Here is a 144,179-nt window from a genome sequence, read left to right on the forward strand (position 1 = left end):
AATATCTTCAACACATTTCCTTTGAAAAAGTTAATAGAAGTTGAAAAATTTTCCAATTAATAAATTAATTGATGCAATTTACTTTTTAATCAAGATGGAAACATTAAATTAATTAATAATCTTAAAATTTTTAAGTAAAAAACTAATTGATACAATTAACTTTTTAATGAAAAAATTAATTGAGTTTTGCAATCAACATCAATTAAATTTCAATTTAGTCATTTAAAAAATTAATTCAAATTTGCTCTTGACATCAATTAATTTTTTTAATGTCATTTTCATGATTTAAGAAATTTCAATTAAATAATTAAATGTATCAATTAATTTCGTGATTGAATCAGAAAAAAAAAAACATTTTTGTGTGTATACAAAAAAGGATATTGACAATATTGAGAAATTGTTTATCCTTTAAATAAAACTTTAAAATTTAATTACATCTATATGGTGAAGACTATTGTGGGTCTGAAAGGTGAGCTCAAGCCCTTTCCAATCAGCCTAGTCCCTATACCGCACGCGGCTCAGTTTTGGCACAATGGGGCCGTTGGAAAAATTTGTTGAAAATTTTATTTTCCAATTTGCGCTTTTCACAAATACTTTTCTAATGAAGACTTTTATGGATATGAAAGCTGAGCTCAAGCCCTTTCCAATGAACCTAGTCTCTATACCGCACGCGGCTTAGTTTTGGCACAGTGGGCTCCGTTGTAAAAATTTGTTGAAAAAGCATTTTCAAATTTGCGCTTTTCGCAAATACTTCTCTAATGAAGACTTTTGTGATTATGAAAGCTGACCTCAAGCCCTTTCCAATGAGCCTAGTCTCTATATCGCACACGGCTTAGTTTTGGCACAGTGGGCCCGTTGTAAAAATTTGATGAAAATTTTGTTTCAAATTTTCGCTTTTCACAAATACTTTTCTAATGAAGACTTTTGTGATTATGAAAGCTGAACTCAAGCCCTTTCCAATGAGCCTAGTCTCTATATCGCACGAGGCTTAGTTTTGGCACAGTGGGCCCGTTGTAAAAATTTGATGAAAATTTTGTTTTCAAATTTTCGCTTTTCACAAATACTTTTCTAATGAAGACTTTTGTGATTATGAAAGCTGAGCTCAAGCCCTTTCCAATGAGCCTAGTCTCTATATCGCACGCGGCCTAGTTTTGGCACAGTGGGCCCGTTGTAAAAATTTGATGAAAATTTTGTTTTCAAATTTCCGCTTTTCACAAATACTTGTCTAATGAAGTTTTTAAATAATAAGCCAAATACTAATAATTCAAATTCGAATTTGAAATCCTAAATTCGAATTTAAAAAATATTTTTGGTACTGGTTTGTGTCTCGGCTAAGTTTTTACTGCAAATTTCAAATTCGAATTTATCTTCACAAGCATTATTTTTGATACCATCTTAACACCTTCAAATTTGTTAGGAACTATATAAAGGTTTATATTCCCATATACAAATATTTAAATATGAACCGATTTGGACAAATTTTTTTACACAAAATGTCTGGACTTAAAATTTAAATTGGTTGATGACCGGGACGGACCACAATGTTAGTAAAAAAATATCGGAAATATTTAAATTGCATAAAATTTAGCAAATCTCCATTTGATTTATAGGTCGATATATACTAATTAGAGTATAGGTAAATTTGAATCATTTTTGCGAGTTTTCGACTTAACAGTGACGATTTTACAAGGAACATGTGGGCATTTTGGCCATATTTGCTGAAATCGGAAGAACATATATATGGGGGCTTTGTCTAATTCTGAGCTTACTTTGATAAAATTTGGCACACATTGCTAAAATTTTAATTGAACGCTCAGTGCAAAACTTCAAAATTTTCGTGGTCATATGAATCTAAATCGGGCGAAAGATATATATGGGAGTTATATCTAAATCTGAACCGATTTCAACCAAATTTGGCATGTTTTGCAAGAATGTTAGTCATACTCTCTGTACAAAACTTCAAGTAAATCGGCGTGAAATTTTGACCTCTGGGGCCATATAAGTTCGTATCGGAGGAAAGATATATATGACAGCTATATTAAAATCTGAACCAATTTCAACTAAATTTGGCATGCATAGTAAACATGTTATTTCGAAATCAGCTCAGATTTAGATATAGCTCAGATAATTTGGTCACAAAACCCTATTTATTAACCGATCTTAGCTGATGGCCTTAGCAGCCAATGCCAATTTTCTCTTTTTATCATACATTTACTGTATGATTAAAATGAACAATAAATAAATATTAACCGAACTTACTCAAACTTGGCTTAGTTTAATATTTTATAGTGCTAACAATGTGTGCATAGATAAGTCGGTTCCGATTTATCTATAGCTCCCATATATATGTATCGCCCGATTTCGCCAAATTTGGCCATAAAACTCTTTTTTGTCATCCGAATGTACTCAAATTTGGCTAAATGTACTCTTCTATAGCACTAACGGTATGTGCATAGAAATTGGTTCAGATTTAGATGTAGCTCCCATATTATATGTTTCGCCCGATTTTGCCAAATTTGGCCCTAATAACTTTATTTTTGACCATAGAGGACTCATTTATTAACTGATCGTACTTAAATTTTTTACAAGGTAACCGTCTGTGGTATCAATTATACCTGCAAAATATTATACAAATTGGTTCAGATTTAGATATAGCTCCCATATATATGCATCGCTCGATTTTCCCAAATTTGGCCATAATACTCTTATTTATTAACCAATGTTACTCAAATTTCAAATTTTGATTAACCAATTTGGGTCTGAAAGGTGAGCTCAAGCCCTTTCCAATCAGCCTAGTCCCTATACCGCACGCGGCTCAGTTTTGGCACAATGGGGCCGTTGGAAAAATTTGTTGAAAATTTTATTTTCCAATTTGCGCTTTTCACAAATACTTTTCTAATGAAGACTTTTATGGATATGAAAGCTGAGCTCAAGCCCTTTCCAATGAACCTAGTCTCTATACCGCACGCGGCTTAGTTTTGGCACAGTGGGCTCCGTTGTAAAAATTTGTTGAAAAAGCATTTTCAAATTTGCGCTTTTCGCAAATACTTCTCTAATGAAGACTTTTGTGATTATGAAAGCTGACCTCAAGCCCTTTCCAATGAGCCTAGTCTCTATATCGCACACGGCTTAGTTTTGGCACAGTGGGCCCGTTGTAAAAATTTGATGAAAATTTTGTTTTCAAATTTTCGCTTTTCACAAATACTTTTCTAATGAAGACTTTTGTGATTATGAAAGCTGAACTCAAGCCCTTTCCAATGAGCCTAGTCTCTATATCGCACGAGGCTTAGTTTTGGCACAGTGGGCCCGTTGTAAAAATTTGATGAAAATTTTGTTTTCAAATTTTCGCTTTTCACAAATACTTTTCTAATGAAGACTTTTGTGATTATGAAAGCTGAGCTCAAGCCCTTTCCAATGAGCCTAGTCTCTATATCGCACGCGGCCTAGTTTTGGCACAGTGGGCCCGTTGTAAAAATTTGATGAAAATTTTGTTTTCAAATTTCCGCTTTTCACAAATACTTGTCTAATGAAGTTTTTAAATAATAAGCCAAATACTAATAATTCAAATTCGAATTTGAAATCCTAAATTCGAATTTAAAAAATATTTTTGGTACTGGTTTGTGTCTCGGCTAAGTTTTTACTGCAAATTTCAAATTCGAATTTATCTTCACAAGCATTATTTTTGATACCATCTTAACACCTTCAAATTTGTTAGGAACTATATAAAGGTTTATATTCCCATATACAAATATTTAAATATGAACCGATTTGGACAAATTTTTTTACACAAAATGTCTGGACTTAAAATTTAAATTGGTTGATGACCGGGACGGACCACAATGTTAGTAAAAAAATATCGGAAATATTTAAATTGCATAAAATTTAGCAAATCTCCATTTGATTTATAGGTCGATATATACTAATTAGAGTATAGGTAAATTTGAATCATTTTTGCGAGTTTTCGACTTAACAGTGACGATTTTACAAGGAACATGTGGGCATTTTGGCCATATTTGCTGAAATCGGAAGAACATATATATGGGGGCTTTGTCTAATTCTGAGCTTACTTTGATAAAATTTGGCACACATTGCTAAAATTTTAATTGAACGCTCAGTGCAAAACTTCAAAATTTTCGTGGTCATATGAATCTAAATCGGGCGAAAGATATATATGGGAGTTATATCTAAATCTGAACCGATTTCAACCAAATTTGGCATGTTTTGCAAGAATGTTAGTCATACTCTCTGTACAAAACTTCAAGTAAATCGGCGTGAAATTTTGACCTCTGGGGCCATATAAGTTCGTATCGGAGGAAAGATATATATGACAGCTATATTAAAATCTGAACCAATTTCAACTAAATTTGGCATGCATAGTAAACATGTTATTTCGAAATCAGCTCAGATTTAGATATAGCTCAGATAATTTGGTCACAAAACCCTATTTATTAACCGATCTTAGCTGATGGCCTTAGCAGCCAATGCCAATTTTCTCTTTTTATCATACATTTACTGTATGATTAAAATGAACAATAAATAAATATTAACCGAACTTACTCAAACTTGGCTTAGTTTAATATTTTATAGTGCTAACAATGTGTGCATAGATAAGTCGGTTCCGATTTATCTATAGCTCCCATATATATGTATCGCCCGATTTCGCCAAATTTGGCCATAAAACTCTTTTTTGTCATCCGAATGTACTCAAATTTGGCTAAATGTACTCTTCTATAGCACTAACGGTATGTGCATAGAAATTGGTTCAGATTTAGATGTAGCTCCCATATTATATGTTTCGCCCGATTTTGCCAAATTTGGCCCTAATAACTTTATTTTTGACCATAGAGGACTCATTTATTAACTGATCGTACTTAAATTTTTTACAAGGTAACCGTCTGTGGTATCAATTATACCTGCAAAATATTATACAAATTGGTTCAGATTTAGATATAGCTCCCATATATATGCATCGCTCGATTTTCCCAAATTTGGCCATAATACTCTTATTTATTAACCAATGTTACTCAAATTTCAAATTTTGATGTACTAGCCGGTCGTATTTAGACTTACATGTAGCTCTTAGAAAATAATATTGCCCTATTTTTACAAATTTCGAGTTATTACACACAACTATTTGACCGATTTCCTCTTTTTTAATAATGGGCTCAATATTAGTGGCATGCTAACTCTTTTGGTGCAAAATAAACTATAGCTCCTGATATCAGACATTTATGCTCAGATTGTGACGACTCCCATAAACTTGTACCCCTTTATGTTCTTAAATATGGAAATGCGGTTTATCACCAAAACCTATACCATTGATACCCCACAAACAATGTCTACTAATAGGGATGGTTTAGGGTATGATAAAGTCGGCCTCGACCGACTTTTTACTTTACTCACTTGTTTTTGAAATAAATTCTTACTGTTTAAACGTAAACGCGTGTGATCTCAACAGAAATCTTGCAGGAAAGTAGCTAATTAAAAATGTTCGGCATTCGGAAAGTTGACTAACAAACCTTAATTCACGTCTTTGGTTGTCGGATGGCAACCAGTACAATCAAAATATGTATGACACGTAGAACGCTGTATTAATCGAACTGAGAAGCCAACTATTCAAAGATTACCTAAATCGTGGTTAAAATTATGAACATAATTATAAAATGTTTACCTACCACTTCGCATGTTCAAACCAGGGATCGTCCTCCTTTTCCCAAGACCGCAGTCCCATATTACAATGGAAACATCTGACTTGATCGTCCACTTCTTGGTAATAGAGTCCAGCCTGTGCAAGCAACTCGGGGCTCTGTATGTTTGGTATTGGCCAATTAGTGTATGTTTGTAGTCTTGCGTCCAAAGATGAAAATTTAGGGTTCTTGGATGGAGATATTTGCTCAATTCCCAAGTCCCTGATTCCAGCACTAGCCATTTCGATAAGAGGCCCCAACTGAGCTCGGGGACAATCAGGGAAAAATCGTCGATGCTCTTGGAATGCATCATCGTGCTTTTCCCATTGAGCGATCACCCCCTAAAAAGGTTGTATAAATAAATGCAAAAATACTTTAATCTAAATTTACCTTGCACCAGGCGCATTTAACTTCATCCGAGCGGTTTAAATAGAAGAACCCGGCCTTAGCCAATGATTCGGGTGATATATTTGGATTCTGCAGAATGGAGAAAACCGAAATACAGTTACAAATATAAACTTAAAATCATTTTTACAAATTACCGGCCAGTTTTTAAATGTTGCTAATCTGTTTGACTCAATCAATAAGTCCAAATTGTCAATACTTTCAAGAGACATGGTCTCCCAATTCTTCCTGGAAAGATACATCAATGAGTTACACATGTAGAGAGAGGCGTACATATACTAATTACAAATAAATCTCTTGGAAGCGAAATGATTGATACTGTTGGAGTTGTTTAGATTTACGATCTGTATAATAAATAGTAGTCCTTTACAATTCCTACAACATTTATATTTTCCTTCCTACTGTTTCTGCCAAACTGCCACTGTTGCCACGGAGCATTTACAATGTAGCACTTTCAAATATTTGCGCTACAAAGAAGATTTTTATTGATGCGCCGTCCAGAATATAAGTTTATCCAGACGACAGTGCTCGTGTCGAACATATCGCAGATATTGGCCACACTAGACGTTATGTCGGAAGACATAATCGATACCGCAGCTTGTTAATGGGGTTGATAACACATTTTCGCTTATTAAGTCATCGCCGACAATTCGATTGACCACACTATAAGATTCTTTACAAACACAGGCATTCCGTCCGGAATAACTTATAATCTGGACGGCGCGTAAGTTTAACCGGACGAAAGAGCTGGAGTCAAAAATCCCAGATATTTGCTACAATAGGGCTGTTTTCTTTTTGCACTGATAGCAACTTTTGTATGGCAATCGGTGCACTGGTGTTCTATCCAGAACAACTATCAGTGCAAGTCGCACCAGAGTCACCATGATATGCGATTTTTTAGTTGTCAAAATATGAGTTGGTTCTTTGGATTTTGAGTTAAGGTGAGTATTAAGTTCGAGTTTAGCCGCTAAATTCGTCGTTTTTCACGATTACTTTCCTCTAATAATCCATTTTAAGGAATACAAACTTTGTGAAAATTTGCTTTGGGCTATTCTATGTAAAGGGTGATTTGTTAAGAGCTTGATAACTTTTTTAAAAAAAAAACGCATAAAATTTGCAAAATCTCATCGGTTCTTTATTTGAAACGTTAGATTGGTCCATGACATTTACTTTTTGAAGATAATTTCATTTAAATGTTGACCGCGGCTGCGTCTTAGGTGGTCCATTCGGAAAGTCCAATTTTGGGCAACTTTTTCGAGCATTTCGGCCGGAATAGCCCGAATTTCTTCGGAAATGTTGTCTTCCAAAGCTGGAATAGTTGCTGGCTTATTTCTGTAGACTTTAGACTTGACGTAGCCCCACAAAAAATAATCTAAAGGCGTCAAATCGCATGATCTTGGTGGCCAACTTACCGGTCCATTTCTTGAGATGAATTGTTCTCCGAAGTTTTCCCTCAAAATGGCCATAGAATCGCGAGCTGTGTGGCATGTAGCGCCATCTTGTTGAAACCACATGTCAACCAAGCTCAGTTCTTCCATTTTTGGCAACAAAAAGTTTGTTAGCATCGAACGATAGCGATCGCCATTCACCGTAACGTTGCGTCTAACAGCATCTTTGAAAAAATACGGTCCAATGATTCCACCAGCGTACAAACCACACCAAACAGTGCATTTTTCGGGATGCATGGGCAGTTCTTGAACGGCTTCTGGTTGCTCTTCACTCCAAATGCGGCAATTTTGCTTATTTACGTAGCCATTCAACCAGAAATGAGCCTCATCGCTGAACAAAATTTGTCGATAAAAAAGCGGATTTTCTGCCAACTTTTCTAGGGCCCATTCACTGAAAATTCGACGTTGTGGCAGATCGTTCGGCTATTCATGATGAAATGTCAAAGCATACTGAGCATCTTTCTCTTTGACACCATGTCTGAAATCCCACGTGATCTGTCAAATACTAATGCATGAAAATCCTAACCTCAAAAGAATCACCCTTTATAATTTTATGCCTTATTTGCTGATTTAGTTTTCACTTTAGCAATTAAACTCGAACTTATTACTCACTTTTACTCTCGTGGAGTTTGGGCTAAACTCTAGTTTAGCGATACCTCTCAGATTTTTTTCAAAACTTCACAGATGGTAGTACTCTTTGAGCAGATTACAACAACAACTTTTTTTTTGGCGGTCGTAACCGGATAACCGGTTATTCGGTTCTAAAGTGTTCTAGTTAAAAATCATTAATATATCCGGTTCTAGAGCACCGATTAATTGCATCACTAGAAAGGTCTTGAAGAGACCTTTAAATGTATGAACCGTTATATCAGCTTCATCCGTTCTAGCTGTACAGGGAAAAATTTGTATTTTTCAGAACCGGTTTTTTATAAATGAGCTTATATCTCAAAACTGCTCCATGTAAAGGAACGAAATAACGGATTGCATTGTGTAGCTAACACTTCTACCTTTCCGTCAAGGTTAAATCAAGCTGCTATATCTACTATAACCAAAGATATTAAAAATATTTTTTTTGCAAAAAAATGAACATTTTTTTCAAAAAAATTCGCTTACCTCCATACCCATCCATCTACACTTGTGTCACATTTTACCAAACGCAAACCATGGCCATTATTACATTTCAGAGCACCTTCGGCAGGAATTAATCCCCATTTTATTAATTCTAAAATGGCAGAATATGGAATTTTGCCTTTTATTTCAAATCCAAAAATTTCATATAATTGTGTGACCCGCGTGATTTCCATTTTTGCAAACAATTAACTTTTGAAGCACATGGTTGCATTTAACGCCACAGCCGATGTTATAACGGCACTTTTCATATTTCGTGTACTTCCCCATTTTTGCTTAGTGATGTGGCTTTAGGAACAATCAGTTCATTCAAACCATAACCGGTTTTAAACCGGATCTGTTTTCTTTCTACCCCGAAAACAACTTTGAATTAAAATTTAATACAATTCTTTTTTGGCAAAATTCAATTTTTACGGTTACAATTAAATTTCAGATCAAATATATCCGGTTCTAACGGAGATATCGGCTTGCAAATGACTTTGACGGATAGGTAGAAGTGTTAGCTACACAATGCAATTAGTAATTTTGTACCTTTACATCGAGCGTTTTTGGATTAAAAGCCGGTTTTGTAAAAAAACCGGTTCAAAATACGTATTTTTTCATCTAAAACCTAAACTGATACCTCATTTGAAAGGTCGTACCTCTAGCTTTCTAGTGATGTACATTTGTACAAGTAATCGGTTCACTAAAACCGGGTTTATTAACGATTATTTGCTTACACTTTAGGCTTGAATAACCGGTTAACCGGTTACGACCGCCAACCGGTTACTCTTTATTTCGATATTAAATTTAATTCTCTATAGACCCAAAAAAAAATTTTTTTTTTTACGAGGTATAGCTAAACTAGTTGCTCCGGAGTTTGTAGTATTCGAATGCCTGAATCAGTAATGTTCACTTGCAGGCTACGAGCTCCGCCCCCTTTTTAAACCCTGTCCACACTGTGGACCAGTTAGTGCATATGTTTGCAACACCCAGAAGGAGACGAAACATGTAGTTATTATTGATGTAGGACGGATGGTATTGAAAATGGGCTATATCGGACCACTTTTACTTATACCCTCCATATAAACGGACCACCAGAGCCTCTGGGAGAAACAAAAGTTATCCGATTCGGTTGAAATTTGGTACGTGGTGTAAGTATAAGGTCTCTAACAAACATGCCCAAATTGGTGGATATCGGTCCATAATTATATATAGCCCTCATATAAACCGATCCCAAGATTTGACCTCAGGAGCCTCTTGAAAGAGTAAAATTCATCCGATCCGGTTGAAATTTGGTACGTGGGTTAGTATATTGTCTCTAACAGCCATGCAAAAATTGGTCCACATCGGTCTTAGTTAAATATAGCCAATGGCCAATCACACAACATTTGGTCCAAATCGCCAAAAATAATCTACGAAATCTGTATTTCTATAGAATTTTTTTTTTAATTTTTTATTTCTTAGAAAATGTTATCAAACCAAAACTAACTTGTTGAATGCGCCATTTTTGGTGGGTTAGAAGCTTGGATGCATACATAACACTACCGCCAACATCACACCAAAGGATAATTACAAACAATTAAATACACGTTCGTATGCTTTGGGCAGGTGAGAAATCATTTGTTGAGCCTCAAAAAATGGATAAAGGCCGGTACTCTGTTCGGTTTTCGCGTTGAAACTCCATATAAAGGCCGGTACTCTGTTCGGATTTCGCGTTGAATTTCCATACAAAACCAAAAAATGCGAAAAATTTGCGAAATTTTTTCCATTTGTGATACTTTGTTTTTTCGTGTTGAAAAACTGACGTTTATAGCACGGCGCCATTTGCAATGTGAATTAAGAAATAATTTATTTATTAAAAACTATTTGTGCGGGTTGACGAAATAAAAATAACATGGAGTGGTATTTTCGTAATAAACTAGCAACCACCATCTAGCCGCCCTCTACTACATGATTGAATATAAATAATGTATATAACATGAAATTTATAGAAAAATGTTAACAAATAAAGCTCTATTTAGCGAAGTTCATTTTACAATCGTTTCTTTTTACTGGGCATCGGGATAATAAACACAAATTATGCTGTCATTTCATGGTAAATATAAAGGTGGTAGTGCTATTGATGATGCAGTACTATGGTTGCAACGAATGGAATCACAAGAATAATTTGCTATGTTCCAAAAATAAAATTAGTTGTTCTGAACAAAGTTATACCAAAAATAAATGGTAAATGTTTATGCCACATAAATAAAAAGTTATACCCTATACAGGGTTTTATAATTTAGTGCATATGTTTGCAATACCCAGAAGGAGACGAGATAGACACATGGTGTCTTTGGAAAAAATGCTCAGGGTGGGTTCCTGAGTCGATATAGCCATGTCCGTCTGCCTATGAACACATTTTTATAATCAAAGTCTAGATCGCAATTTAAGCCCAATCGACTTCAAATTTGACACAATTATGTGTTTTGGATCAGAATAGAACCCTATTGATTTTGGAAGAAATCGGTTCAGAGTTAGATATAGCTCCCATATATATCGTTCGCCCGATATGTACTTATATGGGGCCATAAGCCAAAGTTTTACCCCAATTTGGTTGAAATTTTGCACTAGGAGAACAAATAGTAGTATAGTCTAGTGTGCCAAATTTTACTGAAATCGGTTCAGATTTGGATATAGCTCCCATTCTTCATTCTTCCGATATGCACTTATATGGGCCCAGACGCCTGAGATTTACTCTGATTTGGTTGAAATTTTGCACTAGGATTACAATTAGCAGTAAAGGGCTAAATTTTATTGAAATCGATTCAGATTTAAGTCCCGATTTCGACTTATATGATCACAGAAGCCATAGTTTTAGCGCAATTTGCTTAAAATTTTGCACTAGGAGAACAATTAGTTCAGATTTAGATATAGCTCCCATATATATCTTTCGCCCGATTTAGACTCATATGACCAAAGAGGCCAAGTTTTTACTCGAATTTTGTTGAAATTTTGTACAGGGAGTAGAATTAGCTTTGTTGCTATGCGTGCCAAATTTGGTTGAAATCTGTTCAGATTTAGATATAGCTCCCATATATATTTTTTCTGATTTCGAGAAAAATGATCAAAATACATTGTAAAATCGTCACTGTTAGTCGAAAACTTGTAAAAATAACTCAAATTGAACTTTATTTCTAATAAATATCTATCGCCATGGGGCGTTAACCGATTTAACCGACTTAAATTTTAAGTCAAATAATTTCTAAGAAGTCTTAAATATATTGTCGGTTCATATTTAAAAGTATGTATATGGGAACATAAACCTTTATATATATCACCAACAAATTTGGAGGATTTCAGATGGTATCGAAAATGTAGATCACAAAGTGGTGCATATATAGTCGGCCCGCCCGACTTTAGACTTTTCTAACTTGTTTTTATTTAAATAGCAAAATAATTTTCATGTATTGCAATCATTTTGGACTTGGACTTTGCTTTCAATTTCACTCAGCGACATTCATTGTCCATATATCTTGCATTTTATCAATTCAATTTTATTACGTGACTGAGATAGTCTCTGGTATAGAACTCTAACATCCCTTTGTGACGAATTATAAGTCGGGAACAGTGAATTTGGCTTAGGAACTACCCTTGAACGTGAGTTATGGGCTTAAGTTTATTGAATTTGAATATGAACTTAATAATAATGAAGTAACAATATCGTAAGACGAAGAAAAAAAATATATGTGAGAAAAAAAAACTAGATGAAAATTTATTGGGTATGGAGTGGTGGTATTAAGTATGAGAAATGGTATGGTTTGTATTTCCATGATGGCTGCACAAAAACCTTTCAAAGAGTTGTACAGACAGCCACCACATGTATGAGTTTTTGGGTAAATCACCACGACCTTTACTTTAACATGGATTTTCGATGTATTGAAGCGGCATTGTTCTTTGCGTGCATGATAGGGAAATTCATTTCAAGTTCAAGTCCTAAACCTCCAATTTTCTCAATGGCATCATAAGCATTATCGGGCAAACCACCATTACAAGCTGAATCTGTTCTATCACAATCTAATAATTCCTGCTCGGAATATTGTTCCAGTTTATCAGTCCTGACATCATGCAAAACTTCGACATTGCCGGTAACACTAAAAGCCCAGCAAGATCCACATTGACCTTTTCTCTCCAATCGAATTCTTTGGGCAATTCAATGTCTGGAATTTCAGTTTTAAGGCCGGTACTCTGTTCGGTTTTCGCGTTGAAACTCCATACAAAACCAAAAAATGCGAAAAATTTGCGAAATTTTTTCCATTTGTGATACTTTGTTTTTTTCGTGTTGAAAAACTGACGTTTACAGCACGGCGCCATTTGCAATGTGAATTAAGAAATAATTTATTTATTAAAAACTATTTGTGCGGGTTTATAAATCAAACACGGACCATATTTTTGTTCCGAAACTATACAAAGGATCAAAGGAATAGCAGATCAATTGCCCAAGGAAAAATAAAATGTTATTTTGTAAAAACAAGCAACAACCAGCAACTTAATCCAATATCGCTCCCTGTAAAATAGCGCTCCAAGTTACCTAAAAAAACGCCGCTTTCTATGTGCGAAATAATGCTTTCCATAAAAATTTTTCGCAAGAATGAACATAGTACCGGCCTTTAGGGGTTAAAGCAGCATTACCCTCATCTCGTTGCCACATGCCGGTACGTTGTTTATATTCGGTACTGGTCAAATCAGCAAATTCAGTGATACCATATTTGGCACTACCACGCTCATTTGCATTCAAATCCTGTATGATTTTTAAATTTTGCTTGAAAATTCTCACACGCATTTGTCTTTCCATGGTGGTGTGATAACGACGATTTTAAGATATTTGACTTTATTCAAACTATGATGATTTTGTTCCTTATGTGTCTTCTTTTCGGCATATTCCAATGAACGGGTAGCGTTTTTCACCAATTGTTTTGTTGCTGAATTAAGTTTGTTGCTGAACGGATTGTCAATTACTTCTGATGTAAAAGTTTGCGTAACAAATTGACGGAATCCATTTGGATTATTATTGTCCAGTGCTTTGTGAGATTTGGTTCAAAACAATTCAAAAACTGGTAGAAAAACACTTCAAAAAAATTATTATGAATGCGTGTATGTAAACAATCAGCTGCTGCGTATGTATACGTAAAAATATTATGACGTTTGGCGATGTTGTCAATTAAATTGCTGAGAAATAAACGCAGAATAGCTCCAAAATAGCTGTTTTCTTCGTTCGAAATCTATTGTCAACACTCTCATTTTTCAACGCGAAAGAATGGTTAAGTGAAGTTTTTTTTCGTGCCAACAAACATAGTACCCACCTTAAGGCGAAAGTCATTTATTATTTATCGTTTTAAAGGTGGGTACTATGTTTGTTGGCACGAAAAAAACTTCACTTAACCATTCTTTCGCGTTGAAAAATGAGAGTGTTGACAATAGATTTCGAACGAAGAAAACAGCTATTTTGGAGCTATTCTGCGTTTATTTCTCAGCAATTTAATTGACAACATCGCCAAACGTCATAATATTTTTACGTATACATACGCAGCAGCTGATTGTTTCCATACACGCATTCATAATAATTTTTTGAAGTGTTTTTCTACCAGTTTTTGAATTGTTTTGAACCAAATCTCACAAAGCACTGGACAATAATAATCCAAATGGATTCCGTCAATTTGTTATGCAAACTTTTACATCCGAAGCAATTGACAATCCGTTCAGCAACAAACTTAATTCAGTAACAAAACAATTGGTGAAAACCCCTACTCGTTCATTGGAATATGCAAAGAAGACACATAAGGAACAAAATCATCATAGTTTGAATAAAGTCGAATAGCTTAAAATCGTCGTTATCACACCACCATGGAAAGACAAATGCGTGTGAGAATTTTCAAGCAAAATTTAAAAATCATACAGGATTTGAATGCAAATGAGCGTGGTAGTGCCAAATATGGTATCACTGAATTTGCTGATTTGGCCAGTACCGAATATAAACAACGTACCGGCATGTGGCAACGAGATGAGGGTAATGCTGCTTTAAACTGAAATTCCAGACATTGAATTGCCCAAAGAATTCGATTGGAGAGAAAAGGTCAATGTGGCTCTTGCTGGGCTTTTAGTGTTACCGGCAATGTCGAAGATTTGCATGATGTCAGGACTGATAAACTGGAACAATATTCCGAGCAGGAATTATTAGATTGTGATACAACAGATTCAGCTTGTAATGGTGGTTTGCCCGATAAAGCTTATAATGCCATTGAGAAAATTGGAGGTTTAGGACTTGAACTTGAAATGAATTTCCCTTCATGCACGCAAAGAACAATGCCGCTCCAATACATCGCAAATCCATGTTAAAGTAAAAGGTCATGTTGATTTACCCAAAAACTCATACATGTGGTGGCTGTCTGTACAACTCTTTCAAAGGTTTTTGTGCAGCCATCATGGAAATACAAACCATACCATTTCTCATACTTAATACCACCACTCCATACCCACTAAATTTTTATCTAGTTTTTTTTTTACATATATATTTTTTTCTTCGTCTTACGATATTGTTACTTCCTTATTACTTTTTGTCAAACGAAAGTATAGTGTATAATGTAAAGTTCATATTCAAATTCAATAAACTTAAGACCATAACTCACGTTCAAGGGTAGTTCCTAAGCCAAAGTCACTGTTCCCGACTTATAATTCGTCACAAAGGGATGTTAGAGTTCTATACCAGAGACTATCTCAGTCACGTAATAAAATTTAATTGATAAAATGCAAGATATATGGACAATGAATGAATGAATGAATTTAAAAGCAACAATTAACTTAAATCGCTTCATTCCAGCCTATCGCACTGATCAACATCAGTCCAAAATGATTGCAAGCATGAGTGCAATACACGAAAATTATTTTGCTATTTAAATAAAAACAAGTTAGAAAAGTCTAAAGTCGGGCGGGCCGACTATATATGCACCACTTTGTGATCTACATTTTCGATACCATCTGAAATCCTCCAAATTTGTTGGGTGATATATATAAAGGTTTATGTTCCCATATACATACTTTTAAATCTGAACCGACAATATATTTAATGGCGTTTTCTTTTCTTATGAAAAATGCGCACTTTTTTTGCATTTTGGCCGGAAAATGTACTTTTTAGGTTCTTTTCTAAAAAAACAGGCAAAAGTGCGAAAAGGCTTCGAATTCTGTTGTGAAAATAGTGCCACGCATAGAGGCAAATTACGGGCATTTTCAGCACTGCCAACAAACGAGAGTGCTGCGATTGCCCTGTTTCCTTCTTTGAATTCTTTTCTGCCCGCTGAAATGATAGCATTTTTTTAGGTTGCTGGTAACATTTTAAAAATACGCATTCTGTACAGACAAAATGACGGCAAAGCACTTTTTTCAGAAAAGAAAACACCATAAGACTTCTTAGAAATTTTTTGACTTAAAATTTAAGTCGGCGATAGATATTTATTAGAAATAAAGTTCAATTTGAGTTATTTTTACAAGTTTTCGACTAACAGTGACGATTTTACAATGTATTTTGATCATTTTTCTCGAAATCAGAAAAAATATATATGTGAGCTATATCTAAATCTGAACCGATTTCAGCCAAATTAGGCACGCATAGCAACAAATCTAATTCTACTCCCTGTACAAAATTTCAACAAAATTCGAGTAAAAACTTGGCCTCTTTGGTCATATGAGTCTAAATCGGGCGAACGATATATATGGGAGCTATATCTAACTCTGAACCGATTTCTTCCAAAATCAATAGGGTTCTTTTCTGATCCAAAACACATAATTGTGTCAAATTTGAAGTCGATTGGGCTTAAATTACAATCTAGACTGTGATTATAAAACTGTGTTCACAGACAGACGGACATGGCTATATCGACTTAGGAACCCACCCTGAGCATTTTTGCCAAAGACACCATGTGTCTACCTCGTCTCCTTCTGGGTATTGGAAACATATGCACTAAATTATGAAACCCTGTATAGGGTATAACTTTTTATTTATGTGGCATAAACATTCACCATTTATTTTTGGTATAACTTTGTTCAGAACAACTAATTTTATTTTTGGAACATAGCAAATTATTCTTGTGATTCCTTTCGTTGCAACCATAGTACTGCATCATCAATAGCACTGCCTCCTTTATATTTGCCATGAAATGACAGCATAATTTGTGTTTATTATCCCGATGCCCATTAAAAAGAAACGATTGTAAAATGAACTTCGCTAAATAGAGCTTTATTTGTTAACATTTTTCTATAAATTTCATGTTATATACATTATTTCTATTCAATCATGTAGTAGGGGGCGGCTAGATGGTGGTTGCTAGTTTATTACGAAAATACCACTCCATGTTATTTTTATTTCGTCAATCGATCGTATAACAATTTTAAATAACAACGCGAACCACTTTTGCATTATAATTTAACACAAATCATTTGAATAAATAAATTATTTCTTAATTCACATTACAAATGGCGCCATGTTTTCAAACTAACTAATCTCAACATATGGAAGGATTTAACACGACCTAATTAGGGACTATGCGCTTTATGTCAGTTTTTCAACTCGAAAAAAACAAAGTACCACAAACGAAAAAATATTTCGGTAGTTTTTCGCATTTTTGGTTTTGTATGGGATTTCGCTGCGGAAACCGAACATAGTACCTACCTTTAACATGGAGTTGTATTTCCGTAATAAACTAGCAACCAACATCTAGCCGTTCGCTACTATATTGTAGAACATACACCCAGAGAAATGGTTGGTTGTAATCCGATAATTACAACGAGGAAATGATGTCAGTAACTTATTTTTTGTTACAAGAACAATAGGAGGGCTGTTTTCTTTTTGCACTGGATGGAACTTTTGTATGTGATTCGTTGCACTGGTGTTCTATCCAGTGCAACTATCAGTGCAAGTCGCACCAGAGTTACCATGGTAAGATAATTTTGTAGTTGTCAAAATATGAGTTGGCAACTACAAAAATTGGATTGGCAACTACTGAAAATATCAAACGAAAATAAATAACAAACATGTCGCAGATATTGTAAGTACAAGAAATATTTCTAGATTTTGTTTAATAATTTATTTATAAATTATAGGAAACGAAGAGGGGGACCAAATCTGAAACGCTCCTTTTTTTTATCGTGCTATAGTGCAAGGAAAGAGGATATTGAAGATCCTCGTAGAGAAATAAGCGCCTATTCATGTGTGTTGGAGGACATGATTTTTCAAGGGTTTAAGGTTAGAATCATATTTACAATTTAATATTTAATACATCCCATATACTAGGATACCAGCATAACGCCAGAAAGCCTGGAAAATAAAATGAAATCTTTATTAAGGGCCTATAAATCTGCAAAAGACAATGCTGGGCGCACAGGCGCTGGTGCTACTTGTGTTTCATACATGGATGAATTGGAAGAGTTGTTTGGAAGGCAGCCAACAATTTCCAACTAACATTCATTAGATGTAGGAATAGAACAAAGATCTACTCCTTCAAAACTTTCAGGTATTTTAGTGAATTCAGTGCTTTATATTGGGGTTTGATAAAATTGTGACCCTTATAGAAAGATAGAACTATTGTCTAACAAATGCTTAAATAGCTAAGCGTAAACCTCTTTCTTTATGTTTTAATACCAGTGGAATCTTATGAAAATATGTCTATTGAAATTCTCTCCGAGGGCGAATATGAATATAGCCAAGATGTATATGAAACTCCACTATATTCCCAAACCACAATTTCGAAGGCGGCAAAGAAAATTGCAGAAGACGAGAAAAATGCAAATGAGAGGTTGTCAACCATTGGCTGTGCCAGAAACTAAACGAAAACAACCTCGCTCCTGGAATGCAGGCAGGCAGGTCATGATCAGTATCAAATAGATGCTGGACAAAAAGAGTTTGGAGCCCACCAGTGCAAACAATGCGGCTTAATCTATACAGTCCATGAACCCGAAGAAGAAAAACTCCATCGTAATTTTCACGCCTCTCTTCATGTTTTGCAATTTAAGGGTTGGATAGATGAGGACATCATGGCCATATATCCCGAATGGGGCCCGATGGTCGCATTTTCCGCTTAACAGAATCAACTGCCTTGAAACGTAAGGAACGTCTAATGGATATATTAAAAATTGTCGATAAAAAGCGGGGCTTTTCGTCGTACATTGTACCAAAAACGTTTGTTGCCTATTTCGCCGTAAGAAAAATGCAAATTGTGGGCTCATGTTTGGTCCAACCACTGGAAAAGGCCAACAAATATATGTGTGTGGATGGTGTTGATTGTTGTACAGAAGAACAATTTGAAGCCAAGTAAGTTAAACCTTCAAACAACAAATGAAAACAAACAAACGAGTAAAAAATTCTTAATTTCCTTCCGATTTTAGGTGTGGCATTTCACGCATATGGGTTTCCCCTTTACATAGGCGATTCCACATCGCTACCAAATTGATACAAGCAGTGCAATTAAATACGATATATGGTGAAGAAATACCTTTGGATAAAATAGCCTTTAGTGCCCCCACTGAAATGGGTAAAAGTTTCGCTCAGAAAATTACACAAACCGATAACTTTTTGGTTTATCAATAAATTGAAAATATGCAGATAATTTAGAGATTGTTAATCCATCGATATAAGACAATTATGCTGGAAATCAATTGGTCTATTTTTAGGTTTATTTTGCATGTTTATCATTTTGTTTTTTTTTTTATAGAAATAATGATGCCCCTAAACTTTATATTTATGGAATTAAGATCAGAAAATTTCTCATTTTCATCTGTCTGTTAAAAACAATCGCTTTTTAGTTTAAATCTTAAAATAGAAATTTTACATGGCTATCAGGATGATGGGGTAGTGTATAGAGTATTTACTTGCTCCCCCATCAGGATTACCTATTAAATTTCTTTGTATAGTATGGGCAATTATTTTTGCATTCAAAATGGATTTTTAAATATTAACGCATAATCTATAGTAACATATCCGAAATATATTTGAACTGTACATAAAAACCATTCGCTTTGAATAATCATCATACAAAAATGTTAACGTTCTTTTTATTACTCCAAGTACACATAAAAAATACTTTTTAGCAACACATATAACTACAAGTTATTCGCTTTTTTCATTTCGTTTTGAATTTTATTATAGGTTTCTTAAAGGCATTGCATTTGCTTACATGTTTGTCAACTGTTATTTTAAACCAACATATATACATACAAACATATTTTTTTAATTTGTAAGAATATTTGTTTTTTTATACCCTCCATCATAGGATGGGGGTATATTAACTTTGTCATTCCGTTTGTAACACATCGAAATATTTCTCTAAGACCCCATAAAGTATATATATTCTGGGTCGTGGTGAAATTCTGAGTCGATCTAAGCATGTCCGTCCGTCCGTCCGTCTGTTGAAATCACGCTAACTTCCGAACGAAACAAGCTATCGACTTGAAACTTGGCACAAGTAGTTGTTATCGATGTAGGTCGGATGGTATTGAAAATGGGCCATATCGGTCCACTTTTTCGTATAGCCCCCATATAAAGGGACCCTCAGATTTGGCTTGTGGAGCCTCTAACAGAAGCATATTTCATCCGATCCGGCTGAAATTTGGTATATGGTGTTGGTATATGGCCTCTAACAACCATGCAAAAATTGGTCCACATCGGTCCATAATTATATATAGCCCCCATATAAAATATTCTCCAGATTTGATCTCCGGAGCCTCTTGGAGGAGCACAATTCATCCAATCCGGTTCAAATTAGGCACGTGGTGTTAGTATATGGTCGCTAACAACCATACCAAAATTGGTCCAATCACACAAAAATTGGTCCATATCGGTTCATTTCTATAGAAAATTTTGTTAAAATTTTATTTCTGTAGAAAATTTTGTCAAAATTTTATGTCTACTTTGTCAAACTGAATTATATACGTATTTAATCGATCTTTTTTGATTTAATATATACCACGTATGGACTTACATACAATTTAGAATGGACTTACATACCATTTTTAAGGCTTTTAGTTCGATTGTTTTTAAAATTAAACGTTTTGTGCTTTTTAAATAAAAACAAACTTAAAACAGTGAAAATACTGTTTTCTGAGAATAAATCAATTATCTCCTTTAAATACACATTTGGTAGCAAGACATCATTAAATTAAATTAATCCTGATTTATTGTTTCTCCAAGTTATCTGTACCAAATAACTTTTTTTTTAATTTTTGGACTTAGGTAAACTAAATCCATTTACTGCATTTCTGTTGTCGTTTTGCAAACAGTCTTGTGGAATTTAATTCTTTTCCTTATTTTTGCCACGTTCTTCGTTTTCAATATCTTTCACTACTGGTGAAAGGTCATTGAAAGGTTGAACTTCTCCCGAAGCCCAAATACAATAAACTACAACAGTACCACAGAGAACAGCAAAAGCCACCCAGAATAACAAACGCCATTCCAGTAATGTATCATTTGGTGTCATAACTCCCACCAAATATGGTGTAATTACACCAGTTATAGCACCAATACCATTAGTGATGGCCATCAAGGTACCCGAATAATACGGACTCATATCAAGTGGGCTAAGTTTCATGCCAGCATAGAAAGCACATTACAAATTGTAATGAAGGCCACAACAGCAACACGATCACAACCAGCATAGGATGCAGCAACCATGAAAATAGCAGGACCAAATGCAGCAACAGCAGTCATCACTTTACGGGTATTTGTAATACTCAACATCTTTTTGGCCATCAACCAATCACCAATGAAACCAGATGAAATCGAGAAAATCCACATGAATACAAGCCATTAGCTTTGATGGAGAATTGCATAACATCAGACATATATTTGGGTAAATCGGTAACCATAATGTAGAAGCCCCAATCATGACTGATTTGAGCACAGACTTAAGCAATCATAGGTAAATTAGTTAAAATAGCCTTCCAGGGTGTGGGTGGAAGATTTTCATTGCGAACAATGGAGCCCATTTCTTTTTCCAAGTAATCACGTTCGCTGGGTTTGATGTAGGGATGAGAGGCGGGGTCACTAAAGCATAAGAGACTGAAAAATATGAACCATAAAACACCAAGACCACCAAAGAGGTAAAATACAATAGGTCAATCATAGGCATCCAAAAGTACTCCGGATAGGGAATTAGCCAATATAGTACCTACCACCACCACCCAAAACCAAGGCACCCAATTTTCCACGTTCTTTTAGAAGGACCCATTGTGATAGTAGAACACTTAAAGCTGGGAAAGTAGTACCTTCGCCCAACCCCATCAATATGCGAACAATGATAAGAGCTGTGGAACCCCCTTCGGTAATGGCGATTGGTGTACCAAAGTGAAAATAGCCGTCGATAGAATACCCAAAGTCCATTTACCACCGAAGTTTTCAGCCAATAGACCACCAGGAATATGGGTTACAATGTAACCAATATAGAATGAGGACAGAATTAAACCTTGTAATTCTTCGGACTATTCATAATCACCACCACTCGAATAATCAGAATCCAAATCACCTGCTGGACACACCGCCGCTTCACCTTCTTCTGTATGATTCCTTTTTACGACTAAAGGTAAGTACTATGTTCGCTTTTCGCGTTGAAATTTTCGTGGTTACTTTATTAAAACAGTTCAATATAAAGCAGACAAATTAACTCAATTGATGCGTAGTTTCTTGTTCCTCTAGATTTCGGCAAGACTTTACAGGAATAAGTTTGTTTTCATTTATAATTTTGGTTATTTAATGAAAAGTAATCGCGAAAATAAAGTTGTTTTCAACTCGAAAACCGAACATAGTACCTACCCTAATTCGGTAATGGCAATTGAAAGACTAATTATTTTTGTTTGTTTTTGATATCTATATTTAATGTTATTAATTTCACTTTTTGCTATAAATTGGTGGTCTCTACCTCCATTTTTATTTGTAAACAAAAAACTTCATTTTGACAGCTGGGGTAAAAGTGTTGCCAACCAAAATCGAAATTTGAACTGAAAAATTTTGGCGTTTTATTTTAGCACTGGTTATCAGTGCAAAAATAAAACAGCCCTAGGGCTGTTTTCTTTTAGCACTGGATATGCCAAGCCATTAAGGACTAAAATAAAACAGAGTACTCGTTTATCCAGGACATATCCAAAAATATGCAACACTGTCATCAGCTGTTTGAAAACAATCACTGAAAAGAAGTGAAATCTTGCATTTTTAATGTATGAAATGCTTCAATTAGTAATAAATATTTACTGCTGCGATTATTTATGACACTGTATCACTTTGAATTTCATGTTTTTCGGTAAAATAGTCACAATAAATTGCTGTTGTGAATCGAAGAAGCGTCACTTTATCCAAATACAATCTGGCAACATCGGCGCGAATTGCACTGATGAGATGTTCTGGATAGAACACCAGTGCAACGATGTTCTGGATAGCCCATACAAATGTTGCATCCAGTGCAAAAAGAAAACAGCCCTAATGTTTTGATTATTTTCCCCATTATACATTCAACACGACCATAAAAAAGTTCACAGGATCAAAATGAAATTCCCATAACCATTCAATTGGTTACAATAACCAATACCGATAAATTTGGTTTTATGCTGCATAAAATTGTTGAGCTAACCACCAGCATAGTGAGACCTACATCATGGGAATCAACAAATGGTTGGTACAACCAAAAGTTGAGTATACTAATAGAATCTTAGTTCAATTATAGAACGGGCGTAAGGTAGTTGTTGCAACAAATAAATATTTATATCAACATCGACATGGTAAATGGTATGACGCTACAAAATTTGCAAAACGGGGAACAACATTTACTTGATAATAGTCCGCAATATATTGAATAAAGTTTATCCCATAGAAAAGAAGTTGCCTTCAGGTAAGTATCGCGCCGATTTATAAAAAAGAATATTACAAAAGTTTCCATAAAAATTGCAGGCATCAACAGCACCAAACACAAATACTTTTTACGGCAAGCGAGCTCTTTTTATTGTATTAAGAATACAGGAAGAGTCTAAGTCGATCTGTATTTATATATAGAGGCTTAAGGAAGAAATTTCTGGCAAGTATATATTGAATTAGGTTCTGTAGTTTGACCACACCCAGAAAACAAATTCGTTGCCTCAACCGAATTATTTGCCAACCGAAAACGGGTGGTTCCCTCAAATATCTATGACATCTGTCAGCACAACTAACATTTGGCAATTGTAACTGCATGGTAGTATGTTGGATCAACTTTGCATTGGTTGTCGCAATCTCATATTAATTGTTTTGTTTGTTGGTGCAACCGCCCTCGATTTTCTCTATTATTATCCTAACCAAATTCCAATATTAAATGAAATGGCAGATTATATTGAGATTTTATTAATTTATTACAAGATTTACAATCATAATAAACTACGAAAATAAGTACAAAAGGTGCTAACAACAAAGGCTTTTGATCTACATATACGTGAGATCAATTTACATTACAATTTACAATATATGATAGATAATATTTGTATACCAATAACAGATGGTTATTGGTTGCAATTATGTGGTCAAACTACAGAACCTAATTCAATATATACTTGCCAGAATTTTCTTCCTTAATCCTCTAGATATAAATACAGATCGACTTAGACCTGTCCTGTATGCTTAATACAATAAAAAAGCTCGCTTGCCGTAAAAAGTATTTGTGTTTGTTGGTGTATGAAGCCTGCAATTTTTATGGAAACTTTTGTAATATTCCTTTTTTATAAATCGGTGCGATACTTACCTGAAGGCAACTTCTTTTCTATGGGATAAACTTTATTCAATGTATTGCGGACAATTATCAACTAAATGCTGTTCCCCGTTTTGCAAATTTTGTAGCGTCATATCATTTACCATGTCGATGTTGATATAAATATTTATTTGTTGCAACAACTACCTTACGCCCGTCCTATAATTGAACTAAGATTCTATTAGTATACTTAACTTTTGGTTGTACCAACCATTTGTTGATTCCCATGATGTAGGTCTCACTATGCTGGTGGTTAGTTCAACAATTTTATGCATCATAAAACCAAATTTATCGGCATTGGTTATTGTAACCAATTGAATGGTTATGGGAATTTCGTTTTGATCCTGTGAACCTTTTTATGGTCGTGTTGGATGTATAATGGGGAAAATAATCAAAACATTGTTCTTGTAACAAAAAATAAGTTACAGTTTTTTAATTCCTGCTTCTTTTTTTTTCAAATTATCCCAATAAACACAGGATGAGCGTTTTTCAAATGCAACAACTTTTCAGTTTGAGGGTAAATATAATTTTCAACATAAATTCAACTTGACTTGAAATAGCTCATCTTCAATACATCTTCAAATTGTTTGCGAATTACTTCCAATTTGCCAAAATGTTGACGAAATCTTTGAAAAGGTGTTGAAGATAATATGAGAAAACTTTGACAAAACACTACCCTAAAATGCAACGAAAAAACCATGTGGTTTTCAATACTTATTTGTGCAACGAAGTTCGTGGTCAATTGCAAGAAATTAAAATGGAATATTTTAGACAAATAACCAAATAGTTTATAAAACTAGGTAAGTGAAAATAAAAAATGAAATAAAACTTTAAGGAAGTCACTAAATGTATATCTCTTTGCAGAAAACTAATATTATGGATTCTACGTTCTTGAAAACATTAAAAAGCTGACCGATGAAAAAATGGTGGACAATTAACTGGAACTGCTTCAAATAGTTTATAATAATTGGTACGTCAATATGAAAAATTAAATCAACACTTTAGAGAAGTCACTAAATTTAAATCTCTTTGCATAAAACTAAAATCTTTGGATGCTACATTCTTGCAAACATTAAGAAGCTGACAAATGAAAAATGAGTGGCTTATCGACAAGAAAAAGTTTCCAGAAACATTACAAGTACAACCAATATTCAACACTAGAAATAAGAATGCCAAAAAGAAACACATTAAAAACTTTTTTGTAAATAACTAAAACTAATTTTACACAAATTATTTATTTATTTTTTCACAAATGAACTATACTAAAAAAAAAAAAAAAAAAAAAACAGCTGAACTTAACTTAATTGCAAATATGAAATAGTAAATACACAACTAATTATAATTTATTAATCCTGCAGACAAGCCTTGTATGGCTTCGTGGGAATAGAATTATAAGATGAATTGTAAATTAAAAATGTCAATTAATAAAGAGAATTAAAAAAAAAAAAAATTAAAATTGTTAAAAACAATAAATTGTTGAAATCAACAACTTCTGGATGAAAATGTGCATCACATCGTCAGTTTAATTCATATGCTATTATCAGTTTAAAATGGATATTTTGTGAATTTCTTCTGCTGGGAATCAATTCTAACACGCGGTCCAGTACGTTCCTAATTTCAAATTGCCCGCATGTTAATAAATTTTAACGCTGTTTTATGACACCAAAAGGAAGGAAATCGAATTATCAATGCAAATGTGTTTACTAATAATGTTTAAGATATTTAAAGTTTTGTTGTTTTTTGTTTGTTTTTGTTCTTATTTGTTGATATGTTTAATAAGATTATTATATATCAATTGGTATTGTAGTGTATTATGTAGTGTAATGTATTTTTATATATTTTATTTTGAAGAAAATGAATAAATTATACAAAATTCATAGAATTTTGGCTTTGACTTTCAATTTGAAGTGGGGCTATCATTCATACAAATTTAGGTTGAAAAGTATTTGCAACGATGTTAAATTTGAATTTGACTCGCATCGAAAATTGTTTGACAAATTATTGAGTAGCGATGCATTTCAATTTGAGGATAACACTTGAGATATTATTGCTAATGTGTTGAATTTCACTGTTGAGGGTAATGTCTGTTTTTTGTTGAGAACGCGATTTTCTCAACAATTTTTCAACTTGAATATTACCCTAATCCTTTGAAAAAATGTTTGAAAAATTGTTGAAATTTAGCATTTTTCAAACGTTTGTGTTTATTGGGATTTATTTTGTATGCGTGTGTGTGTACCCTGCCAGCATTTCAAAGTTCCATTTCATCCTCATCGCTACCACAGACTCGTAAATGTCACCACAACCATCGCGAACTGTGATGGGGGAAGCATATCAAAAAGTACAAAATGTACATGAAAGTATTTTGCCATCACTATTGTTAGAAGAGCAATTTTATTTTTTGTGAAACGCCAAGCGCAACCAGCTTGTTATATTTTATTTAAATAAAAACGAAAATAAAGGTCTGAAAACATAGATATTACGCTTAAAATTGTGAAAGGTATATGGTGAACAATTTTCGACTTTCCAAATAGAATAAAGTGATCGTTTTTCAAATATTTTTCCAGGCACGCTGTCTCCATCGAAAATAAACAAACTGGCTGATAGACGCTGCGATATGTAACTTGCTACTTAAAACTCAACATCATTGTTTTATTAATGCAAAAAATTATGTTAAATGTGATGAGATAAACCGAAAAATGTTATATTTATAAGAAATTATAAATGTTTAATCAAATCAATAAACATCTACACAATCGTGTTTTACTTGACCACAATGATTCTTCTACAATTATCTTAAAATTCACTTTTTCTGATAGTTTGCAGGGGTTCGTATTGGCGTCCTTCGAAATTGATCTAAATAGGCACCTAATAATTGCACTGATGGGAAACTTTTTCGTAGTAACTTGGCGTGGTACAACTTCTCAATAGTGACGGCGCTTTTCCGACGAGTTTTTGATGTCGTATATGATTGTTTTCGACGTAGTGGGGATTCTCAGAAGCGCCCCCAAATTCAAAAAATGTTGGCAGGGAATATACCTTGGACATTTTTAAGAGTAATGCGCCGTGCAGATTATAAGTTTATCCGGACGACAGTGTTCGTGTCGAACATATCCCAGATGCTGACCACATTATATATATTCTGAACGACGCATAAAGCACCGTATCAGAACGCCCCAATCCAATAAACACAGGATGAGCGTTTTTCAAATGCAACAACTTTTCAGTTTGAGTGTAAATATAATTTTCAACATAAATTCAACTTGACTTGAAATAGCTCATCTTCAATACATCTTCAAATTGTTTGCGAATTACTTCCAATTTGCCAAACTGTTGACGAAATCTTTGAAAAGGTGTTGAAGATAATATGAGAAAACTTTGACAAAACACTACCCTAAAATGCAACGAAAAACCATGTGGTTTTCAATACTTATTTGTGCAACGAAGTTCGTGGTCAATTGCAAGAAATTAAAATGGAATATTTTAGACAAATAACCAAATAGTTTATAAAACTAGGTAAGTGAAAATAAAAAATGAAATAAAACTTTAAGGAAGTCACTAAATGTATATCTCTTTGCAGAAAACTAAAATTATGGATTCTACGTTCTTGAAAACATTAAAAAGCTGACCGATGAAAAAATGGTGGACAATTAACTGGAACTGCTTCAAATAGTTTATAATAATTGGTACGTCAATATGAAAAATTAAATCAACACTTTAGAGAAGTCACTAAATTTAAATCTCTTTGCATAAAACTAAAATCTTTGGATGCTACATTCTTGCAAACATTAAGAAGCTGACAAATGAAAAATGAGTGGCTTATCGACAAGAAAAAGTTTCCAGAAACATTACAAGTACAACCAATATTCAACACTAGAAATAAGAATGCCAAAAAGAAACACATTAAAAACTTTTTTGTAAATAACTAAAACTAATTTTACACAAATTATTTATTTATTTTTTCACAAATGAACTATACTAAAAAAAAAAAAAAAAAAAAACAGCTGAACTTAACTTAATTGCAAATATGAAATAGTAAATACACAACTAATTATAATTTATTAATCCTGCAGACAAGCCTTGTATGGCTTCGTGGGAATAGAATTATAAGATGAATTGTAAATTAAAAATGTCAATTAATAAAGAGAATTAAAAAAAAAAAAATTAAAATTGTTAAAAACAATAAATTGTTGAAATCAACAACTTCTGGATGAAAATGTGCATCACATCGTCAGTTTAATTCATATGCTATTATCAGTTTAAAATGGATATTTTGTGAATTTCTTCTGCTGGGAATCAATTCTAACACGCGGTCCAGTACGTTCCTAATTTCAAATTGCCCGCATGTTAATAAATTTTAATGCTGTTTTATGACACCAAAAGGAAGGAAATCGAATTATCAATGCAAATGTGTTTACTAATAATGTTTAAGATATTTAAAGTTTTGTTGTTTTTTGTTTGTTTTTGTTCTTATTTGTTGATATGTTTAATAAGATTATTATATATCAATTGGTATTGTAGTGTATTATGTAGTGTAATGTATTTTTATATATTTTATTTTGAAGAAAATGAATAAATTATACAAAATTCATAGAATTTTGGCTTTGACTTTCAATTTGAAGTGGGGCTATCATTCATACAAATTTAGGTTGAAAAGTATTTGCAACGATGTTAAATTTGAATTTGACTCGCATCGAAAATTGTTTGACAAATTATTGAGTAGCGATGCATTTCAATTTGAGGATAACACTTGAGATATTATTGCTAATGTGTTGAATTTCACTGTTGAGGGTAATGTCTGTTTTTTGTTGAGAACGCGATTTTCTCAACAATTTTTCAACTTGAATATTACCCTAATCCTTTGAAAAAATGTTTGAAAAATTGTTGAAATTTAGCATTTTTCAAACGTTTGTGTTTATTGGGATTTATTTTGTATGCGTGTGTGTGTACCCTGCCAGCATTTCAAAGTTCCATTTCATCCTCATCGCTACCACAGACTCGTAAATGTCACCACAACCATCGCGAACTGTGATGGGGGAAGCATATCAAAAAGTACAAAATGTACATGAAAGTATTTTGCCATCACTATTGTTAGAAGAGCAATTTTATTTTTTGTGAAACGCCAAGCGCAACCAGCTTGTTATATTTTATTTAAATAAAAACGAAAATAAAGGTCTGAAAACATAGATATTACGCTTAAAATTGTGAAAGGTATATGGTGAACAATTTTCGACTTTCCAAATAGAATAAAGTGATCGTTTTTCAAATATTTTTCCAGGCACGCTGTCTCCATCGAAAATAAACAAACTGGCTGATAGACGCTGCGATATGTAACTTGCTACCTAAAACTCAACATCATTGTTTTATTAATGCAAAAAATTATGTTAAATGTGATGAGATAAACCGAAAAATGTTATATTTATAAGAAATTATAAATGTTTAATCAAATCAATAAACATCTACACAATCGTGTTTTACTTGACCACAATGATTCTTCTACAATTATCTTAAAATTCACTTTTTCTGATAGTTTGCAGGGGTTCGTATTGGCGTCCTTCGAAATTGATCTAAATAGGCACCTAATAATTGCACTGATGGGAAACTTTTTCGTAGTAACTTGGCGTGGTACAACTTCTCAATAGTGACGGCGCTTTTCCGACGAGTTTTTGATGTCGTATATGATTGTTTTCGACGTAGTGGGGATTCTCAGAAGCGCCCCCAAATTCAAAAAATGTTGGCAGGGAATATACCTTGGACATTTTTAAGAGTAATGCGCCGTGCAGATTATAAGTTTATCCGGACGACAGTGTTCGTGTCGAACATATCCCAGATGCTGACCACATTATATATATTCTGAACGACGCATAAAGCACCGTATCAGAACGCCCCAATCCAATAAACACAGGATGAGCGTTTTTCAAATGCAACAACTTTTCAGTTTGAGTGTAAATATAATTTTCAACATAAATTCAACTTGACTTGAAATAGCTCATCTTCAATACATCTTCAAATTGTTTGCGAATTACTTCCAATTTGCCAAACTGTTGACGAAATCTTTGAAAAGGTGTTGAAGATAATATGAGAAAACTTTGACAAAACACTACCCTAAAATGCAACGAAAAACCATGTGGTTTTCAATACTTATTTGTGCAACGAAGTTCGTGGTCAATTGCAAGAAATAAAAAAATGGAAAATTTAAGCAAATAACCAAATAGTTTATAAAAATAGGTAAGTGAAAATAAAAAAATGAAATAAAACTATAAGGAAGTCACTAAATGTATATCTCTTTGCAGAAAACTAAAATTATGGATTGTACGTTCTTGAAAACATTTAAAAGCTGACCAATGAAAAAATGTTGGACAATTAACTGGAACTGCTTCAAATAGTTTATAATAATTGGTACGTCAATATGAAAAATTAAATCAGCACTTTAAAGAAGTCACTAAATTTAAATCTCTTTCCAGAAAACTAAAATCTTTGGATGCTACATTCTTGCAAACAATAAGAAGCTGACCAATGAAAAATGAGTGGCTTATCGACAAGAAAAAGTTTCCAGAAACGTTACAAGTGCAACCAATTAAAATTGTTAAAAACAACAAATTGTTGAAATCAACAACTTCTGGATGAAAATGTGCATCACTTCGTCAGTTTAATTCATATGCTATTATCAGTTTAAAATGGATATTTTGTGAATTCCTTCTGCTGGAAATCAATTCTAACACGCGGTCCAGTACGTTCCTAATTTCAAATTGCCCGCATATTAATAAATTTTAATGCTGTTTTATGACACCAAAAGGAAGGAAATCGAATTATCAATGCAAAAGTGTTTACTAATAATGTTGAAGATATTTAAAGTTTTGTTGTTTGTTTTGTTTTTTTTTTTTTTTTTGTTCTTATTTGTTGATATGTTTAATAAGATTATTATTTATCAATTGGTATTGTAGTGTATTATGCAGTGTAGTGTATTATTATATATTTTATTTTGATGAAAATTAATAAATTATACAAAATTCATAGAATTTTGGCTTTGACTTTCAATTTGAAGTGGGGATAGCATTCATACAAATTTAGGTTGAAAAGTATTTGCAACGATGTTAATTTTGAATTTGACTCGCATCGAAAATTGTTTGACAAAGTATTGAGTAGCGATGTATTTCAATTTGATTATTTGATGCTGACCACATTATAAAGGGTGATTCTTTTGAGGTTAGGATTTTCATGCATTAGTATTTGACAGATCACGTGGGATTTCAGACATGGTGTCAAAGAGAAAGATGCTCAGTATGCTTTGACATTTCATCATGAATAGACTTACTAACGAGCCACAACGTCGAATTTTCAGTGAATGGGCCCTAGAAAAGTTGGCAGAAAATCCGCTTTTTTATCGACAAATTTTGTTCAGCGATGAGGCTCATTTCTGGTTGAATGGCTACGTAAATAAGCAAAATTGCCGCATTTGGAGTGAAGAGCAACCAGAAGCCGTTCAAGAACTGCCCATGCATCCCGAAAAATGCACTGTTTGGTGTGGTTTGTACGCTGGTGGAATCATTGGACCGTATTTTTTCAAAGATGCTGTTGGACGCAACGTTACGTTGAATGGCGATCGCTATCGTTCGATGCTAACAAACTTTTTGTTGCCAAAAATGGAAGAACTGAACTTGGTTGACATGTGGTTTCAACAAGATGGCGCTACATGCCACACAGCTCGCGATTCTATGGCCATTTTGAGGGAAAACTTCGGAGAACAATTCATCTCAAGAAATGGACCGGTAAGTTGGCCACCAAGATCATGCGATTTGACGCCTTTAGACTATTTTTTGTGGGGCTACGTCAAGTCTAAAGTCTACAGAAATAAGCCAGCAACTATTCCAGCTTTGGAAGACAACATTTCCGAAGAAATTCGGGCTATTCCGGCCGAAATGCTCGAAAAAGTTGCCCAAAATTGGACTTTCCGAATGGACCACCTAAGACGCAGCCGCGGTCAACATTTAAATGAAATTATCTTCAAAAAGTAAATGTCATGGACCAATCTAACGTTTCAAATAAAGAACCGATGAGATTTTGCAAATTTTATGCGTTTTTTTTAAAAAAAAAGTTATCAAGCTCTTAACAAATCACCCTTTATATATTCTGAACGACGCATAAAGCACCGTATCAGAACGCCCCAATCCAATAAACACAGGATGAGCGTTTTTCAAATGCAACAACTTTTCAGTTTGAGTGTAAATATAATTTTCAACATAAATTCAACTTGACTTGAAATAGCTCATCTTCAATACATCTTCAAATTGTTTGCGAATTACTTCCAATTTGCCAAACTGTTGACGAAATCTTTGAAAAGGTGTTGAAGATAATATGAGAAAACTTTGACAAAACATTACCTTAAAATGCAACGAAAAACCATGTGGTTTTCAATACTTATTTGTGCAACGAAGTTCGTGGTCAATTGCAAGAAATAAAAAAATGGAAAATTTAAGCAAATAACCAAATAGTTTATAAAAATAGGTAAGTGAAAATAAAAAAATGAAATAAAACTATAAGGAAGTCACTAAATGTACAAGGCATATTAAAGAGGTAAAGTCATGCAATCAGGTGACTAATATCGACATTCATCTTGTCAAAGGCTTTGTTTACGTTTAGTATTCAACAATGTTGATGTTTTATATATGCATTCAACAATACAACAACACTACACATGCACAAACACAACAACACTACACATACAAACAAAACTTGAGTGATCTTCCATTTTAGTTTGACATTATTAATATCATGGGGGGGTACACACGCTTGCTCGTGACTTTACCTTTAATTAATATGCCTTGCTAAATGTATATCTCTTTGCAGAAAACTAAAATTATGGATTGTACGTTCTTGAAAACATTTAAAAGCTGACCAATGAAAAAATGGTGGACAATTAACTGGAACTGCTTCAAATAGTTTATAATAATTGGTACGTCAATATGAAAAATTAAATCAACACTTTAAAGAAGTCACTAAATTTAAATCTCTTTCCAGAAAACTAAAATCTTTGGATGCTACATTCTTGCAAACAATAAGAAGCTGACCAATGAAAAATGAGTGGCTTATCGACAAGAAAAAGTTTCCAGAAACGTTACAAGTGCAACCAATTAAAATTGTTAAAAACAACAAATTGTTGAAATCAACAACTTCTGGATGAAAATGTGCATCACTTCGTCAGTTTAATTCATATGCTATTATCAGTTTAAAATGGATATTTTGTGAATTCCTTCTGCTGGAAATCAATTCTAACACGCGGTCCAGTACGTTCCTAATTTCAAATTGCCCGCATATTAATAAATTTTAATGCTGTTTTATGACACCAAAAGGAAGGAAATCGAATTATCAATGCAAAAGTGTTTACTAATAATGTTGAAGATATTTAAAGTTTTGTTGTTTGTTTTGTTTTTTTTTTTTTGTTCTTATTTGTTGATATGTTTAATAAGATTATTATTTATCAATTGGTATTGTAGTGTATTATGCAGTGTAGTGTATTATTATATATTTTATTTTGATGAAAATTAATAAATTATACAAAATTCATAGAATTTTGGCTTTGACTTTCAATTTGAAGTGGGGATAGCATTCATACAAATTTAGGTTGAAAAGTATTTGCAACGATGTTAATTTTGAATTTGACTCGCATCGAAAATTGTTTGACAAAGTATTGAGTAGCGATGTATTTCAATTTGAGGAGAACACTTGAGATATTATTGCTAATGTGTTGAATTTCACTGTTGAGGGTAATGTCTGTTTTTTGTTGACAACGCGATTTTCTCAACAATTTCTCAACTTCAATATTAACCTAATCCTTTGAAAAAATGTTTGATAAATTGTTGAAATTTAGCATTTTTCAAACGTTTGTGTTTTTTGGGAATAGTTTTGAAATCGTTCTGACAATAGGCAATTTCTACACAAATTGGTAACCCTGCCAGCCGCCATTTTCGTTTCGTATATTTAGTCTCTCTCTCAACTACCAATGCAATGCAACGTGAAATTTACTGCCGAGTTGAAATATAAAAAAATTAAGTAAATTAGTACATTATAAGAAACGATTTATAAAATCAATTACGGAATACAAACAGTGCCAGTGCGTGTTGATAAAACGTGATTCTTTTTCAATGTTTGAAAATTCAGTTGCTATATTCTTTCCGAACAAGGATATACCATAAGAAAGAATTTGCTTTTACAGATATAGATGAAAAAGGACTTGTTTAAAAATTTAATTGATTATTTAGTTTTTATATCAAATAGTGAAGAAATCTAAAATTTACGCCCTTCGGTTGATTTTTTTTTGTCGTATTTCATATTTTGGTGTTTTTATTTTAATAGCTGGATAGCTGTTCTTTTCTTTCTCAATAAACACTAGGTTTTCTGATACATCTTTCTCATTTTTGCATGGAGATGACTAACCGCCATTTTCAATAGATTAGTATTTTCTCTTTTCAGTCTGAATTGTATCAGGGTGGAAACTTGTAAACTGTAAATAAAAAGTTACCAAAACGGTAGAAAACTCCTTTTTAGTATACGCCGGTACTAAGTTCGAATTCCATTATATCTGTTTGCAAATGCAATTTTTAAATTGTTATTGCAATGTACGTTTGGTGGAACAAATCTGCTTTAGTAAAAGTTGTTAAAAATAAATAAAAACATTTTTTGAGTGCAGGAGAAGGGGTTTAAAAGCGAAAATGTAAAGTAAAAAATTTGTCGGGAAAGTATTGTCTTCGAGATCTGAAAATCGGTATTTTCCTTTATATTTTTGTTAATTCTGACAGCAATTTTTCATGAAATGAATAAAATTCCGTTTTTTTTCGTATTTGGTAAAAATATTACATTTTCAGCAAAAAATATTAAGTAAAAATTTTGTCGGAAGAGCGTAGTTTTCGAGATACCGACCCTTAAAAATTGGATATATCTCGAAAACTAGGCTTTTCCGCCAAATATTTTATTTTACATATTCGATTTGAAATGCCTTCTCCTACACTCAAAAAAAATTTTGGTTTATTTTTAACAACTTGTGCTAAAGTAGATTTATTTCCAGTTTTCGAGATGCCGACCCTTGAAAATTGGCGTATAGTAGGCTAACGCGCACCCAGGACCTCTCCGGGTCCATGTTATTCTAAATATATTATTTTTGGGATGATTATGTGCGATGGATACTAAATCCAATGTACTTGATAATGAAAACTTTAGGGGCCCGTAACTCCGAAAATAGGCCTTTCCGACAAAAAGTGGTATATAACATTTTGTGTTTAGAATCAAAAAGGCTACAAGCTGGCCAAAAATTGGACCAATCGAACCACTGGTACTAAAGTAGATTTAAACCAAACTAAATTGTATATGTAACAATTTAGCAATGATGTTTGGAAGTGTTGAAAGATGCGAATAAATTAATTGGCGTAAAACTGAAATTCAGTCTTGGAAAATATTTCTTTCATCAGTTTTTACTATTATCAGAAAAAGAACATACCAATAAAAAAAAACATATTTTATTGATTTCTGGCGTATTAATTATTTGTTAATTTTTATTATATTCCAAATTTTGAGAAATTTATTGAAGAGTTCAACTTGTTTAAAATTGTGCCAATAATAAATAAAAACGTACTTATTATTTTATCATCACTGAGATGCATTATCACCACATCCACACCACATCCACATCTACTCATCATTTCTAAGCCAAATATTTGTTTTTCTCTTTTGTTTTTAATTATTAAACCAAGTTTCACTCCCTTGATAGAGAGTATATGAATAAAAAAATTATCGGATTTAATTTTTGTACATTAACAAGTTTTTATATTAAATCAAAGATGGATTTCGTAATTTGGAGTGTTCTTCAATATGTGCAAACTTTCCTAGGATATTTTATACAAATTTGATATGCAGACGACTGCAGTAGGTAATACAAGTATATTGGTACTAAACTGGGATTTAGTGGTTGGGTGGGAGACACCTGTAAAAGTAGTAACGTGTTAGGTGAAAGTGACATCGATTTAGCATGAGAAGAGACTACAATATGAGCTTAAAAAATTATTTTCTTTCTGGTCAATCATATAATACCCCCTATAAATTTATCATATAGAGCTCGAAAATGCTTAGAATTGTGACGTCAACGCCAATTCATTACAAATATCGCCAGTCATTCGTAAGGGTTTTTGTGCATGTGATAATTACTGTAGCATCCAATAAGTGTCAGTGAAACATTAACAAAAATGTGTCACTCGATGTAGAAGACTCAATAACGTATAATTAGATTAAAAAGAACACCAAAGTAAAAAAGTTAAGATGGTGTAGGAAAATTTGTTGTTTTTTAATTGGAGGGGGGTTCGCAGTCGAGTCACCTCTGAAATTTATTTTTCTGCACTATGATGTCATTAGGAGCATGTTCGTAGTTACATGTATGTATCAGTGCATTATCTAGTACATACATGACGCCCTTTCTTTATGAAGGAGACGATTTATATCAATTATTGACAACCTTGGCTATTTAATTCGTGTATCTCATTGATATCGCAGAAATGCTTTATATGTGGTTGTTATATTAGAAAATTTTATTAAAAAAAAAACAATTAAATTGAATAATTAATTGCATCAGAGAATCTTTTCTTTTCTTACATAGTATGAGATTTAGCAAAAATATGTATTACTTCATTTATGCTTTTTGAATTTTACATTGCAATACCAAGCAAATAACTACTTTTTAGCTTTATTGACTTTCAGAATTCTCTACATATAAGAAAAGTACAAGCATTTTATTGTACATGCGGTATATACGTATACGAAATATAAATAAATAAATAAATAAATCTAAGTCGGAAAGCGGTATAAACTGTTTTAAATGGATCAAAATTCGTCATCGTTTAGTGAACGTTGAGAGGCTTCCGCAAAAAAAAAAAAATATTTGCGTCGAAAAGTACTAACCCAAGCGAATATGTCCTTCATAAACAATCTAAAGAAAGTATTTCATTTGGGCAGTGGTGAGGCTAAAAAGAAACGCCATGGGAACAACATTAAAATGGATACCGACCCTGCCGAGGTTTGGGAGATTGTTGGCGAACTCGGCGATGGTGCATTTGGCAAAGTTTACAAAGCACAGCACAAAGAAACAAAACATTACGCAGCTGCTAAAATGTGTATATTGGAGGCTGTAGCAGATCTTAGTGACCACATGGTGGAGATAGACATATTATCCGAAATTAGGCATCCAAATATAGTGGAGTTATATGAAGCATTTTTTGTAGATTTGAAATTATGGGTATGTATATGTCGAAATAAAAAATATATTAAATTTAATACAGCCTTGCACTTTTTTTATCTGAAGATGCTTATTGAATATTGTGATGGAGGTGCCTTGGACAGTATTATGGTTGAATTGGAAAAACCACTCAACGAACCCCAAATCGCGTATGTATGCAAACATATGACGGAGGGTCTAGACTTTTTGCATAAAAATAAGGTCATTCATCGTGATCTGAAGGCAGGAAATGTTCTACTTACAATGGAGGGCGGCGTAAAACTTGGTATTTTTTTTATTCTTAAAGTCAATTTAATAAAGCTTACTGATGTTTTCCTTCAGCCGATTTTGGCGTTTCGGCCAAAAATAAGCACACACTTCAAAAACATGATACCTTTATTGGTACGCCGTATTGGATGGCTCCGGAGCTAGTTCTATGTGAGACATTTCGCGATAATCCATACGATCAAAAAGTTGATATTTGGTCACTGGGTATTACCTTAATTGAGTTGGCACAAATGGAACCACCAAATAGTGAAATGTCACCAATGAGAGTACTCCTGAAGATACAAAAAAGCGATCCTCCCCGTTTGGACCAGCCTTCCCGATGGAGCAAAGAATTCAATGATTTTCTGAAGAATTCCCTCGTTAAAGTAATAAAGTCGATGTTTTTTTTTGTGGTCGCAAATATTAATAAGTAAAACTTTAATTTTCTAGGATCCACACCAGAGACCTACAACAGAAATACTTTTGCAACATGCATTCATTAGTCGCGACTTAGATGCCAAGCCAATTAAGGATCTTTTACTCGAATATAGAGCCGAAGTGGTGGAGGAGGTTGTTGATGATGAAGCAGAGGTAAGATCTGTTGTTACCACTTGTGTATATCCCACATTTGATTAATGATTGTAGCTTTAATGCTAAGCTGGATAAGTCCTTCAGTAGACGTTAACATTGTGCAATTTTACAATATTGTACATGATCGTGTCGCATCGATATAACACAGCTTGGTATGCGTGAATATACTGCCCTAAAAAACGACCCATCGTTATTTCCTTGTGTTTGAAGTCAATATTGTAAATATGCATAATATCATTCTGAGTACTCTTTAAAATATCACCCATAGCCTATAGATACGTTTTCTTTTTAACTAACTCTTCCTTCATATATCTTTTTTACACGCCGCTAATTCAATTGTATGTAAAATTACACATAAATCGCACATATTATTAATTTTGCTGCTTTTAGAAGCTAAAACGTCAAGTGAAAAGAAGATCTCTTTATCAGAGGGTCGGTAAGTCGTTCTTCTTATTTGAAATATTTTTCTTGTGTTTTTCAATGGAAAAAAATACCCTTCCACACATTATATTTAATTTAGAAGGCTGAAGTATTCGAAATCCTTTCCCATTGATATATATTATTGGCAGACTTAGATTTAAAATTTGACATGACGATGTTCTGCCCTCTGTGAGAGTAACTTACAGATAATCTATTTTCATACTTCCAGTATAGTTAATAAAGTAATCAATTTTAATTTGTATATTTCTGAAAAACACACTATTAGTCTAGCAAATATTAAAGGCTTTTGTTTTAAATTTGCATAAATTAACAGATAATAATGTTTTTCAAATGTTTTTTTATTTTGGCATTTAGGAACCCCGCAACTCAGCGCACCCACTAGACATGGACGATGATTCTGCTTCAGTTCAGAGCCAAGATATAGACAAAAGTTTGTATTTCACACTTTTTGTATTTTTTTATACAATATAAGCGCTCTTATGAGACGGTCGTCCTAAATAATCTCAATGTTCTTTTGCAGTATCCGGCACCCTTTCGTCGCTTTCAAAGGATAACAAAGAACAGCAGCAATCAAACAATTTACCAAATAACAAACATCTGACACAAGATGATAAATCAATCACAACGAATGAACCTAGTTCGTTAGCTTCCAGTAAAATGGTGATAGAAGAAGAAGTAGAGTCTGCGGACAAAGCGAAGATCGCAACTAATAAATCCCAACGTACACCTCCGTTACAAAAGATTCCTGAAGATATCGCTGTTTTAGAAACTGAAAAACAAACAGTGCCTAACATAATAGATGCCGATAAGAAGGTTAGTATTTTAGCGCTACCTTATTTCGTATAATTATTTCTTTTAATGATTTTTCAATTGTAGATATTAAAAAGGGAAAAGGGTAAAGCTCCTCCTCCTCCGTCCATTATGAAACCAAAGGATAATATCGCGCCAATGAAATCAGAGTTGCCCATCAAATCTGAAAATAACGACGAACCGTTTGCTTCTTTGCCGAAGAATGTTGTTGAAAGGCAAGATATTAGTGAAAACAATAACATCCTTAATGCGGAAGACTTACCTTCTTACGATGGTGAAGGCTTCGTTTCTTCGGCAGAATCGTCTCCATCGACTACTTCGTTACAATCGACAGAGTCTTCGGCTAAGAGCTTAAGTGCAGTTGGAGCGGTCACAAGCTCGAGTACTTCAATGATCACTATTAACAGTGATGTATCATCGCCATCGCGTAATCACTCTGATTCCCTAGTCGTGTCTCAAAATGTTATCTTGCCAAATAGTTTAGAAGCGGGAACAAGACAAATTACCGTTGTGACAAGTACTCACCCCCCAGTTGTTATTGATAATACTATTATTCGTGGACAGCAATCGTTGCAAACTACAATAGTCCCAGAGCAACCGTCTGCAAATGACGTAATTATTGTATCAAATAGTCAGAATAAGTCAATGCACATACACGAAACATCGACGGACGACGACTATCCGTCCATAGATGAATGTTTGGGAGCAGCGTCGCCACCGCCTCCCCACAATCAGTCTTCAATGATCGTCACATTTAACAAGGAAAAAAGTGCCAGCGAGGAAACTGATAGAGGCTACACATCACTGCGGCCGACGACAACGCATGCACGGAAATTAGATGAAAGCGAAGTTCTAATAGTAAGTCCATCATTCGCACAGGAACAGGATTCCGCCTACAATACACCCTCTGAAAGTCACCACGAATATATTGGCGAAGAACATCTAATGGATACTAGTCACGTGTCCGTTGTAACGGTTGGAGATGAGATACGTGTTAAAGATAGCAGTCACTTAAGTGACTCCGACACCACCAATATTCTTCATGAAATTGCACCTATTGTGAGTGATAAAAGGCGTAATGGGCAGATTACACATGGACAACAAACTGCCGCAGATATGGACGATATAAATATTATCGTTAATCGAAATATAAAACAAGATCAAGTAAGTTCACAAACAGTTGCGGCAGTTGGAGACGGAAGTGAGTCGGGCTCTATTAGGTCTAGTACTGGAAGCAGCAATAAAATACTACGTCGTGGAACCGAGGTTAAAATTGCTTTACCATTAGATAAAAGCGATGCAGATAGTGTTGGTACAACCGCTAGTCATGACAGTCGTATTGAGGTTGATACTGATGTTGAACAAATTACCACGAGAAAAGATAGGTGTGAAGATGATGATGTTATTATTCGCAGAAAACCGGGCTACAAGAGTGGATTTTCGGCGGCCTCCGGACTTACAAAAGAGGAAATTGAACTTAAAAATCTTCGGAAAAAAACTAGAAAACGAACACGTAAATTTGAAATAGATGGTGTTCAGGTAACTACAACAACAAGTCGAGTAATTTACGGAGATGACGAAACAGGTCGTCTATATGACGATCATGTTTTTCGCAAACAAGAGTTGAGGGAGTTGAAGATGCTTCAAAAACAAGAGAAGAAACAACAGACGGACCTGCAACTGAAAGAGCAAATCAGCAAAGAACAACAGGATCGCCGATTTGAACAGGAGAGGTCGTCTCTTGAAAAAACCTATGAAGCTGATATGGATGCTCTTGCAAGACAACATAAACAGTTAATTGAAAAGACGGAACAGTCGCAAGAACATGAATTACGCTCATCTTCCAAACGAATTCGTGCAGAGCAGGAGAAGGAGCTTAAAATTTTTCGGGAGAATCTAAAGCAAGAGATTCATTTACTAAAGCAAGAAGTAGACCTACTACCGAAAGACAAGCGAAAAGACGAATTTAAGCAACGTCGATCCGCAATGGAACTTGACCATGAAGAGAAAGAAAGAGCTTTCTTGGATTCATTGAAGGAACGTCATGAATTGCTGTTAAGACGTCTTAGTGAAAAACACCGTGATCATCTCGCAACCATCCACAGAAACTTTTTACAGCAAAAACAAAATGCCATGCGAACAAGAGAGGCGTTGTTATGGGAATTAGAAGAAAAACAATTGCACGAAAGGCATCAATTGTCAAAACGGCACGTGAAGGAAATGTGTTTTATGCAACGTCATCAAATGATTGTCCGACACGAAAAAGAGCTAGAACAAGTTAAAAGAATGTTACAACGGAAAGAGGAGGATCTTCTGAAAAAGCAGGCCTTGGAAAAGAGAGCGTTGCCAAAACGCATCCGAGCAGAACGTAAAGCACGGGAATTGATGTTCCGTGAATCATTACGTATATCCTCCAATCTTGATCCGGACGTAGAACGGGATCGGCTCAAAAAGGTTAATTTATTTTATGTGTTTAAAAACTTTTCTAATAATTTCTATATTCAACACAGTTCCAAGAGCAAGATAAAAAACGATACACTCAAGAAGAAAGGCGGTTCGAAATAAAACATCAAAAACAATTGGAAGAATTACGAGCGACAAGAGAGAGTACCATAAGGTATTTATCAAATTCATACATTATTATTATTTTTTTATTTACGATATTGTTTATATTGACGATCACACTTCGTAAATCGAAGTGAAACATTTTCCTCTGTAGTCAAATGTTTTGTGCAGTTTGAGCAAAAGTGCTTGAAATCATATACAAATGATTTATGACTCATATCGCGAAAATATTGTACCAACCCAAATAACTTCTGTGTGCCAAAGTGCAAGTTGAAACTGCGAACGAAACTTTGAATAGAAATTCCCATGAGAGATATTGAAATCTCTATTACTTGTATACAGTGCTTATAGTGGTGCTTATTGGAGGTTTATGTAAATCTAAGGAGGTTCTATTGGAGGTTCATGTAAATCTAAGGTATGTTGGCTTTTGGTCCATTTTATTTTAGCCACATAGAGCGATAGGAATAAACCGGAGTATTATCTAAATCTTAATAAATAAAGCGTTTATAACGTTGCTATTATATAGAACAAATATCGTTGAGATTTTTGTACTATGTGGGTAATGGTGCCATATTTAACCAAATAGAGCAACCATGTATCTAAATGTTAAACGGTTTAGCTGATATTTTTTTAAGTTTAATAAGAGTGAGATTGGCAATTAAAAGCAACATGTGAACAAGAGTTTAAACCGATTTGCAAACATTTCGAGATACATAAAATACTACTCTGCGAGGGTTTATATTGCGGGATTAGACAACAAAAACAAACATTAATCATTGAAAATCGCTCTATACAATTTTGCAAGTGTTTGAACCAAACGCACTTGTACCAATCTGATTGAGGTATCTCCAAAACATGTATTCTGGAAACACTTCTTCAGATGTTGAAAAACGTTGACCTTTAATTTAGTTTTTTACATGCGGAAGGGAATATAAAGAAGTCATTCGGTGCCAAGTCAAGACTATACGGCGGATGACCCATCCAATCGATGTTTTGAGTGTTAAAAAATGCAGGGGGGTTACTCTGTATTGCGATGCGTAAGAAAAATTGTCGCGAATCGAGTAATTGGTACTCAGTAATTCGTTTTCGTATCTACCTTGCGCATCTAGTTTTCGCAAATCTGGCATCACCGCACTCTATAATGCGAAAGCGTATGTCAAACTCGTTCGTTGATCGCAAAAATCGTGCGCAAACAAAATAGCAATCGCAAAGTAACAAATATGTAAGTAAGCACAATTAAATTTTTATATTTGTATCTAAATTGTTTATTGTTTTAGGGAAAAACCAAAAAAGTTACAGACACAGCAACGTCAGTTCCAAACTTTGGTAGACTTTATGGTCTCTTCCGCAGTTACCTCAAATTGTATGTGCTTGGGACAAAGTATTCGTTCAATCACCTCGCAAACTTCTTTTAAGCAGCGCGACATAGATTGCTCTGATAGTCCTAAAAGATGGTCTTGGCCGATTTGTAGATAACCACCTTGTCCAAGCAATTTCAAAGCAGCGGCCACTTTTATTGGAGTTGGAATGGCTGTGGATTTATTTGGAACGACGAGGTCGTCTTTAATAGCGTTTAATACATACATAAACGCATCTTTATTAAGACGAAATCTATAAAAATGAAATATTCGAAAACGTTTGTCACATAATTTGAGTTTCCATTTTCTTACCCGTGGTCACTTAGGGAGAGTATATTTGACCGATCTCGCAAAATTCTTCTTGTAATTCGTTCATGTTAATTTTCTTCAAACCATAACGCTATCGAATCCATAATTATTACTTTTTTGTTATAAACGATTAGCAAGTTTTAAAAGAACACGCACCGAACGGAAGATTGTTTAAAATGTTTTTATTTACAATTTTTTGACATTTCTTTTTATCATTTTCGTTATTGTTTACATTGTGCAGCCAGCGTTGTCATATTTTCGCTTTATTTTGCTAAAGCGTTACCATATTTTCAGTTTACTTTGCGAAAGCGTTTGCGCAAGTGATACAGAGTACCGAATTGTACTCTTAACGCATTTAACTATCGCATCGCATTTGCTTTCGTATCGCAATACAGAGTAACCCCCCAGTTGTTTGAGCCGATGCGTAGAAGCTCGCTTGACGTGGTGAATAGCGACCCGTCTTCGGAGGTTGGAGGGTTCCATAAATTGATTGATAGAAATATACTTATTTGCCATATATGGACATATTTATGTGTCCAAGAGAACAACATTTTCAAATTTGACATAAATTTCACACTGACAAATCTCAGAATTTTGAGGTTTAAAATAACTCTATATTTCAAATTTCTTGCCAACACATTTTTGTGACGGTCAAATGTTTATGGTATATTGAATGTATGCTAGTCCTACTAATGCCTAATATTGTCTCAATATTACGGTATGTTCAAGATTTAATTCCATCTTATGAGCGAGATGAATATTTTAAGCTGCTGTAAACAACACAAATAGGGCTCGTATATCAAAAAGTTCTAAGTACGTGTAACCTCAAATATGCCAAGACTTACGATAGGTTAGGTTAGGTTAGGTTAAAGTGGCAGCCCGATTAAGATTCAGGCTCACTTAGACTATTCAGTCCATTGTGATACCACATTAACTAAAAGTACCTATTACATATGGGCACTTCTAGTTTTAACCGCTGAACCTTCTTGATTATTTTTCTTTGTTGAACCAACCAGATTGTTCCAAAAACATTAGCAGACTGCTTAAGTTAACGTTTTCCAGATCCGCCAGTAATCTGAAGCTATATGCTCCTAAAAGTTGCTTGCGCTTTACACAAAATGCAGGACACTCACACAAGAGGTGTTTAATTGATTCTTTTTCCTCCGCATCATGACAGCTCATACAATAGTCATTATACTTCGCGCCAATAGTTTTTGCAAAATCTCCTATCAGGCAGCGACCCGTTATAGCAGATATCAGGAGTGATATCTTACGTCTCGAGAACATTAGCATATCTAGTGTGCGGTTTAAGTTGAAATGGGGCCATATTTGCTTGGTGTCGTTACAACCCTTGCAATTCTCCCATCGAACATTTGCCATCATAACAGCCTTCTCACGCAGCATGAGCTTGCAGGTAGCTAGGGGCATACCAACAAATTCTAGTTCCCCTGGAATATGTAAGGTAGTCCCTAGCCTTGCCAACTCATCGGCTTCGCAGTTCCCCGGTATGTTCCTATGGCCAGGCACCCATATTAGGTGAATGAATTTGCGGCAATCGATGGCCGTTTTCGAGTTGAGGAACACAGAGTCCAAGGATTTTATTGCAGGTTGACTGTCTGAGTATATATTAATGCCCACATTTTTTGGAACATTACTTCTCAGCCAATTCGCCACCTCTCTTATTGCTAATATTTCAGCCTGAAAAACACTACAGTGATTAGGTAATCTTTTCGCTATTTGAAGTTCCAAATCATTAGAATATACTCCGAAACCCACTTGTCCATCCAATTTGGAGCCATCAGTGTAGAAATCTATATATTCTTTATTCCCCGGGGTCTGTGTGCACCACGCCTCACTGTTGGGGATTAGAGTCTCAAACTTTTTGTCGAAAAGTGGACTCGCCAAAGTGTAATCCACTACGTTAGGCACATCTGACATTGTTTTGAGGACAGAACTGTGACCGTAACCTTTTTCCGACCACAGCGATAGTTCGCGCAACCGCACAGCCGTTGTTGCAGCTGACTGTTTGGCCAAAATGTCTAAAGGCAATAGATGCAGCATGACATTAAGGGAATTTGTTCCTGTCTTGCTGAATGCGCCTGAAATACACAAACACGCTATACGCTGAACTTTATCTAAACCAGTCGGTTTCGGCCACCAGACTACAACACCATATAGCATTATAGGTCTAACCACTGCCGTGTATAGCCAATGCACAATTTTTGGTTTTAGTCCCCACTTTTTTCCTATTGCCTTTTTGCACGAGTACAAAGCTACAGTTGCCTTCCTCGCCCTTTCTTCAATATTAAGCTTAAAGTTCAGCTTCCTGTCCAAAATAACGCCAAGGTATTTTGCACAATCACCAAAGGGAATTTCAATACCCCCTAAGGAAATAGGCCTAACCGTGGGAGTTTTGCGATCTTTGCAGTACATGACTAATTCTGTCTTTGCGGGATTTACCCCAAGACCATTGTCTTTCGCCCATTTTTCAGTCATCCGGAGGGCCCTCTGAATAATATCTCTGATTGTGGATGGGAATTTTCCCCTGACTGCCAGAGCTACATCATCTGCGTATGCCACCACTTTTATCCTTTCTTTTTCTAGAGTAACCAGAAGGCTATTTATAGCAACATTCCAAAGAAGAGGTGATAGAACTCCTCCTTGGGGAGTGCCTCTGTTCACATACTTTTGTATGTTTGCTTGTCCTAGTGTGGCTGAAATACGTCTCTTCATTAGCAGTTCGTCTAACAGCCTGAGTATACATGGATCAACATTCAGAGTTGTCAATCCATTTAATATCGAGCTCGGATGGACATTATTGAACGCCCCTTCGATGTCTAGAAACGCCACGATTGTGTATTCTTAGACAGATAGTGAGCTTTCAATAAAGCTGACTAGTTCATGTAGTGCGGTCTCAGTAGACCTGCCCTTCGAGTATGCATGCTGTCGTTTCGAGAACAAACTTGAATCGATGCTAGTTCTAAGATAAATATCTATCATCCTCTCCAGAGTCTTAAGTAGGAATGAGGATAAGCTGATTGGTCGGAAATCCTTCGAGTGAGTGGCTTTTCCCGCTTTAGGTATGAAGATGACTTTTGTTTCCCTCCACTTTCCTGGGATATATGATAAGTTGATACATCCTTTATATATCACCGACAACCAGGGGATAATTTTGTCAGTTACAGCTTGTAACTCTTACGATAAAGCTGTAAGTTGGCAGATTACAACATTAGTGTGGCCCAATCCCGCCAAATAAAAGGCAACCCTCGTAAGCAGAATTTGAAGAATATAGGGTAATATACATGCCAACTGTGAGCGGTTTGCTGATATGTAGTGAATAGTGTGTGTGTGTGATATATGGCAGCTATATCTATTATAAATCTGACACAAAAAATCCCAACCAAAAGCCTTTCAACCAAAGTAAAAGTTTGTACCGAAGTTGGGGGCGATTGGACTTTAATTGCGCACTGAACATTGAACTGAGAGTATAAATAAAGTATTGTCATATTGCTCCATATGGGCGTTACATACAAAAGCCCCAACCTATTATACTCACTACAACAGTAATGTTGGATGTGTTTCTAGTCCTGCGATATTTAATGAATTCGGTCAAATAGCACAACTGATGATACATGATGAAACAAATCTGTCGAGAGTGAGTGTTTGTGAATGTGCGTGAGTAAAAACTGCAAAATTAAGCTCACGTATCCTTTACAGACACAAATACATGTAGTCAAAGCAGATTTAATTTTTTTGTCATATTGTCACGTAATTATTTTATAATTGACATTCATTTCGAAGGTTAAGCCTATTTTTGTTGTTTTGTTACTTTTGCTCATTCCTCGGAGTTTCGTGATTATGCTGTGAGTCACGTGAATTGTACGTGTATCTTAAAGTTGTTCTTGCGTGAGGGTAAAATTAAGCTTGAAGTAAGGATACTAAAGGTCGACAGTCAAAATGTCGAGGTCTTGGTTTAATAATCTTCAACAGATAGATGACACCCAGCCCTGTGGAGAATTTTCCAACTGCCAACCATCAACATGAATTCTGGAAAGTACGACGACTGCTATGCACGCCATTTCAGCATATATTAATAGTCTAAGCCGTGTCATAGGACGGGTTCTTAATTATGTGTGCGGGTGCCTTTCGTACGTGGAATTCAGGGACAAGAAGTCAAAACGCCGTAGAGTTAAACAGGGAATTCCCCAGGGTGGGGAATTCCCTGTCCTCGATTCCACCCACCGACGGCGTCGAGATTGTATCATATGCGGACGATTGTACAATCATGGCATCCGGGCCCATTGTTGATGACATTTGCGATCGATTGAACATCTACCTCGCTGATCTTACCAGTTATTTCACTGCAAGAAGTTTGAGGATATATCCCACCAAATCCTTAGCAACACTCTCCACTACATGGACGGCGGAAGTACGCAGTGGAATAACATTCAGATCTGTCAGAACGCTGCCCTTAGAACTGCAACAGGATGTCTCCGTAGTACACCCCTGGATCACCTTTATGCGGAGACCAAGATCATCCCAGTGCGTCGACACAATTACATGTTGTCAAAGCAGTACCTCTTGGGTTGCTATCGAAGTTGTCATCCAAATCACCATCTTGTGGATAGACAACCTCCACCCAGGAATGTAAGGGTTGATCTTCACCTTCTAGAGCCCGAGATCCAGCGTTATAAAAGAGAGTCTCTAGATCTGGCAGCATACCAGGCAGGTCTGAACAGGATTCATGAGGAACTGTAACTAAAGCGGTGAGAAGCTTCAAGGTTAATCCTGTTCTCGGAGTCCGACCACCGCCCACCGGAGGAGAGAGACCTCCCATGGCAGACCAGTAGTAGTTTTGGTCCAACTAAGATCAGGCAAGTGCAACCGCCTCAATTCCTACTTATCAGTGATTAGGAGCCACCGTGGTGCAATGGTTAGTATGCCCGCCTTGCATACACAAGGTCGTGGGTTCGATTCCTGCTTCGACCGAACACCAAAAAGTTTTTCAGCGGTGGATTATCCCACCTCAGTAATGCTGGTGACATTTCTGAGGGTTTCAAAGCTTCTCTAACCTACTTATCAGTGATTGAGAGCAGCGTAGCTGACGTGTGTCCCATCTGTAATCAAGGTCCACATGACACTCGTCAACTTTTCGCTTGCCCAGCTAAGCCTACACACCCCATCCTTGTCGCAGAATTTCTTGATCTGGCTACTAATTGCACTACCTAAGCATAGAACAAAATGGATGAAACTACATTAAAAACTGTTAAAACTTTGAACTTTTTGCTAATTGTGACTCAGCGAGTCTACAGCGAGTCGTTTTGTGTATGGTTAAATATGCGATACTGGGTCACACATCTAGCTAATTCTCTTTATGGATTTTGTCTTCCTCTATTCAAGAGCTTTGATATATTTGCAGAAAATTATTGTAAAACGGACTCCGGATACCTTGTGTTACAAATGGAGATTCACACGTTTAAGTAGAGGTAGAAAAATAATACCCTTTAGGCCTCGATATCTTGTTTCCGAATGGCATTTCTTTATCAGTACAATACGTCTTTGGAACACATTACCGAACAATATACAAAGCATAAGCAACCCCTTTAAAAAATGAATACTTCAATTATATCGGAAATAATTTTCATTAACTTTAGTTAAACAATATCATATCACTTTTAAATGATCTTTACTTTTCTATATTATCACTATTTTTAAAGATTTTTTTCCTTACATTTTTATAAATAATTTAATTGTTGTAACGCTAGTTAAGATGGATATAATTTTAACTACTGATATCTCTACTATAATTATAAGACATTGTTTTGCTGTGTAGAAATATACAAATAAATTATTTTGGTGTTATCACCATCGCTACACAGCCAAACACAAGCACTCCGCACTTCTTCGGTGACTTGCCGTTCAAACTCTTTTTCGGGGTCAAGTTTAACAAATAAGCTGCGGTGTTAGTCGCTTCTAGGGAGCCACCGTGGTGCAATGGTTAGCATGCCCCCCTTGCATACACAAGGTCGTGGGTTCGATTCTTGCTACAACCGAACACCAAAAAGTTTTTCAGCGGTGGATTATCCCACCTCAGTAATGCTGGTGACATTTCTGAGGGTTTCAAAGCTTCTCTAAGTGGTTTCACTGGAATGTGGAACGCCGTTCGGACTCGGCTATAAAAAGGAGGTCCCTTGTCATTGAGCTTAACATGGAATCGGGCAGCACTCAGTGATAAGAGAGAAGTTCACCACTGTGGTATCACAATGGACTGAATAGTCTAAGTGAGCCTGATACATCGGGCTGCCACATAACCTAACCTAACCTAGTCGCTTCTGCCCAAAATTCTTTACCCATATTTGCATCATATGTCATAGTTCGAGCTTTTTCCACAAGGTTTCTATTCATAGGCTCTACTTTGTCGTCGTGCAAAAAGGTAAAGGAAAAAAGTGGGGCCGGCACTTCAGCAGTCGACAAGTTTAGATAAAGTTCAGCGTATGGCGTGCTTGTGTATTTAAGGCGCAGTCAGTAAGACCAAACAGTCAGCAAAAACGGCAGTGCTGTTGCGCGAGCTATCGCTGTGGCCGGAAAACCGGTACGCTCACAGTTCGGTCCTCAAAATAATGCCAGATGTGCCAAACGTAGTGGATTACACTCTGGCGAAACCACTTTTCGAAACTCTAATTCCCATCAGTGAGGCGTGGTGCACACAGACCCCAAGGAATAAACGTTATATAGATTTCTACACTGAGGGCTCCAAATAGGGTGGACAAGTGGGTTTCGGAGTATATTCTAAAGACCTGGAACTTCGAATAGCGAAAAGATTACCTAATCATTGTAGTGTTTTTCAGGCTGAAATATTAGCAATAAGAGAGGTGCCGAATTGACTGAGTAATAATGTTCCAGCAAATGTTAGGTTAGGTTATAGAGGTTGACACCAAGTCCGTAGAAGGGTGAAATGGTGTCCACTAAGACCATGCTGGTCCATTGTGAATCCTCATGGTTGTTTCTTTACTCTTCGACATCTGTCTCCCTCTGCCCGGGTTGGTCACATCTCCTTTACGGTTCTCTAGGTCTTCTGGGTCAAGGCACCATCTACAAATATCATCGGCCATTAAGCCAATCCTTACAATATGCTTCCCAAGTGTATTGTGTCCCGTTGTGATGCCTATCAACGGCCTCAAATCCTCTCTATTCGTCGCCATTAGAAATCCTGAGTTCCTGTTACTTTTGTCTTTCCATACCAGATTGGTCTGCTGGCAACACACAGAGGAGGTCCATCGTTTCTTCCACAGATCATCATATTAAGTATATAAATATAGCGGGGGGAAAAAGTTCGCGACGTGTTACCTATGCCGCGTGCACCTTCCTTAGCCAGTACATCTGCCTCCTCATTGCCCCTTATTCCATAATGTCCAGGTATCCAGCACAGAGTTATATTATGCTGTTCAGCGAGAACTCTGAGTTCTCTAGGACAGCGGTGGGAAAAAGCGTTGTTACAACCCCAAAATGATAACATCATTCCACGGTGTATCGATTGTATTTAACAACGTTTTCAAAGCATCATGAAATCATGAAAATGTTATTATAACTTGATGGGAAAAAGCCCAAAGCAAATTTTCACAAAGTTTGTATTCCTTAAAATGGATTATTAAAGAAAAGTAATCGTGAAAAAATGACGATTTTAGCGGCTAAACTCGAACTTATTACCCACCTTAAGCCGCTAAAATCGCAAAATTTTCACGATTACTTTTCTTTAATAATCCATTTTAAGGAATACAAACTTTGTGAAAATTTGCTTTGGGCTTTTCCCCATCAAGTTATAATAAAATTTGCAACAAATATGTATAATTTTATGCATTTTTCTTACTGATTTAGTTTTCACTTTAGCGATTTAAGCGGCTAAACTCGAAGTTAATACTCACCTTAACATGTGAAAAAAAGTAATTATGTCTAACAAAATTTCTTCAATTAGTCGATAAATAAGTACTTATATTTGGGTTTTGGTGTGATGCCAGAGTTTAGTTTAGTTAAAACTTTCTACAATTGCCTCATTTTTAAAATTAACCAAAATTGATGTTCCTAGTGGTTTCACTGTTAATGTACATATTCACTTTATATGATAAAGGAACATTATCCTATTATAAATCAATTCATATCAACAATAATACATCCATTACTCATTAAAATCCATTGGACATTGATGGAACATGCATTTTCAAAGATAATTTTATGGAAAATTTACTATTTAAAAACCGTCAATTAATTTGTTTAGCAAGCGTTGTTTCAACGTTGGCTTCCAACGCTGTTACAACGCTCAATATTTATAACCATCGTAAATTTCTGACTGGGCGGATGAGTTAGCAAAGCTAGGAACTACCTTACATACTCCAGGGGAACTAGAATCTGTTGGCATGCCTCTGGCTAACTGCAAGCTCTTAGTTATTCAACCGTCGAACGGAACGGACGTGTTTTTTAATAGCGGATAAACTCATCGTAATAGGTACCTACTAAGAATTTCAAGTGTGGTGGGATATTAAGCCACCATGCAGCGAAATTCAAAGTCATCCACTGGGTTGCTAACTTCAGGGCCCAGTGGACGGGTATCGACTGGAGTTATAAATTTGGGCAATGACCAAGAGTTAGGCCCAATTAGTCGACCTGTAGACGGGTCGACAGGTGGCGACACTGACAAGTCGAACTTTTTCTAGGTTAACGACATCAAAAGGAGGTAATCCCTCACGAAAGAGATTCAAGGAACGCAGAAATGCTTTGTTTATCCTAAAGAAGTTAGGATCAGTCTACCCAAGTACGCTGTCGGCTAAACAAAGCGATTCCTTAAACACGGCATGCAGTGTTTATATTGAACACTCAGTCATTGCCACATCAAGCAAAGTCTCAGGGCCGTGTATGTTATGGCTTTCATTATATCCAAATGAAGGTATATAAAAACGATCAGCTAAAGGATTCAGAAATGGACAAGCCTCTGTCTGAATCAGAAGTAAGCGGATCCTCTTGCGAAGTCGAGGGAGATACCAAAGTTGAAGACATGGATAGATACCGTATGCGTGAGGAGGTTTCTACTGCCTCAGAACTCACCAAAGTTGAACCTATGGTTATTGCGAGAGTCACCGAGATCTCTGAAGAGGACATTCTTGATGACTCGATTGAAGCGGCTGATGTGACGGTTGTTGAAAATCTCGATGGTTCTACGGATCCTCCAGATAAATCTTCATCATTGTAAGGCTGCATGTGCTGCCTTAAAAGTTCTCCTTATTCAAGAACCATATGTTTATAGAAACAAAATATGTGAATTAAGTACTCCGGGGTTCAAACTATTGCAGTATACTGGTAATGATTTAAATCGAGCCTGTATAATTGCTAAAAACGAGCTTAACTTGTTTCTGCTTCCTTCAATGTGCAATGCAGACACGGTCGTTGCCAATTTAGAAATAGCCAAATGCAAATATTGGGTATATTCGGTCTACATAGGACATGACAGGGAGATGCCTCCATGTGTCGTTAAGACCTTAGTTGAGGAGTCACTGAAAACAAAGACCAAACTCATGGGATGCGATGCGAATGCGCATCATAGTATATGGGGAAGTAGTGATACTAATGCAAGGGGAGAGTCGCTAATAGAGTTTATATTGCGTACTAATCTGGCAGTTTGCAACAAGGGAGATGCCCCAACCTTTGTCACTAAAAACAGGCAAGAGGCGGGGGTCCAATAAAGCTAATGACATTTTTGGGCCCAGGTTGGGCGGGCAAGCGAGGGGTCAGGACATCAAGACTTCTATATCATGTTTTCCCCTGTGTTAGAGTAATGTTCACACAAATTCACTCATTCGATGTATGTGCTGTGTGTTCAATATTGGCTGGTTGAGGACTTCGCCCAAGGAGACCGCGTAGCTAGTCGGACGGCCATGTTGAACAGTGGATCAAACACGCGCATAACAGAGAGGCCTCGCAAGAACTGAATGAAATGATATTTCCGCCAAATGTTAGGAAAGCTGACTGGAATAGATATAGTAATGATACCTGAAATAACAGAGACAAATATGAGAAATGTGCAAGATATCGAACACGCAGTGGAGCGGATTACTAAGGCCTTCAACATCTCACTGAAAGCTGCATGCCCTAGAGGGAAGCCAAGGGGAAAAATCGACCACCATGGTGGTCTACGGAATTAAGTAATATGAGGAAATCCTGCAGGAAGCTCTTTAACAAGGCAAAGTCCACTAGAGCCCCTGAGGATTGGGACGCTTACAAGAAGAATCTGAAAGGATACAAGCGAGAACTGAGAAAGGCTCAGAATAACTCTTGGAATGTTTACTGCAGTAATATTGAGAATACGTCCGAGGCTTCCAGACTACGGAAGGTACTAGTATCCACTAACTCCGCTCGAGGTTTCATTAAAACATCGGAGGGCAATTGGACAACGTCCAGAGAGGAGACGCTGGAGGTACTATTGGACACACATTTTCCTGGAAATCAGACGGTCGAATCATGTTCTGGCGGTGCCACAGTTGCTCAGCGGTCATTTCCTATCGTGGAACTTGTATGGGAATCTAGAATAAAATGGGCGTTAAATATCTTTGGGTCATTCAAATCCCCCAGACCTGTTGAAATTACTCTGGCGGAGTTACAAGCAGTGACTGACAGAATTATTCCTTGGTTGACGGTGATATATAAAGGATCAACTTATCATATATCCCAGGAAAGTGGAGGGAAACAAAAGTCGTTTTCATACCTAAAGCGGGACAAGCCTCTCACTCGAGGGCGAAGGATTTCGGAACTTCTAATGAAGAGACGTATTTCAGCTACACTAGGACAAGCAAACATACAAATGTATGTGAACAGAGGCACTCCCCAAGGAGGAGTTCTATCACCTCTTCTTTGGAATGTTGCTATAAATAACCTTCTGGTTACCCTAGAAAAAGAAAGGATAAAAGTGGTGGCATACGCAGATGATATGGCTCTAGTAGTCAGGGGAAAATTCCCATCCACAATCAGAGATATTATTCAGAGGGCCCTCCGTATGACTGAGAAATGGGCGAAAGACAATGGTCTTGGGGTAAATCCTGCAAAGACAGAACTAGTCATGTACTGCAAAGATCGCAAAACTCCCACGGTTAGGCCCATTTCCTTAGGGGGTATTGAAATTCCCTTTGGTGAGTGTGCAAAATACCTTGGCGTTATTTTGGACTGGAAACTGAACTTTAAGCTTAATATTGAAGAAAGGGCGAGAAAAGCAGCGGTAGCTTCCCAGTCAGAAAAAAACCATCGGAAAAGCGTTGTAAAAGCTTTGTAAAGGGTTGATACACGGTGGGAAAAAGCGTTGTTACAACACCAAAATGATAACATCATTCTGCGGTGTATCGATCGTATTTAACAACGTTTTCAAAGCGTCATGAAAACAATATTTTATACGCTTTTTCGATTGTTTAACGAACGCTTTGACAACCCCAAAATGATAACATCGTTATACGGTGTATCGATGGTTTTTACAACCAATAAAAAGCACTGAAAATTGAAATTGAAGTTTTTAATTTGACTATACATTTTCCATTCAAAAAACCAAAGGTGCACTAAAAAAGTGAACTCTCGAGGACACTAAAGTCACGTTAACTCTATTTTAGCTCATGAACTTATTGTGTTTTGTGTAAGTAAGGGAATTATGTTACATTAGTATTTCAACCAAAATACTTAAGAATTTCTTAAAATTTGTACATTTTACCCCAAATGCGCCAAAAGAACATACTCGCAATTTTGAACTCCAATTTTTTCCTTCAAACAACGAAATTATCTTTAAAATGTGAAAGAAAATTATTTTGTCTAAAAAATTTATTGAATTAGTCGAAAAATATCTGTGGACTTACGACAAAACCCCTAAGACGAAATAGAACAATTTCTCAAAAATTGTATGTTGTGTGTAGTTTTTGAAGGCGCATCTTTCTGTGTTTACAGATACAGATGCAATATCTGCCCTAGATCGGGAGATAAGAATGGTGTCTCGAATTTTTTAAGTTTAATTTTAGCAAAACAACATATCTCATCATATGTTGTAAAATAAAATCGAAATACTTGTATGATACTTTTGACAAAACAACATAAGTCCACATAAGGTTTTTGTAATTGACAATTTTTTTTTTACAAAACAACATATTTCGAGTCATGGTGTTTTGTCGAAAAAAAAGCAAATAAAAATAAACGCATATTTAACTTCAGCTGTGTTGTTGTTTAGTCAGAATATGATCAGGATTCAATGCGACAAAACACATAAATTGATATTTTTTTTAAAATAAAATATATGACAAAACAACATAAATAAGTCGGTAATTCCTATTTCTCTAAGCTATCGAAAAGATCTATCACATAAATATTAAACATTTTCCAGATCTTTTCTACAGAAGTTTTTGAGACCCCATATAGATGTATTTTTGCTCCCCTGTAAAATTGAATTTTTAGTCTTATGGGGTTTTTTCATAAATCCACAGATACGAACTTATATTTGTGAAATCAGCGTTTAGTTTAGTAAAAACTTTATACAATTGCCTACAAAATTGTTTTTCCTGGTATGTTCACTGTTTTTTCGTGTACACCTTCAATTTATATGAAAAATGAATATTATCCTATTCTAAATCAATTCATATCAACAGTAATACCTCCATTATTCATAAAAAACCTTAAGCATTGAAGGACAATGCATATTCAACGATATTTTTGCGGAAAATATACTTTTTAAAAACCGTCAATTAATTTGTTTAGCAAGCGTTGTTTTAACGTTAGCTTCCAACGTTGTTACAACGCTCAATATTTATAACCATCAGGAATTTCTGACTGGGTTTGTACTCGTGCAAAAAGGCAATAGGAAAAAAGTGGGAACTAAAACCAAAAATTGTGCATTGGCTATACACGGCAGTGGTTAGACCCATAATGCTATATGGTGTTGTAGTCTGGTGGCCGGCACTTCACCAGCCAACAAGTTTAGACAAAGTTCAGCGTATGGCGTGCTTGTGTATCTCAGGCGCATTCAGCAAGACAGGAAAAAGTTCCCTTAATGTCATGCTGCATCTATTGCCTTTAGACATTTTGGCCAAACAGTCAGCTGCAACAACGGCTGTGCGGTTGCGCGAGCAAACGCTGTGGTCGGAAAAAAGTTACGGTCACAGTTCGGTCCTCAAAATAATGCCAGATGTGCCTAACGTAATGGATTACACTTTGGCGAGTCCACTTTTCGACAAAAAGTTTGAGACTCTAATCCCCAACAGTGAGGCGTTGTGCACACAGACCCCGGGGAATAAAGAATGTATAGATTTCTACACTGATGGCTCCAAATTGGATGGACAATTGGGTTTCGGAGTATATTCTAATGATCTGGAACTTCGAATAGCGAAAAGATTATCTAATCACTGTAGTGTTTTTCAGGCTGAAATATTAGCAATAAGAGAGGTGGCGAATTGGTTGAGAAGTAATGTTCCAAAAAATGTGGGCATTAATATATACTCAGACAGTCAACCAGCAATAAAATCCTTGGACTCTGTGTTCCTCAACTCGAAAACGGCCATCGACTGCCGCAAATCTCTCAATGAGATGGCTGAGCAGTACAATATTCACCTAATATGGGTGCCTGGCCATAGGAACATACCGGGGAACTGCGAAGCGGATGAGTTAGCAAGGCTAGGGACTACCTTACATATTCCAGGGGAACTAGAATCTGTTGGTATGCCCCTGGCTACCTGCAAGCTCATGCTGCGTGAGAAGGCTGTTATAATGGCAAATGTTCGATGGGAGAATTGCAAGGGCTGTAACGACACCAAGCAAATATGGCCCCATTTAAACTTAAACCGCACACTAGATATGCTAGTGTTCTCGAGATGTCAGATATCACTCCTGATATCTGCTATAACGGGTCGCTGCCTGATAGGCGATTTTGCAAAAACTATAGGCGCGAAGTATAATGACTATTGTATGAGCTGTTATGATGTGGAGGAAAAGGAATCATTAAACACCTCTTGTGTGAGTGTCCTGCATTTTGTATAAAGCGTAAGCAACTTTTAGGAGCATATAGCTTCAGATTACTGGCGGATCTGGAAAACGTTAACTGCTAATGTTTTTGGAACAATCTGGTTGGTTCAACAAAGAAAAATAATCAAGAAGGTTCAGCGGTTAAAACTAGAAGTGCCCATATGTAATAGTTAATGTGGTATCACAATGGACTGAATAGTCTAAGTGAGCCTGAATCTTAATCGGGCTGCCACTTTAACCTGACCTAAGCTCTTACTGCGTGAGAAGGCTGTTATGATGGCAAATGTTAGATGGGAGTTCGAAGGGTTGTAACGACACCAAGTAAATATGTCCCCATTTAAACTTAAACCGCACACTAGAAATGCTAATGTTCTCAAGACGTCAGATATCAATCCTGATATCTGTTATAACGGGTCGCTGCCTAATAGGCGATTCTGCGAAAAACTATTGGCGCGAAGTATAATGATTACTGTATGAGCTGTCATGATGCTGAGGAAAAATAATCAATTAAACACCTCTTGTGTGAGTGTCCTGCATTTAGTTAGTTTTAGTTTTATTTCGTTCTCTTTTGTATATAATTCAATTTGATATACACAGTTATGCCAAAAATAATAGGGACAGTGCCTTCCCACATTTAGATAACATTAAAAACCGAACAAAGAATAGAAAATTGTTTCTTGTTTAAACAATTTATTTTTTCTTAAAAGGTTGAGATAAAATTAGAAACAAAAATGTTGTTACTATTGTACGAGTAATTCGATTATTTTGTGATTTGTTATATATGACATGATTTACGTGTGAAAAAAATAAGGACACTTCATTATACCCTGCGCCACACTGTGGAACAGGGTATTATAAGTTAGTGCATATGTTTGTAACACCCAGAAGGAGACGAGATAGACACATGGTGTCTTTGGCAATAATGCTCAGGGTGGGTCCCTGAGTCGATATAACCATGTCCGTCTGTCTGTGAACACATTTTTGTGATCAAAGTCTAGGTCGCAATTTAAGTCAAATCGCCTTCAAATTTGGCACATGTTCCTAATTTGGGTCAGAATAGAGCCCTATTGATTTTGGAAGAAATCGGTTCAGATTTAGATATAGCTCCCATATATATCTTTCGCCCGATATGCACTAATATGGACCCATCAGCCAGAGTTTTATACCGATTTGCTTGAAATTTTGTACAAACATAACACTTAGTCGTATAGTCAAGTGTGCAAAATTTGATTGAAATCGGTTCAGATTTAGATATAGCTCCCATATATATCTTTCGCCCGATATGGACTTATATGACCCCAGAAGCCAGATTTTTGGCCGAATTTCGTTGAAATTTTGCACTAGGAGTACAATTAGTAGAAATCGGTTCAGATTTAGATATAGCTCCCATATATACCTTTGCCCGATATGGACTAATATGGTCCTAAAAGCCAGAGTTTTGGACCAATTTGGTTGAAATTTTGCACAGGGAGTAGATTTAGCATTGTAGCTATGCGTGCCAAATTTGGTTGAAATCGGTTCAGATTTAGATATAGCTCCCATATATATGTTTTTCTGATTTCGACAAAAATGGTCAAAATACCAACATTTTCCTTGTTAAATCGCCACTGCTTAGTCGAAAAGTTGTAAAAATGACTAATTTTCCTAAACTTCTAATACATATATACGAGCGGTAAATCATAAATAAACTTTTGCGAAGTTTCCTTAAAATTGCTTCAGATTTAAATGTTTCCCATATTTTTTTTACTAAAATTGTGTTCCACCCTAGTGCATTAGCCAACTTAAATTTTGAGTCTATAGATTTTGTAAAAGTCTTATCAAATTCTGTCCAAATCGAGTGATATTTAAATGTATGTATTTGGGACAAACCTTTATATATAGTACCCAACACATTTGACGGATGTGATATGGTATCGAAAATTTAGATCTACAAAGTGGTGCAGGGTATAATATAGTCGGCCCCGCCCGACTTTAGACTTTCCTTACTTGTTAAAGTTTAAACCTATTACCAAATTATTGTGAATATTGTTCCATAAAGCCGTAGTGTTACATTAGTACCTATTTTCGGATGCTTTGTTATTAACAGTAGAACATCTTCTACGCATTGCATCGACCAAATTTGGGCAAAAATATGGCGGTAATTCGTTCCATGCATCCTGTATTAGATTCCAGAGCTCATCGCAACTTCATGTACACTTTCCGCTGATTGCCCTTTTATTGGGTTCAATTCTATTGGGTTCAATTCTGGGTACTGTACCGCTCATTATAACACATTGATTTTATTGTCCTGGAACCACTTCTTTGTTCTTTGTGTGTATGTTTTGGGTTATTATCCTGCTGGAAGATCCATTTGAGTGGCACATTTTCTTCGGCATACGACAGCATTGTAACTTGCAAAATATCTGTGTTATCAGCTGATTTCATTATATTCTGTATACGATATAAAGGACCCAAACCATAATACCAGAATAACTCCTATACCATGGTACTGCCACCACCGTTTTGGACCATCCATCTTCAAAGTATATTTGGGATTGAATTCTTGATGGATAGGTCTTCTTACATGGTGGACACCTCTATCACAAGAAAACAAGTTTACTTTTGTTTCATCTGGCCACAGAATATTACGCCATCTTTACCTAGGTATATAGATTTGATTTTTAGAAAACTTTAATCCTTGTTTATTATTCTTTTTGTGTTTTCCGAATAGATGATGCATCATCGTAAATATTCAAATCATTTCTTAGTTAGTTAGATGCGATAAATGGATGTTTTTTTACGCATAAGTTGATACTTCTCTTTATAGTATGTGTTATTTTAGATTTTCTGCCACGGGTTTCAACCTTCTATAAATCTATAAATTAGTATTTTCGTCATTGGCATTTTTGTAATGTTTCTGTACGAATGTCCGCCTTTAATTAATTTTCTAATACAATTTTGGATAGCGCGGTCGTAGCGCTCACTTCTACCCATATTCCACAAGTGCGATTTATTTCGCAATTAATGTGAAGCTATGAATATGTTTTATGCATTTATTTACAAAACGGAAAGGGGTTTTAATTTTTAGTATTGTTTGAAAAAACAGTTTTGCTGTCCTTATTATTTTTCACAGCAGGAATCACTCATTTTGCAAAAAAAAAATACGTTTTGCTATGAAAACGAAAGGAAGAGATACGCAAATTCTACTAGTATAGTGCCTACCATCAGATGACAAGCACTTTTCTTTCTTTTCTGCATACTCGCGCATTTGAGTAAGTTGTCTATCAAGCTTGTTGTCGCTTTTCAAATATCTGCTTTATTAATCATATTTTCATTTACAAAAACTTATTGTGCGAATGAGTACATAGCTGACGCCCAAAAAATTCTTTTTGTCCAAATTTTAATTCAAAATATATGGTGCAACCTTGAGGTTTCGTATTTAAATATAGTATTAAATATATAATTTGTATAGAGCTTTAAAGTATAAAAATGGTTGTCTACAGTGTCGTTGTTTCTAGCGCCAGTAGTTCTAAGTTTACCACTAACTTATCGAAAAGTTCATATCATCAATGTAATCGAAAAGAATAAGTCTCAAATAAAAAAATACTTACTTACTTACTTCTAGCGCCAGTATATAATTAGGTATAAAGTAGAGGTGGAGAACTATCGATAGTCGGCGCCATCGATAGTCGACAATAGTAATTTCACAACCATCGATAGTTGACGATAGTACTATCGATATTCGACGATAGTATCGTCCACAATAATATACATATTCGGTTCGTATTTAAAATTTTTTTAATATTTTAATATGAATATTTTGCGATATTAAAGTTATTTGATCCAAAAGGTTTCACCCAGAAAAAAGTGACCACTTCTTTAAGTTGAAATGAACTCATTGTGAAGAAAGTTGAACTTCGTATAGCGCCAAAGACATTTTTTTTTGTTTGAACGATGTGATTTTCGTAGAAATTAGGTAGAATGCATTCCATATATTAGTTAACATTTTCCTATATTTATGTACCACTATACTACAGAATGAATAAATTTAACTTATTTGAATTCATATATGGAATGATTTTATTGACATTTTTTCATTCATTTGGACAAATCTTACATATTTGTGGTAAAACTTTTACTTCATAATTATAACTGCTTGCCTTCGTTTTTAAATACAATTTTATTTATTTATATAAGCAATTTTATCTTCAATAAAAGACATGTTTTATTAATATATTGAATATATTTATTAAGAATCAACAGCATCGACTGTCCTTGAAATATTAGTTTATTATTCCACTATTTCCAATTTCCATGTGATATTATCAACTGTAAAACGCACTTTTTCATCTTCTTCTTGTACTTTTCACTTTTAATAAGTTGCTTCCTAACGATTTTGTCCTCCTTTTACAATTTCAATATCTACAAATATAAAAAATGATAAAACATTTTTGTTACAAAAGGTTAGCGTCACTGAATATTACCTGATATTTGAAGATTCCAAAATGAAGACAAATGAAAGGGTTGTTATTCTGCTGGTGTTTTCTTCCTTTATACACCATCACGACATTGATAGATTTATTTTCAAAAAACGAAAATTTTTTTCACTAATTTAAAATAACAAATATTGTATATATTTTATTTGCTATTTATTATATTATTTTACAATATTATTTTTTAACAATCTCTCCGTATACCACAACAACGCGATTCCAACTAAAAAAACAAACCACGCGCAAACATATCGATTACACCCACGCGCAAACACATCGATTACGATGACAGGTATCGATTACAGGTAGACAATAGAAATATAGGAAAATTTCCTATATTCTAACAAGTTTGTTTCCTTAAGTTTTGAAAGGATTGCACACTTCTTAGTACGAATGAACTAAAATATTTTTATAAGCCAAGTGTTGTTCGTATATATGAAAAAGTTTCTATTATAAAGGAAGTCGCAATTATCATTTTATAAGAAATTTTACTAATTTTGAGGAAACTTGGTTTTAGTTCGTTTTTTGTTTATTTTTACGAATGCTTTGTTATCGGTCAATAAAATTTTCTTGTTCAGTAGGAAATTCTTATACCCAGCGAAGAAAACAGTATGAGTAAAATTCCATGCCTTATTCTAGTTAATGAACTATTCCTAACTGCTTACAGTTTAGGATTTTTTTACTGAAACGAGTAAATTTTATTATTTCTCACAAAAATTTACCTTAATGGAAATAAAATGGATAAACTATGTTGATGAAAAATTTTTCCTTTAGTTTCGAAGGCACTTTTTTTCTGGGTGTTGGTTTAAAAATAAAATAATGTTAACATTTTTCGCCACTCGAAAACAATTAGTACCGCTTTGTTGCAGGGATGTTTGTGTCGTACAAAACGGCTCTTTTAAACTAAGAAGCTACTGAATGTATTGACGATCTACAACTTCTGCTTGTCGGTGCAATATTGGCAGTATCCGCCGAAATAGCTGGAATCAGAGGCTAGAATTTCCAAGCCAGAATGGTATCTTTTTAGATGGTCTTGAAAATTCGATGTGTTTCTGCTCGTTTTATACTCCTTTCCGCAATTAAGGCACTTTGAAAATTGTATGTCCTCTGACCTTTTGAAATATTTCCATACTTGAAAGATTTTATTTTTCTTTTTTCTATCGGTAGCCAAATCTTTCTCTGAGTCTGTGCTGTTGTAATCACATGCCTGCCATGGTCGACTCACTGACTGCCATGGAGCTCCGAAGTTTAGCTGAAATTCAACACATAGTCAAAACTCAGAACTACTTTAAAAGTAAATATTACACCTCTTTGGAGAAAGCGATCCATTCCTTTTAATGCTGCAGCAGACGTCACAAAAAAGGAGAATATTTGGTGATGTGAAAGCCAAACTATCGACTAACTATAGATAGTACTATCGAAAATGTCTGGCTGCTATCGATAGTAGCTCGATAGTGCCCAACAATCGATAGTGCCGATAGTGCTATCGATAGTTCTCCACCTCTAGTATAAAGTTCGGTTATTTTAAAGCTTTTTTCAAAAAATATCTTTGGAGTTTATCTACTTCGTCAAACCAAGTGAACCCCCACACTTGGGCTGCATATGCCTGTGTCGATCTACACAAACTCTTGAAGATTTTCCATTTGGACAAAAGAGATATATGTGGTTTATTGATTAGTCCTTGCCAAGTCGCATTTATGCATACCTTTGAGGATGAATTTCGTTTTTCAACGTGTTTTGTAAACCACATTTTTGGCGTGTTACTCCCAAGTAACAAAAGTCATTGACTACCTCAATATATTGGTTCAAATATGTCCATTTCAGTGTTGCCAGGTAATTTGACACGTGAAAAAACTCCTAAATTTTGGGGGGGGGGGGAAACCCCTAAACTGGCAACACTGGTCCATTTATCCTTTTTGGCTATGCGTCCACCATTTCTGAATACCATTATCTTTGACTTTTCTAAATTTACCACCATATTCCATTGATTACAGTACTTCTCTAGATTATAAATCATTTCTTGTAACACCGTTCCTTGCCTCACCCCTGTGTAGGTATTGACATGCTCGGACATTTCTTCACCTGTCCAGACCTCTAACTTGGTCTTTTCACATAAAGATCTTATCAAATTCAATAGTTTTGTAGACACTCCCAGTGTATGTAATTTATACATAAAAAGATTTGGGGATAACCGCCGAAAAATCTACGAAAAATGCATATACTTTTTCTTTTCACTTAATTTGATATTCACAATTGCTGAGAGGTTATAGATATTATCCACAGTTGAATAACCTGCTCTGAAACCAGATTGACCTTCATTAAGAATCTTTTTTTCATTCATCCACTTGGTCAACCTAGAGTTGACTATTCCCATTAGAACTTTTGCCATCGTATTCATGAACGATTTTCCTCTATAGTTGTGAGGAATATCCACGCTTCCCTTTTTTTGTATAGGAAATATTACTGTTTCTTCTAGTGTGTTGTCTATTTCCCCAGTGCTGAAAATTTTATTGTAAATAGCTGTCAACTCGGTAAGAAAGTCATTGGTGGCATTTGCGAGAAATTCATGTGTTATACGATGTATTCCCGGAGCTTTATTGGGTTTAGTTTTGGCTAACACGCTTTGAATCTCTTGTAAATCTATATCTTTATCCAGTTTCTCATCTTCTATATAGGTGGGAGCGTAATATATACTATTCGCAATTTGTGGTTGATTTAACAATTGATCAAAGTAGCATTTAATTCAGAAATGGATATGTTAACGGATATCTGCATGTCTTTTCCTCTTATTTGTTTTGCCAACCGCCACCATTCTTTTGTATTTGTGGTTCTAGTGATTTGAGCCTCCAGTTCTCTTCCATATTCATGTTTTCTCTCACTCCATATGAACTTATACTCTTTTACTGCTTCAATATACATCGGTTTATCACTCACCGTATTAGTTTTTCTATAAATATTTAGATATTTGAAAGATTTTGTATGACTTTTGAATAATCGATGCTAAATCTGTTAAATTTTTAATATCATTTTGGGTTTTCGCTAAATATAAATTTTGTTTAAAGTTCCGGGAATACAATTCTTTCTCACCTTCTTTCCATTGTAGTTTTGGAGTTAGCTTCATAGATTTCGAGATACCTGAAGTTTTATTTATTTCAATTTCAAGGTGTATGGGCAGATGATCAGACCACGCCCTTCCTCGTCACCCACAGTCCTACCATTCAGTACCACTAACCCATTATCATCACAAAATTCCATAAATTGTTTGACCTTCGTATTTATAACTTCATCTCTAGATCTGCGATATTCGTTTCCGGCTTTGAATTCAGTTAGAATGACCTCTGATAAGGATTATTGTATATTTCCGATTCTCACATTCATATCCCAGTCTTCACCCCGTATATATGTAGGTATAAATGTAAAGCCGCGTCTTGATGAGTCTATTTGTATCATGTTTATTTCGTCTTGTATTTTTGTAACGATTTCTTTATGCCGCATACCACTCCTCCACTAGCTCTTCCATATCCGCTAGTCCTTTCCGCAGTTTGCCAAAATAAATTAAATTCTTTGAAATATTTATCCCAGTTTTCAAATTAATTTTCTCTTACATGCGTCTCTACTAACTCAACTATTTCATAGCCGCCAATATAGTTGAAAAAGTCAGGATAAAGTGTTTTGTTTTTAAGACCATTTATATTGTAACAAAGTATACGAATATTTTTTCCTTAACCCTTGTGTATGTGATAACACTGGAAGCGATACCACCGTGATGAGGTCCCGTGGGACCTACAATAAAAAAAAGGATGGTAGAGAGGTTATCCCTACGATATTTTTCGATCATTTACTGTAGGTGGACTCTTCTATAATGCACAAATTGCATATATAAACATTTGGTTGTAAATATAGAGTTTTATTTAATTTTTAATAGGATACAGATAATGTTAAAATTTTTGATTAGTATACTAGTGGCCCTGATGTTTGACGCAGGCGTGGTACCTATAAGTATCCTTATACGTACCAAGCAACAATATATTGTTTTTGTAGTTGAATGTTCTTAACAAACTGGATTTTTGAAGGAAAAACAATACGATTTTTTTTAGTGGCGTTCGTTTTGCTCGCAGTATTATGTGCACAGTGGTTGTTTCAAACTTGGTCCAAATTGAGGCACATCTTGCCAAATTCCAGGAGCCGATAGGTCTGGAAAATGTATAGAAATATAAAAACTTATTTCGACCACGATTTCCATGAAGTTCAAATAACTTTTTTTGCACTTTTACTCTCACTATATTGGATATATCAACGGAAGACATAAAATTATGTACTTCCAAGCAACGAAACCAATGGAAACTTCAAAAATGACAAATTCTTCCAAATAACGGTATTTTCTGAAAGGATGTTAGTGTTATTAATTGTTCCAAATACGAAAATCGCAATATCTTTACACTGCTTTTTAAACTGTGCTAAAACCACTAATGTAATTAGTAATAGGTCCCATTGGACCTCATCACGCAGAATCGCACTAAACTTTTTCAAATACCTATAAAAACCGATTTAATGATTCAATCACATAAAAATTTAAAGTTTTCAACTTAAAACACTTCAGTACAAGAAGTCATAAACCATCAAGTTGAAATTCATATAAAAGATAAAGTTATGTATGAATTAAAATCAAAAAGGTCCAGCGGGTCCTCATCACGCACAGAAGGGTTAATACAGTACTTTCTTCTAGGTAATTATTTTCAGTAATGGATGGTTTAGTTAGAGTACGTTTCAGTTTTTTATGTCTATAAGTTTTTTAAAACATTATATTTAATATTTATGTTGAACTCTTCTCCATACAATTCCTGCATAACGTTAATACCATCCAAAATCCCAGACACCAGTTTTTTATCCTTATTCCACTTTAACCAATTAGTTCCAACTCTTTTCTGTCATCTCGGACCTTTATTTTGTGTTTAGGGCTGAACGACAATTGCCGACGTAACTGCAACATTACAACCTCCTTTCAGCGTTTAGATCTCGTTCAATGTAAATATTTGTTCCTTTCAAATTTCGTGTTTTCATCAATATATCTTCCACATCTTCTGCAGTACCAGATTCAACAAGCACTACAACTTCATCCTTCTTTTTATACAGAATTTTAACCAATTTCATATTTTCTTGACATATCTTTTTCATTTGCGGTATGTTGGCTTGCTGTTGGAAAACGTTAACTTAAGCAGTCTGCTAATTTGGAACAGAAAACAGTATTTTATCAAAACACAAAATTCCTTTTTTTCCATTTTTTTCACAATAACAAAAGTTGCTTCACAAAAGACGCTCTATCTCACAAACTAATTGACTTACAAATTTTGACACGAATCATTTAAAGGTTGGTACTATATAAAAATAATATACATTTGATACTAGCGACGCCATCTATTTGTCAGACCGGGGACTTATCAGCCAACCTGTTAGTTTAATTTATCTCCATTTTTTGCGACATTTTTGGCGTAAGAGTTACTCCCAAGTAACAAAACTCATTGACTACCTCAATATCTTGGTTCAAATATGTCCATTTATCCTTTTTGGCTATGCGTCCACCATTTCTGAACACCATTATCATTGACTTTTCTAAATTTACCAATATATTCCATTGATTACAGTACTTCTCTAGATTATGTAATAACACCGTTCTGTCTTCTGCCAATAGGACAATATCGTCAGCGTAAATAGCAGCGGCGATAATAAACATCCTTGCCTCACCCCTGTGTAGGTATTGACATGCTCGGACATTTCTTCACCTGTCCAGACCACTGACTTAAATTCAATAGTTTTGTAGACACTCCCAGTGTATGTAATTTATACATAAGTAGATTTCGGGATAACCATATCAAAAGCCGCCGAAAAATCTACGAAAAATGCATATACTTTTTCTTTTCACTTAATTTGATATTCACAATTGCTGAGAGGTTATACACGCAAAAAAATAATTCTTTCCTCCCAAACGAAATTTTAGACAAACAAAGTTCGTTTCTCATTTGCTTTTCGCTGTAAGGAAGTGTATTTGGAAGAAAAGTATATACTTTTTGTGATAAACGTTTATTCTTTTCCAGGATGTAAAAACAATTTCATAAAGACTAACTCAAAAAAATTTTTTTCTGGCTAATTGCATTTTCCCTCACATCTTTCTCACTTCCACGAAGATTTTTAGTTCTTAGCACCTTTTTCTGTAATACAAACAATGTAGAAGAAATTATATGATTTTATAAATTTTTAAAATTTTGTTACCTTTCGCCTGGACGGAGAATCGAACCGCGGACCATGCACTTTGTAAGCCAACACACTAACCACTGAGCTATGTACCTGTTATGGTCATCAATAGATAAATATCCATATAAGTTATATTTATATAGCATAGCTTGCGGCGCCCACGAACCGAATAAACAAAGTTTATTTAACAGAAACAAACATTTAGTTTGGCACCGTGGAGCAGTGGTTGCTACGTCTGACTCTCATGCCAAGGGTCGTGGGTTCGATCCCTGCTTCGACCAAAGTTTTTTTTTTTTTTTTTTTTTTTTTTACATACATTCTACATATGTTCGGAAGATTCCGAAAAAAATGTTCAACATTACATTGTACTATATTATATTTTGAACTGTAAAATGTGTTTTATTAAAGACCAAAAGTCAGAAAAGAACAGTGTTTGATATAAACGAAATGGACTCTGTTGTTTTTTCAAAAATAACTTTTTTTATTGAAAAAATAAAAAATTTGTAACAAACGAATTTTTTTGTTGATAAAAGTTTAAAATTTTCGAAGCAATTCAAAAAACTCAAACAAAAGAAAAACGTTTTCGGTACACGTTTTCCAAACGTTTTTTTTCTTTGCGTGTAGATATTATCCACAGTGGAATAACCTGCTCTTGCTGTTGTGATATGCCTCTGATAACTATGTTTTTACCCTTGCCCTGAATTTTTTGTGTAAGGCGTACGCGAATTTTAGGGGCATATAGCTTTAGATTACTGGCGGACCTGGAAAACGTTAACTTAAGCAGTCTGCTAATGTTTTTGGAACAATCTAGTTGGTTCAACAGAAGAAAATAATCGAGAAGGTTCTGATTTCAATCACGAAAATCGCGAATTCAATCATTTTTTTAATTGAAATGTCTTCAATCACGAAAATGATTGAAAACCAACACGATTTTCAATTAAAAATTTAATTGACTTTTGTCACGGAATCAATTAATTGTGTGACAAAAGTCAATTAAAAACGTAATTGAATCAATCACAGTTTTAATTGGATCAATTAAAATTTAATTTAATTTTGTGACAAAAATCAATCAACTATTTGATTCATTCAAATTGGCTATAATTTTCAATCGAAAAATTGATATATTGCGCCCCCAAAATCGTATTTAGTTTTATTTGAAATAAAAGGAAATATGTGTTTCTTATAAAACGTATTCAATATTTTATTTTCCTGAATTATGCTATAGACTAAAGAATTAGGTTTTTGTTATTTGTGTGTTTTGTTGTTCACATTAGAGGTGTGCACGTGACACGAAATTGTCGTGACTCACGCGTGAGTCGTGAGTCACGCTGATGCTAACGGCGTGAGTGTGCGTGAGCGTGATTAACCAAACAAATGTCGTGCGTGAGCGTGAGTCACGAAAATAGTATCTTCGTGAGTGTGCGTGAGTAAAGAATTTCGGAAAAACACGCTCACGAAAATAATCCCGCTTACGAACATAAAATGCTTACGAGTTCAATTCATACATAATTTTAGTGACATCCTAAGTGTTAAAAGTTTTATAACGCTCTCGATTTTAATCATACTCATCTTTTCAGTTAGGTTCTATAGGTAAATTACTCATAAAATTATTCGTGAATCACGACATTTAAAAGATTTTCGTACAAATATTCTTTTCGTGAGCGTGCGTTAGCGTGAGTCCTACCAAAAAAGTGTGCGTGAATAAGATTTCTCCGTCGTGAGTGTGCGTGAGTAAAATATTACTCATGTGCACACCTCTAGTCACATTAGGCTCGAAATCGAGTAAAAGTGGATTTGAAATCGCCTTTTTATAAGGCAAATGACAGTTGAAATCTAGTTAAAGTGGATTTTGGAAGTGTAATGTGAATGAGGTATAACATAACTTATGCTATCAAGTTCAATTCTTAGTTCCAGGTTGCAGATTTATAATCTTCTTTTGCAGTTGTAGTCTTTTTAGCATGAGCTCGATAATTTAAATTTTGTAACAATTCCTTTCCAAGATTTCCACACATTGAAATCGTCTATTAAAATTTGAACCTATCAAAGACAAAAATAATGACAAAGCAATAAAATATTTGGTATTATATTGATGATACTTTGAAAATTCTGGATATAGAAAAAAATATTAATGGAAAATACATATTTTTATTATTTTCGGATATTTTTCGTTTTTTTTTAATCCAAAAGAAAGAACTTTTTTACCATTACATAATTCAGCTCATTAGTTTATATATCAGATATACTGCTCTCTACTTGGGTTCAAACTGAAAAAGCCAGGTAAATATATATATGATAAAATGATGGAGTTGATGGGTTTGATTGGTCAATTTCACGAAATAAAATTGCTCACTAAATGAAATGAATAAAAAATAATGAATAAAAAAAAAACTATATTATTTTAGTCCGTTTAATGTAAACAGGCTTCAATGGAAAACGGTATTTACATTTCACAATTGCTTACCTTCAATAAACGTAGATTGTTTTCCATTTTTACAATACCACAAACACAGGTAATATCAAATGCGTTCTGCCATATATGTTTTCAAACCTTTACCACGTGTCCATTTGTTGTTGCACACTTTATTTATTTCAATCCTTTGCTATGATTTGTTGTTCGTTCGAAATATTTATGCACACATTTCGAACTCAGTAGACAGAATGTCGCCAATCATGTTTTTCAATTTACGCGAAAAACAAAAACCCAACCGTTCGTTACGAGTTACTTCCACAGACTGATCTCTCCATCATACGTTGTTGAATAAATAACTATTCTCGTGTTCTCTTTTCGCTCTTTCCATCGCTCAAAATTATTCAATTTCAATCACAAAGGTCATTGGATCAATCACATTTGTAATTGGAAACGGAAAAATTTTCAATCACGTTTGTAATTGAAAATTATTTCCGAATTGATCAACAAATTCAATTTAGTGTTTAAGTGAAAAAAATTCGGTGGTAATCTTTTGTGTGTAGGTTTATTTTGGGGCCACAAAATTAAATTACTGGGTTTTTATAGATATCGGATATTTATGCCCTGCGCCACACTGGAACAGGGTACTATAAGTGTATTATATATATTCAACACCCAAAAGGAGACGATATAGATACATGGTGTCTTTGGTTGATCTAGATATGTCTGCCTGTGAACACATGTATGTGATAAAAGTCTAGGTCGCAGATTTATTTATGTTTGATCGACTCCAAATTTGTTAAAAGAATGTGTTTGGGTCAGAATAGAACCGCATTGGGTTTGGAAGAAATCGGCTCAGATTAAGATATAGCTCCCATATATCTCTCACTCGATGTACATTTATAGTGCCCCGGAAGCCAGAGTTTTACCTTGATTTAATTAAGATTTTGCACAAGGAGTACAATTGAATTTCTAATACATCTAATACATATCTATCGACCGATAAATTATAAATACACTTTTGCGAAATTGTATAAAAATGGCTTTAGATTTGAAATTTTAAATTTTGCAGTGTTTGATCAAATTTTACGTTAAGCTTTATATATACCAACACATTTGAAGGATTTGATATGGTATCGAAAAAGTAGATCTACAAAGTGGTGCAGTGTATAATAAAGGGTGATACGGTCAAAATTTGGTCAAAGGAAAACGCGTGTAAATCGGTGAAATCGTTTATTTAAAAAATCAAATTTCTTTTTCAAGTTCAATTAGTATAAAATTCAGGAAAAATATTCAGTTAGGCTTTCGCTTTTCCAAATCCGAATTGCTTGACAATAGCCCAGTATTTCTCAATACGTCAAGTTTATATTGACCAAATTTTGACCGTATCACCCTTTATTGTCGACCCTGTCTGACTTTAGACGTTCGAGGGCAGTTCGGAATCTTCTTAGCCTAGCACAAAAAGCGGGATAAGCGGAAAAAATTAAGTGTTTTGGAGACTTCCATCTCTGTTATGAACACATGTTAAATTTTGTTTCGATCTGGCAACTCCTTCATATAGAAACAGGTGTTCAAAAAAGACGCATCCGCAATTTTTTTACAATGGAAAAATTAGAAATGCGTGCTGTAATTAACTATTTACATAAAAAAGGTTTATTGGGACAAGAAATTCATAATGATATGGTGAATGTGTTAGGTGAAAGTGCTCCTTAATATGCAACAGTAAAAAATTGGGTTGTTGTATTTAAACGTGGTCGTAGAAGCATTGAAAATGAACCACGTAGTGGACGTCCAAAAACAGCAACAACAACAGACATTGTAGCCAAAGTGCATGATATGGTATTAAATGATCGACGAATAAAAGTGTGTGAAATTGCTAATATCATGGGCATCTCAAATGATCGAGTCCATTTAATTTTGCATGAAGAACTACAGATGAAAAAGCTTTCTGCAAAATGGGTGCCGCATTTGTTAACAATCGATCAAAAACGCATAAGAATGAACATTTCTCAAGCTTGTTTGGATCGTTTTAAGCGAAATAAAATGGATTTTAAGCGTCGTTTCATAACTGTTGTTTTTGGGACTTCAAAGGTATTTTATTGATTGAAAAGGATAAAGCAATAAATTCAGAGTACTATTGCAACCTTTTGGATCAATTAAATGTACAAATTCGACAAAAATGTCCTGGCTAACAACACAAAAAAATAATTTTTAATCAAGACAACGCAACAGCGCACAAGAGTGTTTTAACAATGGCTAAAATCAACGAATTAAAGTACGAGTTGCTTGACCACTTACCTTATTCTCCTGATTTAGCTCCCAGTGACTTTTACTTGTTCCCAAATCTAAAAAAAATCCTTGCTGGCAAGCGTTTTACCTCAAATGAAGATGCAATTACAGTTGTAAACCACTATTTTGAAGACCTTGAGGAAAACTATTTTAATCTAAGGATGGAATTGCTAGAAAAGCGTTGGACTAAGTGTATTGAAGTTTCAGGAGATTATATTGAAAAATAAAAATATTTTTGAAAAACTAACTATTCTCTTTCATTGATTGGCTAAGAAGTTTCCGAACCGCCCTCGTATATACGAGTATGCCGAAGATTGTTGGTATCTGTTCATGTTATGACGGGTCTCTATGTAGATTTCATAATTTAATTTATTGATTTATTTATTTAATTTATTGAGCCAATTTCTATTAGACCTCTAAAATGCTAAGGTTTTTTAGTATGTAAAATTTAGAGCTCTTTTGCAAATTACAATAAGGTAATTCATATCGGTCCATTTTTGGTGGAGGGTACACCTTAGCATTACAAATGAGAGTTATTAAAATGCGATTTAGTTATATTTCTCGGAGTCGAATCCGGAGTCGGAGTCGAGGCTGATGAAAAATGCTGGAGTCGGAGTCCAGCAAAATTGGCCCGACTCCACAGCCCTGGTTAATTCACTTGTGGTTTATTCCAGGCTGACTCGTAAAATTTTAATCTTAGTACAATAACAGGTTGGCTGATAAGTCCCCGGTCTGATACATAGATGGCGTCGCTAGTATTAAATGCATATTATTGTTATATAGTACCAACCTTCAAATGATTCGTGTCAAAATTTGACGTCTGTAAGTCAATTAGTTTATGAGATAGAGCGTCTTTTGTGAAGCAACTTTTGTTATTGTGAAAAAAAATGGAAAAAGGAATTTCGTGTTTCGTTTTCGGGGAAAAATACGGTGGAAGCAAAAACTAGGCTTGATAATGAGTTTCCGGACTCTGCCCCAGGGAAATCAACAATAATTGATTCGTATGCAAAATTCAAGCGTGGTGAAATGAGCACAGAGGACGGTGAAGGCAGTGGAGGTGGTTACCGACGAAAACATCAAAAAAATCCCCAAATTGATGTTGAATGACCGTAAAATGAAATGGGTGCCGCGCGAGTTCACATTTGACCAAAAACAACAACGTGTTGATGATTCTAAGCGGCGCATGGAATAATTTTTATCGATTATCTTGAGAAGGGAAAAACCATCAACAGTGACTATTATATGGCGTTATTGGAGCGTTTGAAGGTCGAAATCGCTGCAAAACGGCCCCATATGAAGAAGAAAAAAGTGTTGTTCCACCAAGACAACGCACCGTGCCACAAGTCATTGAGAACGATGGGAAAAATTCATGAATTGGGCTTCGGGGACTTATCAGTCAACCTGTTAGGATAAAGTAATGATAACATAGGGGAACAAAATTGAATTTTTTTGTGTTGATTTGAAATGTATAGCAAATTTTTAGTAATTTGATGTCGCTGAATCCTAATCTGCATTTGGTTTTTTTTCTATCAACTCGATTTTTCGAGATATACCGTTATGTTCAAAATTAAGGCACTTCCGCTACATATATTGGAATAACTTGAAAACGGTTCAACATATTAAATTTAAAAAAAAATATCAGAAACTCCATAACAATATTCTCTTTAAGCCGTCTTTACATGTCTTTCAATTTTCCCAGTAGTTTTAGAGATATCGTATGTTTTTTAGAGGAACAATAAAATTTATAGGCATTATGAGTTTGCTACCGCACCATAAACATAAAATAATCTGTAACTTAATTTTATTTAATTCTTAGCATAATAAAAACTAACTTATTACATACAGACACCCATTAGAGAATGTTATTTTTGTACGGAAATCGCTTTTCTATCAATTCAGTAAATCGTGAATAAAATCAAAAGTTGTGTACCGATTTTAATGAAATAAAGCTCATTTTATTCGAAATATATTTTACTAACAGATTCTGGAAAACTGTGACTTTTGTCCCAGTTTTACATTTTACGAATTTTTCAAGAACAAAAAAAAAATTTGTTTAAAATTTCAATTTTTTTTTTAACTTGAACAATATCTCTAAAACTATTTGGAAAATTGAGAACCAAGTAAAAAAAATTTTTCAAAAAAAACTTTACTTTTCGTGTTTTCGACTTTTTCAAAATTTAATTATGGAGATGATATTCATAGTATGTATGTTCATACATATCTATGTCTAATTTTTAACCATTTTCTTTAAAATTCGATTTTGCAAATTTTCAAAATAATCAAAAGTCCATTAGTAGAATTTGTGTCGACTTCGAAATTTCGATTTGAATTACTAATGGTTACTAACGGGCTTTAAACTAAAATAAAGCAAATAATTTTTACAATTCCTAAAAATGGTTTATAGCGTACAAGTGAGAGAAATAAATAGCAAAAATTAAACCCTGAACCACTTTGTCGATCTTCATTTTCGATTCCATCTTAAATCTTTCAAATGTGATGAGTGCTTTATATAAAGGTTTATATTCCCATATGCATATATTTAAATCTGAACAGATTTGGAAACATTTTTTTACACTTCTATAAAATCTCTCTCCCAGCTCATGCCCTGGAACGGAACAGAAAGTAAAAAACGAGTGAGTGAAGAGGAAAGTCGGACGGGCCGACAAGATCATACCCTACACTACCCCTACTAAATTAGTAAACCTACCTATTTTGGGGTATTATTAAAATAAGTTTGTGAGATAAATCTGGATAGCATACGATGTGGCAGATGCCTCTCACTTTTTCCCATATCTGAGTATAAGAAAATTAAGGGTTACATGTTTACGGGAGCTATATCTCAATCTGAACCGACTTCAACCAAATTTTGCATGTATAGCTAACATAGAATGAGGGAGTACATTGTGCAAAATTTTACTTATATTGGAGTAAAACTTTGGCCTCCGTGGTCACATGAGGGTAGATCGGGTGAAAGATAAATATCTGAACCGATTTCTTCCAACATCAATAGGGTCTCACTCTGACCAAAAATACATATTTGTATCAAATTGGACTAAAACTGCGACCTAGAATTTGATTACAAAAATGTGTTCACAGGCAAACGGACATGGCCGGATCGAATCTGGGGCTGGCCCCGAGCAATATTGCCAAATAAACCATGTGTCTATCTTGTCTTCATCTGGGTGTTGGTAACATATGCAGTAACCAACTAATAATAATCCCCTCAACAGAGCGGTTAGAGGTATAAAAGAGATACACTTCAAACATATTGTTGTGAAACGAAAGATTTCTCTGATATACAGTTTTTTCCTTATCCAAAAGTCGATAAACTTTTCAATGAAATCGGTTTGTTATAATTAAGTGATTCGACTTTAAAATGGGTATCTTTACATTAAAGAAACTTTTTTTGACCAAGGCCAACTGGTTTTAATAATTCAGAAAAATTCTTCAAAATTAATGAAATCGCCTCTAAATTTGTTGACTTTTTGTATTTTGATTACAAAGCAGAACAAGTTCAAATATAAGATATGCGTTTCAAACCTTTTTTTAAAGATGGGTTTTACTTGAAACATAGCATAATTTCTAGTTGAATGCGAGTCTGGACTTAGAAAGAAGAGTTGTCGTTAACACATTTCTAAAGGACTTTTTAGTGTCAAATACGCAAATACAATTAAAAAGAGAATTATGTTTTGAACGTATCCTTACATGAATTCTCCGCTTCTCAGCGTTGGAATCAATACTAAAATCATTAGTGTAAAGATAAAATTTTTGGACAATAATTCATAATTTGAATAGAAACAAACCCCATGAAAAATGTTAAGTTCTTAAAAATACTTTAAGTAGGTGTCCATCACATGTAAACTTGCATGCTAAGAGTAGTCATTATATCATGACTAATCGTAGAATGCAAGTGTGATGTTGTCTTCGTCTCTTCAAATTACTCTCAGTAAAGTCTCATCACATATAAACTTGCTTTCTCAGAGCAGGCATAATATCATGACTACGAGAAGAATGCAAGTGTGCTGTTCTTTCTTCTATAAATATACATTAGGTTATGTGGAGGTTTTAGCATCAACTTATTATAACAGGCGATGTATGAGTGAGTAGAACGCGGGACTAGCAAGAATGAGACCCAGGTTTGAAATCGGGGCGGTGAAAATCAAGTAAGTAAAAAAAAATATATATAATGGTAGGAATGTTTAATTAAAGTAAGATATATAAGAATAATTATATGAAATATAAAAATGTTGGAAGTTTGTTTTATTTTTCCAAAATGAAACTTTTGTATGTCTTATTAAATGCCTGCATTTGCAGGGGATTTCCATGTCTGTCAAATGAAGCATTATAATAGCGCTCTTTTTGCTGTATATTTTTTCCGCCCTACTATGAGAAGCGTAAGAGGAGACCTCCTCCCCAATAACACGCCGTGTAAATCTGAAAGCGAGTACGTATGTGCTTTGCATGCCTACTGCATGTGTTGGGAGGCATTATAAAACGCCTGCTGTACGCCTATTTCCACTACTGGGTAAAGATGTACCGTTATCGGTAAATTATTGATGCAAAACTCAAATTACATTTCATGTTATGGTTATCGAATACATTTGGGTTTTTTAGTACACTGATAAAAATTTTAAGTAAAGTTTATTGCTGCAGCTCTGACCAGACATCCTGCACCCATTGAAAACCATCTGTCAATACTCTTCGGTTGTGCTATCTTGTGGATGGATCTTCGACAAATACCCTTTGTAGTTTTGAGGTCGACAACTCTGACTTTTCCATCGCGGACAGCAATTGATTTAACTATGCGAGCGAGAAGCCAATGTTGTTGGGGAATGTTGTCCTCATGATCGATAACAAGTCTCCCTACTTCAATGATATCATAAGTCGTGTACCATTTAGACTTTTGTTGTAGTGTTAAAACATAATCACGAAGCCATTGTTGCCTAAATTGTTGCTTTAGATAAGTCACCATTTGCTATCTCTTTATATAATTCACATTTGGGCAAGCTTCGACATTCTCATCTGGTAATGACAATAACGACGACCCAATTAAAAGATGTGAGGGTGAAATCGGTTCTCCATCATTTTAATTGACTTTCAATTAATTTTTTAATTGATATTATCATTTCTGTGATTGAAGACATTTCAATTAAAAACTTAATTGGATCAATAAATTTCGCGATTGAACCAGATTTTTTTGTGTGTAAGTAGCGAAGCATTTCTACTTGGTTTATATGTGGCAAACTATTTTGTATTTGAAACCAACGATCCGTCAGCGTCGGAGGTGAATCCCAATCCATTTGTTTTTTCCACATTTCTTGAATTAGTATTTTACACGATACTATAATGGGACCTAATAGTCCAAAAACATTGAACATTTTTTATATTGCAGAAAGCACAGATCTCTTTGTTGGAGATTGGATAGGTGGAATTTCAAATCGAAAACAAAATACATTTGTTCCTGGTTTCCACGACATTCCAAGAGTCTTGGCAATGCGATTATCGTTTATTTGCAAGAGTATTTCCTCGTTACCATGAGTGAGCACCGGGCAATTAGAATTCCACTTCGATAGTTTCAAACCAGCCTTTTCTAAAATGTGTAAAACCTCTTTTTCGATAAATTAAAAATATAATTTGTCCCCGTGAGGATATCATCAGCATACAGATAATTTTTTAAAACATTCGCTCCAATAGGAAACTCTCCTTATAGGCGTCAGCGATGAAATGTAAGCTCCTAACGGCGAGAAAAGGTGCAGCCGATTTGCCGTAAGTTATGGTGTTGAATTGGTAAACTCAACTGGCGATACATTTTGCAAATGTCGGCTGTCAATCCATACTTGTACATGTGAAACACTTGTACATGGCCCCACTTGTAACGTTTCATTGAACGAAACACGACTCTGAGTTTTGTCGAAATACTTTGTGAACGCAATAAGGGATGCTGTGGGATGACATAATGTGGGTTCTCTAAAGTGGAATCGTGTACAAGAGACATATGTCCTAATTCTAAATACTCATTCAAAAAATCAATATATTGGATCTTTAATTGTGGATCTTTCGAAAAGTGTTTCTCTAAATATTGAAATAACATATACCATATCAAGGAAGAACCGGGTTTATCTACATTTTGCTTACATGGTAATCGTACCTTTACCACTTTCATCGAAGATAGCATTCAACAAGAAATTTTTCACACAATTTTTCTTCATCCGACAGGAGTAGCGCATTTTGTTTGAATTCTTCCACTTCAAAACGCCTTAAGCATAGTGTATAGACTATCATACATTGTTGTTATGTTGCATGTTCTTGTTCGAATGGGATTTTGTAAATCAATTTTGCCACTAACCATCCAACTTAATGCCGTATTAACTAAGTATGGAAGTCCATCGCCAAGATATATTTTACCATCTAGAAGAAGATCGTAAATAAAATTGTGGGCCAGCTAATTCGATTTCTTGTGGTATGTTCCAATGCTTTATATTCATGTGGCCAGATGGTTGAAACGATGAGATAGATTTTGTAACGAAAAAGTCCGATGTCCATTCGAAGTTCAATGTGATTGTGGTTGACACAAAGAGTTTCAACTGAGATCGAATATCCGAAACCCCAGATATTTCTTGATTTGTTCTGGTTCGAGAAACGCGAAGACGATTTACTGACTCTTCAGTTATTAGATTTATTTCTGAACAAGAGTCCAAAAGAGCTCGTGCTGGCTGATATATGCCAAATTTATCTTTAATAAGTACTATTGCAGTAGTTAATATATTTCGACGAAAAGCTCGGGTCATAAACGAAGAGTGTGTTGTGAAATGAACCGATGAAGATGAGTGTGCCTTGGAAGATGAGGGTTGTTGGCCTGACTTCGCTTCTTGTGTCAAAACTGGTGCTTGAAAACGAGAGGAATTCGCCGAAAGATGTCGCTATGTATTTTGAGTTGTTTTGTTTTCAGAATTTGGTTGCGAAAATGGATTATGCAAAGTGGAATGGTGAGAGAAATTACAACTGCTACAACGAGATTTTGATTGACATTTAGCGAAGGCAGTTTTTACAAAGGGCTGAACTAGCAAAGTCAAATCGACACACCCAGAAAAAAGTGACCCCTTCCTTAAGTTAAAATGAACTAATTGTGAAGAAAATTGAACTTCGTATAGCGCCAAAGACATTTTTATTTTTTTGAACGATGTGATTTTTGTTGAACTTAGGTAGAATGCATTCCATATATTAGTTAACATTTTCATATATTTATGTTCCCTTATACTACAGAATGAAAAATATTAACTGAATTGAATTCATATATGAAATGATTTTATTGGACTTTTTTCATTCATTGGGACAAATCTTACATATTTGTGGTAAACCTTTTTACTTCAATCTTAGGACTGCTTACCTTCGTTTTTTAATACAAATTTATTTATTTATATAGGCAATTGTTATTCAATAAATATACACGTTTTATTGGTATATTAAATATATTTATCAAGAATCAACAGCATCGACTGGCCTTGAAATATTAGTTTATTATTCCACTATTTCCAATTTCCATTAAATGTCATCAACTGTAAACCGCATTTTTTCTTCTTGTACGTTTCACTTTTAATAAGTTGCTGCGTAACGATTTTGTCCTCCTTTTACAATTTCAATACCTACAAATATAAAAAATCATAAACCAATTTTTTCCAAAAGGTTAGCGTCAATGAATGTTACCTGTTAATTCAAGATTCCAAAATGAAGACGAATGAAGGGGTTGTTATTCTGTTTTCTTTATACACCATCACGAACTTAATTTTTTCTCACTAATTTAAAATAACAAATATTTTATATATTTTATTTTTATTTATTATATTATTTTTTAACAATCCCTCCGTATACCATAACAACGCGATTCCAAGTAAAAAAACAACCCACGCGCAAACATATCGATTACTTCGATGAAAGGTATCGATTGCAGGTAGATAAAAGAAATATAGGAAAATTTCCTATATTCTAACAAGTGTGTCTCCTTAAATTTTAAAAGGATTGAATACTTCTTAGTACGAATGAACTAAAAGTGTTAAGCCAAGTGTTATTCGTATTTATGATAAGCTTTCTTTAATAAAGGAAGTCAGAATTGAGGAAACTTGGTTTTAGTTCATATTTTGTTTATTTTTACGAATGCTTTGTTATAGTGAATAAAATTTTCTTGTTCAGTAGTAAATTCTTATACCCAGCGAAGAAAACAGTATTAGTAAAATTCCATGCCTTATTCTAGTTAATGAACTATTCCTAACTGCTTTGAGTTTAGGATTTTTTTACTGAAGCAAGTATATTTTATTATTTTAAACAAAAATTTAACTTAATGGAAATAAATTGGCTAAACTAAATTGATGAACATTTCTTCCTTTAGTTCCGAAGGCACTTTTTTCTGGGTGCACGATACTGGCATGGCCAAGTATGTTGCGCAACTTTCGATAAATGGGTCTTTATCTTGACAATATTCGAAGGAAGCACTTTACACCACTAAAGAAGTACGAGAGCGACGGTCTCTTTGTTTTCCTTTTGTCTCGCGGTCAATATTTGTTTGGACGTTTGAGTTACAACTTTCTAAAAATTGACATCTTCGTCGCAAACTTGAATAAAAATCATCCCATGAAGGTAATATTGAGAAATCCTGCTTTTCGTGGAAATCTGTTTTTGATTCCGTATCAATATTCGATAGTACTATTGTATTAACATGGTATTTACGATATTCTTGGCCTAGTATCAACAGTATCTACGATAGATCTCAGACCTACAGCATTAGGTTTGGACATGGGTATGATAGTGAACAAATTATTAATTGTTTCTATGAATATTAGAAGTTTGTTGTCGTACCTTGACTTAAAGTTCTAGTGCTCTACTATAATTTTCTTCCACCACTTGGAAGGGTTCCTCAATGTCCCCTCTGCCATTGTCGCTTGTATTAAGTTTTTCAATTTGCGTTTGTATATGACTTATTTGTCTGAAATACGATTCTAGTGTAAACGACACTCCAATATTATAGGATCAATAGTAGCTCTATCATTCTCAAATTTTGATTTTAAATTCGAAATATTACGTTTCATGGATGTTCGTTGTGCTTTTAATGCACTCGCATCGGAACCACAGGCTCCGCTCCCATCAATTTGCAATTCCTCATTAGTAATTTTGTTAATAATGAAAACATGTGGTTTTTAAACCATTGTGGTAGAAATAATTGAACAGTACATACGACTTTCAAACTGTAATGAGTTAGCCTACGGCTCTCGGTAAACAGGTATGCAATAGACAGATTTGAAACAACAACAATAATAGAAAGGAATTCTCCACACAATTCTAAAAGTTCGTTGATTTGGACATGTATCGATGTTAGAACTCCATGCGGCGAACACCGAAGAATAGAAAACTCAAATATGTACTTTTGTAGGGCAAATTTGCAAGCCGAAAAATGAGGCAAGCAATTTCTGCCAAAAATGGACGAATCGAAAATGGAACGATGTATGATGCGAAAGCGACAAAGGACGATGAATAGAGTGTAGATTGACAAATACCTATGATTACGAGATGAAGACGATAATGAAATTAAATTATGGTTGGATGTACTTACGATGACATTTGCGTTTTTTAGTACACTGATGAAAATTTCAAATTAAGTAAAGTTTATTGCAGCAGCTCTGACCAGACAGAAAATGTTCACGTTAGCGAACTTCACCTAATTTCAGAACAAAACAAAGCCATATTCAGGAGGTTTACACGTTCACGTTAAGCGGCGTTCACGTTACCGCGAGTGTACTGTATTATCTTTTGGTAAACCGATCTCTTCCAAAATTCGTTGAAGATACAATGCCTCTTTCGTAGCCTCGGTCATGGCAAGCAACTCCGCCTCTGTGCTATAATAATATGTCCATTGACAACATAACAGTTGTAAGCTATTCAAACGACTGACTTTATTAATAAACAATGATTACAAGAGTCATTCCATCTTAACATTCATTCATACATGCCAAACTTAACATTATTCTTATAAGAGAATTCTAACAGTAATAATAGTATGCTCAACCTCTCTTATAAATACACTACATTTCTCACCCTTTTCAAAAATAAATAGACAATGCAATAAATCTATACATACATATGTATATATTACATTACATTACAAAAATAAATCATTCATCATAACATCTAGTTCCTCTTCTCGTAATTTTTTGATTTGCTTCTTGTTAATCTTGGACTCATGGAATCGCTTTCTGATCTTAATCTCTTTTTACTCTTTGTTCCTTGACAAAAAGTTAAAGGCTTTCCTGGTGCGCTTTTGGTATTGGATTTTCGTATCTGATCAATATGAGCATGTTTTTGGGTGCCAATAACAATAACTATATATCTTAAATTACTTAGCTTTTTAAATATCCTTCCAGGAATCCACTTAACATCATTCGAAAACACATATCGATACAGAATTAACTCGTTTTCTTTAAAAGTTCTATTCTGAGGCAATAACTTAGTCGTTTTTGGATTTTGTACTCTATCTGTCACATTGATACAACCATCTTCTTTTTCAACTAAAATATCTAGCAGTGATCTAGGTTTAAATTGAAACATCAAGCTTGCTGGTGATGCTTTTGTTGCTGTTGAGGGTTTATTCCGATAATTCATCAAGAAGTTGTTCAATTTGAGTTCCCAAGGTAGATTCGCAGTCTTTTGATCAATCATATATTTCTTGAGACCTTGTTTCACCGTCTGTACGGCCCGCTCTGCAATCCCATTTGATTGTGGATGATATGAAGGTGACTTTAAAACCGTTATACCATTTGACTTACAAAACCTAATGAATTGGTCGGAGCCAAAGGGTGGCTCATTATCACTTACTAAAATTGTTGGTATGCCAAAAGTTACGAAAATATTCCTTAAAGACTGACATACTGTCTTCGCGTCCGTCCTTTTCAAAATAACACATTCTATCCACTTACTATAAGCGTCGACTAAAACCAATAGCGTTATGTTCGCGATTTTACAGAAATCTATGTGAATTCTGTGGAATGGATATTCAGCATACTTCCACTTATTCAAAATTGGTTTGGGTGCGTTCTGCATAGCCTGACAACTCTGACAGTTTCTAACAAATATCTCAATCATGCTGTCGATCCCCGGCCACCAAACATAGCTACGAGCAACTTGCTTCATTCTAACAACACCCACATGACCCTCATGTAACATCTCTAATACCTTTTCAATCAACCTATTAGGTATAACTAGCCTGTTCCCATAAAAAATGCACCCATCCTCTATAGCCAATGAATTACGTTTACTGTAGTAAGGCATAAAATCGCTATTAAGTTGTCTAGGCCATGTTCCTGTTCCAATCCACTCGAAAACTTTTGCCAGAATAGTGTCATTTCCCATTTCTAATTGGACCTCTTTCATACTTAAGGGAATGTTACCAGGGATTATACAATTAATCCTAACCGTTTCTATATCGGTGGGACACTCCAAAGGGAGCCTTGACAAGCCATCTGCATGCTGCATTTGTGACCCCTTTTTATAGCAAATTGTATAGTCGTACATTGACAGAATTATGACCCACCGTTGTAATCTATTGGCCGCCGCAGCTGGAATATCTCTTTTGTCTCCAAATATAGTACGCAGAGGTTGGTGATCTGTTTGTATCGTAAATTTTAGCCCATACAGATATTTATGGAATTTGTTCACAGCAAAAATTATAGCCAGTGCTTCTTTATGGAGTTGCGAATAATTTCTTTCCGAAACGGAGAGGGTGCTTGAAGCAAACATAACTGGTCTTTCCACCCCATCTATTATGTGAGATAAAACGGCACCCACTCCATAGGAACTAGCATCGCAAGCAACAACAATGGCCTTGGCCGGATCGTAATGTGTCAATGTGTCAATATTCAAAATCTAATTCTTACTTCTCTTGAAGGCATTAGCATGAGTCACATTCCATTCCCATGGAACATTCTTACCATTAAGTTGATATAAACAAGCTAATTCGCTGGACAAGTTTGGAATACATTTGTGATAAAAATTTATCATACCTAAATATGAAGCTAACTGAGATCTATCCTTGGGCTCAGGAGCATTTAGAACGGCTTTAACCCCAGTTTCATCAGGTGCAATACCCTGGCTATTTATTCTGTATCCTAAATAAACTAATTCTTTTGCGTAAAATATACATTTCTCCTCATTAACTCGAACGTTGAATTCGCTCAATTTCTCAAACACTCTATGCAGATTCTGTTCACATTCCATTTGATTCTCACCACCGATTAAAATGTCATCAAAGTACACGTGAACCTTATTAATACCCCTTAGAATCTCACACATAATGCCATTAAAAATTTGTGGAGCCGTTTTCAAACCGAATATAAGCCTGGTATACTGAAATAACCCTACGTGAGTGTTTATAGTCAACAACTCACGCGATCTTTCTGTCACCTCCACCTGTAGATATGCTCCCATACGATCAATTTTACAAAATACATTCCAATCCGCCATGTTAGCAAAAATATCATCCATTCTTGGAATTGGAATATGTTCACTAATTACAAATTGGTTAATTGTGCGTTTGCAATTGACACAAAGTCTTATGGAACCATCAGGTTTATTGACTACAACCAAAGGACTTGCCCATCTACTTCGAGTAATTTTTATCAAAATTCCCTCATCACAAAGTCGTCTTATCTCCTCTTCAACCTTTGGTCTAAGCCCATATGGCACCACATTTGGTTTACAAAATATCGGATATGCATCTTCTTTTAATGCGATCTCAGCCTTGAATGTCTTTATAACAGCAATGCAATCTCTTTGAAATACACTCGCAAATTTGTGTTTAAATTCCATCCCAATGTTGTCTTTACATATACCAAAAATAGTTTTTTCGCAATTTGAAAAAGGAAAAAAACCTTTCCAAGATGGGAAGAGTATGTCCAACCAATTACGACCAAGTAATGGAGCGAAATTTTCTCTTGAGTTCAGAATAGTTATTTCTAAATTATAGTGTCTATTGCTTACAATAATGTTAACTTTAATTTTCCCGTAAGTATCTACATATCCACCTGATATCAATTTCATTTTTCTTGCCTCTCTAATCAATTCACAATTTATAAAATAATTTTCAAAATAATTAACATTAATAATAGTTTCGCATGCACCTGTATCAATCTCAAATTCTATTAACTGATTTTCTACATCTATTTTTACCTTATGTGAATAATCGCTACTTATTTTACAATTATTTATGAATCTGCCTCCAAAATTATCATCGTCTTCGTCTTTGAACTCTTCTAGCTCAAGAGAATTTATTTGTCTTCGTTGTCGCCTTTGACAGTTTCTTTTTATGTGTCCAAAACCACCGCACAAAAAACACCTCACCTCCCGCACTGGTTGTTGTTTTTGGCAATGCAATCGTGGGTTATTTTGCTTTACTACACACAAAAAAAAATTTTTGATTTCAATCACGAAAATCGCGGATTCAATCATTTTTTTAATTGAAATGTCTTCAATCACGAAAATGATAGTATCAATCACCCATTATGATTGAAAACCAACACGATTTTCAATTAAAAATTTAATTGACTTTTGTCACGGAATCAATTAATTGTGTGATTGAATCAATTAAAAACGTGATTGATTTATAACATAAAATTCAATCACAGTTTTAATTGAATCAATTAAAATTCTAATTAATTTCGCGACAAAAATCAATCAACTATTTGATTCATTCAATTAAATAATTAATTGAAATTGGCTATAAATTTCTATTAAAAAATTTATATATTGCGACCCCAAAATCGTATTTAGTTTTTTTTTCTTTTGAAATAAAAGAAAATATGTGTTTCTTATAAAACATATTTAATATTTTATTATTTTTTGAATTATGCAATAGACAAATAAATTTGGTTCTTGTCATTTGTGTTTTGTTCTAACATAACTTACAAATACAACTACTATCAATAACAACTATAGGGTGAAAAAATAAATTATATAAATAATTATCTTCCTTATAATAATAACCATGTTAGTATGTTGCTTCTAATATGTAGATGCGCCTAGATTTCCAATAAATCAGCAGCCTGTAAACTAAATTAGTTTTTCTGAAAGTAAACAGAATAATTCGAATTTAATTTTGTTCAATTAAAAGTTAATTTTGTTAAACATTACCTGCATAGAATATCAAGCTCAATTCTTAGTTCCAGATTTATGATCTTCTTTTGCAGTTGTAGTCTTTTAGCATAAAAAGGTGTATTAAGAAGCTCGGTAATTTATTTTTAGTAACAATTCCTTTCCAAAATTTCCCCATATTGAAATCGTCTATTAAGATTTGAACCAATCAACGACAAAAATAATGGGAAAGCAATGTAAATGTAATTTGGTATTATATTGATGATACTTTGCAAATTCTGGAAATAGAAAAAAATATAAATGGAAAATACCTATTTTTATTATTTTCGGATATTTTTCATATTTTTAAATCCAAAAGAAAGAACTTTTTTACCATTACATAATTCAGCTCATTAGTTTATATACCAGATATACTGCTCTCTACTTGGGTTCAAACTGAAAAAGGCAGGTAAAACAAAAATGCAATTTAATGCCAACGCTACTTCGCAACTTCAAGGTGAATCTTCCAACAAACCCATACCGCTCTTGGTTTTAAGAAAACTAGGAGTGAAAAAAATTTATAATTTTAAAAGATCAATACGGTTCCCACTTTTTTATTGCAAACATATTATTATATATTTGATAAAATGATGGAGTTGATGGGATTGATTGGTCAATTTCACGAAATAAAATTGGTCACTAAAAGAAATGAATAAAAAATATATTATTTTAGTCCGTTTAAGGTAAACAGGCTTCAATGGAAAACGCTATTCACATTTCACAATTCCTTACCTTCAATAAGCGTAGATTGTTTTCCATTTTTACAATACCACAAAACACAAACACAGGTAATTTCAAATGCGTTCTGTCATATATTTTTTTCAAACCTTTACCACGTGGCCGTTTGTTGTTGCACACTTTATTTATTTTAACCCTTTGCTATGATTTGTTGTTGCGTTCAAAATATTTATGCACACATTTTGAATGCAGCAGACAGAATGTCGCCAATCATGTTTTTCAATTTACGCGAAAAACAAAAACCCAAACGTTCGTTACGAGTTACTTCCACAGACTGATCTCTCCATCATACATTGTTGAATAAATACCCATTCTCTTGTTCTCTTTTCGCTCTTTCCATTGCTCAAAATTATTCAGTTTCAATCACAAAGGTGATTGAATCAATCACATGTGTAATTGGAAACGGAAAAAATTTCAATCACGTTTGTAATTGAAAATTATTTCCGAATTGATTAACAAATTGATTGAATCAATTAATATTTTAATTGGAAACGTAACAAATATCAATCATTTTTTTGATTGGTTTTTATTCGGATTTGATTAAATAATTAATTGAATCAATTAACATAATAATTGAATCCGTTTCCAAATTCAATTAAGTGTTTAATTGAAAAAATGTTGGTGAAAAATTTTTTGTGTGTAATCTGTACATTTCACCTTGTTCTCTGTCCACACTTAGATCTTGCTGCTCTCCTCGCCCCCATTTATTTGGCCGCTGCCTATTTATTGCATTTATATTGCTTGCATTGCTCGTGTTTAATATTTGAATGTCGTGGTTGGTTAGTTCCATTGCCATGGCTATCTCCGTTACTTTATCAAATGTTTTTATATCAACATTGTTCAAAATATGATTTTGGGTTTTGGAGCATTTAATACCACACACGAATTGTATTAATAATGTCTTGTCTTCAAAGTCTCCAAATTCGCAATGCTGTGTCATTTGTTTCAGTTCTACTATGTACTCTTGTAACGGTTCATCATGGTGTTGGTTTCTTTTAAAGAATTTAAAACATTCTGCTATTACATTTTTCTTTGGCGCAAAATGTTTAATGAGCCTTTGTATTAAATCATCATACTGGACAGAGTTATCAGTTTCTGTTTTGGGTGCAATTATGGACGTAAGCACTTTATATAAGTCTGGGCCTCCCAAACTAAGGAGGAATGATATTTTAGCACCATTGTCAACAATCTTATTTAACGAAAGTAAATGATTTAGCCTTCTGGCATATAAAGCAAAATCTTCACCTGGTGTGAAGAATTCAATACTTCCGAAGAATATTTGTCTCTCAGCCATTTCTTGTTTCTTTTTCACTTAATTGTTAGCATTCAATTAAGAAAAGACACGCTTACTTTTATGTTTATACCCTTCACCACTACTGTGGTACAGGGTATAATAAGTTTGTGCATTTGTATGTAACGCCAAGAAATAATTGTCATAGACCCATCTTTTAGTATACCGATCGGCTTAGAATTAAATTCTGAGTCGATTTAGCGATGTCCGTCTGTCTGTCGGTCCGTCTGTCTGTATATGTAATTTTGTGCACAAAGTACAGGTCGCAGTTTAAGTCCGATCGTCTTCAAATTTGACATAACGTCTTTCTTCGGGTAGAAAACAATCGCTATTGATTTTGGAAAAAATCGGTTCAGATTTAGATATAGCTGCCATATATAGTTGTCACCGATTTGATCATAATTCACGTATTTATGAACCGACGTTCTTCAAATTTTGTACATCTGAATGTTTTGTCAGTCCCGTAAAAACTGCCAAATATCAGCTAAATCGGTTCAGATTTAGATATAGCTCCCATATATATCTTTCGTCCGATTTGGACTTATATGGCCCCAAAAGCGAGAGTTTTGCCTTGATTTGCTTCAAATTTTGCACAACGAGTACGTTTAATAGTATCGTGAATTGTGCTTAATTTGGTTAAAATCGGTTCAGATTTAGATATAGCTCCCATATATATTTATAAGGCCTCAAAAGCCAGAGTTTTGCCCTGAGTTGCTTGAAATTTTGCACAAGGAGTACGTTTTAAAGTATCGTTAATTGTGCAAAATTTAGTTGAAGTCGGTTCAGATTTAGGTATAGCTCCCATATATATCATTCGCCCGATTTGGACTAAATAATATGCCCACAGAGGCAAACGTGCTACTCTGATTTACGTGAAATTTTGCAGAGGGAGTAGAATTTAACTTGAAACTTTGCACAGGCAGTAGAATTAAGGTTCTGCATATGCGTGTTTATTTTGGTTGAAATCGGTTCAGATTTTAATATAGCTCCTATATATATCTTTCGCCCGATTTTCCGTCATATGACCACAGAGGTCAAAGTTGTTATCCGATTTACGTGAAATTTTGCACAGGGAGTAGATTCAACATAGTAACTATGCATGTGAAATTTGATTGCAATCGGTTCAGATTTCGATATAGCTTCCATATATATGTTTTTCCTATTAGGCAAAACTGGCCGAAATACCTACATTTTCCTTATCAAATCGCCACTACCAAGTCGAAAACTTATCAAAATGACTTAAATTTTCCTATTACTCTATTACACATCTATCGACCGATAAATCATAAATACACTTTTGCGAAGTTGCCGCAAAATTGGTTCATATTTAAATGTTTCCTCTTTTTTTCTTTACTAACATTGTGTTCCAACTCAGCGCATTAGCCGACTTAAATGTAAAATCTTTAAGTATTGCAGAACTCTGTACAAATCTGCTCAGATACAGAATATATGTGTATGGATTCATATAGCATCCAACACATTGGGCGGATTTGATATGGTATCGAAAATGTGGACTTACAAAGTGGTGAAGGGTATAATATAGTCGGCCCCGCCCGACTTTAGACTTTCCTTACTTGTTTTTTTTTCTCGTCGCCAAATAATATGTCCATTGACAACATAACAGTTGTAAGCTATTCAAACGACTGACTTTATTAATAAACAATGATTACAAGAGTCATTCCATCTTAACATTCATTCATACATGCCAAACTTAACATTATTCTTATAAGAGAATTCTAACAGTAATAATAGTATGCTCAACCTCTCTTATAAATACACTACAAGTAATGCCACTGTTCTTTGTTTGCGAGCTTCCCAGCTGATAGCCCCAGAAGACATTATGAAGGCGAATCCAGAATAAGAACGTCTATCGGATAAATTCGATCCCCAGTCTACGTCTACCACTCCACACAATTGAATAGTACTCTTAGTATACTTTAGCCCGTAGTCGATCGTTCCCTTCAAGTGTATTAGTATCCGTTTAGCAGCTTGGCAATGCTCGCTATTGTAATTGGAGTTGAACTGACTTAAAAAATTAACGCCAAATGCAATATAGAGTCTATTGTTGATTGCAAATATATGGGGGCGCCGATCAAATTTTGGTATGGGTATTTCTGCATTATTGTCAAATCTGGTTTTAGTGGTTTATCCAATTTACATTGTTGTTCCAAAGGTCTCAGAGCCGGTATACAATCTACGATTTTGAAACGTCGAAGAACTGATTCAATATATCCCTTTGGCTTTTGTGATATTTGACCATTTTCCAAATTGTGGTTGAATTCTAGCCCAAACATTTGTAAACTTTTCCGAGATATTTCATCTCAAATATTTTAGCTATGATTTTCTTATGTGATTTGGCATCGTGCTGTCATTTGTAGCTATTAATAAATCATCGACATAAACGGTGAGCAACATTATTTTTTTGAGGGGCTGTCAATCGTATTCTAATACCTGCATCTTCTAGAATTCATTACATGGCTTGTTTATGTTCTCGGTTCCGTTGTCGGTTTAAAGAAGTTTTATTTCTTTGCCAGTCAATAACTCCGCCGATTTCTTAAACTTTTTGAAGGCTCCAAACACATCTGCAGTTTCTTGCGAAATGACCAAATTTGCCGCATTTGAAGCAATCCTGTTTTCGCGCTTTTGTTTGTGGCTTTGCATTTTCATTTTTGTTCTCTCTTGTTGACTTTTGAAAATTTCCGTTGACATTGTCCCTTTTTGGCTGTGCATACTTTGCATTATGTTCATCCCGTTCGATTATTGCTTTGTGTGATTGATCCTCTTCAAGTATGCATAACGAAAAGTTTTAGTGTGTGGCCTTCCTGACCGGACCCTTTAATTGGAAGGTGGATTCCAATTTCAGCCATATCTCCCTTGATGTTTCACACTAAGTTATAAGACCCTATTCGTATTGTGTTGCCCGATATAATTATTTTATATAAACGTATACTTCCAAAGTAAAGTTTGATTTATTTCTTAACACGTTTTCCCGAAACTGAGCCAGGGCCACTTGCGGTTTATTCCAGACTGACTGGTAAAATTTGAATCTTAGTACAATAGGATAAAATAATGATAACATACATTTTCTCTGTTGGTTTTAACCTGAAATCAAAACAATAATGAACAAACTCCAAAAAACAGCGCTTGCAACACACTGTGCGACAACGAAACATCACCCGAACTTTGACGATGTGAGAGTATTGGAGAGAGAGTAGCAACAGCAAAAGATTAACATTAGAAATGTTGTACATTAACAATGTACCCACAGAGAAGAAAAAACTACAAATCAGATACAGATAACATTGCTCACATATACAGACACATCATAGACAAGACAAGTAGATATACAAGTACTCAGCATCAGAGAAAGCAAGAGGGAAATCAGTGCAATAATAGTAATAGACGAACGTAGTGATACTACTCTAGTTTTAAGCTTTATTGTGTTGTTGTTGTTTTACACTTGAATGTTTTGTATACGTAAGTGTATAATGTAATTCCTTTTGTTTTTCCTGTTCTCCTGATACTTGTTAATATACAATTGTTAAAATCTTTAATTATTTATAAATTTTGTAAACTAAAACCAATAGTTATTAGTAGCATAAACCACTAAAATTATTTGCAATTTGAAAAACAATTTTTGGAGAAAAAATTTTACATGTCATGATTAAAAATTATCAAATCACTTTTATTGTAGATCGACTCCTGATGAAGAAATTCAATGTAGTTGCGAAATATTAAAAAATAAAGAAACCAATACATACAAAAAACGATCTCAAGCTTGATTATTTTCTATTTATCTAACAGCACATATTCAACTGGTTATCTTCGTTGCCTACAGCCATCTGGAATGTTCTACTAGTGTCCGGCAGATGTCGCACATAAATTGCTGATTATGTTCATAGCCTTGCCTACAAGAAACTAATTTGAATAAACTTAAATCTAGAAATATCAAATTCGTAACTCTGCCTCCCGCATAAGCCTGTTCGTCCCGAACAGGCACAGAACTCGTTCCGTATGGAGCGAACGTTCCAGGTGAACGACTTTCATCCTTGACCTTGGGCTGTCGTCCTTTTGAATGCGGTATACAACGTCATTGATTTTCTTGATGACTTTATATGGGCCTTCCCACTGTGTTTGTAGTTTAGGACATAATCCTTTCTTTCGTTGCGGGTTGAATAGCAGAACCAGTTGTCCTTCTTTAAAGCCCTCAGTGTTCGCTGCACGATCATATCTCGCCTTCATCCTGTTGCTGACCATTTTTATTTTGTTTCGCACTGGTTCGTGAACTTTACGAAATGTGTTTGGTATGTCGTTACTGTTTTCTTCCATGGCGAGCTCATTGGGTGTAGCGCCGAATATCAAATCTCCGGGCAACTTCAATTCCGTTCCGAATAGGACCTTGGCCGGTGTTCGTGACGTAGAATCGTGTATGGCTGATCTATACGACAGCAAAAACTTTGGTATATGCTCGTCCCAGTCTCGTTGGCCGTTATCTACCACCTTTCGAAGATGTTCTTCCAGAGTACGATTAAACCTTTCTAACATGCCATCAGACTGTGGATGCAATGGCGTAGTCCTTGTTTTCTTGATACCAAGGGAGTCACACATCTCTTGGAATATGGTCGATTCAAAATTTCTTCCTTGGTCTGAGTGTATCTCGGACGGCACACCGTAGCGACATATCCAGTTCTTGTCGACTACATCGTCTTCGCCTCTTGGTTAGGAATGGCATAAACTTCTGGCCACTTGCTGAAGTAGTCCATGACCACAAGGACATATCGATTTCCAGAATCACTTACTGGGAAAGGGCCTGCAACGTCCATTGCTATTCTTTCAAAAGGCGCTCCTGGCCTATACTCTTGCATAAGACCTCTACTTTTTCTTCTTGGCCCTTTCGCCTTTATGCACTTCTCACAATTTGCCACCCATTCAGCAATTGATTTCTGGCATCCAACCCAGTAGAATCGTCGCTTCACTTTCTCGGCTGTTTTGGTTATTCCTAAGTGACCTCCACTAGGTCCATTGTGGAATTCCGTCAAAACATCCTTTACCTTGGAACGTTGTAGGGTTCCGTTGACTAGACATAGACTGTCCCATTGAGCCCAGTATGATTTCATTAGTGGACTTTCGGCTGCGATGTCTTTCTTGCTAGGTTTCTTGTCTTCCTTCTTTGCCGAAATAATTTTTCTCAAGGTTGGGTCTTTGCGCTGTTCTGTTGGCCAGTCCGCTCCAGATTCGACGTGCAACAGCCGGATATCAACGATTTCTTCCTTATGTTCAGCTTTCGAGCAGTGTTTGCATTCGACATTACAAGGTCGACATGACAAGGCGTCCGCGTTGTCGTGTTTGCCACCTTTTCTATGCTCGATAGTGAAATCATAGCTTTGGAATATTTCTATCCAACGTGCCAGCTGAGCTTCCGGATTCTTGAATTGAAGCAACCATCGTAGAGCTGAATGATCAGTCCTTAGCAAGAAATTCTGCCCATACAAGTATTTGTGGTAATGCTTTACGCTTTCTATGACAGCAAACAGCTCTCTTCTACTTACGCAATAGTTCTTCTCGGGCTTGGATAACGTTCGGCTAAATAATCCGATGACCTTTTCTTTACCGTCAATCTGTTGAGATAGCACACCACCAATTCCGTACGCACTAGCATCTGTATCCATAACAAATTTTTCGCCAGGAATAGGATACGCCAAAACAGGAGTTAAACATAAAAGTTCTTTTAGATGATGAAATGACTCTTCCTGTTCTTCACTCCACTGGAACTTCTGACCTTTTTGCGTCAATTTATGGAGACTAGCGAAGTTTGGCACAAATCGTCTATAATAAGTGCATAACCCAAGGAAGCTGCGCAATTCATGGAGATTTTTGGGACATGGCCAATCTGGCTTGAATGGCTTGAATTTTGTCTTCATCGGTGGATATGCCCTCTGCTGTAACATGATGACCCAGGTACTTAACTTCTCGCTGGAAAAGCGAGCACATCTTAGCGTTAAGTCGTAGACCAGCGGCTGACAGTTGCTGGATAACCTCCTTCAGTCTGGTGGCCGGCACTTCAGAAACCGACTTGATTAGATAAAGTTCAGCGTATGGCGAGCTTATGTATCCCAGGCGCATTTAGTAAGACAGGAACAGACTCCCTTAATGTCATGCTGCATCTATTGCCATTAGACATTTTGGCCAAACAGTCAGCTGCAACAACGGCAGTGCGGTTGCATGAGTTATCGCTGTGGTCGGAAAAAATGTACGGTCACAGTTCGGTCCTCAAAGTAATGCCAGATGTGCCTAACGTTGTGGATTACACCCTGGCAAAACCACTTTTCGACAAAAAGTTTGAAACTCTAATTCACAACAGTGAGGCGTTGCGTACACAGACCCCGGGAAATAAAAAATATATAGATTTCTATACTGATGGCTCCAAATTGAATGGACAAGTGGGGTTCGGAGTATATTCTAAAGATCTGGAAATTCGAATAGCGAAAAGATTACCTAATCACTGTAGTGTTTTTCAGGCTGAAATATTAGCAATAAGAGAGGTGGTGAATTGGCTGAGAAGTAATGTTCCAACAAATATTGGCATTAATATATACTCAATCAACCTGCAATAAAATCCTTGGACTCTGTGTTCTTTAACTCGAAAACGGCCATAGACTGCCGCAAATCTCTCAACGAGATGGCTGAGCAGTACAATATTCACCTAATATGGGTGCCTGGCCATAGGAACATACCGGGGAACTGCGAGGCAGATGTGTTAGCAAGGCTAGGAACTACCTTACATATTCCAGGGGAACTAGAATCTGTTGGTATGCCTCTGGCCACCTGCAAGCTCTTACTGCGTGAGAAGGCTGTTATGATGACCAATATTCGATGGGAGAATTGCAAGGGTTGTAACGACACCAAGCAAATATGGCCCATTTAAACTTAAACCGCACACTTTAACCTAACCTAACCTAACCTCCTTCAAGTTCTTAAGGTGCTCGTCAAATGTTTTGCCCATAACTATGATATCGTCGAGGTATATCAAGCAGGACTTCCAATGCAACCCCTTTAGCACCCGCTCCATCAATCGCTCGAACGTAGCCGGAGCATTGCAGAGCCCGAATGGCATTACATTGAATTGCCAAAGACCGCCATTAACGCAAAAAGCTGTCTTTTTCTTTGTCTTTCTCGGCGATCTCTAGTGTGTCCAACGTGTCATCAATGCGTGGAAGCGGATAACTGTCCTTTTTGGTAACATCATTCAATTTTCTGTAGTCCACGCAAACTCGGGTACTTCCATCTTTCTTTTTGACCAGCACAACTGGCGAGCACCAAGGACTTGATGATGGTTCGATCACACCGCTTTTCGCCATTTCCTTAACGAGCTTTTGAACCTCATCTCGTTTTGCCTGTGGTGCCTGTTTTATGTATCTTCCTTCTGTGGTATTTATTTCATGCTTCACCACAGATGTTCTCCCTTGATTTTTCTTCTTAATGGCAAAGGCGGAGGCATTTTTCCATAACAATTTCTTGGCTTTATTTTTTTCGGACGGTGATGGATGACGTGTCCAAGTTTCGACATAACCTTCCAGATGTTTCATCACTTCATTATGCTTCTTTGGCGATTTGCTTTCCAAGTCGACTATTGCTTCGGCAAGAGTACATTTGCCAATGTCCGAAAATTTTCCAAATTTGCTCTTGATGGTCAGATAAATTAAAAACTCGAACTGGTATAAGTCCCTCTTCATTTGTTGTTACCAGGGCAGTTGCTATTAAGATGTTGTTGTTTTTATTTTCTGCTGGTTCAACAACCCACAATTTGCCGACTTCACAATCTCCATTCATAGAAACCCATATAATTGTTTCAGCATTTGGTGGTATTGACTCTGGTTGGCTCATTGTCAAACATCTGACAGGTGTATTCTCACTGTAGCCCACGTTTACCGGTATTTCGATATCGCACCAGGTCATTACACGACGCTTCATATCCAAGTTGAGACCAAAAGCAATCATAAAATGCGCTCCAATTATAACTTCGTCCACTATATGGGTCTTGCTTATGTTCTCCGCCGTTCTTAAGTTGAAGTGCCGCTATTACTTCATTATAATTATTTCTAGAGGCAGCGGGAATGCTTTGTATCACATCAGTGGCATTGCCCTTTAATGCCAATAGAAGTTCAATTGCTTTGTCATTGTCGTTCCATAAATTTCTAGAAGCAACCATTTCGAATTGGAATTTGAATACATCAAATGAAGTTGAATGAAGCCATCGAAAACAGGAGGTTTGGTTTTCGAGCCCTCGATAACGCGCACTGGTCCACCTTTAATTTCCAGCTCTGACATTTTTCTTTCAATGTGTAGAAATTTCTCATCATGAACCATAATTTTCTCATCCACAGAAATAATCTTCTTATTCAGCTCCCCAATTTGGCTTTCGATATGGTCCACACGTTTTTCCATGCCTTCAGCAATTTGTTGAAGATACTCATTTAGAATTCTAAAATGTTCGTCCATCTTTCTGGAGTTTTCCTCAATAATTTTTCTAGAATTCTCTTCCAGCATTTTTCTAGAACTCGCTTCCATTTTTAGAGAATTTTCTTCCAATTTTCTAGAATTCCATTTTTAGAGAATTTTGTTCCATAAGTTTTCTAGAATTCTCTTCCATCATTTTGCTCAAAACATTGAGCATTGAGGTGTAATCCACAACACTTGAAGCCACAGATGGTTTTTCTACACTGCTGGTATTGACGAGTATTGATTCGTCAATGTCCTCCTTATAATCAAACTCATGTGTCTCGATATCAATTTTGCGCCGTTCGAACTCTTCCAGTAGACGCTTTTGAAGCTGAGCTTTGTTTCCTGTAGTCGACTGCTCCAGTTTGCTCAATTCCTTTTTTAAGTCTTCCACTCGAAGCTCATTAAACTTCATTGTAGATTTTTTTTCGTTATCCCACTTCTGACACCAATTGTTACGTTTTTATATTGAGGCGTATTTAATTACCCGATAATTAAAGCACAGTTCTTTTCAAATAACGACAATCTACAATTTATTTGTTTAACTGATTGGTTTCACTTATTTGCTCTACGATGTGTACTGTATAAACTTTAGCTTACGACTGACTTCACAGCTCCCTCCGCCAGGGGCTTATATACCGTGATTTGACGATTTCGAAAATTCTGGCCTACAACCATCTAGAACTATCTAGATACAATTTATCTAACAGCACATATTCAACTGGTTGTCTTCATTGCCTACAGCCATCTGGAATGTTGTACTAGTGTCCGGCAGATGTCGCACATAAATTGCTGATTATGTTCATAGTCTTGCCTACAATTATCTAATCATTTTGTCGTTTCTGTTCATAGTCTTGCCTACAATTATCTAGAACAATCACTTTGTCGTTTCTGCCTATCTGGTAATTTAGCTGACAGAGGGTTGTGCTCATATTACTACAACAATAACAAAACGAAAGGGGTTACTACAATTATTGTGAAACTAAGAACATAAAAGATGTTTAGGAAAGTACTAGAAAATAAATGATTTTGAATGTGATGACGTAATTTGACCGTTACAATTTGAAATTTTAAATTAACGGAAACTAATTTGAATAAACTTAAATCTAGAAATATAAAATTCGTAACAATATCTTCTGTAAATGAAAATATATATTTCTTTTCCAGGGAACTTGAACAGCTTCAAAATGAAAAAAGAAAAGCTTTAGTAGAGCATGAACATGCCAAATTGGCGCAAATAGATGACCGCTTGAAGGCTGAACTTAGGGAGTGGAAAGACCAGTTGATTCCCCGGAAACAGGTATGTAATCAATTTGAAATTGTTTTATCAATTCACGTTGGTTTCGGTGGTTGTATATTTATACATATATATAATATCTAAGTATATACATATGTAGGAATACGACGTATAAGCATATATATAATATCTAAGTATATACATATGTAGGAATACGACGTATAAGCACATTGTGATGGATAATAGCTTACATATATGTTTATTCTTTTCTTCTACTATAACTGCTGCCATTTGATCGTATATAATTGGATAATCTCCACTGCCTAAAAACGTAATATTATTCTACTCCTATAACTACTACCACTTCTGCTACTAACACAAAATGCCAAAACGGCTGCATGCTTGAACCCCGTTTCTATGGACTGTTCGCTTGCAAAATGTTGGATATTTATGTTACAAATAAGAAATTGGTCGAATCGTTCAAAACAGTTTTCCAGGAATTCAGGAAGCGCCATGAAATTGTAGAAGATGAAAGTATATACGAAGAAACTATGATGCGGCCTATTGAATTGCCAAGCTATTTGGTTGGAATATTCAATGATATACCTCGGGTTTTACCTAAAGGAGTTTTTCTGAACAACGCTCAACATATGCTTCGATCAAGAACACTGTCAATGTTCTCCTCAGGCATTAGTTCAAGCTTCCGTAGTTCTGTGCCAGATCTTAGCAAAAGCGTTCCAAGTACACCATTATTTTGTAAACAGGAGCGTGCAAGGGGTTTCAATGAATTAAAAGATGGAGCACATTCCATGACTCGCCATCATACAAATATCAATGATAACGTGAATACGGCTAGCAATTTGAAATATAACGTAAATTCTATTCGAAAGGGCGTTGAACTACGTGCAGATACTGAAGTGTTTGGTAAAGAGGGTGTAGTCCAAATTAAAACTTCACCGATTCAAAACGCTATACATACTATCAAAGAAGAAAGTAACCCAATTTTAACTACGTTCAAATCTTCATATCCTTCCATGGTTGAGCTCCGCAAACATACAGAAAATGTAGCATTTAACAAACTTGCCAGAAAATCCGTAAGTGAAGATATAAGGAATCTACGAGTAGATACTCGCTCTCTTTTATATCCTTCATCGTCTTTCGCTATAAAACGCCCATCAATTTTGCCTGAAAGGAGTTCCTCCATGAATGCATCATACTCTATTCACAATATTCCAGGAGGATTTGCAGCCAGTCAGCGTCAACAAGATGTATCTGATGACAGTGTTGCAGCTGAAAAGGCTGTTGCCCTTCTCAATGAGATTGACCCTCAACTTCGTGCTACATTAAGACGTTCAGAAAGACTCGAAGATGAAAAGCCGTACGAAGGATTTTTCCTTCAAAGAGGGCCGAGATTTACACTACCAAGAATAACACCGAATATTACAGACAAACAAAACACCAAAGATGTCGATTCTGGGGCGTAGTTTGTAATACTAAATTATTTTGCCATAACCAGCACATTCCAATCATTGATGTCTCTACCATTGCAAAGTCGCATGCTGCGGTTCCTCACACTAACCTGTAATTATATTTCCATACCATTTATTCTTGTAGCAATACGCATTCATAATTTTCTTTGAATCCATATAGTTTTAATTCCCCTATATGTATATTAACATCCAGTGGGTCCAGTGTATAGCATTTGCCAAAATATAGTTATAGTTATGCCCATTCAAAAATTATCTAAGTCAAAAAAGTTTTCCATTTGCATATTATAAAATGTAGAAAGCCTTTGTAAGTCAAACAAAAGCTCCGGAATTGCATGATTTTAAACAACTTGATTGGTCTTAGCATACTATTGAATTATCCTTTTTTCAAACTTTTAGTTACACAGCAAATATTACAACTCTAACCATTACAATAACTGCTCAAAGCGTTAAAACAGATTACATAAATCATTTGGTAATTGAAGTTTCAAGTTAAAAAGGAAATATACAAATTTGCTATTGATGGAAAAGGCACAAAAGATTTGCATGTAAAGGTATAATCAGGTCATATTAAGGAAGGTACTCTCAGTATAACAAAAACAACAACGTCAGTTTCATATAGTCATTGAAATATGAAAAATTATCCATGTTTGCTTCGAAATAAGAGGAAATATGTTACGGTTCGCAAGAATAATTGAAGTAATTCTTACCATCAAATATGAGGACCATTTTTTTTTCTTTTCTCATTTCGACACTTTTCTGTTATCATTTTAAAACAAATTGAATATCTCAATTTTTTTTTATAAAATAATTTTATTTTGAATTTTTATTTATCACAATTGTCCGTTGAACACTGCCGTAGCTAGCACCGCCCTCCTATTGGGTGAAAGCTACAATTTGTGTACCTTGTTGATATACCTCAAAAAGAAATCAATTAATTCGAGTAGATGGCAAAAACACCAAATGTTTAATAAAATGATATACAATCATAATTTGAAGAAATACTGAATCTTATTTGGCAAACCCATAAAACCCCTTTATCTACGCCAGTGTTATTAATGAAATATATTTGAATGTAAAAAGCTTTTTTTTTTTGAACGTTGCCTATTCAATTTCTAAATCAATGGCTTATTTGTAATAGCTGGTCCCACCACTCTTTAAAAATGTTTTGCATTACTTCGGAAAGTCTAAAGTACCTTGGAAAGAATTAACTTTGTAAAAATATTTGAGATTTTAACAGACACGATTTCATCATAACCATCGATGCTGAGAGCGTCATTCTATAGAGTTGCCGTTTGCTGTGAATAAAAACCTTGTGGGAAGGCTCTATTTCATTATTCATTTATTAGTCAATAGTGGATTCATATTTGTATATATATACGAGTGCGGTTCGGAAACTTCTTAGCCTATCAATGAAAGAGAATAGTTAGTTTTTCAAAAATATTTTTATTTTTCAATATAATCTCCTGAAACTTCAATACACGTAGTCCAACGCTTTTCTGGCAATTCCATCCCTTGATTAAAATAATTTTCCTCAAGGTCTTCAAAATAGTGGTTTACAACTGTAATTGCATCTTCATTTGAGGTAAAACGATTGCCAGAAAGGAATTTTTTTAGATTTGGGAACAAGTAAAAGTCACTGGGAGCTAAATCAGGAGAATAAGGTGGGTGGTCAAGCAACTCGTACATTAATTCGTTGATTTTAGCCATTGTTAAAACACTCTTGTGCGCTGGTGCGTTGTCTTGATGAAAAATTATTTTTTTGTGTTGTAAGCCAGGACGTTTTTCACGAATTTGTACATTCAATTTATTCAAAAGGTTGCAATAGTACTTTGAATTTATTGTTTTACCCTTTTGCAGATAGTCAATCAATAAAATACCTTTGAAGTCCCAAAAACCCGTTGCCATAACCTTACCAGCCGATTGAATTGTTTTTGCCTTCTTTGGGGCACTTCCTCCAGCTTCAGTCCATTGTTTGGATTGTTCTTTTGTCTCTGGAGTATAGTGGTGGATCCATGTCTCATCAACAGTTATGAAACGACGCTTAAAATCCATTTTATTTCGCTTAAAACGATCCAACCAAGCTTGAGAAATGTTCATTCTCATGCGTTTTTGATCGACTGTTAAGAAGTGCGGCACCCATCTTGCAGAAATCTTTTTCATCTGTAGTGCTTCATGCAAAATTAAATGGACTCGATCACTTAAGAAGCCCATGATATTAGCAATTTCACGCACTGTTATTCGTCGATACCATATCATGCACATTGGCTACAATTTCTGTTGTTGTTGCTGTTTTTGGGCGTCCACTACGTGGTTCATCTTCAATGCTTGTACGTTTAAATTCAGTACCCAATTTTTTACTGTTGCATACGAAGGAGCACTTTCACCTAACACATTCACCATATCATTATGAATTTCTTGCCCCGATAAAACCTTTTTTATGTAAATATTTAACGACAGCACGCATTTCTAATTTTTCCATTGTAAAAAAAATGCGGATGCGTCTCTTTTGAACACTTGTTTCTATATGAAGGAGTTGCCAGATCGAAACAAAATTAAACAAGTGTTCATAATAGAGATTGAAGTTTCCAAAACACTTAACGTTTTTCTGTTAATACCGCGCTTTTTGTGCTAGGCTAAGAAGATTCCGAACTGCCCTCGTAGTAGTATATTGGAATTCATTTTCATAATGTAGTTTATTTGATCATATACATACTAATACTTTCATAATACATATACACATTTGTTAAAATGTATTGGTTTATAATTGGTGATTAGTTGATATACTATAATTATAAAATGTTTATTTACGCGTCGATATTTTGTGCTTGAAAGTGTTCTATTTTTATCATTCCCGTTGTAACATAATTTGAAAATAAGTTGGTTGTTTTTATACCCTCCATCATAGGATGGGGGTATATTAACTTTGTCATTCCGTTTGTAACACATCGAAATATTACTCTAAGACCCCATAAAGTATATATATTCTGGGTCGTGGTGAAATTCTGAGTCGATCTAAGCATGTCCGTCCGTCCGTCTGTTAAAATCACGCTAACTTCCGAACGAAACAAGCTATCGACTTGAAACTTGGCACAAGTAGTTGTTATCGATGTAGGTCGGATGGTATTGAAAATGGGCCATATCGGTCCACTTTTACGTATAGCCCCCATATAAAGGGACCCTCAGATTTGGCTTGTGGAGCCTCTAACAGAAGCATATTTTATCCGATCCGGCTGAAATTTGGTACATGGTCTTGGTATATGGTCTCTAACAACCATGCAAAAATTGGTCCACATCGGTCCATAAATATATATAGCCCCCATATAAACCGATCCCCAGATTTAGCTTGCGGAGCCTCAAAGAGAAGAAAATTTCATCCGATCCGGCTGAAATTTGGTACATGATGTTGGTATATGGTCTCTAACAACCATGCAAAAATTGGTCCATATCGGTCCTTAATTATATATAGCCCCCATATAAACCGATCCCCAGATTTGGCTTGTGGAGCCTCTAAGAGAAGCATATTTCATCCGATCCGGCTGAAATTTGGTACATGGTGTTGGTATATGGTCTCTAACAATCGTGCAAAAATTGGTCCACATCGGTCCATAATTATATATAACCCCCATATAAACCGATCCCCAGATTTGGCTTGCGGAGCCTCAAAGAGAAGCAAATTTCATCCGATCCGGCTGAAATTTGGTACATGATGTTGGTATATGGTCTCTAACAACCGTGACAGAATTGGTCCATATCGGTCCATAATTATATATAGCCCCCATATAAAACGTTCTCCAGATTTAACCTCCGGAGCCTCTTGGAGGAGCAAAATTCATCCGATCCGGTTCAAATTAGGAACGTGGTGTTAGTATATGGTCGCTAACAACCATACCAAAATTGGTCCAATCACACAAAAATTGGTCTATATCGGTTCATAATCATGGTTACCACTCGAGCCAAAAATAATCCACCAAAATTTTATTTCTATAGAAAATTTTGTCAAAATTTTATTTCTATAGAAAATTTTGTCAAAATTTTATTTCTATAGAAAATTTTGTCAAAATTTTATTTCTATAGAAATTTTTGTCAAAATTTTATTTCTAGAGAAAATTTTGTTAAAATTTTATTTCTAGAGAAAATTTTGTTAAAATTTTATTCGGTTCATAACAAAATTTTCATCTTTGTCAAAATTTTATTTCTATAGAAAATTTTGTGCAAATTTTATTCGGATCATAATCATGGTTGCCACTCGAGCCACAAATAATCTACCAAGATTTTATTTCTATAGAAAATTTTGTCAAATGTTTATTTCTATAAAAAATTTTGTTAAAATTTTATTTCTGTAGAAATTTTTGTCAAAATTTTCTTTCTATAGAACATTTTGTCAAAATTTTTATTTTTATAGAAAATGTTGTGAAAATTTTATTTCTATAGAAAATTTTGTTAAAATTTTATTTCTGTAGAAAATTTTGTCAAAATTTTATGTCTATTTTGTCAAACTTATTGGCTCGATCTTTTTTGATTTAATATATACCACGTACGGATTTACATACAATTTAGAAGATGGTGTTAGGAGGTTTTAAGATACCTTGCCATCGGCAAGCGTTACCGCAACTTAATTAATTCGATTGTGGATGGCAGTGTTTAGAAGAAGTTTTTACGCAATCCATGATGGAGGGTACATAAGCTTCGGCCTGGCCGAACTTACGGCCGCATATACTTGTTATTTTTTATTTTTTATAATTGGTCCTACAATTTCAATGTTTACCATGCCCGTATATATATGTATAAAAAATAACCGATAAAAGCTTAAAACGTATCTTTATGTGATGTTCTATTAGAAATAAACAAAAAGGATTGGAAAATATATACCAAAAAATTTACGACGGAAAGAAAAAATTTGTCAAAATTCTGAATTTTTGGAATTGTGGAGATTACAACTTCTAATATAAAGCACATAGGTACACAATTTTTTCTTCCTATATTCGTAGGTATTTCAGTTAATAAAAGAAAACAAGGATCGGCCAAAACGGACCCTGTAGGTTCAAAATACTGACCCCACTTTGTTAAAATTTTGCAAAACAAAATAAATTGTGGGCCCATATCTCGCAAACTATTACATATATTCACACACGCTCGCGATCTTTTTTTTAAATATGTTGATATCTTTGTCCGTTCAAAAGTTGCAGAATTGTTTCCAAGAAAAGCGATTTGGAACAACTGTGCATCGTTCGGATTCGGCTATAAAATGGAAGGTACCTTGTCTTTGAGCTAAACATAAAATCGGCAATAGAATAAACTTGCTAAGTAAAAATTTAAAAAATACGCTGAAAGTTTATAACAATTTTAATACATTAAAAATGCATTATTGCAAGAACATAAAATGAAAACTATAAAGAATAAATAATAAATGAATGCCGGAATTTAAACTGCGATTATTCGAAAAATTGCATTTTTTCTTCATAACAATGTGGCGCTTCGAGTAAATTCTTATTGAATTCTTATTGAATATATTATCGTTTTTAATTTGGAAAACTTGTCTATTGTGGATGGTTTCAAATTGGTTTGTGATGTATTGTTTTGATTTTTTACCATTCATTTGAGAAGACCTTTTGCATCGAATATCACTACAAGCATTAAGAATAAACCAGCAAAACAAAATTGGAGGTACTTCTAAGGACACAACTTTAAAAGCATCAAAGAAGTTCTTTATTTTAACTACTCAAGAAGTTCTTTTAATTAAATTTTTTATAACTCGCTTTTTTTCATATTTTTAAATAGCAAATTTAACTTTTTTTTTAAATAGGTTAAAAACAGAGTAAGAACTAATAAAATAATACAAATTATTTAATTTATTTCGAAAAAAATGCAGTCTAGAAAATTTGCGAATTTGTGAAAATATTTGAGGTCAATCGTTTCAGACAAGCGTTAGAATGCATTAAAAATCATAGAAAATTTGAAAAATTTTTTTTTTATCAAAATATCACAGAACTTTTTACTTCACATCTAGAACACTGAATTCGGATCATACCTTAAGAAGTGATGCATATTCAGTGTAACGGATGTTGAAACGGTGGACATCCGTCCTATGTTAAATTCATCGCTTCTGCGCCAATTATGCACCACTTCGGGGTCCAAAAAGAACATTTTCACTTCTTTTTTTGGCGACGCTTTTCTTGCTGGGAAATTAAGTACTATCTTGGGAATATCTACTTCGACTCCATATTTTCGAGCTGTCGCTTGAATTTGCTGAACAACCAGAATTCACATCTTAAGAATAGCTTCGCGTGAACAATACGTTATACTCAAATAATATTTGTTTATCGCGCAATCAATTTTTTGCCTTTCGAAGATGTTAGGTGGAAATTCGTTTTGATATTCACAAATTTTATTGAATATAAAATATTAAAATCGAAATAATTTAATTAACAGAAAATCATTTATACTTCATTGATTTGATTGAAATAAAAAAATACAGGGATTAGGACAATATTAGATTAGTTTTGGGTTAATTCACTAGGTTTAGTTATTTTATGTGTCCGGCACTTGTATTCAATGTTTTATGTGTCCCGCACTTCAGTGTTGTTTCACTTCGTGTAGGTTTCTTCAAAAAATATTGGGTCATTAAATGTCTTCCTAAAAAAACTTTGTTTTATTGTTGTTCACTAAATTTTTTATGTAATTTATTATAAATGTTTATTATACACTTGTCACTTCGCGATACTTTACTTTTTCGGGGCAGCAAAAGCGTTTTTTGGGCGTACACTTTCCCTAGATCTGTAATGGATATATCACGCCACCTAAGGTATGCGAAAACGTCTCCTCCAATTTCTAAATCTATTGGATCATTAGATCGAATGTCGCGGTGAGCCATGGGGTTTTGAATGTCTATATTTGGGTCCTCTATTATCGCTTCCGAATATACTCTCCTGGGTAAATCCCTAGTCACGGATGCATCCACATTGAATATGGTTTGTTGACTAGGGTGTCTGGATTGCGGGGCAATTCTCACCGATGGTCACCATTTCGCATTATTTGAAATCCAAACCTCCTCACTACGGAATATGCTATGCGCGAGATTGGGGCTGATTGGCACAACAAACCCCGTACTTCACGCCAACGCTCAAATGGAACCTGCTTCCTTTACTATCGCCGTTGGTAAAAATATACGGCAGTTCGACTTCGGGCATCTTCTCCTCGGCATCGCCTTGGATCAGCGGGATTTGTGGCGTAGGTGCTCCCAAGGGCTTAAGATGTGGAGCACCGTGCTGCAGGGTGCGATGCCTGATTCTGCACTCTCGGCATCCCGTCAGAACTGGACAATCGGGTGCCAGGTGGCTCCTAGCCAAACAATTCCTGCAATATAAGGTGTTGGCTCGTCATTGAATCACCAGTACGTGAATCCAGACTCACCTACTGGTGAGGGGTCGGGTTGTGGTAAATAAGCAGCCGTTTTCTGAAAGTTAAATCTCGTTAGTACCGTATTTGTGACATAAACATGTAAGGGGCTATTGATTGTTCGAAAACAACTTAATAATTTTAATTATGGATCTTGTAATTATACCGTTGACGGTCCTAATATCTACAACCCGTAAATTCTGATCGAATCCCGAATAAGTCTTCTATACGACCTATCTTCCACTCGCTAGGGGATACTTTTTCATCTTTAATAACTACTAGCTCATGTTCTATATGGTCGTTTCCATTTATAGCGTCGGTGAAGTTTATTCAAATATTCAGACTTCCGTGTACAATTTTATTAATCACTGCTTTCATTTGAAATTTTTGAGTCGAAAATGTCAGTGCGTTTGCTGGGGGGTTTAGCCCAGCATTACTGAGAGAGGAAAATTCATCGCTGAAAAATTGTTTGGTGTTTGGTCGAAACTGGTATTATATTATTGTACTTATTTATACATACACTTTTTCTTTTGTTAATTCAATATTATTTTTCATTGTTTTGTGACAAAATTACATTCTGTATCACAACTTGAAACTAGCACTGTAATTTATAAGATGTAAATCTTGTTGTGCCTGTTTTTTCAAATAAAATAAAACCCATGACCCTTTGTATGCAAGGCGGGCATGGTAACCATTGTTCACGGTGGCTCCTAGTGAGAACATTTTTCACAAGCTTTTTGTGTGATTTGTTAACGTAACCCAATTAATTTGTTTTCTTAATCTTTGGCTCGATCGAAGATGTTCTCTCTCATAACGAATGAGCTAACTCAAAGTTTTCTGGTTATTGCGTTGTAATGACGTTCCACATTTCTCTTTCATTTAATCCAAATACATGTCAAATTATTGAAAACAGAAATTATTCTAAAAACGCCAAGATTTGAAATTAACTATAACTAAGTTCTTGGCTGATTTTTGGATAAAAGTTAATGTCGTGCTTTTGTGATAAACTTGGTACGAAAACATTGCAAGGCGGTGAAATATTTTGCAAAAACGACGGAGGCATGCTAATGTATAGGATTAGATTTCTTACGGATGGGACAAGTACCCTTTGGTGTCTACCAGAGAACTGCAACCGGTGGATTTGTTCGTATTGCAATCCTACCCACAAACATTGATGGCAGTGAGCAGTGTTGCCAGTATAGGGGATGTTTCCGAAATCGGTTCAGTATAGTAAGTCATGTTTACACGAAATTATTTTTATCCCTACATTATTAAAAAAGAAGCACATCCAATCGACAATATTGAAAAAATTGCCCCTCTCTTCCGCCGCATACAATAGTGTACAAATAGATTTTGGAGGCCCAAGCTAGTGCTCCAAAATTTATACATGCTTGTTCTGGTAAACGCATTCGCAAAAATTTGCATATTGGCTTTTTTGGCGTGATCCGGCCATCCGAATACGCAAAATTTTGCGAATTGAAATCGCTCGTGTTTGGGCTTGTTAATTCAATATTATACGGCTTTTTCATGCCAATACGACAAAATATTTCCAAAAGTGATATAATAGAAATATGCTTAAGAATTGATTTGTACCAATCAAGTCCACATCCGAAGTTTACTTCTCGGTCAAATTAATAATTTTCTAATACTCTGTATATCAAGATTGATTCTACTCACTAAAGTAATGAAGCGTTTGGCAACCCCGAAAACTACTTTGTGTACAAAATAAACACATCACTTGATTTGCGTTGCCAAACCGTGAACATAAATTTCATTTAAAATCTTGCGAATGTGCGAACAGACTAATCTAAAACGCATGATTTCAAATCGTTTTAATATGTGTCTGATACCAGAAATTATTTTACTAAGCTTAGGTAATACATTTTTTTAAAATTGTAAAATCATTTCGTGAGAACTCGGGCTTAAATGTTGTCCTCATTAGTTTTTTAACACTGATTTGGTCTACCACCCAATTTTATTACTTGAGTATTTTAGAAGTAAAATTTTTGGTTCGCAGAACTCCAATTTTTATTTTTGTGTAAGACACCAGTTACCATACTATCTTTCAGATTAATACAAATGCAAGAACAAAAACCAAACGTGATTGTAAATTGGCGGAGATAGCACATTTCCGTTTCAGTATTGGAATACATTCATCATTCTTTAACTTTTAAACATAAAAAAATTATTAGTACTAATTGGCTGCACACGATACCGAAATTTATAAGAACCTTATGGGAAATGGATCAGCCCCAGGTCTGTTGCAAGACTAGTTACTAGTGGGTATGTCCCATTTCTGGTCAAATGTATGAAAGGGCCGGTCTTTGCCATGGGTTTGTCATTGACGGAGAAAATTTACACATTAGGACACAACTTGGACTCATTCCAAAGGACACGTTCTGTATATGGGAGCACCCCATAGACAGGTCCTCATGGACCAATTTGGAACAACCTTTTTTTGGCACCAGAAATAATAATGCTTTACTCTAATATTACCTTTTTTTGAATGAAAACATAAAACATGTACACTTTACTACAGAGTTATTTCAGCATTGATATTGTGGCGTTGTAATCTTAATACAGATTTTTTCAGTAGTAATGTTTGCTTATTTTTTTTTCTTTTCTACTGTACATTTTCAAGTACAATCAAAACGAATGGTAATGATGACAGAAGGTTAAGGTTTGTAATACAGCTGTTGATATAAATAATCTATCTTTCTATTCATTAGTGATATTTCTGCAAATTAACTGAATCTTTCTTGAAGTCGAGTTATACTACTAAAATAAATACAAAAAGCTTCGACTGAAGGACGATTCGTTATCTACTAGAAAGGGGAACAAAATTATGTTGATTTGAAATTTATAGCAAATTTTAAGTAATTTGAGGTCGCTGAATCCAAATCTGCACTTTTTTCTTTCAGCTGGACTTTTCGATATATACCGTTTTGTTCCAAATTAAAGCACTTCCGCTACATATATTGGAATAACTTGAACACGGTTCACCATATTAAATTTAAAAAAAATCGGGAAATCCCAAACAATATTCTCTTTAAGCCGTCTTTACATTGTTTTTAAAGTTTCAAAGTAGTTTAGAGATATCGTTTAGGGTTTGAAAAAAAAAATGAAATTTTTCATCATTCTGTTATGAGCAATCTTCTAAAGCACTATGATGAGCCCTCCAGCTGCCGAGGGTTCTCAGGTGAGAGTCCCAACCCGCACGCCATAGCCCAAGATGCCGAACACAAAAAAAAACAAATAGAAAGGTACATAACAAAACATCCTCCAAACTATTACTTGCAGAGGCTTACATCTCTAGACAAAAGGACTTTGCTCTATTGTCCTTACACTCGCCCACCCAACCATGGTTCCATTGTCCCCTTTACTGTTTGGAACCCCATATACCCATATACTTCACCACTACCACATCACCTCCGACTAGGGATGCCAGACGTGCTCTTTTAAAGAGCACATGTGCTCTTTTTTACAAAACGTGCTCTTAAAACAAGGTAGGTTAAAAGAGCACGCAAAAGTGCTCTATTTTTAGTTAAGTACTCTTATTGTGCTCTTTTTATGCATCACAACAAATATTACTCCAACGCGATTCAATAAATGGTAAAAGTAAAGGAAATATACGTAAATGTCACACTACGAGATTTTCCTACGCCGTTATTTTCTAATTCAATAGTGTTTTACTTTATATATCAGAGTCGAAGCAGAGCACGTTGATGTTGCTTCTTCATTTTGTACTCTGTTCTAAATGTAAACAAACTTCTTTCAATAACATTTTTCACAAAAACACCAAAAAATTACTTACAAAGTATTGTGCGAAAATTAGCTTGAGTTGAAAGTGGGTTATTTTATGTTTATATTATGAAACTTTTTGTTATGTTTAAGTGAATTATATTTCAATAAATTGGAATTAAATGTTTTTATTTTATTTGAAAAAGTGTGCTCTTTTTATACCCTCCACCATAGGATGGGGGTATATTAACTTTGTCATTCCGTTTGTAACACATCGAAATATTGCTCTAAGACCCCATAAGGTATATATATTCTGGGTCGTGGTGAAATTCTGAGTCGATCTGAGCATGTCCGTCCGTCCGTCTGTTGAAATCACGCTAACTTCCGAACGAAACAAGCTATCGATTTGAAACTTGGCACAAGTAGTTGTTATTGATGTAGGTCGGATGGTATTGCAAATGGGCCACATCGGTCCACTTTTACGTATAGCCCCCATACAAACGGACCCCTCAAATTTGGCTTGCGATTGCTCTAAGAGGAGCAAATTTTTTTTTTTTAGTAATTTGAGGTGTGTGTGTGCATGTAGCTATGTATATATATATATATATATATATATATATATATATATATATATATATATATATATATATATATATATATATATATATATATATATATATATATATTTTTTTTTTTTTTTTTAGTAATTTGAGGTGTGTGTGTGCATGTAGCTATGGATGTTATGTTGTGGTATTACGGAGAATAATCTTTTTGGCTTAACTTTTCTCTTTCTTAACTTTTTTTTTCTTCTAGCGCCTTGAAGAAACATTTGCTAAGCAAATGGAAGAGATGGAGACTTTATATGGAGGGGCCCTCATTGTGCCTGTTCCTTCAGATACTTTGCAACGAGATCATTTCACAGGGTCCACGAGAAGCAGTCTATCGTCATTTTCCGAAGGCTAAGGTTTGAGCAGCCTAGCTAACATTTATACTTTTCCTCCATACAATACCAATAATAACAACTTATGGAGATATATCAGCATATGTTTATGAAAATAGTCTGTCGAACAGAAATATCGTTATCTATTGATTTATATGAAAAACAAAACAACAAAAACAAAATTGATTCACATGTATTCAATATTATTGGTATTCTAAAATTTCAAATATTATGTTTTAGATGTATGTGTATTTGTGTAACGCAGTCTATTATATATATTATATATAGCACATATTATATTTATATTAAAATATAAAATAAAAGTATAGACCGAACTATTGTAAATAATTATAATAAAAAAGTAACAAAGCCCTATAAAATGGAAAAAAGTTGATGTGTCGATTCTGTTTTCTATATATATGCTAACCTAACCTAGGATATATCAAACTGTAATGAAATCGGAGTAGAGAAGCAAATGTAACTCTCTAGCATTGTGTAATAGCTTTATCCCATGATAATCATTCAGTTTTTGCCACCTACAAAATCTGCTAAACACAGCAGTCGTTTTCTGCTGTTATATTTTTGTTATTCATAGTCTAGCAACCCATGTAAAAATTGAGAGATCTTCATGTCTAATAGTATCAAAGTCTATTTAATTATAACTGTTCAGATATGATTGCAGATATATGTAAATAGATTTATAGAGATATATTATATATAGTATGGACTGAATAGTGAGCCTGAATCACATTAATATCTTTCAAATCGGAATGAATACAATACTACATATTATTAAAATATTGCCGATAAAATCCTAGGTTAGGTTAGGTTAAAGTGGCAGCCCGATTAAATTTCAGGCTCACTTAGACTATTCAGTCCATTGTGCTACCACATTTAACTAAAAGTACTTATTACATATGGGCACTTCTAGTTTTAACCACTGAACCTTCTCTTTTATTTCTTTTGTTGAACCAACCAGATTGTTCCAAAAACATTAACAGACTGCTTAAGTTAACGTTTTCCAGGTCCGCCAGTAATCTAAAGCTATATGCCCCTAAAATTTGCTTACGCCTTATACAAAATGCAGGACACTCACACAAGAGGTGTTTAATTGATTCCTTTTCCTCCGCATCAGGACAGCTCATACAATAGTCATTATACTTCGCACCAATAGTATTTGCAAATTCGCCTATCAGGCAGCGACCCGTTATATCAGATATCAGAAGTGATATCTGACGTCTTGAGAACACTAGCATATCTAGTGTGCGGTTCAAGTTTAAATGGGGCCATATTTGCTTGGTGTCGTTACAACCCTTGCAATTCTCCCATCGAACATTTGCCATCATGACGGCCTTCTCACGCAGTAAGAGCTTGCAGGTTGCCAGAGACATACCAACTGATTCTAGTTCCCCTGGAATATGTAAGGTAGTTCCTAGCCTTGCTAACTCATCTGCTTGACAGTTCCCCTGTATGTTCTTATATACAGGCACCCATATTAGGTGAATATTGTACTGCTCAGCCATCTCGTTGAGAGATTTGCGGCAGTCGATGGCCGTTTTCGAGTAAAGGAACACAGAGTCTAAGGATTTTATTGCAGGTTGACTGTCCGAGTGTAAATTAATGCCAAAAATTTTTGGAACATTACTTCTCAGCCAATTCGCCACCTCTTTTATTGCTAATATTTTAGCCTGAAAACCACTACAGTGATTAGGTAATCTTTTCGCTATTCGAAGTTCCAGATCTTTAGAATATACTCCGAAATCCACTTGTCCATCCAATTTGGAGCCATCAGTGCAGAAATCTATATATCTTTTATTCCCCGGGGTCTGTGTACACCACGCCTCACTGTTGGGAATTAGAGTTTCAAACTTTTTGTCAAAAAGTGGTGTCGCCAGAGTGTAATCCACTATGTTAGGCACATCTGGCATGTTTTTGAGGACCGAACTGTGTACGGCCACAGTTTTTTCCGACCACAGCGATAGCTCGCGCAATCGCACAGCCGTTGTTGTAGCTTACTGTTTGGCAAAAATTTCTAAAGGCAATAGATGCAGCATGACATTAAGGGAATCTGTTCCTGTCTTACTGAATGCGCCTGAGATACACAAGCACGCCATACGCTGAACTTTGTCTAAACTTGTCGGCTGGTGAAGTGCGCCCACCAGACTACAACACCATATACCATTATAGGTCTAACCACCATGTATAGCCAATGCACAAATTTTGGTTTTAGTCCCCAATTTCTTCCTTTTGCACGAGTACAAAGCTACCGTTGCCTTCCTCGCCCTTTCTTCAATAATATGCTTAAAGTTCAGCTTCCTGTCCAAAATAAGGCCAAGGTATTTTGCACACTCACCAAAGGGAATTTCAATACCCCCTAAGGAAATGGGCCTAACCGTGGGAGTTTTGCGATCTTTGCAGTACATGACTAGTTCTGTCTTTGCAGGATTTATCCCAAGACCATTGTCTTTCGCCCATTTCTCAGTCATACGGAGGGCCCTCTGAATAATATCTATGATTGTATATGGGAATTTTCCCCTGACTGCTAGAGTCATATCATCTGCGTATGCCACCACTTTTATCCTTTCTTTTTCTAGGGTAACCAGAAGGTTCTTTATAGCAACATTCCAAAGAAGAGGTGATAGAACTCCTCCTTGGGGAGTGCCTCTGTTCACATACCTTTTTATGTTTGCTTGTCCTAGTGTGGCTGAAATACGTCTCCTCATTAGCAGTTCGTCTAGCAGCCTAAGTATACCTGTATCAACATTCAGAGTTGCCAGTCCATTTAATATCTAGCTCGGATGGACGTTAATGCCCCCTCGATGTCTAGAAACGCCACGATTGTGTATTCATTGACAGATAGTGAGCTTTCGATAAAGCTGTGTTTGATTAATAACCAAACAAGATGAGTATACTTTTCATACTAATTTATTTACAAAAATATTCTTCCTTATATACTCTTACAAACTAAACTGCCTGTGCATTAGACCAACTGATCGTCGCACACAGCTATCTCTTATCTATTTTGTTACATTAAGATACCACACACATGTGCTCTTATCAGCTAGTACAACGATTTTATGGCGATCCTAAGTAAACAAATGCGTCTCTAATCTCTATCTAATGATAGGGACCAATTCTAAGATATTTCTATTGTCGGCGATATCGCATTCATGTTCAAAAGATATTTATTTTGAACAAGCTGACTAGTTCATGCAAAGTGGTCTCAGTAGACCTGCCCTTCGAGTATGCATGCTGTCGTTTCGAGAGCTAACTTGAATCGACGCTAGTTCTAAGAAAATGTCTATCATCCTCTCCAGAGTCTTAAGTTGGAATGAGGATAAGCTGATTGGACGGAAATCCTTCGCCCTCGAGTGAGAGCCTTTTCCTGCTTTAGGTATGAAAACGACTTTTGTTTCCCTCCAATTTTCTGGAATATATGCCAAGTTTATACATCCTTTATATATCACCGTCAACCAAGGAATAATTCTGTCAGTCACTGCTTGTAACTCCGCCGGAGTAATTTCATCAGGTCTGGGGGATTTGAATGACCCAAAGTTATTTAACGCCCATTTTATTCTAGATTCCCATACAAGTTCCTCGATAGGAAATGACCGCTGAGCAACTGTGGCACCGCCAGAACATGATTCGACCGTCTGATTTCCAGGAAAATGTGTGTCCAATAGTACCTCCAGCGTCTCCTCTCTGGACGTTGTCCAATTGCCCTCCGATGTTTTAATGAAACCTGGAGCGGAGTTAGTGGATACTAGTACCTTCCGTAGTCTGGAAGCCTCGGACGTATTCTCAATATTGCTGCAGTAAACATTCCAAGAGTTATTCTGAGCCTTTCTCAGTTCTCGCTTGTATCCTTTCAGATTCTTCTTGTAAGCGTCCCAATCATCAGGAGTTCTGGTGGACTTTGCTATGTTAAAGAGCTTCCTGGAGGATTTGCTCATATTACTTAATTCCGTAGACCACCATGGTGGTCGATTTTTTCCCCTTGGCTTCCCTCCAGGGCATGCACCTTTCAGTGAGATGTTGAAGGCCTTAGTAATCCTCTCCACTGCGTGTTCGATATCTTGCACAGTGTTCACATTTGTCTCTGGTATTTCCGGTATCATCATATTGAACGATTCCCTATACCTATTCCAATCAGCTTTCCTAACATTTGGCGGAAATATGGTCTTTGAAGTACGAACAGCCAATCTGAAACTGATGTAGCGATGATCTGAGAAGCTATGTTCCCTCAAAACTTGCCACTCAGATATCTTATCATTCAGTTCCGGAGAGGCCAATGTGACGTCCAAAACCTCTTGCCTGTTTTTGGCGACGAAGGTTGGTGCATCGCCCTTATTGCACACTACCAGGTTACTACGCAAAATAAACTCTATTAGCGACTTTCCCCTTGCATTAGTATCACTACTTCCCCAAATAGTATGATGTGCATTTGCATCGCATCCCATAATGAGTTTTGTCTTTGTTTTCAGTGACTCCTCAACTAAGGTCTTAACGGCACATGGAGGCATCTCCCTATCATGTCCCATGTAGACCGAAGATACCCAGTATTTGCATTTATCTCTAGACTGGCTACGACAGTGTCTGCATTGCTTAATGAAGGAAGCAGAAACAAATTTAGTTCGTTCTTAGCAATTATACATGCTCGATTTTTATCTTTACCGGTATTATGCAAAAGTTTGAAACCCGGAGTGCTTAATTCACAGATCTTATTCTTATATATATATATGTATGGTTCTTGAATAAGAACTATATCTATATCTCCTTTCATTAGGAGAACTTTTAAGGCAGCACAAGCGGCCTTACAATGGTGAAGATTTATCTGGAGGAACCGTAGAACCATCCAAATTTTCAACCACCGTCACATCAGCCGCTTCAATTTAGTCATCAAGGGCTTCCTCTTCACAGATCTCGTTGACTCTCGCAACAATCGGCGGTTCAGTTTTGGTGATGTTTGAGCCTGTAACAGAGGAACTTCCCGCATACGATGTTCGTCAATGTCTGCAGCTTTTATGTCTCCTTCGGCTTCGCACGATTTTTATTCTTCTGACTCTACCGGAGGCTTGTTCGTTTCGGAATCATTTGGCTGATAACTTTTGTATACCTTCATATGGATATCCTGAAAGCCATAACTTAGAAGTCCTTGGGTCTGGGCTAGAAGTGGCAGCGACTCAATGTTCAATATAAACACCGCATGTCGTCTTGGTCCATCCACCTCATCCAAACGACCAACCTTCCAATCGGCGGTTGGAAGATCTGGGTTACATTCCTATCCTATAAAACCCTAAATCCATTCTAGAAAAATTGAAAATTTTTAAAAAATATTTGAGGTCACACCTCAATAAGTGATGTAAATTCAGTGCTGTCCAAATGTTGGATATCCGTTCAATTTTGAACCACAAAGTCACTTTTGACTTTTATATTTATATCATATCTAATTATATACGAGGGCTGTTCGGAAACTTCTTAGCCTATCAATGAAAGATAATAGTTAGTTTTTCAAAAATATTTTTATTTTTTCAATATAATCTCCTGAAACTTCAATACACTTAGTCCAACGCTTTTCTGGCAATTCCATCCCTTGATTAAAATAATTTTCCTCAAGGTCTTCAAAATAGTGGTTTACAACTGTAATTGCATCTTCATTTGAGGTAAAACGATTGCCAGAAAGGAATTTTTTTAGATTTGGGAACAAGTAAAAGTCACTGGTAGCTAAATCAGGAGAATAAGGTGGGTGGTCAAGCAACTCGTACTTTAATTCGTTGATTTTAGCCATTGTTAAAACACTCTTGTGCGCTGGTGCGTTGTCTTGATGAAAAATTATTTTTTTGTGTTGTAAGCCAGGACGTTTTTCACGAATTTGTACATTTAATTGATTCAAAAGGTCGCAATAGTACTTTGAATTTATTGTTTTACCCTTTTGCAGATAGTCAATCAATAAAATACCTTTGAAGTCCCAAAAACCCGTTGCCATAACCTTACCAGCCGATTGAATTGTTTTTGCCTTCTTTGGGGCACTTCCTCCAGCTTCAGTCCATTGTTTGGATTGTTCTTTTGTCTCTGGAGTATAGTGGTGGATCCATGTCTCATCAACAGTTATGAAACGACTCTTAAAATCCATTTTATTTCGCTTAAAACGATCCAACCAAGCTTGAGAAATATTCATTCTCATGCGTTTTTGATCGACTGTTAAGAAATGCGGCACCCATCTTGCAGAAATCTTTTTCATCTGTAGTTCTTCATGCAAAATTAAATGGACTCGATCATTTGAGAAGCCCATGATATTAGCAATTTCACGCACTTTTATTCGTCGATCATTTAATACCATATCATGCAATTTGGCTACAATTTCTGTTGTTGTTGCTGTTTTTGGGCGTCCACTACGTGGTTCATCTTCAATGCTTGTACGACCACGTTTAAATTCAACAACCCAATTTTTTACTGTTGTATATGAAGGACCACTTTCACCTAACACATTCAACATATATTAACAGGTTGGCTAATAAGTCCCCGGTCTGACACATAGATGGCGTCGCTAGTATTAAATGCATATTATTTTTATATAGTACCAACCTTCAAATGATTCGTGTCAAAATGACGTCTGTAAGTTAATTAGTTTGTGAGATAGAGCGTCTTTTGCGAAGCAACTTTTGTTATTGTAAAAAAATGTAAAAAAAGGAATTTCGTGTTTTGATAAAATACTGTTTTCTGAAGGGGGAAAAAAAAGGTTAAAGCAAAAACTTGGCTTGATAATGAGTTTCCGGACTCTGCCCCAGGGAAATCAACAATAATTGGTATGCAAAATTCAAGCGTGGTGAAATGAGCATGGAGGACGGTGAACGGCCCCATATGAAGAAGAAAAAAAGTGTTGTTCCACCAAGACAACGCACCGTGCCACAAGTCATTCATAAAATCATGAAAAATTCATGAATTGGGCTTCGAATTGCTTCCCCACCCACCGTATTCTCCAGATCTGGCCCCCAGCGACTTTTTCTTGTTCTCAGACCTCAAAAGGATGCTCGCAGGGAAAAAATTTGTCTGCAATGAAGAGATGATCGCCGAAACTGAGGCCTATTTTGAGGCAAAACCGAAGGAGTACTACCAAAATGGTATCAACAAATTGGAAGGTCGTTATAATCGTTCCCTTCAAGAGCGACTTGAAGGGAACTATGTTGAATAATAACAAGTATATACGGCCGTAAGTTCGGCCAGGCCGAATCTTATGTACTCTCTACCATGGATTGCGTAGACACTTCTACGAAAGACTGTCATCCACAATCGAATTACTTGGGTTGTGGTATCTTAAAACTTCTTAACATAATTTTCTAAATTTTGAGTTAGTCCATACTTGGTATATATTAGACAAAAAAGTTATGTATATGTAAGTCTACAATAATTTTTGTGTGATTGGGGATCGATTTATCTGAGGGCTATATATAACTAAAGACCGATATGGACCTAGTTAGACATGGTTGTTAACGGCCATATACTAGCACAATGTACCAAATTTCAACTGATTCGGATGAAATTTGCCCCTCCAAGAGGCTCCAAAACCAAATCTCGGGATCGGTTTATATGGGGGCTATATATGATTATGGACTGATATGGACCACTTTTGGCATGGTTGTTAAATATCATATACTACCACCACGTACCAAGAGGTCAAATCTGGGGATCGGTTTATATGGGGGCTATATATAATTATGGACTGATATGAACCAATTCCTGCATGGTTGTTGGATACCATATACTAACATCACGTACCAAATTTCAACCGAATCGGAAGAATTTTGCTCTTCCAAGGGGCTCCGGAGGTCAAATCTGGGGATAGGTTTATATGGGGCCTATATTTAATTATGGACCGATTTCGACCAATTTTTGCATGGGTGTTTGAGGCCATATATTAACACCACTTACCAAATTTCAACTGAATCAGATGAATTTTGACCTTCCAAGAGGCTCCGGAGGTCAAATCTGGTGATCGGTTTATATGGGGGCTATATATAATTATGGACCGATGCGGACCAATTTTTGCATAGTCATTAGAGACCATATACTAACACTATGTACCAAATTTTTGCATTGTTGTTAGAGACCATATACTAATAACTAATGTACCAAATTTCAGCCGAATCGGATGAAATTTGCTTCTCTTAGAGCAATCGCAAGCCAAATTTGAGGGGTCCGTTTGTATGGGGGCTATACGTAAAAGTGGACCGATATGGCCCATTTGCAATACCATCCGACCTACATCAATAACAGCTACTTGTGCCAAGTTTCAAGTCGATAGCTTGTTTCGTTCGGAAGTTAGAGTGATTTCAACAGACGGACGGACGGACGGACATGTTCAGATCGACTCAGAATTTCTTCACTACCCAGAATATATATACTTTATGGGGTCTTAGAGCAATATTTCGATGTGTTACAAACGGAATGACAAAGTTAATATACCCCCATCCTATGGTGGAGGGTATTAAAAACGAATTTTGACAAAAAAAAAACAAGTATATACGGCCGTAAGTTCGGCCAGGCCGAAGCTTATGTACCCTCCATCATGGATTGCGTAGAAACTTCATCTAAACACTGCCATCCACAATCGAATTACTTAAGTTGCGGTAACCTCCTAACACCATCTTCTAAATTGTATGTAAGTCCATACGTGGTATATATTAAATAAAAAAAAAAGATCGATCCAATACGTATATAATTCAGTTTGACAAAGTAGACATAAAATTTTGACAAAATTTTCTACAGAAATAAAATTTTCACAAAATTTTCTATAGAAATAAAAATTTTGACAAAATTTTCTATAGAAAGAAAATTTTGACAAAAATTTCTACAGAAATAAAATTTTAACAAAATTTTCTATAGAAATAAACTTTTGACAAAATTTTCTATAGAAATAAAATCTTGGTAGATTATTTTTGGCTCGAGTGGCAACCATGATTATGAACCGAATAAAATTTTTACAAAATTTTCTATAGAAATAAAATTTTTACAAAATTTTATATAGAAATAAAATTTTGACAAAATTTTCTATAGAAATAAAATTTTGACAATGATGAAAATTTTATTATGAACCGAATAAAATTTTAACAAAATTTTCTCTAGAAATAAAATTTTGACAAAATTTTCTATAGAAATAAAATTTTGGTAGATTATATTTGGCTTTGTGGCAACCATGATTATAAACCGATATGGACCAATTTTTGTGTGATTGGACCAATTTTGGTATGGTTGTTAGCGACCATATACTAACACCACGTTCCTAATTTGAACCGGATCGGATGAATTTCGCTCCTCCAAGAGGCTCCGGAGGTCAAATCTGGAGAATGTTTTATATGGGGGCTATATATAATTATGGACCGATATGGACCAATTCTGGCACAGTTGTTAAAGATCATATACTAACACCATGTTCCAAATTACAACCGGATCGGATGAAATTTGCTTCTCTTGGAGACTTCGCAAGACAAATCTGGGGATCGGTTTATATGGGGGCTATATATAATTCTGGACCGATGTGGACCAATTTTTGCATGGTTCTTAGAGACCATATACCAATATCATGTACCAAATTTCAGGCGGATCGGATGAAATTTGCTTCTCTTTGGGGCTCCGCAACCCAAATCTGGGGATCGGTTTATATGGGCGCTATATATAATTATGGACCGATGTGGACCAATTTTTGCATGGTTGTTAGAGACCCTATACCAACACCATGTACCAAATTTCAGCCGGATCGGATGAAATATGCTTCTCTTAGAGGTTCCGCAAGCCAAATCTGAGGATCGGTTTATATGGGGGCTATATATAATTATGGACCGATGTGAACCAATTTTTGCATGGTTGTTAGAGACCATATACCAACACCATATACCAAATTTCAGCCGGATCGGATGAAATATGCTTCTGCTAGAGGCTCCACAAGCCAAATCTGAGGGTCCCTTTATATGGGGGCTATACGTAAAAGTGGACCGATATGGCCCATTTTCAATACCATCCGACCTACATCAATAACAACTACTTGTACCAAGTTTCAAGTCGATAGCGTGTTTCGTTCGGAAGTTAGCGTGATTTCAACAGACGGACGGACGGACGGACGGACATGCTTAGATCGACTCAGAATTGCACCACGACCTAGAATATATATACTTTATGGGGTCTTAGAGCAATATTTCGATGTGTTACAAACGGAATGACAAAGTTAATATACCCCCATCCTATGATGGAGGGTATAAAAATTGTTTTTCTTTGTTAGACCGGGGACTTATCAGCCAACCTGTTAAGAGGTGATCTGGACTACACTTTACACCGTCACGGTGTGCACTTGGCCCACACAATCGTGTCTGTTCTGGTACACACATGTACAAGTTACGTATGGTGTCACACTTAAAAGGTGTTCTGGCCAACACTATACACCGTCATAGACCTGAAAAATGTACACGAACATTTCTTTTGTGTAGGCTTAGTGTACAGCCATCGTATGCAAAGTTAGAAGTTTTTATAACAAATAAATAACAGATTCTGAAACTTTAATATGTTTTTTATAAATATTTGCAAATTTTATTGGGAAAGTCACTTATATATGTCAGAAACCACGATTTTAAAAATCCATCTAAAATTTGAACCGAAATTTCCTCTGATTGGTGTATAAATTTTGGGGTTGTTTTAATCAGCTGGTTTTCAGTGTGTTCGAAAGTATAATGTTGCCACAATTTTTAAAAGTTAACACAAAAAAGTTTTAAGCAAAATTATCTTTGATTTTTGTGAATACTATCCGCTTTCCTAAACAAATCAAAGGTCTTTTTGAAAATATAAGGTAATTAAATTATAACTTTTACAAAATCGATGGGCTAAGAAAAGTGAATTTTACCAAATTTATTGCATGAAAAATATGGCATCTTCAATTCTGCAAAGTGTTCTTGGTGCACAAATCACTGAGCAAATTAAAAAAAAAACACGCCGCCAATATCTTTCTGCACATGGAGGCCGCCACGATAGAAAATTTGTTTGCAATATTATTGTAAATATTTAAGCAATACAAATGAGAAAAACCTTAACAGAATAGTTAATTATGCCCACTATAATTAAATTTCCTTTAATGTATGGATGTTAAAAACTGTTTGACCAAAACCAAAATAAAAACTTCTCCGCCGTCAAAAACAAAAACGAAAACGACACGGCGATCGTTTGTTCATGAGTAACATTGAGGAGGGATAGAAAAAAACAAATCAAAACAGATTTGAAGCATCACGCAATTGTCTCCTTTTTCTTGATAAATTGCTCTTGTCCTTACATTATTCACTGCTAACAAAAATCCGGCAGGCATTTTATGGCTTTGAGTTACGCACTTACTTTTAATTTTTTATGTTTATACCGGCAAAATATGTTTTGTTTATAATTTCTGTCTGCAAATAATATGGCTTGCAGAAAAAATCAGCTGTCACATTTTTCGATTAAAAGTCCGAAAAAAGTGTTCACACGTGTGACTCAGAACAACTAACTTTGTGTGTGGTGTGTAGAAAGTGTATAGTGTAGTGCACAATGCGGTGTGACCCAGAACAGACATGAATATTTTTTCTGTGTGGGCCAAGTGTACCGATATCGTGCAAAGTTAGAAGATTTTTAACACAAATAAATAACAAATATCGAAAATAATGTGTTTTTTTATATATTTTGCAAATTTTATTGAGCAAAACAAGTTGATTATGCCACAAAATAAAATTTTATAAAACTATCCAAATTTTGAACGAAAAATTCTTCTGGCTGGTGTATATTTTTAGTGGTTGGTTCTTCCTTTTTCCATTTTCTACTGTAATTTTCCTGCAAAATAAGTTTATTTTATGGTTCCTGTCTGCAAATAAATGTATTGTAGAAAAATCAGATGTTTACATTTTTCGATCAGAAATTCCAAAAAGTTTTCTCACGTGAAGTTAGAACAACTAACTTTTTGAGAGGTGTAAAGAATGTGTGCGGTGTGGTGTACAGTGTGGTACACCACACAGCAGTAAAAATGGCAGCACATTTTTAATTAATAACCGAATGAAATCAACAAAATAAATTAATAATAAATTAATTCAGTCAATGAAATAAAAATAAGAACATCTAAATGTTGGTATTTTTGGTTTTAATGATACTAGCAAAGGTTGTATAACAACACAGTTAAATAATACACTTCAGAAATAGGTAGAAAATGTAAGTAATATTTTTCCATATCACTAAAAAAATTTAAGCTCTTGAACGTTAAGGCCAGTATTAAGTTGGTATTATCGCGCTAAATTGATCATTTTTTCATGCACCCAGAAAAAGTGACCCCTTCTTTAAGTTAAAATGAACTCATTGTGAAGAAAGTTGAACTTCGTACACGCACAGAAAAAACATGTTTGGACATGGTTGCCGCATCCATTTAATGCTTAATTAGAGTATGTAATGGTCGCGAAAACCATGTATTTTGTCTTTGTAAAAATAATTTTCGAGCGGAGAAAAATATATGTTGGCAATAAGCATTTAAATGGTTCTCAAATGCCGCAAACATGTTCTATTATTTAAATGATAGAATTTGAGACCATTATATGGTCGGGAAAATCATGTACCTGACCATTCAATTTTTTTTACTTTTTTGCAGAGAAAAAAGTATTTTTATAGTTTACGTATAGACATGTCTACAACCATTACATGGTCATAAAGACCATGTACATTGTTTTCGTGACCATTTCATTTTTTATTTTTTTTGCAGCGACAAGAATTTTACAAAAACATTGAGCAGGTACACACGATTTTCATTTTGCGCGTCAGTCGTGTTTTGATTGTTGCTTTGAATGGACGGAGAATACGGAACTATTGTGTTAATTTATTTACTCAGAAGTGGCACGTGGTTTTATGTGAACACAAAAAAGGAAAGTGTAATTGAAAAATGTGCCTGTTTTTTGTTCTGCATTTGGCTATATGGATCATTTATTTTTATTTGCAGTTACATGATGCCTGCGTTTGTACATTTGATGGGTACATATGGAATAATTACTTATTGTTGAAATTGAAATAAAATAGAGTGTGTAAAAATATATGATGTTTGCTTGAACGGCATTATAAATACAAATAAACAATGCATTAGTTTATAAATAAATAAAAACAAATAAATAAAGTTAATTTTGTGTTTTCTTTTCTCAAGTGGCGTCCTTTTTTCGACGACGAAAAAAGTTTTTTCATAAAGATCAAAACATTTTAGGTTGTGACCATGTTCTTTTAACTGGAAGAAAAACATTTTGAATGAATACCAAAACATTTTAAATCGTGACCATTGTCTTTTAATGGAAACAAAATTCTTTTTATCAATATAATAACATTTTAGATGAGGACAATTGTATTTTTCTTAGAACCATGTTCACTGAGCCAACATGGTTGCAGGTTAAAATGTTACATGGTCGCCGCAAAAATAGCTGCTATCATATTATTTTGCTCTTCGAATATGATTGTGACAATCATGTTTCTTCTCTGCGTGTATAGCGCCAAAGACATTTTTATTGGTTTGAGCGATGTGATTTTCGTAGAAATTAGGTAGAATGCATTCCATGTATTAGTTAACATTTTCCTATATTTATGTACCACTATACTACCGAATGAAAAAATTTAACTGAATTGAATTCATATATGGAATGATTTTATTGAACTTTTTTCATTCATTTGGACAAATCTTACATATTTGTGGTAAACCTTTTACTTCAAATTTAGAACTGCTTATCTTCGTTTTGAAATACAATTTTATGTATTTATATAAGCAATTGTTTCTTCAATAAAAGACATGTTTTATTAATATATTAAATATATTTATTTAGAATCAACAGCATCGACTGGCCTTGAAATATTAAAACGCTTTTTTTTTCTTCTTCTAGTACCTTTCACTTTGAAAAAGTTGCTGTCTAGCAATTTTGTCCACATTTTACAATTTCAATACCTACAAATATAAACAAAAAAAATCCTAAACCAATTTTTTCACAAAAGGTTAGCGTCACTGAATATTACCTGATAATTGAAGATTCCAAAATGAAGTCGAATGAAAGGTTTTATACTGCTGGTGTTTTCTTTTTTTATAAACCAATTTTCAAAAAAATGAAAATTTTTCTCACTAATTTAAAATAACAAATATTTTATATATTTTATTTGTTTTTTATTATATTAATTTACTATATTATTTTTAACAATCTCTCAGTATACCATAACAACGCGATTCCAACTAAAAAATCAACCCACGCGCAAACACATCGATTACATCGATGACAGGTACCGATTACAGGTAGATAAAAGAAATGTAGGAAATTTTCCTATATTCTAACAAGTGTGTTTCCTTAAGTTTTGAAAGGATTGAATACTTCTTAGTACGAATGAACTAAAATATTTTTCTATGCCAAGTGTTATTCGTATGTATGATAAGCTTTCTATAATAAAGGAAGTCAGAATTATCATTTTATAAGAAATCTTACTAATTTTGAGGAAACTTGGTTTTAGTTCGGTTTTTGTTTATTTTTACGAATGCTTTGTTATCAGTGAATAAAATTTTCTTTTTCAGCAGTAAATTCTTATACCCAGCGAAGAAAACAGTAAAATGACATGCCTTATTCTAGTTAATGAACTATTCCTAACTGTTTTCAGTTTAGGACTTTTTTACTGAAACAAGTAAATTTTATTATTTCACACCAAAAATTTAACTGAATGGAAATAAAATGGCTAAAATAAATTTATGAACATTTTTTCCTTTAGTTTCGTAGACACTTTTTTCTGGGTGTGGTTATTTTTCTTTAATAATTAATTTCATCGAAAATAAACATTTTCAATTTTTGCATCTTTAGTTTAGCGGCTCGAACTTAGACTCGAACACTAGAATCGCAATTTTTCAAATTACTTTTCTCTAATAATCCAATATAAATAATAAAAACTTTGTGAAAAATTGCTTTGGGGTATTCCCCATCAAGTTTTAATAAAATTTGCATCAAAGAGGTATACTTTTATACTGTTTACTTGATTTATTTTACTGTTTACTGATTTATTTTCGATTTTAGCTGCTAAACTGGAACTTAATACCCACCTGTACTCCTAAAACTTTACTACGCAATGGAATAAGATCACAAAAAAGGAGTTATTTTGATTTCCGTTGTTTTTTTATTTTATTTTACATAGCACTCATCAAACGAAAACAAAATAGATAGATATGTATTTTTTTTTTTGTAGAAACAACAAAAATATGAACTTTCCCCGCAACAGATAAAAAGGACCACATAAGTGTGAATTGACATCAAGGTAGAGACATTTGAATCAGTTTGGCGACCAGTTAATAATTTCATAAGAGCAAATCCATAAAGTGGCATAAAAAGGAATATTTAGCCACTGAAATGACCTGTATAAAGTGCGAATAGCTTGGGTAAATGGTAAATTGACACAAACAATTGAAGGGTTAATTGAATTTGGATATGGGTTAAATTAATCACCCTAATTCCTAAAGTCGCCCTCGCTCTCCCCGTCGCTTTTAAGTCGTCTCGTCATTCATTCGGTATTCCTGTAGAGTGGCGACGGCGACGACGACGATTACTTTTTGTACCAATTACAATATTCGGTAATAAGGGGCCGATATCACTATAAAACAATCAGCTGATGTGAATGTGAAAATGAATTTTAATTTTTTCGGTTTAAAATATTTTTATTTCTGACGCAATTCTAATTCGGAAAATCAAGAAAAAATATTTAATTTGACGCGGGAAAAATGAGGATATATATTCAAGGACAGTAAAAGCTATAAAAAATGGCGACGACGCTGAGATCAGTGGCACAAGGATCAACGTGAAAGAAAACAATTAGCTGATGTGCAAAACTGAATTTTAATTATTTGCGTTTAAAATGCTGTTTGTTTGTAATTAAATTTTGACTTGGCAAATCAAAATAAATGATAAATTTGACTCGAGAAATGATTTATATTATCTATGTTTGGTGCTAAATAAAATAAATACATTGGCCTTGAAGGGTTTCTATAAAAATTAATGTAATTGAAAATCAACACGTTCACTTTAATTGTGCAGTTTTCTTTTCTATAGGCCGGAACTCTGTTCGGTTTTCGCGTTGAAACTCCATACAAAACCACAAAATGCGAAAAACTAGCGAAATTTTTCCATTTGTGGTACTTTGTTTTTTTTTCGAGTTGAAAAACTGACGTTTATAGCATGACGTCATTAATTTAAAGCTAGCTATTTCTCAATTACCCAGCAAAAACTAGGTAACCACATCTCATTACAATTGACATTACCAGGAGTAAAGCTGTCATTACACGTTGCATTACATTGCGGCGAGTTATAATGACTAGCTTGTAATGACAAAAATAAATACTTCTCGGTAATTATTCTCAAATTTTTAGGCAAAGAATATGTAATGTAACGGTAATTCTGAAAATTTTTCCGTTAAGAATTTTTTTATCACAAATATTTCATAATAATTGTGTTTAATTACATTATCATATTATGTTTTAAATAAAGGCTTTTTTATACCTCATTCACATTACACTTCTAAAATGCGCTTAAACTAAATTTCAAATGCCATTTGCCTTATAAAAAAGAGACTTAAAATCCACTTTTAGTAGATTTCGAACCTTATGTGACTTGGCTATTGGATATATTATAACGTAATTCACGAATCCAACTCCCTTAAACAACCTACATTTATTTCTATTTGAAGTGTGAAATTAATTTGAGTGTAATCTTATTTAGATTATTTATTAGATTTTTTGTTTATTTATACAATATTCGTTTCTATTCAAGTAGTTCTCCTATTACAGCACTACTCGCCATATTTTGATCCATTGTAATCGGCGATAGAAATCAATATTTTCGAGATTTGGTTGCCTGAGACAATAAGTGGCTATTTTGCAAGCTTTGGTGTATCTACGAATAAGTCATTACATATTAGGTGATTATATGCTTTAAATGCACTACTTATTTTATGGCCGAAAGTATGCCTGGGGAGAAGTACTTTCCTCCTAGGACATGCGTTTGTAAATGTAATCCGAAGCGATGCCAATTAATAAGTGGTTATTAATTTTTAAATAGGCTTACCTACAAGATTACCGGGTAATGAGAGTTTTTCCTGGGTAGTACTGGTTGACAGTTGGATTGATTTTATATGGATTCAACTAACTATTTTAACATGGCGATGTTATAGGAAGTAGTCAATTGTCCATCTCTGCATTTCTTTTAATTAGATTAAATTTAGTTACAAATCTGTCAATTTAGTTAGTAGTTAGTTTTCAGTCAACGAAAAATTAGTTAAATAAAAATTGTGCTTAAATCACTATTTTTTAGCTTTCTACAATAAAATAGGGTTTAAAAATTTATATTTTCATAAAACAAAAAAATAAATAAGACACTTTAAAATCAAAATATAACATTTGTTAACAGTCGATCAAAAACGCATAAGAATGAACATTTCTCAAGCTTGTTTGGATCGTTTTAAGCGAAATAAAATGTATTTTAAGCGTCGTTTCATCACTGTTGATGAGACATGGAGGCACCACTATACTCCAGAGACAAAAGAACAATCCAAACAATGCACAGTGGGGCAAATGACCGGTTTCAGAGGCAAAAATTACAAAAATTATCTTATAAGTTTCAAATTTGGAACACATGCTGTATATAATGTCAGAAGAGCTCGTACGAATCAGATCGATCCGCCCACTGTAACCGTTAATATTTATACCCTGCACCAATCTGCCTGTGAATACATCTTGTAATCAATGTCGAGTTTGCAACTTTAGACCAATCGACTTCAAATTGTGTACATGTATGTATATTGGGTCATAATAGAACCCTGTAAATTTTGGAACAAATCTGTACAGATTTAGGTATGTTATAGCTCCCATATATATCTTTCGCCCGATATGCACTTATAAGGCCCCAGAAGCCAGAGTTTCACCCTGATTTGAATCAAATTTTGCACAAAGAGTATAATTGATAGTATTTTCAGGTGTGCTAAATTTGATTGAAATCGCTTCAGATTCAGATATAGCTCCCATATATATCCTTCGCCCGATCTAGACACATATGACCACAGAGCCCAAAGTTTTACTCCGATTTACGTGAAATTTTGCACAGGAAGTAGAATTAACATTTCAACTCTACATGCCAAATTTGGAAATCGGTTCAGATTTAGATATAGCTACCATATATATCTCTCACCCGATATGCACTTAATTGGCCTGATAGGCCACAGTTTCACTTTAGTTTGTTTAAGTTGTGCACGAAGGTGGCTCTATTGAAAACATCTGTTATATTATGCATCCTCGAGTCCTTCTTTGCATGATCAAGTCGGTTTTTATTATAATTTTAATTTCATTTCCCGCAAACGTCCAATGGGTACATATGACGTATCTTCCATTTGTATTTCTTCCAGTTTTGATTGACTTGAGTGCAAATGTTACAAGTTTTCTTAATTATTGATGCCATACAAGCCTACTTTACGATACCAAAGGGATTCCGATCCTATCGCAGTTAAAATATTACGAGTTGAAAATTTGTTATTTTTAAAACACTGAATTTTTCTAATATTTTGAATTTTTTATCGTAAGCCGGACACTGCCGGATGAAAGTACACACAATAACCTTTCTTCTCATACCAATATCTCCGTGAATACAGAAAGTACTATTCCACGAAATACAAACATTACATGACAATTTCAAGAGAAAAACTTATCACCTTAACACAACACAATTTTTGAATATATTTAGTGTTATTCTACGTATCTTTAGTAATATTTTGCATTTTACACAATGTGAATTTGGTTATTAGTTTCTTTTGTACGTCAAATTTTCTAAAATGTGTTTTTTAACTAAGGGTAGGTACTATGTTCGGTTTTCGAGTTGAAAACCACTTTATTTTCGCGATTACTTTTCCGTAAATAACCAAAATTATAAATGAAAACAAACTTATTCCTGTAAAGTCTTGCCGAAATCTAGAGGAACAAGAAACTACGCATCAATTGAGTTAATTTGTCTGCTTTATATTGAACTGTTTTAATAAGGTTAGGTTAGGTTAGGTAAGGGGGCAGCCCGATGTATCAGGCTCACTTAGACTATTCAGTCCATTGTGATACCACATTGGTGAACTTCTCTCTTATCACTGAGTGCTGCCCGATTCAATGTTAAGCTCAATGACAAGGGACCTCCTTTTTATAGCCTAGCCCGAACGGCGTTCCACATTGCAGTGAAACCACTTAGAGAAGCTTTGAAACCCTCAGAAATGTCACCAGCATTACTGAGGTGGGATAATCCACCGCTGAAAAACTTTTTACTCCCTCTAGTAATGCTTTCTCTAGTAATCGATCAAAACTATACGCACAACGGCCCGTTATACTTATTATCCAGAATGGTTCTAGCGCACACACCAAGGACTGAAATCACTTTTAACTAATATTGTAATGCTTACTTGAAATGTTGATCGGCTCATACGGAAGTGATCGAAAAAATATCCGGATATTGATTGACGACTTCAAAGTATCCCAAAACTCTCCCTGCAAACTTGTTGCAGTAATAATTTTCGCTTTTTATACTTTAGATGTTTTTTTCTTTAAATAACGATTGCTTTGACTCAAGATTCATCTACCCTGCGTCGTAAATCGAGAGCACTTTCGATTTAAAGCATTCACGGAGCCCTTGTTTTAGAGGCAATACTCATACGATTAGGTCTTATAAAATAATCCATTTTGTAAGACCTCTTCCTTCTTTACAAAAAAAGTTGATACTCATTCTTCATTCATTGCACAAACCAGGTCTTAAAAAGGTCTTTATCAGCGTTGCCAGAATTGTTTCACCAAAAACCGCTAGATTTGTCCAAAAAACTAGCCAAAAAAATCTAAAAAATTTAAAAAAATAGCTAGAAAAAAAGCTAATTTTTTTTGTATCAAAAGTCACATTTTTGATTGAAATTTAACTAACTTAAAGGCTTTATTTCACTTAAAATGCATATTATTTTAATTGTATTCATTTTATTTCCATTTCTGTGAGACTGTAAGAAAATCTATGTCATATTAGCTCTGTTTGCATACTCGATACATTTTGATTACTATCACAAGTCCTTCATTTATATTTCCTAGTAAAAAACTTTTTTCCCGGTAAACTTGCAATTATCAGCTGGTTAATCGTCAACAAGTCCAATGTCGCATAGAACTGCATTAGAAAATATCAATATATTTCGTTTTAACTGAATTAATGATAAATTCGTGATCGTGTACACTTCACCAAATATTACCCAAGAGAATAAAACCCATTCTAACTGTCTTGCAAGTTTATACTGAATAACTTATTCGAAAATTTCCCATACAAACCTATTGTCCAATTTTCGTAAATGTAAATCCATTCCATTAATAAATATCAGATTTGTTTTGATCCTATCACTACGAATTTTTTATTGCATTTTTTTGATGTTAAAAAAATAATACCACATTCAAAACTTTATTTCCTTAATTATTTCTATGTTCTGTTCCAAAGATTTTGTACACTAATGATTTTGGTATTGATTCAGAGTCAAATTTGAATTTATTCGTTTTTTCAGCTTTTTCTTCATGAGCTATCACAGTGCTTTAAAAATGTGCTAACGACAACTTAAATTTCCAAATTCAGACTCGACTTTAAGTAGAAATTATTCTGTGTATACGTTTTTAAAATAAAATGTTGAAAAACCTCTTCTATTTTTGAACGCTATTTTGGTTTGTGGTCAAGATACAAAAACTCTACAAATTTAAAGACTATTTAATTAATTTTAAGAATTTTTTAGAATTGACCCTAGCCTTCTTTCATGAAAAGATACCCATTTTTAAGTTGAATCACTTAACTATAAGGACAAAACGATTTTATCGGCTTTTGGACAAGGAAAACAGTTTATAACATATAAGAGAAATTCACAAATGCTATTATAACCAAAATTCGCGTTCGTATTTTAAAGACATGAAATCTTTGGCCTCATGACAATATTTTTTCAATGTACAAAGCAATTCACATCCACTATTTTAATTTAGTAATATCATAATAACTTTAGAATACGTATTAAAATAACATAAAAAGGATAAACGAGTCAAATGCTATTATTCCTAATAATTTACTGACAGTTTATATAAGGAATTTGTATGGAAATAGTAGATTTAAAGTTTACGATAACTTTTATGAATACGAGGAAAAAAACTTTACATCAAGGTGTATTTGCTGCAAAAATGCCCGCATAATGGCTGGAATAATTATTAAGGCCTTATTCTGGCAGCAAGACTTAGATAAAAACGAAGTTTTATCCATATTTCAATAGGAACATGTCGAAAATAAAAAAAGCCAAAAATAGCTAAAAGGGTCATGAAAAAAGCCAGAAAAAAGCTAAAAGCTAAATGCATTTTTTTCCCGCTAAACGTCTTCAAAAAAAGCCAAATCTAGCGGGAAAAAAGCTAAATTGGCAACGCTGGAAATGGCTTATCTGGGACATGTGTTTAAAGACACATTTTTAAACTCCTAATAGACCTTGTTTGGTCTTGTGAATTGCAATGTGTGCTTGCAACGAGGCAAAATAAGACGATTTTTAAAAAGCAACTCATATTATCATAGCAAGCTCTTATAATTTACGAGACCTTTTAAAAGCCCTTATGTCTTAAGCCAATTTATAAGTTTTTCGACAACGAGTCACAAAAAATATAACAAAAAAACAAGCCATGTTCTCATATGCACACTTCTTTAATCTAAGAGACCTTTGATAAGCCCTTATGCCGTAAGTTAATAAGTAACCGTAAGTTAAAAATAAAAATATTTTGCACAATTTAAAGCAACACGTCTTTCTTCATTCAGGTTTGTGATTTCGTTGAAGCAAGTCGCGGAGTTTTTTTTTAAGTAGCTGAAGTGTCAAATATGCGGTAAGTATATATTATACTATATTTAATTACATCATAATAATAATTTTATAATAATTTATTTTGGGTTTCTTATTTATATATGAAATTTGGAGTAGGTCCTATATTATTATAAACAAGGCCTTTTAAACAGCCTTCATAAAAAAGGCATTAAATTGGCATTATTATGAACTCCTATTAAGATGCCTCTATTTATATATGCTTCATAAAGCCTTTTGATGTATATATTATAAAAGGCCTTATTTTATCACACAATATAAATAACTTATTTGAGGCAACTCCTAAAAGGCCTTATAATAATAACCTTTAACCCTTAGGTTAGGTTAGGTTAAAGTGGCAGCCCGATTAAGATTCAGGCTCACTTAGACTATTCAGTCCATTGTGATACCACATTAACTAAAAGTACCTATTACATATGGACACTTCTAGTTTTAACCGCTGAATCTTCTTGATTATTTTTCTTTGTTGAACCAACCAGATTGTTCCAAAAACATTAGCAGACTGCTTAAGTCAACGTGTTCCAGATCCGCCAGTAATCTGAAGCTATATGCTCCTAAAAGTTGCTTGCGCTTTACACAAAATGCAGGACATTCGCACCAGAGGTGTTTAATTGATTCCTTTTCATTCCGCATCATGACAGCTCATACAATAGTCATTATACTTCGCGCCTATAGTTTTTGCAAAATCGCCTATCAGGCACCGACGTCTGACGTCTCGAGAACACTAGCATATCTAGTGTGCGGTTTAAGTTTAAATGGGTCCATATTTGCTTGGTGTCGTTACAGCCCTTGCAATTCTCCCATCGAACATTTGCCATCATAACAGCCTTCTCACGCAGCATGAGCTTTCAGCTAGCCAGGGACATACCAACAGATTCTAGTTCCCCTGGAATATGTAAGGTAGTCCCTACCCTTGCCAACTCATCCGCTTCGCAGTTCCCCGGTATGTTCATATGGCCAGACACCCATATTAGGTGAATATTGTACTGCTCAGCCATCTCATTGAGAGATTTGCGGCAGTCGATGGCCGTTTTCGAGTTGAGGAACACAGAGTCCAAGGATTTTATTGCAGGTTGACTGTCTGAGTATATATAATTGCCCATATTTTTTGGAACATTACTTCTCAGCCAATTCGCCACCTCTCTTATTGCTAATATTTCAGCCTGAAAAACACTACAGTGATTAGGTAATCTTTTCGCTATTCGAAGTTCCAGATCATAAGAATATACTCCGAAACCAAATTGTCCATCCAATTTGGAGCCATCAGTGTAGAAATCTATATATTCTTTATTCCCCGGGGTCTGTGTGCACCACGGATTAGAGTCTCAAACTTTTTGTCGAAAAGTGGACTCGCGAAAGTGTAATCCACTACGTTAGGCACATCTGGCATTATTTTGAGGACCGAACTGTGGCCGTAACTTTTTTCCGACCACAGCGATAGCTCGCGCAAACCGTACAGCCGTTGTTGCAGCTGACTGTTTGGCCAAAATGTCTAAAGACAATAGATGCAGCATGACATTAAGGGAATTTGTTCCTGTCTTGCTGAATGCGCCTGAGATACACAAACACGCCATACGCAGAAGTTTGTCTAAACTTGTCGGCTGGTGAAGTGCCGGCCACCAGACTACAACACCATATAGCATTATAGGTCTAGCCACTGCCGTGTATAGCCAATGCATAATTTTTGGTTTTAGTCCCCACTTTTTTCCTATTGCCTTTTTGCACGAGTACAAAGCTACCATTGCTTTTCTCGCCCTTTCTTCAATATTAAGCTTAAAGTTCAACTTCCTGTCCAAAATAACGCCAAGGTATTTTGCACACTCACCAAAGGGACTTTCAATACCCCCTAAGGATATGGGCCTAACCGTTTGTCTTCCTCCAATTTCTCAGTCATCCGGAGGGCCCTCTGAATAATATCTCTGATTCTGGATGGGAATTTTTCCCTGACTACTAGAGCCACATCATCTGCGTATGCCACCACTTTTATCCTTTCTTTTTTAGGGTAACCAGAAGGTTATTTAAAGCAGCATTCCAAAGAAGAGGTGATAGAACTCCTCCTTGGGGAGTGCCTCTGTTCACATACCTTTGTATGTTTGCTTGTCCTAGTGTGGCTGAAATACGTCTCTTCATTAGAAGTTCGTCTAACGGCCTAAGTATACATGGATCAACATTCAGAGTTTTCAGTCCATTTACTATCGAGCTCGGATGGACATTATTGAACGCCCCATCGATGTCTAGAAACGCCACGATTGTGTATTCTTTGACAGATAGTGAGCTTTCAATAAAGCTGACTAGTTCATGTAATACGGTCTCAGTAGACCTGCCCTTCGAGCATGCATGCTGTCGATTCGAGAACAAACTTGAATCGATGCTAGTTCTAAGATAAATATCTATCATCCTCTCCAGAGTCTTAAGTAGGAATGAGGATAAGTTGATTGGTCGGAAATCCTTCGCCCTCGAGTGAGAGGCTTTTCCCGCTTTAGGTATGAAAACGACTTTTGTTTCCCTCCACTTTCCTGGGATATATGATAAGTTGATACATCCTTTATATATCGCCGACAACCAGGGGATAATTTTGTCAGTCACTGCTTGTAACTCCGCCGGAGTAATTCCATCAGGTCCGGGGGATTTGAATGGTCCAAAGCTATTTAACGCTCATCTTATTCTAGATTCCGATACAATTTCCTCGATAGGAAACGACCGCTGAGCCACCGCCAGAACCTGGTTCAACCGTCTGATTTCCAGGAAAATGTGTGTCCAATAGTACCTCCAGCGTCTCCTCACTGGACGTTGTCCAATTGCCCTCCGATGTTTTAATGAAACCTGGAGCGGAGTTGGTGGATGTTAGGTTAGGTTAGGTTATGTGGCAGCCCGATGTATCAGGCTCACTTAGACTCACTTATTCAGTCCATTGTGATACCACAGTGGTGAACTTCTCTCTTATCACTGAGTGCTGCCCGATTCCATGTTAAGCTGAATGACAGGGGACCTCCTTTTTATAGCCGAGTCCGAACGGCGTTCCACACATTAGCGTAGCTAGACAATTTTCCTAGGGGGGGCTATAGCCCCCCTAGGTGAAAATTTATAGACTGAACTTATAGGTTCAATTAATGTTTTATTTCATAAAAATGAATAACAATATAGGCATCAAAATAACTCGACAATTAATTTATAATAAAGCAACTAAAAGTAGTTCCACACTTTTCCCAGCAAAAAATTGGGAGTTGTTCTAATGTGACAACTTGAAAAACACTTCCAAAAATGTCCTCACAAAGAAGTTAATTATTTTAACTACACAGGAAGTTTTTTTACTTCAATCAATACTAATGCGTAATTTTTTGTTTTCTTTTAAAAAAAGGTAAGAATAAATAAAATGGTACAAATTATTCAAATTTTGCCACAAAAATGCTAAATTCATTATAGAAATTTTTATAGAATTTTTGAAAATACTCGAGGGAAAACATTTCAAACAAGCGTTAGAATGCATTAAAAATCATAAAAAATATAAAAATTAATTATTTGGGAAAATATAACAAAATTTTTTAATTCACATTCAAAACACTGAATTTGGATCACAACTTAAGAAGTGATTCAAATTCATTGCAACGGCTGTTGAAACGGTGGACATTCGTTCTATGACAATTTCATATTACATTCATCGCTTCTCCGCCAATTTTGCACCACTTCCGGACCCAAAAAGAAGATTTTCACTTCTTTTTGGCTATGCTTTTTTGCAGCATTATTAAGACATTAATTTATGAAAGAATAGTATCAATTACTACTTTTTTAAATTAAATTGACTAAACCAGACTAAACAAAATAATAAAGGAGCTTTAGTTATTCAACTAAATCAAAAGTTCAACCACAGATTTATTTTATAAATATCAGATTTCAAACATTGCCATCGGCAACTGCTACCACAACTAAATTAATTCGATTGTGCATGAAAGTCTTTAGCGGAACTTTGTGCGGTTGTATATACTTGTTTAATTTTTAGAAAAATGTAAAATCGTAAATAGGTTTTCAAATTCTGGGGGGGGGGCTAAAATTTTTCTGGGGGGGTCTAAGCCCCCTCCCCAGAGGCCTTCCTACGCTTATGGTTCCACATTCCAGTGAAACCACTTAGAGAAGCTTTGAAACCCTCAGAAATGTCGCCAGCATTACTGAGTTGGGATAATCCACAGCTGAAAAACTTTTTGGTGTTCGGTCGTAGCAGGAATCGTACCCACGACCTTGTGTATGCAAGGCGGGCATGCTAACCATTGCACCACGGTGGCTCCTAGAACCTTGGTGGATGCTAGAACCTTCCGTAGTCTGGAAGTCTCGGACGTATTCTCAATACTGCTGCAGTAATCATTCCAAGAGTTATGCTGAGCATTTCTCAGTTCTCGCTTGTATCCTCTCAGATTCTTCTTGTAAGCGTCCCAATCCTCAAGGGCTCTAGTGGACTTTGCCTTGTTAAAGAGCTTCCTGCAGGATTTCCTCATATTACTTAATTCCGTAGACCACCATGGTGGTCGATTTTTCCCCCTTGGCTTCCCTCTAGGGCATGCAGCTTTCAGTGAGATGTTGAAGGCCTTAGTAATCCGCTCCACTGCTTGTTCGATATCTTGTACATTTCTCATATTTGTCTCTGTTATTTCCGGTATCATCATATTGAACGATTCCCTATACCTATTCCAGTCAGCTTTCCTAACATTTGGCGGAAATATGGTCTTGGTGGTATGAACAACAAATTTGAATCTGATGTAGCGATGATCTGAGAAGCTGTGTTCACTTAAAACCTGCCACTCAGATATCATTTCATTCAGTTCTTGCGAGACCAAGGTGATGTCCAAAACCTCTTGCCTGTTTTTAGTGACAAAGGTTGGGGCACCTCCCTTGTTGCAAACTTCCAGATTAGTACGCAAAATAAACTCTATCAGCGACTCTCCCCTTGCATTAGTATCACTACTTCCCCATATACTATGATGCGCATTCGCATCGCATCCCATAATGAGTTTCGTCTTTGTTGTCAGTGACTCCTCAACTAAGGACTTAACGGCACATGGAGGCATCTCCCTGTCATGTCCCATATAGACCGAAGATACCCAATATTTGCATTTGGCTATTTCTAAATTGGCAACGACAGTGTCTGCATTGCACATTGAAGGAAGCAGAAACAAGTTAAGCTCGTTTTTAGCAATTATACAGGCTCGAATTACATCATTACTAGCATACTATTGCAGTATGCAGTATATGAACCCCGGAGTACTTAATTCACATATTTTGTTTCTATAAACATATGGTTCTTGAATAAGAACTATGTCTATGTCCCCTTTCATCAGGAGAACTTTTAAGGCAGCACATGCAGCCTTACAATGGTGAAGATTTATCTGGAGGATCCGTAGGACCATCGAGATTTTCAACAACCATCACATCAGCCGTTTCAATCGAGTCATCAAGAATATCCTCTTCAGAGATCTCGGTGACTCTCGCAATAACCATAGGTTCAACTTTGGTGAGTTCTGAGGCAGTAGAAGCCTCCTCACGCATACGGTATCTATCCATGTCTTCAACTTTGGTTTCTTCCTCGACGCAAGAGGATCCGCTTACTTCTGATTCAGACAGAGGCTTGTCCATTTCTGAATCCTTCAGCTGATCGTTTTTATATACCTTCATTTGGATATAATGAAAGCCATAACATACACGGCCCTGAGACTTTGCTAGATGTGTTCAATATAAACACTGCATGCCGTCTTGGTCCATCACCTTCATCCAAACGGCCAACCTTCCAATCAGCTGTTGGAAGATCTGGATTGCATCGTTTCAGCCTATTTAAAATAGATTCAGGGTCAGAAGCCCAGCAGCGGAATATTAGATGCCTTCTCATTTACACTGCAACTATAAGTGCTTCTTGAAGATCCGATAGTCATGCACGTTTCGCTTCTACTAACAGGCAATTTTACATGCCTCGAAGAGAGCATTTTTGCACCTAAGAAAAATGTTGCTTCACAGGGTATTAATAATATCAAAACGTATGCGCCAAATGTGTAGAATTGTTTGCTACAGAAAAAGCTTACTTTTTTATAATAAATTATAAAACTAGTATGTAAAAAAGTTCGGCCAAGCAAAATATTTCAATATCATAGATAACCACAGAAAACATCATCAGAATATTTTATTTTTTCTCGCAATTCTGTTTGAATATTCGACTTTGTGACAGTTCACTTTTCATCAAAATTTGGAAAACTTTACTTTTCGATTTTTCTACTTTTTCAAAATTAAAAAACACGACTTTTAAATGCCATTAAATCGGATAATATTATACAATCATATTCAGGGTATGTCTGTACATACACTCATAAAAATTACTTGAATTCAAAGAAATTTTTTTGGGGTTTAAATCTTCTCTGAAAAAAATATTTACGTGATATTAAAAATTACGCAACCTAAATTTTTCCATGCAAAATTTACACAATATTAAGGACAAATTTCATTAAAATAATGAAATTTTAATTAAAATAAAGTCTGTAATCTTGCCACAATTTTTTTTTCATTAAATTTAGGACACAAATTTTGTAAATTTGCGTCCCTTAGTTAAAGTCGCATGCCTTTGAGCTAAGGCAAATATTCCTTAAAGTAAAGAAACACATTTCCGATTTAAATTAACTGAAATATTGAAACTTTACATTTAAGATAAATACGCTTCAAATATAGGCTAAGACTTATTTTGAGGATTTAGCGTCTTTGGTTTAAAGTTTTTTTGGTATAATTTGAAGTATACGTTATAATTTGAATTTTTAAACTGGTATTTGTTTATACGTGAGTACCTTTATTAATAAACCGCGGAAAGAAAATTTGATAAATGAGATCTGTACCCTAATTTTAATTTTATGTCAAAAAATTTCTTTATTTTAAAGATGCAGCATCTTTTAAAGTAAAGACAAAATCTTTGGAACCGGACATGCTTTTTTTTTAGTATAGTATGTATTAAACAGAAACCCCAAAAAAGCAAACGATTTTCCCCGAAAACTTTAAAAAATCAAAAAAACCAATATATTTATGAAAAAATTGTTCATCTTTAATCCGAAATAAGTGTAAGGCAAGTGTAGAATTCGCAAACTACGGATGATGTGATAAAAGAAAAATGATGTTTAATGTAAACCATTAAAGGGTGATACGGTCAAAATTTGGTCAATATAAACTTGACGTATTTCTTTCAATTTTGCATTTAAAAAACCTGAACACCCCTCATTTTGAAGGTGTGTGTGTGTAGAATGTTGCTCCTATTTTGATTTTGGAATTCACTCTTCAGTTATCAAAATGCCGTCCAAGCAAGAAGAGCAGCGTATCAAAATTTTGCTCGCGCATCGCGAAAATCCGAGCTACTCGCACGCAAAGCTGGCAAAGAGTGTTTGAATAAACGTCTGCTGCCTTTCCTGAAGAAACACGGTTGTTCCGTACTGTTTTGGCCGGATTTGGCATCTTGCCATTACGGTAAAAAGGCAATGGAGTGGTACGCCGCCAACAACGTGCAGGTGGTTCCCAAGGACAAGAACCCTCCCAACACGCCAGAACTCCGCCCAATTGAGAAATACTGGGCTATTGTCAAGCGGAACCTAAATAAGACCAAAAAATTGCTGAGGACGAGCTGCAGTTCAAGGCAAACTGGCTTTCTGCGGCGAAGAAGGTAGACAAGGTGGCTGTACAAAATCTGATGGCAGATGTCCAGCGTGAGGCCCGGCAATTCGGATTTGGAAAAGCGAAAGCCTAACTGAATATTTTTCCTGAATTTTATACTAATTGAACTTGAAAAAGAAATTTAATTTGATTTTTTAAATAAACGATTTCACCGATTTACACGCGTTTTCCCTTGACCAAATTTTGACCGTATCACCCTTTATGTAAACTTAACTCAAAATATGTCTGCATGAAAAGTAAACATTGTATTACTCGCTCTTTCTTTCTAGATTATAAAATAATTGTCTATGCCTTTCCGTTACAAGAGATAGTAGATATCTTGTAACGTTTCTCTTTTCTTCTTAAATTTTGCATTGGTTTATTTTGATATACTCTTAAATCACTCAATGTCAATTTTTTTTTTAATTACCGTTCATCTTCTGATGGTAAATGAAGCTGAATGTCTAGCGCAGGAGAAGGTTTCTAAACCAAATTCCATCAAGAGTAGTGTTTTCTCTACTTGGTTAGTAATTTATAAAATGTATGCAAAACTTAATACTAATTGTTTTACTTTTAGTAATAGGAACATTTTTTAATTTACTGGAAAACTACAGCATTGAAGGAAGAAAAATACATAATCAACCTAATTTGTCGTTAAATTGAGATTTTTTGTAACACAAATTCCATTACTGAGTTGGTAAGTACAGTCATTTTCTATTTATATGTTTTCTGTTATTGGTTTAATTTAAATTTTTGTTATTTCATTTTGAACAAGACAACAGTTACTTTTTGCGTTTTGCCACATTTTGGTAAGTAGAAAAAATATATTTCTAAGATGGATAAAAGGCCAATCAAAAGAAAAATTAAGAAACGCAAAGAAGAAATTGTGAAAGAAAAGATATAGACTGTATTGAGATTGATATCGGCGTAGACGGACTTCCACTATATAAAAGTTCAACGACATGTTTATGGCCAATTATGGGAAGAGTGGTCAATGTAGGAATTGAAATATTTCTAATAGGAACCTATGTAGGTGACAAAAAACCTTTCGATGTCGATAATTTCCTCCATGACGATATTCGGAAACTCAAGGAAGAGGGAATAATTTTGTTTGAAAAAAAATATAGTATATCTATAAGAGCGTATATTTGCGACACTCCAGCCCGAGCTTTTTTATGCAGCATTATTGGTCATAATTCTCTAAATGGATGCAGCAAATGCTATCAAATTGGGAAATACATTGACAACGTCACAACATTTTCAACGTCGTCTTCCGACTTAAGAACGGATACGGACTTTCATAATCGCAAACATAAAGAATTTCATAAAGGCCGATTTCAATTCTCCCATAGTTTATTAGAATCAATTGGAACGAAAATGATAAGCCAATTCCCCTTAGATCCTATGCACTTAATGGATTTGGGTGTAACAAAGAAGATGTTGACGTATTTAGTAAAAAATAAAACAATATCTAAGCTATCGGATGAAGACTTAGATGATTTGTCGCGAAAGTTAATAGATTTAGCTCGTTATGTGCCCAAAGAATTTCAACGGAAATCACGAGGATTGAATGATCTGTGTAGGTGGAAGGCAACGGATTTTCGACAGTTCATATTG

The 144,179-nt window shown here is 35.0% G+C and overlaps 4 protein-coding genes, 6 long non-coding RNA genes and 2 pseudogenes across 15 annotated transcripts in view; 5 read left to right on the top strand and 7 right to left on the bottom strand.

Annotated features, from left to right (window-relative positions):
• Diap2 (Death-associated inhibitor of apoptosis 2) overlaps positions 1–6,861 on the bottom strand; it is a 74,499-nt gene extending 67,638 nt beyond the window's left edge. The window contains exons 1-4 of one of the 2 annotated variants that reach the window (XM_075309782.1): positions 6,379–6,861; positions 6,230–6,316; positions 6,078–6,164; positions 5,676–6,028 (exon numbers count right to left, since the gene is read on the bottom strand). In XM_075309782.1, coding sequence (XP_075165897.1) covers positions 5,676–6,028; positions 6,078–6,164; positions 6,230–6,304 — 515 coding nt within the window. In that variant the 5' untranslated portion in view covers positions 6,305–6,316; positions 6,379–6,861. Of the gene's footprint in view, positions 1–5,675; positions 6,029–6,077; positions 6,165–6,229; positions 6,321–6,378 lie in introns of both variants that reach the window. The other variant, XM_075309781.1, reaches the window with a different exon arrangement.
• Positions 6,862–12,264: 5,403 nt separating this feature from the next.
• Positions 12,265–13,955, bottom strand: LOC142239437 (cathepsin F-like; annotated as a pseudogene).
• Positions 13,956–14,121: 166 nt separating this feature from the next.
• Positions 14,122–14,912, top strand: LOC142241050 (cathepsin F-like). Its single transcript, XM_075312794.1, has one exon. The coding sequence runs from the start codon at positions 14,534–14,536 to the stop codon at positions 14,714–14,716; it is 183 nt and encodes a 60-aa protein (XP_075168909.1). The 5' UTR covers positions 14,122–14,533; the 3' UTR covers positions 14,717–14,912.
• A 127-nt stretch (positions 14,913–15,039) lies between these two features.
• LOC142241049 (N-acetyltransferase eco-like) lies at positions 15,040–19,879 on the top strand. The gene is made up of 3 exons (XM_075312793.1): positions 15,040–17,727; positions 17,783–18,989; positions 19,064–19,879. Exons 2-3 carry the CDS (start codon positions 18,730–18,732, stop codon positions 19,263–19,265), a joined length of 462 nt encoding a protein of 153 aa, XP_075168908.1. The 5' UTR covers positions 15,040–17,727; positions 17,783–18,729; the 3' UTR covers positions 19,266–19,879.
• Positions 19,880–20,920: 1,041 nt separating this feature from the next.
• Positions 20,921–22,647, bottom strand: LOC142240236 (putative inorganic phosphate cotransporter; annotated as a pseudogene).
• A 908-nt stretch (positions 22,648–23,555) lies between these two features.
• LOC142239293 (uncharacterized) lies at positions 23,556–24,569 on the bottom strand. The gene is made up of 2 exons (XR_012722978.1): positions 24,430–24,569; positions 23,556–24,369 (listed from the first exon to the last, which is right to left on the bottom strand). It is a non-coding gene; the product is annotated as an uncharacterized LOC142239293 (long non-coding RNA).
• Positions 24,570–27,891: 3,322 nt separating this feature from the next.
• LOC142240310 (uncharacterized) lies at positions 27,892–29,176 on the top strand. The gene is made up of 2 exons (XR_012723230.1): positions 27,892–28,118; positions 28,226–29,176. It is a non-coding gene; the product is annotated as an uncharacterized LOC142240310 (long non-coding RNA).
• A 5,220-nt stretch (positions 29,177–34,396) lies between these two features.
• Slik (Sterile20-like kinase) lies at positions 34,397–113,308 on the top strand. 5 transcript variants are annotated; one of them, XM_075310649.1, is made up of 12 exons: positions 34,397–34,482; positions 37,174–37,708; positions 37,775–37,973; positions 38,030–38,340; positions 38,405–38,545; positions 39,341–39,416; positions 39,507–39,799; positions 39,863–42,250; positions 42,307–42,413; positions 99,338–99,470; positions 99,872–100,988; positions 112,847–113,075. In XM_075310649.1, the coding sequence occupies exons 2-11, from the start codon at positions 37,385–37,387 to the stop codon at positions 100,889–100,891; spliced, it is 4,992 nt and encodes a 1,663-aa protein (XP_075166764.1). In that variant the 5' UTR covers positions 34,397–34,482; positions 37,174–37,384; the 3' UTR covers positions 100,892–100,988; positions 112,847–113,075. The 5 variants fall into 5 exon arrangements, with proteins under 5 accessions (XP_075166764.1, XP_075166762.1, XP_075166763.1 ...); XM_075310647.1 differs by having other exon boundaries at positions 34,414–34,543; XM_075310648.1 differs by having other exon boundaries at positions 34,416–34,543; positions 37,158–37,708.
• Positions 43,300–44,010, top strand: LOC142238916 (uncharacterized). The gene is made up of 2 exons (XR_012722859.1): positions 43,300–43,583; positions 43,639–44,010. It is a non-coding gene; the product is annotated as an uncharacterized LOC142238916 (long non-coding RNA).
• Positions 43,603–44,433, bottom strand: LOC142238917 (uncharacterized). The gene is made up of 2 exons (XR_012722860.1): positions 44,032–44,433; positions 43,603–43,972 (listed from the first exon to the last, which is right to left on the bottom strand). It is a non-coding gene; the product is annotated as an uncharacterized LOC142238917 (long non-coding RNA).
• On the bottom strand, positions 62,197–62,628 carry LOC142238918 (uncharacterized). Its single transcript, XR_012722861.1, has 2 exons — positions 62,520–62,628; positions 62,197–62,457 (listed from the first exon to the last, which is right to left on the bottom strand). It is a non-coding gene; the product is annotated as an uncharacterized LOC142238918 (long non-coding RNA).
• LOC142238919 (uncharacterized) lies at positions 87,901–88,580 on the bottom strand. The gene is made up of 3 exons (XR_012722862.1): positions 88,375–88,580; positions 88,193–88,281; positions 87,901–88,038 (listed from the first exon to the last, which is right to left on the bottom strand). It is a non-coding gene; the product is annotated as an uncharacterized LOC142238919 (long non-coding RNA).
• Positions 113,309–144,179: the final 30,871 nt, after the last annotated feature.

This window comes from Haematobia irritans, chromosome 5 (assembly GCF_050003625.1).
Source record: "Haematobia irritans isolate KBUSLIRL chromosome 5, ASM5000362v1, whole genome shotgun sequence".
In the NCBI taxonomy this organism is placed as follows: Eukaryota; Metazoa; Arthropoda; class Insecta; order Diptera; family Muscidae; genus Haematobia; species Haematobia irritans.

Bases quoted from the DNA above. Each gene is read 5' to 3' on its own strand.
- Slik (XM_075310649.1), top strand. From the start codon at position 37,385: ATGTCCTTCATAAACAATCTAAAGAAAGTATTTCATTTGGGCAGTGGT. The intron at 38,341-38,404 runs GTAATAAAGTCG...TTAATTTTCTAG, and splicing joins TGAAGAATTCCCTCGTTAAA to GATCCACACCAGAGACCTAC. The intron at 38,546-39,340 runs GTAAGATCTGTT...TTTGGCATTTAG, and splicing joins TTGTTGATGATGAAGCAGAG to GAACCCCGCAACTCAGCGCA.
- LOC142241049 (XM_075312793.1), top strand. From the start codon at position 18,730: ATGGGGCCCGATGGTCGCATTTTCCGCTTAACAGAATCAACTGCCTTG. The intron at 18,990-19,063 runs GTAAGTTAAACC...TTCCGATTTTAG, and splicing joins GAAGAACAATTTGAAGCCAA to GTGTGGCATTTCACGCATAT.
- LOC142241050 (XM_075312794.1), top strand. From the start codon at position 14,534: ATGGAAAGACAAATGCGTGTGAGAATTTTCAAGCAAAATTTAAAAATC.